General features: G+C 32.9%; 13 protein-coding genes and 4 pseudogenes across 15 annotated transcripts; 12 read left to right on the plus strand and 5 right to left on the minus strand.

Moving 5' to 3' along the window:
* Positions 1 to 3,756: 3,756 nt before the first annotated feature.
* Positions 3,757 to 4,985, plus strand: LOC100777739 (zinc finger protein ZAT5). The gene has a single exon (XM_041014133.1). It carries the CDS (start codon positions 4,073 to 4,075, stop codon positions 4,931 to 4,933), a length of 861 nt encoding a protein of 286 aa, XP_040870067.1. The 5' UTR covers positions 3,757 to 4,072; the 3' UTR covers positions 4,934 to 4,985.
* A 3,758-nt stretch (positions 4,986 to 8,743) lies between these two features.
* Positions 8,744 to 12,609, minus strand: LOC100799887 (putative ras-related protein RABC2a). The gene is made up of 6 exons (NM_001367942.1): positions 11,944 to 12,609; positions 11,403 to 11,471; positions 11,157 to 11,222; positions 10,432 to 10,553; positions 9,518 to 9,646; positions 8,744 to 9,100 (listed from the first exon to the last, which is right to left on the minus strand). Exons 1-6 carry the CDS (start codon positions 12,080 to 12,082, stop codon positions 8,990 to 8,992), a joined length of 636 nt encoding a protein of 211 aa, NP_001354871.1. The 5' UTR covers positions 12,083 to 12,609; the 3' UTR covers positions 8,744 to 8,989.
* Positions 12,610 to 18,132: 5,523 nt separating this feature from the next.
* LOC100800418 (phosphatidylinositol 4-phosphate 5-kinase 9) lies at positions 18,133 to 26,272 on the minus strand. Of its 3 annotated transcripts, none has more exons than XM_006576977.4 (10): positions 25,952 to 26,272; positions 25,201 to 25,235; positions 23,814 to 25,093; positions 22,751 to 22,918; positions 22,244 to 22,409; positions 21,611 to 21,721; positions 21,192 to 21,379; positions 20,593 to 20,750; positions 20,320 to 20,482; positions 18,133 to 18,626 (listed from the first exon to the last, which is right to left on the minus strand). In XM_006576977.4, exons 3-10 carry the CDS (start codon positions 25,031 to 25,033, stop codon positions 18,344 to 18,346), a joined length of 2,457 nt encoding a protein of 818 aa, XP_006577040.1. In that variant the 5' UTR covers positions 25,034 to 25,093; positions 25,201 to 25,235; positions 25,952 to 26,272; the 3' UTR covers positions 18,133 to 18,343. The 3 variants fall into 3 exon arrangements, with proteins under 3 accessions (XP_006577040.1, XP_014629372.1, XP_040870068.1); XM_014773886.3 differs by lacking the exon at positions 25,952 to 26,272 and adding an exon at positions 25,701 to 25,830; XM_041014134.1 differs by lacking the exons at positions 25,201 to 25,235; positions 25,952 to 26,272 and having other exon boundaries at positions 23,814 to 25,098.
* An 8,913-nt stretch (positions 26,273 to 35,185) lies between these two features.
* On the plus strand, positions 35,186 to 44,019 carry LOC100800955 (WD repeat-containing protein 3). Its single transcript, XM_003521372.5, has 12 exons — positions 35,186 to 35,486; positions 35,576 to 35,791; positions 36,352 to 37,479; positions 38,181 to 38,303; positions 39,380 to 39,561; positions 39,672 to 39,903; positions 40,043 to 40,252; positions 40,834 to 40,959; positions 42,244 to 42,312; positions 42,737 to 42,859; positions 43,338 to 43,388; positions 43,468 to 44,019. The coding sequence occupies exons 1-12, from the start codon at positions 35,253 to 35,255 to the stop codon at positions 43,603 to 43,605; spliced, it is 2,832 nt and encodes a 943-aa protein (XP_003521420.1). The 5' UTR covers positions 35,186 to 35,252; the 3' UTR covers positions 43,606 to 44,019.
* Positions 44,020 to 44,605: 586 nt separating this feature from the next.
* On the minus strand, positions 44,606 to 45,941 carry LOC100778276 (expansin-A9-like; annotated as a pseudogene).
* Positions 45,942 to 49,893: 3,952 nt separating this feature from the next.
* LOC100801494 (uncharacterized) lies at positions 49,894 to 57,139 on the plus strand. Its single transcript, XM_003521373.5, has 9 exons — positions 49,894 to 50,390; positions 51,374 to 51,599; positions 51,707 to 51,854; positions 53,381 to 53,460; positions 53,552 to 53,594; positions 54,078 to 54,134; positions 54,282 to 54,369; positions 56,609 to 56,703; positions 56,787 to 57,139. The coding sequence occupies exons 1-9, from the start codon at positions 50,237 to 50,239 to the stop codon at positions 56,880 to 56,882; spliced, it is 987 nt and encodes a 328-aa protein (XP_003521421.1). The 5' UTR covers positions 49,894 to 50,236; the 3' UTR covers positions 56,883 to 57,139.
* A 2,543-nt stretch (positions 57,140 to 59,682) lies between these two features.
* Positions 59,683 to 60,187, plus strand: LOC106798336 (protein SHOOT GRAVITROPISM 6). Its single transcript, XM_014774309.2, has 2 exons — positions 59,683 to 59,812; positions 59,895 to 60,187. The coding sequence occupies exons 1-2, from the start codon at positions 59,696 to 59,698 to the stop codon at positions 60,015 to 60,017; spliced, it is 240 nt and encodes a 79-aa protein (XP_014629795.1). The 5' UTR covers positions 59,683 to 59,695; the 3' UTR covers positions 60,018 to 60,187.
* Positions 60,188 to 65,283: 5,096 nt separating this feature from the next.
* On the plus strand, positions 65,284 to 66,975 carry LOC100778817 (UDP-glycosyltransferase 73C6). Its single transcript, XM_003520618.5, has one exon. The coding sequence runs from the start codon at positions 65,416 to 65,418 to the stop codon at positions 66,943 to 66,945; it is 1,530 nt and encodes a 509-aa protein (XP_003520666.1). The 5' UTR covers positions 65,284 to 65,415; the 3' UTR covers positions 66,946 to 66,975.
* A 3,288-nt stretch (positions 66,976 to 70,263) lies between these two features.
* Positions 70,264 to 72,159, plus strand: LOC100802029 (UDP-glycosyltransferase 73C1). Its single transcript, XM_003521374.5, has one exon. It carries the CDS (start codon positions 70,444 to 70,446, stop codon positions 71,923 to 71,925), a length of 1,482 nt encoding a protein of 493 aa, XP_003521422.1. The 5' UTR covers positions 70,264 to 70,443; the 3' UTR covers positions 71,926 to 72,159.
* On the plus strand, positions 72,126 to 75,455 carry LOC100779343 (anthocyanidin 3-O-glucosyltransferase 4-like; annotated as a pseudogene).
* Positions 75,456 to 77,673: 2,218 nt separating this feature from the next.
* LOC100780411 (UDP-glycosyltransferase 73C5) lies at positions 77,674 to 79,388 on the plus strand. The gene has a single exon (XM_003520621.5). The coding sequence runs from the start codon at positions 77,819 to 77,821 to the stop codon at positions 79,283 to 79,285; it is 1,467 nt and encodes a 488-aa protein (XP_003520669.1). The 5' UTR covers positions 77,674 to 77,818; the 3' UTR covers positions 79,286 to 79,388.
* An 860-nt stretch (positions 79,389 to 80,248) lies between these two features.
* On the plus strand, positions 80,249 to 83,066 carry LOC100780950 (UDP-glycosyltransferase 73C6-like; annotated as a pseudogene).
* A 2,428-nt stretch (positions 83,067 to 85,494) lies between these two features.
* LOC100781486 (UDP-glycosyltransferase 73C6) lies at positions 85,495 to 87,187 on the plus strand. Its single transcript, XM_003520623.5, has one exon. The coding sequence runs from the start codon at positions 85,532 to 85,534 to the stop codon at positions 86,996 to 86,998; it is 1,467 nt and encodes a 488-aa protein (XP_003520671.1). The 5' UTR covers positions 85,495 to 85,531; the 3' UTR covers positions 86,999 to 87,187.
* Positions 87,188 to 91,087: 3,900 nt separating this feature from the next.
* On the plus strand, positions 91,088 to 92,969 carry LOC100782035 (UDP-glycosyltransferase 73C1). Its single transcript, XM_026127898.2, has one exon. The coding sequence runs from the start codon at positions 91,327 to 91,329 to the stop codon at positions 92,794 to 92,796; it is 1,470 nt and encodes a 489-aa protein (XP_025983683.1). The 5' UTR covers positions 91,088 to 91,326; the 3' UTR covers positions 92,797 to 92,969.
* Positions 92,970 to 99,647: 6,678 nt separating this feature from the next.
* On the plus strand, positions 99,648 to 101,467 carry LOC112997714 (UDP-glycosyltransferase 73C6). The gene has a single exon (XM_026127899.2). The coding sequence runs from the start codon at positions 99,775 to 99,777 to the stop codon at positions 101,236 to 101,238; it is 1,464 nt and encodes a 487-aa protein (XP_025983684.1). The 5' UTR covers positions 99,648 to 99,774; the 3' UTR covers positions 101,239 to 101,467.
* Positions 101,468 to 102,429: 962 nt separating this feature from the next.
* Positions 102,430 to 106,133, minus strand: LOC106798266 (UDP-glycosyltransferase 73C1-like; annotated as a pseudogene).
* A 13,334-nt stretch (positions 106,134 to 119,467) lies between these two features.
* LOC100782572 (probable 2-oxoglutarate-dependent dioxygenase SLC1) lies at positions 119,468 to 122,585 on the minus strand. The gene is made up of 5 exons (XM_006577650.4): positions 122,526 to 122,585; positions 121,964 to 122,265; positions 121,524 to 121,771; positions 120,446 to 120,767; positions 119,468 to 119,998 (listed from the first exon to the last, which is right to left on the minus strand). The coding sequence occupies exons 2-5, from the start codon at positions 122,240 to 122,242 to the stop codon at positions 119,747 to 119,749; spliced, it is 1,101 nt and encodes a 366-aa protein (XP_006577713.4). The 5' UTR covers positions 122,243 to 122,265; positions 122,526 to 122,585; the 3' UTR covers positions 119,468 to 119,746.
* Between the last annotated feature and the right edge of the window lie 21,594 nt (positions 122,586 to 144,179).

A 144,179-nucleotide genomic window follows, 5' to 3' on the forward strand; every position in this document is an offset into this window, starting at 1 on the left:
ATATAATAATGCATATACATATACGTTCAACCCTCCTAGAAATGATTAAATCTGGATAGTCTAATACCATCAGGTGTCGATGATCTCTTGATCGATCAATATACATAACTAATTTTTATTAACCTTTTCTCTTAAATTTTAAAAAAATAAAATTGACTATATGTTACGATGTCCTCCCAAAGAACACAATTTTTTCTAGCAAACTTTTGACTGTAATTTTCAATGGGTATGCAATGTGTTTATAGCGTGTTTGACACAAACTATTAGTGGGTGGGTTTGAGAAAGAATGAGATCTATTGTATATTACACGTTGTTCTGGTGGTCGACCGGCAACACAGAGTCGCTTTGTCTTTTAATCTGTCTAAGCAAGTAAGCAACATATTGATGATAAGTATATTATATATTTTCTAAGAAACGAGAAGGTGGAGAATAGTGCGGCTACATATAGGTATTCTTCTTGATTGTTTAAAAGTTTAGATCCACAAGAGTTTTATTAAGATTAAAGATTAATATATATGCACGTACTGATGATGAGGAAGATGCTTTGCTTTGAGTCACTGTCAGTACTAGCAACACAAACCTAAACTTGATGCTGAATTGCTGGCCAAGACCCTTTACGTGCCTCTCTCAAACTCAAAGCCCCTTTCATTAGAATTCCTTACGCTAAGAATCTTATCTATAATAATCCTTATATAGTCTATACCTTACACCACGGAACCTCTACACCACCGCCGCAGCAACCTCCATCTGTAGTACTCCTTATTCTTTACTTTTCTTCATTCATTCGATCTTCTGGAATAGAAATGGAATGATGTTAATTACTTACTTACTTTTCCATGCATATTACAAAAAAAATAATAGAAATATCATGACTCCACATTAACTGTTAGGCATTCATCAGTTTGTTTGTTTTTGTAGTTATAAATTATATCTAACGAAAAATTAATTATTAGTATAAATTGATTTTTTTTACTTCATTACATTATTTTATTTTGACTGATAATATTCATAACAGTTAAATATAAACTGTTTTTTGATAATGAAAATATCCTTAAAAATAATTATTTAGCATTTTTTCATGCTTAATTGTTAAGAATTAATTTTTTTTCTATTAATGGCTTGCAAATGTGAAAAAAAAGATTAAAAGCCTAAAAGATGAAGAAAATAGCAAAAAGTTGAAAAAAGACCCAGTCCAAGAAGTGCAGGGGCGCTCAACGCAAAAGCAAGCATTGACGTTAAGCGAGGAAGAGGTACGCTAAGCACGAATACAGGCACCCGCGCTGCGAGTACGCATGGTCAAGTCCACTCCAGCAACTGTAAAAAAAGAGTTAAGCCGAGGAGAAAAGATACATCGAGTCTCAAAGCACTCTCTAATACACACCTAAAGTCTGAGAACTCTCCCTTAGGGGATTCTTTCTCCCATCATTTTTTGTTCCCTTTTTTTCATTCCTTCTCTTCCATGAGTTTTTAAACCCCTTTTCAAGTGTAAGACTCTTTAGGGCTATGAGAAGCTAAACCCTTAGTTAGGATCTGACAGGCCTAAAAAGCCAAAAGATGTATTGTATACTTCATATTTATCAATACAAACAAATGTTTTCTTTCCTATTATCTTTTCTTACTTTTAATTTTATGCATCATTCATCATTGCATCATCTTTAGGGGTTAGGTGTTCGATAAAGGATAATCATTAATAGAAATACAAAGAAGGTTTTGCATGTATCAGTTTTAGGAATTAATCGCTAGACAGAGAATAATTTCTAATAAAACTAAAGGGAAGACTATCTTAATAAAATCATTGCTAGACATAGAGTGATTGCATTATGCTCATACATTAAAGAAAACATTTAGAATTAGAACTTAATGCATTTTATCTATTGAATCTTTGCAAAGACATTTGGAAGATAAATAGGTAAGATAGACTTGTTTGTCATCGTGTGAGACATCAGGGACAAATATTCTAATAGATGTGGGTAGGAAAAATTCACCTAATTAATAGAGAAAAATCCAAAATAATACATCTTAGACAAATAAGACATACTAGGTCCTAACATTCTCATCTCATTGAATTTCCTACTATTTTTTATTTATTTTCTATAATATATATTATTTAGTCAGTGTTCTTTTAACTCATCTTTAATTATCTCATCTTATCTGTTTTATCTTATAAATTAGAAATTATCCAACGCAACTACAAAATAAAGTTTATGTAGAAATCAACACTCGGACTTCTAAGTCTCTTCTGAGTCTTTACTACTTACGCATTTGATACATTTGTCTAACGGTTAACAAATATATTATTTAATATATATATATATATATATATATATATATATAAGTAAATGTTATCATAAAATATTACTCCATAATCCGTATAGTGTTGTTAATTAGTGCATGCCCATATATCCTATATACATTTGTTTTTTATCAGTAAGAAGAGATAATAACAATATAAGCCTTTTTGGCACCAGGAAAAGCAAAAAAGAAAAAGAAAAAAGAAAAAAGAGGAGATAACAAGAGAAAACCCAAAGGCAAGAAAGGTTACAAACGTTAGAGAAATATTGATCCTAATGCTTATGCTTTTATATACATGTTCACTTAGAGAAATACATCTTTCAAAGTACGTTCTGTTCAACGAGAACTAGGATATTGTTGCATTTAGTCAAAGATACAACTATCCATCTTGACTATCTTACCATCTGACTGTCTAACCCTATGGCTTTTGTAATTCCGCTCCCTATTTAACTAAAGAGCATGTTAATTAACAACACATTTTTTAAATATATTTTTATTATCAACTAAAATTTATTACAAATTATAAGATTTCAAGTAAAGATTTACTACACACAATGCACTAGACCCCCTTAATACATCGCGTGAATGTATATAAGATAGCAAATTTTGAGCAACAATGTTGCTAATATATCTTGTTATTAAATAAAATAATTATTAATGTTTCACAATTAATTTCTTGTTACTATTTATAATAGGTGTGGTTTTTATAAAAAATTCTTTGTAAATATTTTTTAATGATGCAAATAAAGACATACATAATATTGTTATGATTTCTTTATGCTTGATTGAAAACTTATATTTATGTATGTTAACTTTAAGATATATCAATAAAATTAACATAAAAAGTAAAAAAATAATAATAATTATGAACATTTAGTTCTGTAGTTTTTGAAAGAAAATAAAAACTCATCTGATAAAAAACATTTTATAATATGAAATTAACTTCAATTTATGCTACTACGCACACGTAAGCTTATTAATTTATATACCAATGCTATTTGGATCATGTTTATGGCCGTCGTCTTGATTATATTATAGACTTGTCCGGTGAGGCCACTGAGTTGTGATTAATAATTTGTAATAAGAAATGGTTGGGTCAACAGCACATGAATTCCCTCATTATTTGGCAAGTATACGTAGTTTAGTAGCATTCCATAAATAATCAATCATGTAATAGCATGGCAGACATTAATTGCTCGAATGATAAATTAATGGAAGATAATCTCGTATATCACAACTCGAAATTAATTGAGGATTGTGTTCTACCCATAAAAATAATCCTAAACTTGGAAGTGATTGATTGTTACTTGTTAGGTAAAATGAGGTTAGAATTAGTTAAATTAAGCCGTAGTGCTTGAAGTAAAGGAAGCTAAAAATTAAGAGCAAACATATATAAACACAATCTAATTAAGAAGGAAAAACTAATAGAAGGAGAGAGATGAAAGTTTGGAAATATTGTGTGGTTCCAGGCTTGCAAACCAATCCTCCAGAAAGGAATCGTTGCGAAAAAGTAATGGGTTTGCTTCAAAGCCAACCGAATCTCACTCGTTTCCTCGCCTCCTCATGCTTAACATTGCATCTTTCTCTCTCCCTCTCCCTCTCCCTCTCTCTCTCTCTCTCTCTCTCTTCACTTCACACCTATAATATAAGACTTCCAAGTTTGGAAACGCAACTCTGGCAAACCCAAAACACGTTACTAGCTATTAGAGGTACCCTTTATTAATATTAACTCCCACTCTCTTCATTGCTTCTATCATTCTCTCTCTGTCAATTCCTCACCATGCAAAAGCAAGAGGAATTGAATGCCGAGTGCAAGGATCACATGCTAATCATCAAGGGCAAGCGCACGAAGCGACAAAGGCTTCCATCTCCACTTAGGTTAACCATGTCAACAACATGTTCCAGTTTAGGAGGAAGAAGCAGCACCGAAAATTCCCTAGGATTTGATCTACCAACAACCTCAAATGAATCAAGGAACGAAGAGGAAGACATGGCAAATTGTTTGATTCTCTTAGCTCAAGGTGATCGCAACAATAGTACCCCAAAACCCTCACACAACAACAAGGGGGGGTTATACCTTTATGAGTGCAAGACTTGTAACCGATGCTTCCCTTCATTTCAAGCCCTTGGTGGCCACAGAGCCAGCCACAAGAAATATTATTCCAAGGCAAGTGCAGAAGAAAAGCAAGGAGTTCTTGCAACTTTTGTGAATGAAGTGGATAATAATAATAATCATAATCATGATAATTATTATTGTGACACCACAAGCACCACCCTCACCTTACAATTATCAACGGCTTTGTATAATAATAATAATAGCAGCAGCAACACTAGGATGAGTACTATTAATGCTAAGTGTAAAGTTCATGAGTGTTCCATATGTGGGGCAGAATTTTCATCTGGGCAAGCCTTGGGGGGACACATGAGAAGGCATAGAAATTTTGGGAGTGCACCTACGTGTGGGGCAATTAATGCAAATAGAGAATCCAAGAAACACAACAAAGATGTTTTGAACTTGGACTTGAATCTTCCGGCACCTGAGGATGATCATCACAGAGAATCCAAGTTGTTTCCTTTTCAGGCCAAAGAAAAAGTTATTGTCTTCTCAGCAACTTCTTCTTTGGTGGATTGCCATTACTAAAGTTGAAGTTTGTCCTTTCTCTATAAATTAGCCTCACCGAGAACTTCTCATTCATCTGTTTTTAGTATTGACCTTCTTTATTGTTTTTAGCCTTGTATGTACACAATTGTTGATTCTTTCCATTCATATTATGGTACACAATTCATCAATTCAAATTGATTCAATTAGTGGGGATGTAAATATGTGATTCACACTTTTATTCATTTCTTTTATTATAATCATTCTAGTTTTTGGTGTTTAATGTTCCTTGGTCCTTTATTTAAGTCGATCACACACACCACCGTCATGCTGTCAAGCATGTGAGAAAATTGAGAGAGAGAGGGAAAATATCAAAGCAAAAGAGAATAAAGTGCAGGTATATATGAATGTGGTAGAAAGATAAGTTCCATCAAACTGATCAACGGAAAGCGAAAAAACCCGATGGCAAGCAAAGCCACTGCCTAACTGATAGAACTTGTGTCATCAACTACGTGTAGTAATTAGCTGTTTCAGTACTCAAAACTTGCCTTACTCTGCAGTTTATCGTTCTAGCGCGAGACCAGCCATCCAAATCCACTACTTACTGCTAGTATTTACATTAGCATCTTCCTAACTAATATTCTTATGTTATCATGATAGCACATTTAAAAATCATAGGATAACGCATTTTTACTAATTCCTATAAAAGTCTTTTTCTCTTTATTTTCTTAACTAGTATCTTAATGGACCTAGTTAATTAGCATGTCGTTACTTTAGCTAAATTACTAAATTAAATAAATGTGACTCTTTACTTTGTGTTGTTACTTGTTTCTCTACAATTAATGCTTCAGTTAAGTGTATATTTTTTTTATTCTTGATTTTGAAATTTAAAATGATTTATATTTAAGTATTTTTATTTTAAACATAAGTTAGTAATAGTAAAAATCTGTATAATTTTTTATATCTGACACAGGTTACAAAGTTATTTCAATTCAAAATCCACTTTAGATGTAAAATCAATTTTTTTAAGTGAAACAAAACATATAAAATTTTACTTATAATTAGGTTAATTAGATGCATTTTAAGAGTGATAACTTTTAGATATCTCCTTTTTTACTGTAAAATAAAAGATATCTCTTTTTTTTAAAAAAATATCCCACAAATATTTCTTATTTCTTTCTTCTTATCCCATTATATTATGTAATATATATATATATATATATATATATATATATATATATATATATATATATATATATATATATATATATATATTCTTTATCACTAAGTATTGAGTAGTATTTGGGGTGTCTAAAAATCATTTTTTATGTTTTAATGTGATTTTTGAATTAAAACATGCACTGAATTTGGGACATCCACACAGCACCTTCTCCAGCGTGAAGTCTCACTCCACGTTTATACATCTGCATTTTGCCCCAAAATTAGTCGCACTCCCCTGTTCTTCAGCGTCGTCAACTGTGGTAAAATTTGTTTGAAAACTAATTGACAACGTTTTCTTTCTGAACTTGATTTGTGACTAATTGCTATTACACAATTGTTTTTAGTTATTATGTTGTGAATGAACAAATAGGTTTCATTCATCAATATCATTGATTCACTTAAGTTGGATAATTTTGTGTTTAGGTGGTTGGTGGATTTGCTAGCATTTCTATTTAACTGCAAATTTGTTTGCAAGGGAAGTAACTAGACCCTTGGCATTTTTTGTATTGGTTAGGTGAGATGAGAATGCACGAATACCAGCTTTTATATTTTTGAAACGTGTGGAGATGGAACATCACAAACATTGCTACTTAAAGTTACACGTTAGCTTGTAGTGAAGCCATTTCTTTGTGAGAAAGTAGAAACTAAAAATGCGAGGTTTTAAATAGTTTTAAATTTTAACATGGCTATTTTTTTAAAAATGCGAGGCGTTTCCTTGTTGGAGAATGAATTGACAACACCAAAATATAGTTGTTGCTTGTTGGACAAAAAATGTCAACACAAAATTCTTTGGGTATACCAAATAGCCCCATGAAAATATGCATTCACAAGCTGATGCACATGACTTGAATTTCGATCATAGTTGTCAACCATATAAAGATATGTATATCTGTATACTGCAGAACCCGTGGTAGCATCGCCTTCGACGGAGCATGTGAGATAATTCCATATATTATGTATTTTTTTTGCTAATATTTTATAGGAGATTTAAGCCATTTATTGCAAATTTGGACTTAGATTGATCATCAAAAAAATTATGTGCGTCAAAGTAGAAGAAACCATCTAGTTTACTTTTCCAAAATTTAGCTAGTTAGAATTCAACTTTTATCTCTCTTTTTTCTTAGGTTTCTATGTTGGGTAATAAAAAATGGAAAGAGAGCAAGGGTAAAATAACCAAGAAAAGAAACCAAAATGCAGTGTTTCAAAATGTTTTACGGATTGCTCGATTCATAATACTAATAGATTTGTATGTATTATGAATTGCTTAATCTATACCTAAATGGAGGTGATGTGGCGCAATGCAGGTTTGGTGCAGTGTGGAGGTTCATGGGTCATAATAATGCACATGGTGGTGGTGGGTGATTGAGCGGCGGCGCAATGGTGGGTTTGGTGTGCAGTGGAGGGGGTGTTGGGTGGTTGCCCTGGTAGTGTTTGAGTGTGGTGATGGTGTTGGGTGCAATGGTCATGGGAGATTGATTTGGGGAAGAGGTGGATAGGTTTTCTTAGTAGAGGGAGGGTAGGAAGGGAATATTAGGAATTTGGGGAGTGCATCAAGCAAAAATTGGGGTGCATTAGGTAATTGCCTATATGAAGTTTGAACTTGGCACTATGCACCTCTTCTGGATATTGCTTTTTCTGCACTGATTGAAACTTTTCTGAATAGCGTGGCAAAACAAATTTAAAGGTGGAACAGATCTTTTCTTTCCCAAGGTACATAAAGCACAGATTTTCCAGTGTGATCCAAAATCAGAGGTACATTTTTTACTTACTGCATTTTCTTATACAAGTACTTGATTGATTTTCTATACTACTTTTGACTTTTTAATTTATTATGTAGTCTCAAACCATCAAGATCAGTAAACCTCAACCAACCAGAGGCTCACTACCTCAACAGCATCCACCCTGAAACAAGCATGCTGCAGCTTATGAATCTGGCAGTTACTGAAGATTCAGCACGAGTTCCAGACATTATGGTGTTGTATACAGTTTGCAAATGCAAACTATAAATTTTCTATTGAGGAAGAAAATCATAAGGATCTAAAGAAAATGATGTAGCTGGACATATGTTTAGGAAAAAAAATTATTAGAGCTTCATTTTGACTAGTCAGACTACTTATGGGCATGTGAGATACTTTGCTGGCAACATTAGATTGAGCTGTGAGATGCTTCTAGCATAATCTCACTTATGCGGATGTATTAAAATTTTCAGGTACAATAAAATATTTCAAAGAAAGGTAGAAGTTGAGACACCGACACGATTGTTTGCAAGGAATTTGACAGCCACACTTGTAATTATACAACAAAAAGTTGCGTACAAATTTGTAATAATATTTGCACAACATATTCTCAAACATGTACTGATAACAACGCAGACTATATTATTGCATTCTTTGACAAAGCCATCTGTATAGTTTGTATAAGTTTGTGAGTACCAAGTCTGTGCTGGTCATGTCCTACATTGCAATGCCAATCTCCAAAAGCTGGTTATGTTATGTAGAGCTTCAAATAGTACTTTGTAGTGAAACAAAATTCTAGCTTATTTTACTTTCATTTTTCCTTTCAACGGGGTTAACAAAATTGTCGGATTAGTTGGGTGTAGTGTGAGCAATAGAAAATTGCATGAAACTGCAGTTGTAGTATCAGGATTGACTTGTGACTTGGGAGCAACACATAAATGATATAGTCATTCGTAGGCAAACAAATTTACACAAGCTAATAGACGCCATTGTTGCCAATTTCCCCATTCCGGTAATACAAGTAATTACGCAATCAAAAGACAGTGGCAGAAGAAACTAAGGAAGAAGCTTACATATACAAGACTTGTCAAAGATTGCTAGTTAAGAAGACTCAATGTCCACACCACGATGTTGTATCATTTTAAGAGCAACAACCACCATTTTGGGATGCTTGGGATTCTTGTTTTGGTTTTAAAACACTCCTTTTAACTGCTGTTGATCCTTCTTCCAAAAGACTAGGAGCTTCCATTATCTACGAAATGGTGCCATATTTGTCATGATAGGAAAAACAAAACACAGCAAACAATTCACTCATTCAAAATATTATCTCTGTCTTATATTTTCCAGGTAATAATTATTTCCTATAATCAATAATGAAACTTTTTTTAGAATAACCAGATAACATACTCATTCTTCACTATTATGTCTATTCTTACTGATAACTAAAGCAAATATTAGGTAGGAACTTCTGCATCAAAATCTGTTAATGTAAGCCCAAGAATTACTAGCTAAAACACCCACACTTCACACAAATTTTTCATTTGAAATATTATATTTTTGAAGCAAATGATTAGGCTTGGGTTAATTCATGACCCTACTGTCAGTTAATTGGAAAATTGACTTATGTACAAGACATAACAGCACTGAAGCAAACTTCTAAAAACTGTACCTTTAGAGCAAGTTCCTCAAAGCACTGCTCCACATTTTCCCTTGTTTTAGCACTACATTCAAGAAGCAAACACCCCAATTCTTTAGCAAGTGCTAAACCCTCTTCTCTGCTCACAGCCCTTTCAGTATCCTAGAAACAGAGATAAACCATTAAGAAATTAATGAACTGAATAAATTATGAGGACAGTGCTGCCTGTCAAGTGAAAATCTCATGTGGGAGGATTCATTCCTAGGAATCCTAGAAAGTTGGGGGTCTATATTTTTTTTTTATTTTGATAAATTTAAGCATCTTATAATCTTAATAACCTATGCTATATGCATTGGGAAATGACACAATGCAACACAATGTCAATGTCATATTTCACATATCTCCACAAGGTTCTTCATCAGTTTCAGAATGTACATTAAATTGTTAATTTGCTGGCTTAATTAGGTTTCCCTGACAATACGGAAGGTTCCAGATGACAGTGCCGCATAAAGTGCATGCATGTAATAATCCAGATATTCATAATTCACTGAATTGACATTGAGTTAAAAAACAAATGCTAGTATGCTACATGAGTATGCAGTGAAAGTGTTAGGGTGCTATTTTGCACTAAACTGGCTGATAATGCAAGGATCCAATTTTCTGATGAACCTCATCAGATAGACGACTACAGTGGCAGAATAGTATGGAGCTTTGGTATGAGCATCATATGCATATCCGTGGGTATCAACCATAAGCTAGACAATGTCTTAATTTGCTTCAGATGGAAAGACAAAACTTGAATTTTGCTTCATTGTCTTAATGCATATAAGAATCATAAGATTAGAGTCACTATTTTCAACAATTTTAATGAGGAACATTTCATGAAAATTACAAATTCATCGCCTTTGGTCATATATTCAGGCCCAATACTGGAGCATAAAACTTACTCTATCAACTTTATTTCCAACTAGTATCTTCACACAATCCTGATTAGTTGAGTAGAGTTCCACTTCCTTAGACCACACTTCTGATAAGTTTGTAAAGGTTTCTCTCCTTGTGACATCATAAACTAGAAGTGAAGAAAATGAAGCACTCTATAAGTAGAAATCATTAAAATTTAAAATATGTTAACTAGCAATAATTAAAATACACGCTTTAACCAAGTTAGCTATATTACAAAATTATGCTTTCAGAAGGCCCCACCTTAAGCCCCAAGAAAATAAGTTTACGAAATTCTTCACACCATAAAAGGGACATGAAAGACAATGGCAAGAACTGTGTTACTACCAAAAAGATAAAGCAACAGGGGATGTCCTTGAGAAAGGCCTTGTTTCCCTAGTTGCTAATGTAAAACCTATCTAATAATTGATAAAAATTGCAGAATTTATTTTACTACAAATATTTAACCTAAAACATCAAAGGCATACCTTGAAAACCAAGGTTCGTAATAAATGTTATAATTCCTTGCAATTGCTTAATTTTAATCCAGCTTTATCAGGCATCACACTTGAATAACAAATATGAAGAGCATCGATGGGAGTATAATGTTAAAACAGAGTTCAAAACTAGTTGCAAACACAAATTTCTCCCTAAAGAAATTCTAGAGAAAGTTTCTGTTGTGGATGAATCAAATAATCCTACATTCTTGTGTACACAAATAAAGTCAGCATACCGAGAATGATTCCTTGTGCTTTTCTATAGTAGGAACTGTTTAGAGTCCTGAACCTTTCCTGCCCAGCTGCAATAGATGTAATGTTATTTTAAGTCAATATACCACTTGAATTGGTCATTTTGGTAAATGAATAACCAAAACACTATCAGAGATATTTCATTCTATCTGTTTGAATCACATGCTGCAGGGATTGAACAAAAGGTCTAATTTCAAGAACTGAAAGCAAAAGATTTGACTCTATATTACCAGTATCCCAAATCGTCAATTTCAATCTCTTGCCACCTACTGTGAGAGTTTTGATCTTAAAATCAACACCTACATAACATAGAAAAACCATTAGATCATATCAAAACTAAAGTCGGCCAATACATGAAGAACATAAATTGAATTGCTAGTTAATTCCAGTGGCATAAAAGAACCATAACAATAGACCAGTTAAATCCTACACAAGTACAAGGCAGAGTCAATGAACGAAGACCAAGAGATTCAATCATGAAAGCAAAGTAAAACATAGAAGAACTTGGATGAACCTGAAATGCAAAGCAACTTTTAAACTAAAAATCATTTGAAAAATCACAAATTTAACACTCAAAACTTCATCAGTGTCACTTTAAACAATAGATCGACAAGCTTGAGAAAGAGACACCTTTTGGTTGCAAACAATGTATAAGAAACAAGTGTGACACCTAAATTCCAAGCATGCAAAGGTTCAACATAGAAATAACAAAACTAAGATAAATAAATAAAGGGGGGGAAGAGTTGAATTTAATGAATGGATTACAATTACCAATGGTGGGGGAAAGATCTTCAACAGAACTTGAAATAAAGCTGACAAGTAGGCTACTTTTTCCCACCCCGGAATCTCCAATCAACAAGATCTTGAAAGAGAGATCATAGCCACTGCTCTGACCTGAGGATGAACTCATTCTCTCTTCCTCTGATGAATGTCTTAGGTGTGTGTGTCAAAAAGTACAGTGAAAGAAACGTATGCAAGGGTGAGAGAGAGAAAGAGGCTTATGGGGTTGGGCTAGGGAAGGCTAAGCTGTAAGGAAGTGCAATGGGGCAAGCCCTTTCATTTATTTGGGGTGAGAGTATAAAGACAGAGAGAGAGAGAGAAGATAAAAGAAAGGAAAATGGCCACCCTTTGGCTGAGTTCAGGCACAATCACTTGTCCAAAGCTCACACCCCACACACACCAACAACTTATTTATTCTTTTCTTTTTTTCTGTTTTCTGATACGTATAACATGTTGAGTTCCCAAGTTCATGCGAGAGGGTCTTGTCCCATGTCCCAACTTCATGCCCCACGTGCAAGGTACTCGCAAAGCATGCTGCTATGCTATCTGCTATTCAAGCACTTCTTCCACCGAGTTTCGATTTAACCTTCAAACTAGCTTGCTGCTTTTTCTCTTGCCTTTTCCTTACACTCCCATCTTAAGAATCACTGAATCACATGTATTGGAGGAAAGTTTTGTTTGAGAGATTATAATGGCTGATTATTTCTTTTCAAATATTTAACGTTATTATATACTCAAAAAAGATATTATTGGAACACAATATTTATCATGAAGAATCTGATTTATAAAATCTTTCGTCTTATTTTTTTTCATTCATAAGTCTTAAATTAAAATCTTGTTCAATGAAATCAAATTCAATTTCATTTAAATTATTGACTTGTTAATTAAAACTATCAATTAAGATAAAATAACTATATATATTAAGGCGATAAAAATTCAACTCGTCCCACTAATTTAATTTGGTTCTAAAGTTGGTTTGGATGGATACAAATTTTGAAATTAGACTTTATATATTTTTTTCTTTGTTATGTGTCTCGAATACTAGTATTTATTTTATTTTCACTTTTTATTTTTCTTTAATTTATAAAAAACTTTTATAATCTTGTTGTATAAAATAAATATCTCTTAAAATAAAGGATGTGATAACTGCCAACTATTTATAACTAATTACTACTAGTTGTTTATCTTCAAACACCATAATTGATTATTGTCTATTGATGCCTTTCATTCTCGTACTGTCTCCCCTCCCTGAAAATTCAAGTTTTTTACTGTAAAACTTGTACATAAATTTATACACTATATTAATTGATGCCTTAATCTTTCGTAATCTGGTTGTATACTTTTCTACGCATTCCACAATCTACCATTATCATGCTTCTTTCTCTTTTTAATATGGGCGTGCTCGTCCCATCTGTCAAATCTGCAAATCTAGATATTTTATAATTTAGGATTCATATATACTTATCTAGGTGTAATAGTATGTGTTTTTGCACCAACTAATAAATTGTTTTTTGTAATGTGATTTTGGAATTCGTACAACGAAAATTAAACGTGAACACAAGCATGTTATAACATGTGGCTAGTAGGCAACAATGATAATTCATTGTGATATTTTAATTTATTTATTTTTGTGACCATCCTGGCGTAACCAAAACTAAAAAAAAAAATCAAATTAAGTAGGGGTTAATGAATTCAATTAATTTAAAAACATAGTCGGATACCAAATTTAGAAAATTTGCATCTGATCCAATCCGACTATACTTAATATAAAAATCTTACCAAAATAAATACTAAATATAATTTTCTAATTTTTAGTTTTTTTATTTATTCTTTTTTATATAAAACTCCTAAGATAAAATATCTATGTTCTTTTATTCTTTATATGTATTAGTTTTTTGTTTTACTTTTAAATTTTAATTTGATGATCCACCCAATTCAAATCGATCACAATCAAATTGAGTTGAAACTTGAGTTAACACTTAATTACAAATTGCTTAGAAAAAAAACACTTAATTACAAATTGAATATATTCAACCTGACCTTTCTTTTTATTCAGAGTTCAAAGTTCCCTTAAACTTAACCTCTCTAAGAGTAATTTTGAGGGGATCAAAAAAATTCTAGACAACTTTCATGTGAGAAGAGATAAAAAAAAAAAAAAAAAATCTTCAACTTTCTTTAACAATGATACTTCAACTTGGTCTTCTTTGCTTCCTAAATCTTTTCAATTCTCGAATTTCAACTCATCTAAGCATTAAGCTAAAAAAAAAAAAATACCATGGTTGAAATTTTTTTAATGATACACAACAGTTTTATGAGTAGGAAGGTGGTAATTTCCACCAGAAAAATTTAATGCATATTCACATTCAACCACCACGGTTTTCCCTAAGCAATTAAAGAATTTGAAATCATTTTTTGGATTTTTATTTGGTTCAAAAAAGGTAAAGTCATTAAATGATAATGAATGAAAAATATTTTGTTAATTGTCACTTTACCCTCTTCTTATGTTGATTTATTGGATGTTGATTTAGATCATCTTTTCTCTAAATTGAAAGAGTTGCAAATGACTTTGTCCACTGAATTGATGTCAATCATCTAATTTCTTGAGTTTGTCCGAGCTATAGATTGTTCTTACATAATGTACTTGCGGTAGATCAGCTTAAGTTTTTTATAATTAAAATAATAATAAAAAAAAAAACACTCAAGGTCATAAATGCCACAACAATATTTGGTTTTGAAATTTTGTCTAGAGGGGGGGGGGGGGGGGGATTTTTTATTTTGTAAATGACAGACAACAATTCTATGGTATAGTTTGTATACTTAATTATTGATATGTTATAATTAATGATTTTGTATTTTGAAATACTTCAAGAAATTTCCTTTTATGATAATTTGTATTTTTTTTAATGATAGACAGCAATTTTATGAGTAAGGAAATATTTTTTATGTAATAAAATGTACCGGTTTTATGAAATTATGTGCGTTATTTTTTTAAGAAATATATACTTATATTTTAAAATTATTTTACAAACATGCATTAAACTCAATTTTAAAATACTTATACATATTACATAAAAAACTTTATATATTGCTTCACTTTAAACCCATAAAATGTTAGGACCTACACTACATATGAACCATGTTCATTTCTAATAACATGTTTTTGAAAAGGGATTTTCGATAACATGTTAATTATCATATTTTAAGGCTGGCCTAATTCAATATTATTATTTTGATCACCACATATTGATGTGAAGTAGTTATTAATTTAGTTAATAATTAATCTTCATTTAAAAATCTGATTAATCATCTTTAATAATATTTTTTATTAAAGTTTTTTCATCTACAAAATTTAAATATTTAAATATGAAATCTCACTCAAAAACATCAAGTCAAGATGTACTAAAACTAACAACTTATTGGTGATCTAATTAATTCAGTGTTCCAATAAGATAAAAATGGGAAAACAAAACGAAATCAACACGGAATGCAAGAATGACATACATATTATCACGAAGTTTAGGCAGTGATCAATTGAGATGGGATATTGGTTTCTTCACACAGTAAATGGAAACAACTATGGATATGGGTCTTCAGGTGTGCATTTTGTATGCCCCAGGTGCTGAACCTAAGAGGGATCACCCCCCCGCGTGAAAGAAACTCCATCGGACCCAACCCCATGATGGCCAAGACATGAGGTGGAGTTTCGCTGTCACCAATACGAATGACCCATGTTATGTCAAGACGAAACTTCCATTGTTGACATTGGGTAAGAGGTCTTTTCCCCTCATTCATTGCATATTTTAAACCAAAAATGTTTCCTTTGGAGAACACTTTCTATCCTCATTAGAGTACTGTGTTTAGATGGATAAGTATTTATTGAGTTAGATATTATTTTTGGATTTGTTCTCTGGAAGGATTGAAAAAAGACTGATCAGTTTCTCCTTTTAAGAATATTATATGGATTTTCTTTTAAAAAATATAAAATAAAATCAAAGATTATAAATGTGACTTTACTGCCATAAAGTTACCCTTCAGTTTTTTTTTATTCCTAGAAAAAATATAGGATCATTAAACCATATTAAAATAGGCACACCTTTTATGCAACTGATGGTGATTAATTACCCAGTAAAGAGTATTAAAAAATAGTCGTATAAACCTAATAAACTTAAATAGTTTCGCAAAAAAAAAATCTTAAATTGAATGAATTAGGTCAATTATATCTTTGATGATGATAGATTATTTGTGAACAATAAAAATGATAATGATAGATCATAGTAACTGATCGTTGATTAACTAATGATTATTTATTACTCCCTCCGTTTCAAAATATATGTCCATTTTTGAGAAATTGCGGTAACCAAGGACAGGCTAATTTGACACAAAAGTTCCTATTTTACTCTTGTCCTTTATTTTCTCCATTTTATATTTATTTATCCCACCTCATAATTACTCCCAATACCAAAATTAATTAAAGTTAATCAAATTACAATACCAATACATACTGGCAATACCAATACTACTAAATGGCATTATTTTTGCTTCGGTATTGAAAAGCTCAATTGGCATAGTTCGGTTATCAAAGTTTTTTAAAACTCAATTGAAAAAACTTCCCTCCATTATTAATTATACTCTAATCTTAAAATGTTTACCACCAAAGTTTAATTATTGTGGACAAAAAACTAGAATCCAATTAATTAGTAGGCAAGGGCAAAATAGTCAAAATGTATCCTTAAACTATCAAATGGACATGTATTTTGAAACAAAAAATTTCTCCAAAATGGACATGTATTTTGAAACGGAGGGAGTAATTAATAACATGACTTGCTTCTAAATATATGTAAACATTTTTTCGTAGGCATCATCACTCTTAACTGGAATTTCCATGATTCATATCTATTTATTTTAGTTTTTAAGAAAAGACGTTAATTATGGAAGCTCGTAATGATAGTCGATTATATTGGTTGCTACACCTAGAAAACACTCTTGGCATGGCAAATGACCACGCCTACTTAAAAATTTCTATTAATCATTTATTAAGTGATGCCCCATGTTTTGATGACCATGTTATTTTGAATTTTTGATGATGTATAGCTGTATGTGTTGCCAAATATTGCTACGCATTTATTCTGCCCAACCTCCTTCCTATCTAGTAGTCTCTGCATGGAAATGAGATTATTTTCATTACAGATTGATCAAAATGAACATCAGAACATGAAATCATGTGGTTTTTATCTTCGATGCCTGGCCAAAGATCCTTATTTCATGCGCAATCATCTTGGCAGCTATGAATGCAAGCTTAATTAGCCTCACTTTAAACAATTATAAGGCCAATTATTTTGCCCCCACCCTACACTAATTAGGCCAAGAGAGCATCGCTATACGCCAGCCCAAAGACACTCCTGCCATTTGGTTTTACTTTTTTTAATTTTTTTTATCGATATGAATAAAAAAAAATTATAACAATTAATGCACGTTCAACCAGTTAGACGTACTCCTTTAATAAAGTTATATGTTTAATCTTATTGTAATATATAAATTACAATTAATCCATATTAGAATATATCTGAAACAACAATATCTTAATTCTTATGTTATTATCCAGTCTCACGTTAATAAAATTTATTAAATGTTCTATGAAAGAAAATCAAAATTACATAATTACCATACCTCAAACATCCAATATTTGTAATCCAAATTTGAGTGACAAAAATCACATAATTGTGATACTTGGAAAAAGTAGAATTAAACCTTTTATTTATTTAAATATTTAAATAATAAGAAAGCTTAATCGAAGGATATTTATAAGAGAAGTGCTAATACTACACTCTTTATAAAAAAATTTTCATTTTTTATGCTTTAACCAGTATCCACTAGGAGTGATTGTTATAATTTTCTTTTATTTTATTTACATAGAAGTTATATGAGTGAGAGAATTTTGATATATGAAAAATCTTGATTGTATTATAATTTATAATATCTTTTTTTTTTCTTGTAAAAAAATTCAAATCATAGACATCTACAAAATAATGACATTCTTAATATAGACTATGGAGTATATTTTAGAAAAATTATTTGAGTTATCTTCTTTAAAGTGAACAAATATATAAAATTAAGATTATATATGCACCGTTGTTTTAAAAATTGGTTAAGATTATTAAAAACTTTAACTTAAGTCAATAATAAATATAACACTTTTTTTTTATTATATATTTACTCACTTTACATGAGATAAATCTATTTACCTCATTATTCACTTGATTCCTATTACCACCATCAACAAGGTGCCCACGTGGCCACCTACTATAAAAATTCTGGAGCAAGCATGAAAAGTGCAATATTCACACTTTCTAAATAAACTTACTGGTTAAATATAACCCCAAAATTATCTTGATTAACCTGTCGTTGCATTTGGTGGAAACACCTTCTGAATAAATTCCAGGAAGCGATGCGAATAGAACGTAGGGTCCACAGCTGAGATAGACAATGAATCAAACTGAAGAGATTTATAAGCATGTTCAATCCTCTTAGTCATGTTGTAGTCCTGCAATATGTCAATGATACCAAGGTACAGCACCACATCGTACACTTCATGAAACATTTGCTTTTCTTGTTTTTGTTTTCCTGAAATCTGTTCTGCCCTTGATGGCATGTTCACACCAAGCTGTATTTGGAGTCTGCTCAACAAATTGGAAAGAAAAAAATATACATATTAGTCTGCAATATTGTGGCAATAATTAATACATATGGTGTACAGGAACAATTTTAATCATTATGGTCTTCATATGAATAGCTCCAATATATCATGTAGCAATAATCTGGTAGTCTCTGCATAATAGCAATAACACATTACACACGTAACCATCTGAAGGAAATGAATAGCCAATTTATGATCTCACTTTCAGACACAATTAAATTTCGATGATTAATAATGAAATTTAAACTTTGAAGTCAACGCATAATTAATACTATTTTTCTTATCTTTTTCTTGTGTTTCTTTTCTACAGATTTTCAGAAGCCTAAGGCTAAGACAACAGCAAGAATGAATTCAAGGCATCGTCCATTACATGCTTGTGGAGTCTCCATCTTAGCAACTGTTGACTTTGCCATAGGAAAAACACAACATATCAATGGACCAATAGGTTCAACACTGAGAAGGGTCGCAAAATTAGCCAAATTTGCCACCCCTTTTATCTACGCCATGCAAATCCAATGGCTAACATTTCTCTCCTTTATCGATGATGCCATTCTAGCAATTGAAAAAATTACCGAGAAATTGTTTCCCCCTTCAGCCCGCGTGTTCGACAAAGTTGATGAAATTGTGCTAATGATAGTGTTCCTCCCAGAAAAATTTGATGGTGCGCTGAACAAGTTTTCTACAATAATCCACCGAGTGCCATTCTTAGATCGGGCACCGACCCTTGTGATCACAAGTTTGAACAGTTTGGTTTCCATGCTGAACTATTGGGGACATGAAAATTCAAGAGTAAACGAGAAAACAATAGGTGTTGATAGGAGTTGCAATATGGATTCCTCGGATGATATTAACCATGCGAGTTTGGAAAACTTTCCTCCGATGATATCAGAATGTGAACATAAAGCGGTTCATGACATTTCATTGTCGAGTCGTGTGAAAGGGTCATACAAAGAAGCACTGGAGAGGGGGAAAGAAGAGACCCCAAATGAGATAATGGAGAAAGAGTGTGAGATTGAGAAGAAGATTGTTGAAAATTGAGATTTTTCCAGGCTGTTACAATAAAATATTTTATCGTCTTTGTAGTTTTTCTCATTGCTTATAAAGTTGGTTAAAAATGTTGCTTATATTCAGAAAAAGCTAGCTGAAATTGTAGGCTAATGCTTTCTTTTTAACTTAGTCATTTGTGCTTTTTACTTTGCTCAATGAGGGGTTTTCATAGCCTGTGTATTTATATTTGCTGGTTTCTAATTTACAACCTTTTATTTTTCTGCATTTAGGCTGTTCAGTGCGATGCATAGCCTGTTTTTATAGCTTAGTCTGTGAGTTTTTTTTCTGTTCAGTCTTATACGATCTTCTAACAAAGATGGACGGAGGTGGTTGTGAGTGTGAAGGAAGAAAGAAGAATGATGGAAATAATGATGAGAGTGATGATGCTATTATGAAATGTAAAGTTGGAGGGAGCGAAAGTGTAAAGGATGCTCTTCTGAAATGTGTTAATTATGCGTAGACTTCAAAGTTTAAAGTATTCATAGACTTAAAATTTAATTTTTATTTCCCACGGATATCTTCTTTGGGAGACACTTTTGTTCAAGGCATGGGCAAGTACTAGATGTTTACAGCTATTTAACCTGAAGATTAAACAAACCGAGCCAAAAACATCAAGAAAACCATACCTTGCTGTACCAGGTAGAAGTAGATCCACCTCCTCATCACCAGCAGATGAAGCTCGCAACCGGCTACCCCTCATGTGTGAGCCAACAACAACACTGTCATCATCTCCTCCTCGAGGAACTAGAACAAGGCCTTGCGGATAGAATACTTCATCCTCTAGAGGATCTATCAAATCGTCATTAGCATAGCAAAGTTTTTAAATGGATCAGTTCATGATTATAAGTTGTACTTGAAAAAGCAATAATATAAGTCAATAAAGGAGACAAAAGATTCACCTTCCTCTGCAAGCATTGCTAATCCATCCACACTTCTACTTTGGTTGTATGAAACGTGAGAACGTAGATGCTGGGGAGCTCTATAGTGAACACCTAGAAGAAGGCTGTAATCCATAATGTGCTGTGCTTCCAAAAATTTGCTGTCTATTTCAATCTGCCTGCATATTTTTGGAGCTGTCTATTCAGTTTTTGCAGTTCATTAGAAAAATATGGCTTATATTTTATCAGGCTGCAAGCTTGAGATGTATCATGCCAATTAACACTAATATTCATAAGCATGCAGAAATATACGCATCATAAAATTTTGGAGCAAATTAGCTCATAAAAAAAATCCGCATCAAAACAGCCATTAGGATTCACTACTTTTAATAACAGCATATTTTGTTGGGGGTGGGGCATTATTATCTCTAGACAAATATTTGCTTATTCATATAATAGTACAGTGTCAAAATATGATCCAAGGATTTTGCTGCATACTTCAGAAACCAGGAATATCTTATCTTCCTTTTCTTTATATTTACCTTATAATAAATTTTCTTCTTTTACCATATCTAAGAAATCCAAATGCAAAAGAAGATTTATTTGTAATTGCCACTTACTTTAGTAAAGACTCTCGCCAAGATGGTTCCAGGTAGAAGCTGTAGTTCAGATCCAAATCTTTGAGCGTAGTACTCTCATCAATTTCTATCTTGTCTGATGATCTTCCAAGGGAAGAACCTTTTAAATCAAACCTCCGATGGATCCTTAAGTCTGTGCAGAACATATTTCCCATTACAACAAAGCGAAACTGCAAGACAGAAAATCATATTCAAGTATTAGCCTCCTATTTGAGGAAATGTACATGAAATTGAAGATGCAAGTTATGATAGGCTCAAATATTTGATCATTTGATGCCGTATATGATAATTTTCATACTTGATGTTTCATATTGCAAGTATTAAGAAGTGTGTCATGACATCCTTATTGATACAGAAAACGACTCGGGCTCTGAAAAATGCTGAGGCAATATGCACATTACCTTTTGACCACTTGAAGGTTTAATCCTGTGCAGACCAAAAAATTTTGTGATAAGTGTATTTTCATATGACTTCACATGATGATGATAGTCTGGAAGCATTCTTAGAAGGACCTGCATGTCAAATTTTGGACAAGGGAATTAGTATTTTATACTGAAAAGCAAGTAGAAAATAGCAGGTAAATACTAAGATATCATTACTAAACATTTAAAAGTTGCTTCAGCTAGTATTAGCTGATGCCTAATAGCTTAGTTTCCTTCAGTAAGTATTAGTTAAAAGCTTCTTCTTTACGAGTTGCCTCTGAAAAATCTAGCATTGTTCTACAACTACAACAAAAGCTCTATTGCAAAATCTGAACTCTGCCACAGAATTATTTCGGACTACTTGTTTCTCTGGAAACCTTTAAACCAAGAGAACTTAATTAAAATTGAACATTCACTCTTTATTTCTGTGAATTCCATCCTGAATTTCTACAAATAAATTGTTAGCTTCAATTTACTACACTGTATGTACACAATAGAGACCATTCAGAATATAAGAGAGATCGACATGAAACATTTGCAAATGTTATTAAAATACTAAATGCAACCTTTGATCTTCTATTGGTCCTAACTGAAACATTTATTTGAAAGTACCTTGACTTCAGATCTTCGCAGTGTCTTGATCATGAAACGATCATCCTGAGACAGGAAGAAGACACTACCACTTTTCCCCGGAGAAGATAGTTCCCTCAGAGTATCGTTTCCACAAATGGACATCATGTAATCGGCAGCATCAATCTTGAACAGCTCTCTCAAATTTCTGCAACAGGTCTCTAGAAGGTTATATCTAACAAACTTATGAAAAGTGAAAGGAAGAAAGAGAAGAGAAAGATGAGCTGTAACAGTTGTCTATAAGAACAGGTATCTTCCAAAAGAAGCAATTCTGTTCAAGTTAGAATTTAGAAACATCCAAAATATGATGGAGCTAACAAGGCTAGCTCTCCCAGCAAGGTTTTTTTTTTTCCATGCCCAAATTCCCAAAACTTGAATTCAAAATCTCGCTTAAAGAGAGATTTACATGCACACTTTAGTCAGTACAAGAATGATACAAGGGCCACATGAAAGAAAGAAATAATCCAAAAATGAGCGTTTACTACTAACCTAAACACCATGGGACAATAATCTTTCCATTTAAAATCATCTGATTGATGAGTAGGTGTTAATTGAGAACCTTCTTTAGGAAAATCCATCCAAAAGCTTGCTTTGGGACCAAAATCTGATGCTCTAACTCCTCGAGTCGGTATAGGTGTTATCTTGCCCACAGTATACCTAACCAAATAGAAGAACATTTACATTATCAAGGAAATCCATGCAAAAGCAACCATATTGAAGAATGATAGGACACTCCTGTGAATAGCACGATAGTTATGGATGCATTTAGCAACTAAAGGGCAGTTATGTGTTTAGTAATCCTGCTACAATTATGTGTGTCTCTTATGTATATGGCATGTGAGTTCCTGCATTTTGGGTGTAGATTGGTTTTTGAGTTGGATTGAGGGAGGAAGACTCTCTGTAAGGGCTTAGGCAAATTTATTGTGTATCAAAAGAGGTTACTCTCTGACAAACTTTGTCCAGTGTTTTTCTTTTGCTGTTTGGTATCTGTTGTAACTTTTTTTTTCTGGTTTAATCCAGAAAATATAAAAATAAAACTACTTAGTTTGTGTGTAGTTCTCTTGAGTCTAACAAAGAACGTTTGCATTATTAAGAAAATCCATGCAAAGAAAATCAAGATACTCTTGGATAGAATTTTAACTTCAATTTAGGTGGATTTTGTGCCTTCAATTCATAGTTTTTAGCCTCATGACCCCTCCCAAGTCTCAAAATTGGATTAAGAAAACAAGACAAGCTATCTAAATTCAACTGTAAAAGTTGATCAACACAACAAAAAACATTTGTCAAGTTTATTAGAGCACCCCAGTTTCTATTGAAATGATTAACGAATAGAACCATCAACCGTACATATATCCTAATTGTGGTTTTATGACATACTAGTAGTTATTACCTTCCAACATGGATTCATCTTGAAATGTTAGCATATACCATGTGCAATAGAATAAATATAGAAGCATGTAGATACTTGCAGAGAAAAATCATGCAGCATTGTAACAAATTATAACAAGTAAAGCGGCTTGAGTGTGCTACAAATCAAAATAGTGCCATTTACCTTATTCCAAGCTGCAAACTGAGCATCAGATCATAACTCCTGTGACCTTTAATGATTGCCTCACCAGGTCTTTTAATCTCTTTGACAAGCTTTTTTTGAAGTCGCCGTGCCCTTCTAGACATTGATGAAAACATATTATTTAACACAACCTCACTTATTAACACACCTTGCATGTACTCTCGTTCCAAAATTGGGATCATTGCATCAACTTCTCCATCTCTACTTTCTGGTACAGATTCTGCAAATCTTAATGCTGAATCATATCCAATCACCTTCTCAATAGACACCTCAAGACTCCAACGCCTTTCGAGAGAGACATTTCTTCTATTAGACTCTTCCAGATTTAACAGGTTTCCTTTTGCAAACTTATCAGATGAAACATGACTTGACATATGGTTCTCTGGTACCTTGACATCTCTCACCTGTTTCTGTTTTCTCAAATCTGGCAGCAACCCTCTTTTTCTCAAGGCACTGAGGTAAATTTCTTGCACCCAAGGAAGACGGCTACCTCTCGGGTAAAAGGTTCCTTTGCCATCTTTTAGACCAAATGTCCAAGTCCCAACATAGCATCCTCCATCACTCCAAGTATAAACTCCAAACCCATGCATCATGCCATTTAACCAGTTTCCTTCGTATGAGTCCCCATTTATCCAAGTAAGAGTTCCTTTTCCTGACATTATCCCACCTTTCATATTCCCTACATACACATTTCCATTGGTCCAGGTATACTTGCCAGGCCCCTCTTGTGTTCCTTGCATCCAAGACCCTTCAAAGGTATCTCCATTAGGATAAACTTGAAACCCCAAACCATGTTTAAGATTCAACCTCCATCTACCTTTATATTTCAATTTATCAGAACGAATGTATGTGCCCGTACCATGGATATATCCACCAGAGAAATCACCTTCATACACTGCTCCTGAAGGCCATCTTAGTTTTCCATAACCATTTCTCATCCCTCTCCTCCATTCACCCTCGTATACGCAACCATCACACCACACGTACGTTCCATGGCCTTCAGAAACATTGCCATAAAGGGATCCAGAATATGACTCCCCATTAAAAAGTAAGAGTTGTCCAACACTAAAGCCGTCAATTTCACCATTTGTCAATATTGACAGATGGTCTAATTCAGGAATCGCATCAACAGATTTTGTTCTCTCTGCACAAGAAAGTGCTCCTCCATTTGAATAATCAGCTATGGTCACGGGGCCAGACATGCATAATTACCAGATGGAAAATTTCCTTGTAGAATATTAAGCACCCCAATTTTTCAACAGCTACAAGACAAGAAATATGTTATTACTTAACCTGGAATATATAATATACTCAGCGTGTGGATCAACAACTGACGTAAATTTGTTTCAGCTTAACAGTATGATCTTACCTGACACCAGAAAAATTGGCTTTCATAGAAGATACCTGTCTCAAACAAAAGAAAAAATACATGTTATATCCTAGCTATTATAGAGGAAGGAGAAGAAACAAAGATCCTTGAGAATTCAAGAATCAATATCATATTCGAGTATGTATATCAAGAAAAAAAATTGTAATTCTAAACCGCAGGGTGACTAAACACACTATGTTCTTCATTGACTTTTGCAGACCACAAATTACGAAAAAAGAAGCATGGCAGACCACAACGTACGATCATAGTATTAAAATGGAGAACAGAAAGCAATTAAACAATAGTATCAAAATTTTATAAAAGGATAAAGATTAAAAGAAAAAAGTAACAATATTTTTCCTCATTATGAGAGCATTTATCTAAGAAAGTAAATGAAGCAAAATAGTATACAAGGCAGAGTAGGTGTTTGGGAATGTTAAAGAACAATAGAAGACTAATAATAATAAAAACTAAAGCAAATGAAGCTCCCTAGTCCATACATCATTACATGGCTAAAGAATACTTGGAACTCTAGTTTTTAGATATATATATATATATATATACACACACACGCTTATAAGGATAGGTTCCGTAGCTTTGAATTCAGAAGGAACAACTTAATATCATAAACACGCAAATGACAGAAGAGATTGGAAGGTGAAGATAACAAAGATTATGAGATACGACATTAATGAATATGACGTTGACATCCATTAACTAACAATAGAAAGGAAGCATGAGAGGAGTTTACCAGAGAATTATAAGCAATGATGGAACAGTGTAGTTGCCGGAGAATGGAGGAGGAGATGAACTCTGTTCATATGGAAGATTATTTCAAAAAAGGTTATAGGCTAATTGCAAATGTACCATAGAACTTGCCTATATAAAAATATATCATATATGTGAGCTTGTATTTGGCATTCATAGTTGTTTAAAAATTTCTTAGGGTGAGACATGGGGTTTACTCTAGTTTAGTAGGTCAAAAATTAATTTCATTTGTAAGTTTAAGAAAATTTTACGACAGATTATTTTTGTAAAATATAATATTTTTTCACGTGTGAAAAGTAATATAGTATTACAACACACTGAGCCTTACATTTATAGTTCTTCTAAAATTTTTAAAATTGAATGAGTTCATTTTTTTAAAATACATTATTTAATTACAATTTGAACCATGAGCATGAGTTAGGTCAATCGATCCAAAAAAAATGATAGGTTAGCTAACTTACAAGAGCTATTTTTTTTAAATAATAGCAAAGCAGCATATTAACGATAGAAAAGTAAAAACAAAATATATCTATTTATTATTTGGTATGATTGTCAGTATTAGGTGTAACAAGTGGTCAGGAAACTACTTAGTATTGATTAGTCATATAAATAATCTAAAATATAAATGGGAATTAGAGTACCGAATGATTTATTAGGTTATTCATTCAATACGATAAGGTTGAGAAATTAATTGCCCAGATACTAGAGAAATTATCTCTGAACAACATTTTTATACAATAAAGAGACATAGAGCACAGAAAAAAAAAGGTAAGGTAAGAAATGAGATAATTAATATGATGGAGAGAAATAAAGAGAAATATTAACATTGTAGAAAATGTTGTATAAATAGTATAACTCATTTTATTATTTTATTTGCATAATTTTATAATAATTTGTTGGGATTTTGTATCTTTTATTTAATTATATTATTATGCCATTTAAAAAATTTAATATAATAACAATTATAATGAGATATTATGATTTAATAATATAAAAATTATCGTAAATACAAAGTCATTAGCAAATTTGTAATATATAGTAAAAACACAAACTAAAAAAACCTCATAAGTGATAAACACATGGCTATTGAGAAGACAAGATTATCATTGACAAAAAAAAACGGAGAAAACAATATTATCCCCTTTGAGGGGTTGAATCAGACTTGGTAAATGCTATAAAATTAGAAAGGATAACTCTTATGCAATATTGTTGAAAGTACCATGTCAAAATTTTAAAAACATATACAACACATGATACCATATATACCATATATATATATATATATATATATATATATATATATATATATTATAATGTGCACGCGTATTATTCGATAAACCTAAATAAATTATGTATATTCAGAATATATTACTTTGAAAGTACTATAAATATTTCTTTTCAAAATGCGGATATTAAACAGTCACTTGAAGTGGCCTTTGAGAACGCTTTCGAGAAAAATAACAGATAATTTTTAAAATTTGTTAAAGAAAGGTAATTATTTAGTGTTTGATTTTTATAAACACTCAACGTAAAAAATAAAATTATGTTGTCAATCAATATAAAATTTTATGATAAGAAAATCAACAAAAAAATTATCGTTAGTATAACCTAAAATAATTAATATATAAAACAACAAAATTATTACACACGATGCGACAGTTTACGATTAAAAAATAGTATAAAAAATTTATATTACGAGTACGTACATTATTTATTCATTAGTTTTATTAAGAATATTCATTAATTATAAATACAACTTAACCTAAATGCATTTATTTTTCAAGTGTAATAACTAAAATAAAAATCCATACAAAACAAATAAAAAATTCCAAACAGGCATGCGAGCTAATACAGCGGAGCGTCCTGATTAAATCTTATTCATGGCCTACATTGTCCGTAATTTCAAAGACGGTTGGTGAATTGGTGTCCCTGTTACCTAACCAAATCTTGTTCATGGCCTACGTTGTCCATAATATTTTTAATTTTTTTAGTCTCTAGTTAGTGTGAATAATTACGGGTTAAAGAATTAATAATAAATTTTTTATTAAAAATTACTTTAGATATCATATTATCAATTTTGAATCATTATAATATTAATGTGAAATATTTATCAATTTTATTTTTATTAAAATACTGTTTAATTAAAAGGTAAATGGAGTGGAAGAAAATAAAGGGAGGAGTTTTTTTAAAAAAAAACTTTTCTTCTAGGAGGGGATGAGGTTGAGAGGAAATGAAGGCGGACTAAAATCATTCCTCTACCTTTTACTCCCCTCAAATATTGGAGGGGAAAAAATGAAAGTTAAAACATTTTAAAGTGTATGATTAAGATAATCCTATTTTATGTTTTAAAATCCAAAACTATAAATAAGAGTATACAAAAAAATAAATTTTTAATTTTCTTTTCTCCCCTTATAAATCAAACAAAAAATAGTTATATCTATTCTCTATTTTTCTCCTTTCTTCCTCTTCACCAAATAAGATATCTAATCAAAATTTGTCAGTTTTCTTTTCTTTCTCTTCTCTCTCCTCCCTTAAACTCTCTCCCTCTTTTTTATCCTTTCTTTTGAATCAAATAGTTAATAATAATAATTTTTAAAAAAAATATGATTGATCATTTTTAATAAAATCTTTTTTAATTTATTTTTTATTCATAAAATTTAAATTTAAAATTTTATTCAAAAAAATTGAGTTTGATTTTACTCAAACTAATGACATGTTCATTTAGTAATTGTTAGTCTAATTAATTTTTTATCAAATATTTTTTGCCATATAAACCCAAATTTAAATTCAATGATTTTACACAAATCAATCTTCTATAAAATTGTATAAAAATCTTAATAAAAGATCATTGATAATGAGAAACAATAAATCAACTTACAAAATTAAAGTAAATCTAATAGTGTATAAATATGTAAATTAATATATTTTTATTTATCATGATATTCGATGAAATATTTACCACCTTGCTAATAACTAATCTCAAATTCGTTATATTGATTAAAGAATTTGAATTTAATTTACCAGGACCAATAACATGTTGGCAGTAAATTAATGCATATGATATTATAGAAGTTTAGTTTTGTTTAATTTACCTTAATTTAAATCAAGATACACCGGTGAATTTTTACATTAACAAATAAACGAAATTATTAATTCAATTGATTTTATTTTCTTTTATTTTTTTATTCAAATTGATTTAATTCGGTTGCAATGACTCTTGACCGATTGCAGTTGTTTTTTTTTGTTGCAGAAAATTCTGTACGGTCTTTTACACAATTTACATGATAAAAAAAAGCATTTATTAATTTTTCCTCATGTTTTTTGGATTTCCATTTTTAGTTTCTTGTAACCTTTTTACTGGTCTTATCCCCTAAAAAAATTCCTTTCCATTTTTGGTGCCTATAATCTTTTCTGTTTTATTTTTTAGTCTCTAAAAAATTCTACATCAGCGACCAAAAATATACTTTTTTTGAAAGACTATAAACCGGAAAAAAAATGAGAGACTAAAAAGAAAAATTCACAAAAAATGAGGGAAAAAATATAATAAACCCTAAAAAAAAAAATACTCTGCTTATTTGTACGATGAAAACTAAACGGGCAAAGCTTAGCTGTCCATTATTTTTCATTTTTTTCTCCTATTCTTTCCTTTTCATTGTGTCTTTTGTGTGCTCTTACGTTGCTATTATACTAGGTTATCTTTTTTCGGTCGCTATTACTTTAGACAAACTTATTGAAATGATCAGCGAAAATGAAATTAGATGAGCATGAAGATAATGTATTTTGGTAATAACGTGCATTCTGAGTTCCAAGTGCTTTCAGGGAGGCTGTTACATTTAATTTTTTAAGTATTCTTTATTGAAATTTGATAATAAGATAAAGTCAATGAAAATAAAAATCTCGGATATTTGAGAATGTTATAATTAAATAGGATAAAAATAGTTAAAATTTACATATATTTAAGTCATAAAACTTTTTTCTTTGGTTGTTGCTTATAATTGAGTAATATAATTATATAATCTTTGATTGAAAAATATAACTATTAAGATCATGGCAAAATACATCATAAATAAATTGTAAATTTTTTATTTTTTTAATTTATTAAAGTCTTAATTATCATTACTTTTATTTTTCTATCTATTGTTTAAGGTTATAATATAAAGTTTAATTGAGGAACAAAATGTTTTTATTTATATTAAAAATAATTGTAATAATGAGCGTCTCATTAACCCACCAAATAAAAAAAATATAAATCAAGCATAATATAATATCACAAAGAAGATTATCTTATTAAATTGTCAATGCAAATGTTTTCTTGAAACAACTCAAATAAACATTACAAAAATATAATTTAACGCAATAAAATAACAAAACTATAATAATTTTTCAAAAAAAATTGATCCTAAGTTAGAGTCTCTCATAGATCATGGATGTACTCTAACTCACATGATTATAGATTAATTTCTCTTAGTGATATATAATTATCATGGGTTAAAAGAAATTTTACTCACGATAAAAATCAAATATAAAATCTTTTGTTAAATAGATCATTTTTATAAATATGAATATAACTAAATTTTATAGGAAAATCTTTTATCTTATAATAATTCATAATATTATGCTTAACAAAACAATATCTATTTATCTATTATATCTAAGAAAAACAACATCTATCCAGATAATTCTTCAAAATACCTAATAGAAAAATGTCTAACTCAACAAGTTAATAATCCAGTTTGTTATTGACTTGTTGAATTAATGGATTTTGTATATAATTAAAGGATTGAAACGTATAATTCAGTGTAATTTGTTGTTTTTTATAATAAAAAGTTAATTGAAAATTTTAAATTTGAAATCTCTTCTTTCTCTTTTTACCACTAATGTTATATTTTTCAATGTAATCCATGTTTAATGGTTAGATTTGATCCCATTTTGATAAGTGTTTGTTGGAGTGCCAAAAACTATTACCAGTATTATGAAAGGCCACACATCTATCAAATCAATTTATTCATGTTAATAAATATTAAAAAAACTACTAGAATTTATTTAATAATGCTAAAAGAGAATTAATTATTCTATTTTGATAAAAGAAAAATGGCTAACAATTTGCCTCCTAAAGTTTGCGTAGGGGTATGAAATTTACAGTAAAAAACTAAGGCAAAGCTGAACTCGCATTCATTTTGGGCTGAATAAGACATATGGAAGTGGCCAATTTAAGCTTTGCTAGTGACTCTTAAATTCACATATTAATGTTGGGGCTTATTATGGCCACATAACTTTATGATAGCTCAGCCCCACTTTTATCATCTCATGATTACGAATTATTACATCACACCCAAAATGTCGGTAATTATTATTCTTCAATTCTCTTGCAGTTATCTACTATGTTTTTTCTTGGCACGACTATCCCTTAATTTCTTAAATAAGATATTAATCTTATTTGTAATATTGTAATTGTCGCTCACTCTGAGGATTTTTTCAAATAACAAACATTAAATACAAGATTTCCTGTTAAATAAATCGTCATTACAATATTTAAGCGCGGTGTGTTTAGCCACTATCCCAATTAGTTAGATTAATTTCTTTCCACGTTTGGTTGATTAATTTGTTATAACGTTTGTTCCGGTTGGATAATTACGTGGATTTTTTAATTTCTATGGCGGCAACCGACTGGCCATCCACACCCTCCTTTCCTCCATTTAGTAATTTTGATTGTTTGAGCAAGTTGATTACTTAACTCTTTATTTGGTTTTCATGTTATAATAAAGTCTGAAAAAACAATAGAAGCCACTTCTCTTGGTCTCAATTTTATTTTATATTGTTTATATGAGTTTTTATTTATTTTTGGGTCCTTTGCAATAGCAATGCTGACGTACCATTTCTAGGGTCCAGCCCACGTTTGACGTCGCAACATGAATTTGTATTGTGTTGGATGGCTGCTCTGAGACCTATACGATCTATTATGTATTGGTGGATTTCTTATCAAATCTCAACCACATAATTAGTCAAAAGCACGCATGGAAGGAAATTAAATAATGCAGAAAACGTTAAAGAATATATAATTATGCATATGTGTATTGCGCTTACATTTTAGAAAATTGTCTCTATCAAAATGAATAAGTATTTCATTTATTTATCGACTAATGTAAAATAAATCTATGCTAGTATATAATTTTATTAGATCTACACGTTTTATTAGATAATTAAATTCTTTAACTGCTCTCAAAAGTTCAAACTATTTATTGTCTTTTAAACTACACTAACTACTTTCCTTTACTTTCATTTCCTTTTTCGTAATCATATTATTGATTGATATTTATTGAAATATTTAATTAATCATTTTTAGTGAAATTCTTTTTCCAATCATGTTTTTTTTTCCCATAAAACTTGAACCTGGGTCTTACTAAAAAAAATCGAATTCAACATCACTTAAAATAACAATATTGGTATATTCTCATTTTCCAACTTAACCTTTATCCTCTCTTTCCTTTTTTTTTATTTTAATAAAATGTGGAAAGACACATGGTGTCTCTCTTTTCCCTGATCTTTTATAATGGAAAAACAAAATGAATGAAAAACTATATTTTTTTCTTTTTTTATAAGGGAATTAGAGAAAAGTAATTTTGAAAATTAAAATAAGTAGATTTGAAACAGGTAAAAACACTACAAAACACGATAAGAAAATTTTGAATGTGAATCTCGACATCTCGCTATAAAAAAAATGCTACCTAGCTTGTTAATATTACATGTAATACAATATTAAATCATACATGTATTAAAATATTAACTATTATTTTCTTATAAATATTACGAGTCTATACTAATGAAATAGAAGGTCCTTTTATCAAATAATTTTGTTAATATAAAAATTGATATATTATCATTATATCAAACATTAGTAATACATTATATATAGGGTAGAATCACTATATGTATACTAATAGTTTCATTTTCCTATTACTATTTGTAGTTACAAACCTTGTTAGTGGTGTTATGTGCATTTTTCCATGTTAATGATTATATCCACTAGATCTTGTCAAGTTAGTATATTGTGTTGACTTATGGGATGTGGATCATGTGATCGAGTAGTGGCCCCTTAAGATAGTGTAATTTGTGGGTTGTTTGAAGAGTGGAGGTAATTTTCCAAATAAATGTCTTGCTACAATTAGAAGTTGAGGGCAACTTTTAGGGTGGGGATTGAAACAAATCTCTCCTCCTGGGAAATAAATATGATTCATAGGATATATGCTTTTTTGAGATGTGTATGAGATTACCGTAGGCATACATATACTAAAACAAATTTAAAAAAATACACTAATCTAAAATATTATTAGAATATCATTTTCGTCTTCTCCATTGTTCTGCTGTCGTCATCAACACTATTCATGGTCAGGTGCGATATATGTTCACGACACACAACAAGTCATATTTTTAGGTGAAGTTCTTCCTCTTCGTCCCAACACTGCTTCATTTGACTCCATATTGCTTTTAATGATGGATCAAGAACCCTTTTGGGCAAGGACTTGACCAAAAGACACCTATTGAGTTTTAACTCCATACAATTGATTCCCCATATCGTTTTAACCTCTATGGTATATCGAATACATCACCATCGACTCCATCAGAACATCTCAGATTTTAACCCACATTGTTAAAATGGAGTCCACAACAAGGCTTTTCCTCTTCACAACAACTCTCTTGTTATTACCATGCACCCCCCACACGTCCTTTGTGATGTCGTGTTCTCCTTGCGACAATAAGTGATTATGAACTTGAAAAAGGAGTTTGGATTCAAAAGCTTTTTAGGTGTTTTTTCCCTAAGCACAACATCAACATGAACTTGAATGGACTTTGGCTTTCAAGCTTAGGATGAAAAAAGGAATGATTATCAACTTGAAGGGGTTGTTGTGCTCCAACTCGAGACACTCATTGTTAAATGTAGGAAGAGAGGATTTTTTTTATTTCAATTTTTTTATAATCTTCATGGTGTATGCATGTCTACTATAAATCATTCACATCTCCAAAAAAACCTATATCATGTTGACTTGATTTGTTTATCATGGTGGGGGATTTGTTTGAGTTCCCCACCCTAAAAGCTGTCAGAAGTTGAAACAATGTTCCAGTAATTTTTTAGACAAAAGGTCTTGAAAGTTGCAACTATTATTAAGATATATTACTCTCTAGAGTTTACTCAATATATGCCCTTCTAGTTGTGTTAGTTTAAAAATCAAACTTATAAGTTATGCATCATTGGTTTGCTTTTATTTATTTTTTTGGATTGTGGTCTCTTAAAGGATTAGTATCTAGTGAATCCTCATCTATCAATATTGTTGATATCTTTTTTTGGTGAATAAAAAATTATATTGTTGATATTGAGGACAATACTTTGATTATTTAAGATTGTATTTCATTATGGATGTGTTTTCTTCAAATTGATCTCATCCTTATAGTCCCAACATGTAACTTATATTTTAACCCCTTCAATTGATTCCACATTTATAAAGAACATTTTTTTTGGAGAAATTGATAAGAGCATAAACACTTAAAATAAATACTGGATTAAAATGTACGGTTATCCTAAAATATAAATAATTTGAATGAAAAAACAATTGATTTTGATGTTGAGTACTTAACCTTAGTGTTAAAATGAATAAAAAAAAGACAAAGAAGGAAGAGACCAGTAATGAGACAAGACCAAATTCTAAGTTATGTTTGATGACATCTCATGATCAAGTACATGTTTTTAACCTAAAATCTATTATGAAATTAATTTAAGTATACATTTTAATTACGTCTAACAATTCAAAATAAAACAAATACTAGAAAAATTATCATTATATCATTTTTTAAGTTGCCAACATTGTTTAAATTTCATATTATGTATTCAAACATGTCGGGTATATGTTTATGTGGGTTTGTTGTATCTATTTATAACTATTAATATTAAAAATTATTTCATTTGGTATTCATATTTTATTGGATAATTTTATTTTTCTTAAATTTTAATTTTTTCTTCTAACCTAAATTAACTTTTCAGTACTTATATATTATTAAATTTTTTTATTAACTGTATTTAACTTTTATATATGTTATTATTTAAAAAATTTAGATCCCCTAGTATTTAAAATAAAAAACTTTGTAACTCAACTGCAAGTTTGGGCTAAACAAAGGCCCAATTTTTGGCAGGCTCAACGATAAAACAAAAGAAAAGAAGGAAAGAGTCCTCACTCATATCATAAACCCTGCCCCTTAAACCTCTCGACTCTGATAGAGTCACTACAGCAACCATGGTGAAGGCCTACCTTCGATACGAGCCGGCGGCGTCGTTTGGAGTGATAGCGTCGGTGGTTTCCAACATAACATACGACAGCTCTGGCAAGCACCTCCTCTCTCCGGCACTCGAGAAGGTCGGCGTCTGGCACGTGCGCCAGGGCCTCTGCACCAAAACCCTAACTCCTTCCTCTTCGTCGCGCGGTCCTTCTCTCGCCGTCAATTCCATCGCCTCCTCCCCTTCCTCCCTGGTAATTATCGCTGTAGTCACCGTCGAATCTCGATTGTGTAAACGTGAATTCGCGGTTTCCTTAAACGGTTTCTTATGATTGCGTTGCAGATTGCTAGTGGTTACGGTGATGGTAGCATAAGGATTTGGGACTCTGATAAAGGAACGTGTGAGACTACGTTGAATGGACACAAGGGAGCTGTCACTGCTCTTCGTTACAACAAGACTGGCTCCTTGCTCGCCTCTGGTAGCAAGGATAATGATGTTATTTTGTGGGATGTGGTTGGCGAGACTGGACTCTTTCGCCTTCGCGGTCACCGCGATCAGGTTCGTTTGAATTTGAACTCAAGTTGTTAGTGCTATATTTAATTAATGTGGTTTCGTTCTATGGTAGGTGTATTTTATTTTTATCTTTGGGTTAGGTCATGTTTGGCCAAACTTCTTAATAAGCACTTGTAGGAGAATAAAATAAAAAGCAAAAGTAGTCAAACTTCTTTCATAAGTTAAAATGAGCTTATGCACCTCAGCTTTTAGAGAAGTCTGATGAAAGAGTTTATATGCTTATATAGAAGTTGGAGTGAATAAGTTGATTTTAACTTATGAGAGAAGTTTAATTTATTTACCTTCTTATTTTTTAATCCTTTGGATACTTACCGAGAAGTTTTTCTGAACAAGGCCTTGAAAGAGTTGTATAGTGTTTGGATAAGTGATACTGGAAGGATTTGTGATAATATATCATCTTGTTCATTTCATTCTAAAAGTTCTTAAATTAGAGAATAGTAACATTTACCTGAAATGAGAGTTACTTTTCATTTCCCTCCAAAACCCTCTGTCTCAAACATAGGTTGAGAGTTTTTTAATATGTATTTCTCATTCATTTGTGGCAGGTAACTGACGTTGTTTTCCTGAGTTCTGGGAAAAAGCTTGTTAGTTCCTCCAAAGACAAGTTCTTGAGAGTGTGGGATATTGATACCCAGCATTGTATGCAAATTGTTGGTGGCCATCATAGTGAAATATGGTCCCTAGATGTTGATCTGGATGAAAGATATCTGGTCACTGGTTCTGCGGATAATGAACTTCGTTTTTATTCAATCAAGCATGAGTCTGCGGATGGGGAGTCTGTAAATGGCGGTGAAGAATCTTCCATTCAAAATAAATGGGAAGTGTTGAGGCATTTTGGTGAAATTCAGCGGCAAAGTAAGGATAGAGTTGCGACGGTGCAGTTCAACAAGTCAGGAAGTCTGCTAGCTTGCCAAGTTGCTGGAAAAACGGTAGAAATATACCGTATATTGGATGATGCTGAAGCAAAGCGCAAAGCAAAACGAAGGGTTCACCGTAAGAAAGAGAAGAAACATAGTAAAGAGGCTTTGGAGGGAATAGAAAATGTAGACGGGAATAATGAGAACAAAGGAAATGATTCTTCTGTCACTCACGGGCCCATTGAAACAAGTAACCCCACAGTTACTGTGCCTGATGTTTTTAAGCTGTTGCATACTATCAGAGCTAGCAAAAAGATATGCTCCATTTCTTTCTGTCCAATCACTCCGAAGAATTCACTGGGTAGTTTAGCATTGTCCCTCAACAATAATCTACTTGAGTTTTACTCCATTGAACAAGGGGAAACCAAAAAAACACTTGCTATTGATCTTCAAGGGCACCGTTCTGATGTAAGAAGTGTCACACTTAGTTCAGACAACACTTTTCTGATGTCAACAAGTCACAATGCTGTAAAGATTTGGAACCCAAGTACTGGCTCTTGCCTAAGGACCATTGATTCTGGGTATGGACTATGCAGTTTAATTCTTCCCACCAACAAGTATGGACTTGTTGGAACTAAAGATGGAACCATAGAAATTATTGACATTGGAAGTGGAACTTGTGTTGAAGTAATGGAAGCTCATGGTGGTTCTGTTCGCTCAATTGCTGCCCTACCGCATAAAAATGGTTTTGTCACAGGAAGTGCAGATCATGATGTGAAATTTTGGGAGTACCAAATTAAGCAAAAACCCGGTCAAGTGTGTCCTTCATATCATTTACTTTTTTTTAATAGAAAATTGTTTTTTTTTAGAAAATGCTCAAATTTAACATTTTGTTTTGTTTTACTCTGCACATAAAACATAGGTAAGAATCTAGAAGTCATTATGTTAATATGCAATATTTCATTGAGAAACTTATCTGTATTAGTCTTTCTGTTTTATATTTAATTCATAGAATCAATTTATAAACATTAAACACATAACTGTTTGCATTTACATATTATAGGTAGAAGCTACTGAATACTAATAACAATGGAGATGAACGCATTAGATCACTGCAAATATTAATAAATTTAAACTAATAATATTCTATCTCTCTGCTCTCATACTAAATTTATCACTAAATTAGCTTGAACTAACATTATAAAAATTAATAGAGAAATTAATCAAAATTTCTCTCTTATCTTTCTTTGTAGATGCACTTAACCTACTTCCTCTCTAATAAATTTCTTTTTTGGATCCTACATGAGAAAGGTGACAACATTTTTTTTAATGTTTATACTGGTTTTTCCATTTCTTTTTTCCTTAGATTTATGTGCATGTACTCCCCTGCTCTCTTTTGCTATCTCTTCTTCGTTATTTATATGTCCTCTAATTAGTTTCAATTTAATGCTTGTGAAATCATCTCAGAGAAATGATTATATCAATATCTTATTTAGTAATTATTTGTTCTGTTACAGGCTGCTAAGCAACTCATTGTGTCAAATGTCAGTACCATGAAAATGAATGATGATGCTCTTGTTGTCGCAATTAGCCCTGATGCTAAATATATTGCTGTTGCTCTCTTGGATAGTACTGTGAAGGTTAGTAATCTTGTCTCTTCGAGTTCATAATCTTTGGTTTCCAAAAACAGAAACTAAGTTGTAAGTTTCACTTTGCTTTTGCCATTTTCATTTCACCTGTGCACCTCAAAAATGCATATTCACAGAGCATATATTCTTTACCATGTCTTGGTAATCTGGGAACTTTAGCATTATTTCTGTATGAGCACAAACATCTGGAGACTGGGAACACACACATATATGCATTACACAGAGAGAGACTCAGCATGAAATAGGAGTAACATATAAAGATCTAAATTGATAATCATACCTACATTCTTGCATATTGACTTTTTTCCTCACAAAAGAATACTAAGAGACATTAATTTACTAGATATAATGAGACACATTATTTTCAATATTTTATTTTATGCTTAAATATGTTTTTAGCCCCTGTAAAATTAGCGAATTTTGATTTTAGTCCTCATAATTTTTTTCTTTAATTTTCTTTTCTCAAAAAGTTGAAATTTTGTTTTTGGTCCTTACTATTTTGCGACACTCATTTATTGAATATGTGTCTAGCGGATGGTCAAGTGAGCATCCTAGGTAACATTAGTGTCTATGGTACAATGTCAACATGTGATATCTAAAAAATTTCTATATCTCTAAAATAAATGCTATTTATCTACCTTAAAATAGACTTGAGGGACCAAAAATAGTGATTTCAGATTTTTGGGTGATTAAACCCAAAGAAAAATATTTTACAAGGACCAAAACCAAAATTTGCTCATTTAATCGGGACTAAAAACAATAATTTTAAATTTTTGAGGGATAAAAAACAGAGAATTTATTTTACAAGGACCAAAATCAAACAAGTTCCTTTTATAGGGACTAAAAACATATTTAAGACTTTATTTTATATTCTAAGCTGACTTTTCTGAAAATTTGAAAAATATTATTTTGCTAATAATATTAGCCTGTGTACACCCACATGGAGGTGTCAGTTCAAGTATTTGAGTTGACAATTTTGTGCTATGAGCTTCTGGTTGTTCATTTATGCATTAGCCCTATTTTACTATTTCAAGTATTTTTTAATTATAATTTTTTTCATTTTTCAGGTTCACTTTGCAGACACATTCAAATTCTTCCTTTCATTATATGGCCACAAGCTGCCTGTTCTGTGTATGGATATCTCCTCAGATGGAGATTTAATTGTAACTGGCTCTGCAGATAAAAATATAAAAATCTGGGGTTTGGACTTTGGTGACTGTCATAAATCCATCTTCGCGCATGCTGACAGGTGCTACATAATCTGTTTCTCATGATAGTTGTTTTTTCTTTATTTCTTTTCTTCATTGGGGAGCATGGATTGATCTGTATTTGAAATATCTAATGCGATTTATGTGGCAGTGTTATGGCAGTGCAATTTGTTCCCAAGACACATTATGTGTTCAGTGTTGGAAAAGATCGCCTAGTAAAATATTGGGATGCAGATAAATTTGAGCTGCTGTTGACTCTCGAAGGACATCATGCTGATATTTGGTGTCTTGCAGTCAGTAATCGTGGTGATTTTATCGTCACTGGATCTCATGATCGTTCTATTCGCCGCTGGGATCGCACTGAAGAGCAGTTCTTCATTGAGGTATACACAACTTGTATGAGATTGGCTACACTTAATGCAGGACAAAGTCTAATTACAAATTTATAACATTAGTACTTTTCATAGGGTGTTTTTCTTCCTGGATTAAATTTTGGAATGAGATAGACCATTTCATTTGCAGGAAGAAAAGGAGAAAAGGTTGGAGGAAATGTTTGAGGCTGATATTGACAATGCATTTGAAAACAAATATGCATTGAAGGAAGAAATACCAGAGGAGGGAGCTGTGGCTTTAGCTGGGAAACAAACCCAGGAAACCCTTTCTGCAACTGACTTAATTATTGAGAGACTAGACATTGCAGAAGCTGAAGAAAAGTGTATTGCAGAACATCAGGTTTACAATGTTTTCCCTCTTAGATGACTACTGTCATCTGGACTGATGTTTCATCTCAAAAGTGAATCTGGAAAACATGCTTGCATAGTTATATGGTACCGTTGCATAAACACATTTATAAACAAGTATGCTAGCCTGTGGTTGAAGTTTAATAACTTGACCACCAGAAGCAGTTCCAGAATAGAATGCACCCACTTTCATCCATAAACCGCAAGCAAATTGTTCCATTAAGCAATATGAATCTATCAACTTTTACCAAGTTATTTGTGTTAATCCCTATCAAGTACTCTTATTCAGACAAAAATCTCCTCTCTTGATTTCCACTAGTAATTATCAAATTTTATGTACAAGTTAACAACTTTAGCCTTGGAAATATGCATACCATAACTCCAGTAAAGCCTTATCTCACTAGGTAGGGTCAGTTACATGCATCACATTACACTCTTGGTTCTATTAAAACAAATTTCAATAAATCCAATTCATCTTGAGTGTGACAGGTAACAGAAAGTGCTAAGGAATTTGTCTTGTATCTTTTATTTAATAACACATAATGTTGTTGTTGCAAATTATTTTGCATTCAGGAGAAAAATAGCAGAAATGTTGCTGTTTTCCAAGCAAATCCGCTTATGAATGGGCTTTCACCTTCTGACTATGTTCTAAGTGCATTTTCAGATGTTCACTCCAATGATTTGGAGCAAACATTATTGGTATGTCTGGGACTTGTATTTTTATTCCATGTTGTTCTCATGCATAAATATAAGGCACTTCAGACTACTATCTTTGGGAACAGTTCATTTTTCATTGTTATTAAGTTAATCTCATTTCTAAATCATTGCTCTGAATGAGCAATATCCTAATGAGTAGGTCGGACTTCTTGATCCAGTAGTAGTTAATTTAGTTTTTCATGTCTCATTTATCATCTCTGTTAGTTCTTCTTAGTTCCTTTTACCTTTAAATGCATCCATTTATGAATAAAGTTAATTAAAATTTGACCTTTTCTATGGTAGTTTGACTTGATTACATTTTCTCATCAACTCTATTTGGTTTAATGTATTTTTTCCTGGAGCATAATAATATTTCTGCATCTCATATCCGGCTTATAAGCATGTATAGGGTCAAACAAGTGGCTCAAGGGCCCGTTTTGATAAAATAAACAGCATAATTAAAGATTTATTGAATAAGTACATATTATGGAAGCTCTTGTGTACTTGTTTTTATAATTGTTGAGGAAATAAGGTTAAACTGTTTTCATATAAGATATAAGCTATTTTCATAAGCTATCCAAAAGTGCTTACTGAAATAAGTTGTCATAATATAAGTTCAAATAAGCTCTTTCAAACAAATACCAAATATATTTTCTGTTCATCTAATCAAAATTATATTAACTGTATGATTAAACTTGTGAGCTGTGACTAGTTAATAAGTTGTACATTTCAGTTCATGTCTTAGGGTAGCTTGCATGAAGTTATAGGTTCAAACCTCAAAGCCACCATTATAACAAAACAAAGTTCATGGGTTCTTTATTTTTTAAGAAAATAAATTAAATTGATATAAATTTATAAGTGATAAAAAATCTATGGTAGTTCTTTTAGTTTAATGTTTTTACCATTTTTTGTGAAAGTTGAAGTGTTGAACTCTAAAACAGTATAACTTTGATTACAAAACTCACTGTGATTAAAAGTTAGAACTTCTATTACAATAATATTTGTTTATATAATATATTGTTTAATGGATATAATTTGTTAAACAATTATATGGTTTACAGAAGAGCATCAGTGCATCCGGTGTTAGTGGAATGGCCATAGGTGTATGTAGTTTGTCTTTCTTTTTATACTCTGACCCAAAATGTAAAATCCAAGAATATAAAGAAAGATTATCTATACTTGACTTTTTTCATGTAGAAGTGGCTCAAGTACAACCACCAGAAAATGGTAGCTATACTTTTTTAAATTGTAAGCATTATGTCTAATTTGTACCATTCCTTTATGCAGGCTTTACCATTTTCAGATGCTTTGAAGCTTCTGTCGTACTTGAAAGACTGGACTTCATACTCTGATAAGGTTACTCTGTCTGCCTTGTGAAATTTCGTTGTTCTTTAAAATATTGTTGTGTGTATATCTCCTTTTCTTTTCTTTTGTTGCTTGGTCTGCAAAAATCTTATGCTCATTCTCTTTGTAATCCTTTCCTTCTAATAAAAAGTTCTTTCAAAAACAAAAAGTATGCACATATTTTCTCATGTACTGAAGTAAGTTGTATTTGTCAATCTCTAGTAGACTCCGTTTCCTTATTATCACCCCTTTATCCCACGTGTATTTATATGCCCCTCATATCGTAATTTCTAAGTAGGATATATTTATGACTTATCAGACATAATAATGATGATGATGATTAACTTATCACTTATCAGCAAAAGATGTATAGAAATTTACTTAAAGCAGATTTTCCCGCAAAATATGAGTATTTATGTTTTCCTTATAATTGCAGGTTGAGCTTGTTTGCAGAATAGGCACGCTGCTGTTGCAGACACATTACAACCAGCTTCTTGCCACGCCAGCTGCCCGACCTATCTTGACAGTTTTCAGTGACATTTTTTATGAAAGGGTCAAGGTAAATATGCTACGGGTTTTTATGTTTTTCTATAAATTGAAGCTTTGTCATGTTTGGTACATCAAAACTTTGCTGTCAGAAAGCAGGTTTTAGTCTTAAAATAGGTTTTTAATACAATTATCCTAAAATCCCTGGTGTCTTGTATTAATTAATAAATTATTTAGGTGTAACATGTCCGTGAGTGTGGGATGTTTTGTGGAGAAATTTATGATACTTTTGTATGTTTCTTTGGTTGTTGCTTTGTTATCAATTTGAACTAATAGATTGCTGGATAATTTTTAAATTTAATTTATCATGTCACTACTATTCAGCTTTTAATTTAGTGCTAGAGAATATTTTCTTCCAATTAGGTAATTCATCCTACTCAAAGGATTTCTATTTTAAAATTAAATATTTCTGTTATTCCATTATTTTCAGTATAAATAACTGATGAACTTGACTGTATCATTGACAATTTGGTGTCTGAACCTTGTGCCAGGGATGGAAAGACATCTTTGGTTTTAACCTTGCCGCCATGGATCATATTCAGGTTTGTATCGAAGTTTCTGCAGAACTGTCACTAACCACTCATAGACACAGGCTGATTCAATTTTGAAATGATCTTTCAGCAAATGATGGCTTCAAGATCAGATGCTCTTTTTCATGATGCAAGATCAAAACTGCTAGAGATACGTGCTCGGCAATCCAAACGCTTAGAAGAAAGGTCTGATACTGGGGAAGTGAAGCGGAAGAAAAAGAAGACATAAAGTATCGTGTATATTTGGACATGGTTACGCACTTAGATTATGTCAATGACCTGAGTATTTCAACCACGGTGGGAGAAATTTGCGTCGACTGTCGGAAGTGATTGATGAAACACTGCAGATTCAAAGCAAAGTTGTCATAATATCACCTTCAACGAGTAGAGGTTTGGATCACCAGAAAAAGGCTTTATGACCTTGTCAGCGCGATTCCTTTTACCAGATAATTTTGCTGTTTTAATCTGCGGCTTATATCTTTTGATGTCAAGATGATATCATTTGAATTTTGAAGAGCGAGTTTTTCGGTATACGATTACTGATGTGGGTAGATCAGAAAAAGGTCATTACTTTTTTATGTTATAATGTGTAACATTAGAAATTTCACATAAGTTTAATATATTATACAACTTTTTCTCATAATTATTTACCCTGTCGGCGAGTAAAATTTTCCCCATGTAATGTTATTAGTGCATGCTTGTGTTTCAAGTTTCCACAATTTTTCTTCTTTCCTCCCTAGTGAATGAATTTGATAAATAATATATAGCGAGGCTAAAAGGAAGAATATGATTGTAGATAGATGAATGCACTGCCTCACCACCACGCGATGTGTTTTTAAGCATGTAGTATTTTGATAAGTTACATTAAGGAACTTATTGAATAAGTTAAAAGAAATTTATAAGAGTTACAAAGTATTTTCGCAAGTTTAAATAAATTTCTCGCGAATTATTTTAACCGCTAAAGTGAGGAAGAAAAAACCCCTAAAGAGTGAGGAATAAGAGGCCGCCAAAGAGAAGAAAAAGGATAAACTTCAATTTATTTTTTTACATCAATTGTTCTAACTAAATTAAAAAATATTATTCATACATCATACATGTCTAAAAAGATGTAATGTACGAGTAATATTTTTCTTCATTAAAGTTAATTTCGACGTGGCCAAAGAAGCCACGATGCCTAAACCAAGAAGAATATGCACCAAAAGTCGAAGTTGGAGAGAAGCATGCATATTTTATGGGAAGTTTTTGCCTTCAAAGGTTTGACCAAAACTGCCATCACTGGCTTTAACCCTAAACGTCAATGTCTCTCCCACTAACATGGCATTAGTCTCCCATTTCTCACCCCAATTTCGCTTCAAATTTGTCCAATTGAGCAGCTTCTTGTCACCCTTCACCTGCACTTTTGTGATGTCCCCAGCTCCTCCCACATTCCACACTTCTACTAGGTTGAAGTAAGGATTCCCAGTGATTGTGAACCGAATACCTCCTTGCTTCTTGCACGGTACCCTGAATATTTTGAAATGAAAGACGCATATTTTTAATCAATAAATAAGGACACTTCAAAAATACTCATAAAAATTTCGTATTATATGTTAGTTTTGTACTCAATATTATAGTTAAAAAAATGTTTAACATTTTTTAACACTTTTCTTCACACAAGTTCTACTAGTTATAAGAGTTTTTTTTTAAACTAGTGGGATTGACATAAATTTTAAGTAAAAAAAGTGTGTTAGAAAAAAAATATTAAAAAGTATATTGTTAATACGGTTGTACTCTGGATCTAATCTTTTTAAATTTATCATATTCTTTCCTATTTATTACTAGTATGTTGTATTAGGTATAGGTGATTAAAAGCGCTACCTGATCCAATGCAAGTTGTAGGTTATAATGGGTCGGGTCATAAAATTCAAATTTATTTTCGGCCTAAAAAACTGAAACCCAGTCCTGTAAACACTTAATTTTTGTGATTTTTAATGAATTTTTGCGGACTTAAACCACGTTGAATCCTAATTAAGTTAGACTAAAATGTTCAAAAATTTAGTCTCAAATCTTACATTTTATTGGACAAGTTTGGGATCACCTGATCCATCTTGTCACCTTTACCTCTAGTATTAGGGTTTTGTTTATTATTGTTCGGACTTAGTTTCTAGCTATTAATTCCATTCCATTTTACTTGTAGCATGCAAATAAGGTATGCTATGAACATTCACGTATATAATTTCTGTAATTATGTATGTAACCTGCGATATTGGACTGGGACGATGCCAGCCTTATACTGTGCAATTTTGAGATACGCAGGTTTGGCTAAATCAAAGTGCTGGCGTGGAGGGTTGCACCATCCTCCATTGTCACCTAGTTGAGCATAATTGGGGGGGCAAAGGTTGGTTGCCGTGACAAAATAGAGGGTTTCCCTGGCTTACACCACTGAGGAGAGTTTACACATTTGATCTCATAACATGCCCCACATGCCTCACCGTGGTTAAACAAAACTGAGCTCAATGCTGCCATGTCAAGCCCATAACCATCTTTAACAACATCATCATACCCACAAGCTCCTCCTGCATGCATGCAATCAAGTTAATATTCTTCTTCATTAACAAATCAAAATTAAAATGATAGTTAAGGCATTATAATTTCAGATAATATTCATTAAAGGTACATTTTTTTTCTAGTCAAGGGTATTTCTGACCGAGAGCTAGAGAATAATTCCTTGAAATACAAAAATTTATTTAAAAGATTAATCTTTCTCCGGATATGTTTTTCTATATACATGATCAAATCCTTAACTATTTACTAAAACAACATTAAACATATTCTTGTTTTGTTTTAATCAGAACATATATGAAAAAGAATTCAGCATGACAGGATCAACAAATAATTTAATTCAAGAAGTACAAACTAAAGTTTGTTTAGAAGTTTCAAAATCACCCATCCCTGACAAAGATATATAGTTGAATCATAATGGCGTGGCTCCATGACAAAGAAGCACGTATTTCAAAATTTTCCCATTTTAATGGTTTGATTTGAAGGGAGCTTCAAAAAAATCTTGGTCTCTACTACATCTTTCCTCTTATGTGTTAAGCAATGCTCCACGACAAGGGGGAAATTGATGTTGCTGCATTGTTGTATGCCTGTTGCATTGCAACCTACATTAGTCACGCATATATAAATCTGCACTTGCTTCACATCTCAACTTTTATCACCTAAGATGTATAAATCTAATTAATGGCCAGTATCTCTGCTGCAAAGTCAGCAAATCCAAATTAGCTATGAAGTTGCCTCAACATGATAAATGGCCAAACACAATTAAGTGGATAAATTTGCTCAGGCTACTTGAAGGGAATGTGAAGCAACCTTTTGCGTTCTAAACCAACACACGAGATTCTCTCATACTCTCATTCAAGAGCAATGGCTCTTAGTCAAACAACGAAAGAGGCTCCTTTTTTTAATTCTGCATATATGTAATGTAATTTAGAATGGTACTGTCTCTACTCTTTATGAGTTTTTAAAATGGAAACCATGTTCATGATTATACATTTATACCGATATCAATTAATATATGCATCCATGAGTAACTAGGATAAATAGAGCTATATAACTATATAAGCCTATAAAGAACTCAAATACAACGGAAATCTAAAAAAAAAAAGATGAGACTCGATAGTTGTCTCTTCATGCATAGACTTATGTCGTTAATTTAAGTTTATGATTTTTTTCTACACTTATATATTATTCAATTTTCTTATTTTTATCTAATGCAAAATTTCACTTTACACTTATACTTCAACAATAATCAATTGTTCTTGTAACTTGTAAGACAACTAGATAAATGCAAAACCGGTCCTAAGAACACGTGAAGTAAAAAAGAGAATATAATATAATTATCAGAACAATTTAGCCGATAACATTGTATATGTCGGAAAATTAGCCTGAAATATGAAGTTCTTCCTTTTAAATGCTTATCATCAATTCTACTTTATTTTTCCTTAAAAACAACCTTTATTTTCTTTATTTCTTTTTTATTTCTGATTTTTTCTTTTAATTTTCACCTACTTACCCTTTATTTTTTTCTCCCTCTGCCAAACAAAGAGTTACACACTTACACCTCAATGACAATTATCTCTATCCTTTATCTATGACATCAATGTCTAGTGTGTGTAGCTTTGAAATGAGGTTCAAATTTCAACATTTCTCTAATATTTGGCGGGAAATGAGTTTCTATTTTTTACAACTGTTTTATGGAGGTGCAAATGACAACAGCGGGATGGAAACATAGTAAATTACGATGTGTTGGGTTTAGAGGAGAGAAATAAATGAATTTTTTTTGAATTAAAACAAAATAAAAGAGATGTATACAAAATTTCTCTTGTATATTATTTCTTTCCTTCAAAACAAACACATCCATCGTGTTTGGTTTAAGCAACTAGCAGGCATTTGTGAAAAATAATTGCATTCGTAAATCATCTCCAAACACATTATAAATTCAAGTAGAAATGTAGGATAACGGCGTCCCCCAACTCCGTCCTTTCCCGGGTGGCACGTGGGTCACTCCTCTTCCCACTCTTGCCATGGCCGTGGCTACCATATCCTCCGGCCCAGGGATACTCTCCGTTTCTGCTGCCTCCCCAACTCCGCCTGCAACAATGGAAGGACACGGACAGATTCCTGGGCTGGAGATTTGGTCGCCACGACTGGTGGCGGATCCACACCAAATATATGTTAGTGCTAAATTAGCAGCTGCTGTGATTGAAACTTATAGTCCATTTTAATTGTTCTGTTCATAAGCAGATTCATAACATTTTGGTTTCTGCTAATGGAAACTAAGAAAGAATATAGTTTGAATTGGGCTTTTGCTTAAACAAGCCAAATTGCTTTTCCATTTGGGAAATGAATTTTGATTTTAGATTTGTTTAAATCTGTGTTGCCTTTTTGATTTGTTGGGGAATGGCTAAAGAACTAATTCACCTGATTGTTTCCCAAGCAATGAGTCTTATCTGGGATTTAATGTTGGAGCTGGAATGCATGTAAAGTTGCTTCATGATTGGGGACTTTGACCCGTTTGATGAAGTTCTGGATACGATGCTTCATGAGCTTTGCCATAATGTCCATGATGATCATAATGCCAGCTTCTACAAGCTCTGGAATGAACTTAGAAAGGTTTGACTTGTTACTTTGATGCATGTTGTTATAATCTATGCAAAATGATCAGATTTCATGCCTTTTGTAACACTCTTTGCATTAGAGAAATACCTTCGTGATTTTTTAGAGGTTTATTTGTCATATTTCTTTTCTAGAGTATTTTTTTTTCTTTCGAATATTTGTCTGGTTTAGTCCTCAAAATTTTCTGTTTCTTGCTACACAGATATTTTCATCAATTTCATTGCCAGGGTTCCAGGTCTATGTAAGGGTCAGATTGTTATGAATTACGATTTACATATACCATACTGAAATTCACATATTGTCAGTATCTATTGTTTTTTTTTGAGTATTTTTATTAGCCAAGTTCCCAACAAAATAATAAAAGAAAGGAAATGAAATAGAAAGACATAACTTTTTCCAAGTAGTTTATCTCTAACTTCTGGTCATGCTGGAAATTGCTGGTTGCTAACAATACATACATTTACGTACGGAATCCTCTCTATGTAACATTCTCTTTTGAATAGTGAAATTTTCTCAATATTTGGAAATTGAATATGAGAGAGCAACTACATACGATGATGTATCATAATGTTAAATACATATGCAAAATAAATAATTAAGAAATATTGCACACTGTTCAAGTACTGGACATTTCACAATCTATGCTAAAACATTATGAAGTTTATTGATCTGTATGTATCTAAGTGAAAGAATATTTCTGAAAAGTATATGGTTGTATAAGGAAGTTGATAATTCTATATTGCTTGAAATGTATCTGTAAAAAAAATGTCAAGTTATAACATTATACGTATGTATGGTGTTGGGTATTGAATAAATTTCTTATTTACATAGCAAATCATCACCATAGACAAAAAAAAAAACATTTATCTGTAGTGATTGATGAACAAAATTGTGCCTTTCATGATAGCGAAATGTAAATCCAAAGCAGTTCGTAACCTTATTTAATTTATGATTAAACCAATCACTTCAAATTTAGTTTTAAAATATTATTAATCACAAAATTAAAATTATTTTTTATGCAAGGAACCATTTTATTTTTTATAAACAATTAATGTTCACTCTCTAGTCTCTTGCATAGTTGCATTTCAATCATGCACAATTTGTAAAGGCACACCAACATTTTAAAGTTTGTCAACATTATCACTTCTCCACCTTCCATAAACATTCATTAGTTGAGTGAGGATTTAAAATAAATAACTGAGTTAAATATCCTTGATGAAACTTTTACTTTCTAAAACATAAAAGTGAGAAGCAGTTCCATTAAAAAAAAAATGAGAAAGAAGCAAGCCATTATTAGTTGTTAGCAAAATAAATTATTTGTACTAGCACGCTTCCACTTTAATAAATTTTTTATCACGTAAACTATAGATACAAAATTTAAGCATGTAGTATCCATTACTGTTGAAAAGAACAATGTCATGCATTATGGAACATGTTGGGAGCAGTATTTTAGTCGGTAATGGTGGCAACTGTCAAGTGTCAGGTTTAAGTTAAGGGAATTTGTTTTCGTCCTAGAATTCCGATTTATGTTGTTGTTGGGTTGGGAGTTACTAGGATTAAGGAGTGAATAACCAACGACTTGCGGAATAGGTGGCCCCTATCTTAATGTAATGCATCCGTAGTTTCAACGTCGTCAATCCACAATCTTTAGTTGTTGCCAACCTCCTCTAGGGTTCCTCTGTTTCTTAACTTTCTTCACATCAATGGCAAAGAAGAGAACCGCACCTCAGAAGAAGACCCAGATGATGAATCCCATGCCAAAACATTCTCAACAGCCAAGAAGCTCACCTCCTAAACGCCGCACTGATTTCTCTTTCTTCACGCGCTCTCCCTCCTCCTTCTCCAACCCTACTTCTGGTACCTTTTTTTTTGCCTCTTCTAAATTCCTTCTTTCACGTTCAGTTTTAGTCTTTCTTGAATTTGTTCTGGCTATTATATTTAATTGTTCACTTTGTGGGTTTGTTGTTGCCAATTGATTTTGGTGATTGGTTTTTCTTGTGGGGATCTTTTTTTGAATTAATCATCAACTGTTGACTGCAAAGCTAGTGCCATTCGCGCAATTCCCCAATTGAGTTTTCATGTTTTCGTATAGTATGACAAGCAATTCTTAATGAAATCATTAAATTCCTTCTCCTCCTTCCTTGGTCTGGGAGTGTGATTTCTTGTATATGTCACGACTTTGTAGATGATGATGTACTTTTAAAAATTTGGTACGATGGTAGTTTGTTAGCAATGTGGTTGAGCTGTGAAATAACTATGTGCTTTGACGAGTTGCGTGTTCTGACAATGAAATGAAATCATTGTTTTGTTAGAATGCTAAATGGTTTGTGCATACTGAAATTATTTTAACTGTTTGATTTCAATCTTCCAGTTATGCATATTTGTGTTGGAGGATGTTGTTTGCATTGATAAATAATGAACACTTGTTGAATTTAGCTCCTTGGTTTTATCTTTTGTCATTTACAAAGTCCATATCCGAAGTCACATTCATCAACCTTTTAAGGTTGACTGCCTCCATTGAACTAATGTTTCTGATAGGCCTTGTCAAAGTTTTAAAGGAATTAATTTTGTTCGTTATATAATATGACTTTGTTGGAGCTAATTTTATACACTTGGTACTCAAAATCTTTGTTGTTGATGTTGCCAAGCATGGAGGTTTGGCCAGTAGTCTGTTCTCCTTCTTCAAACATCTTAGTATGTGTAACATGTGATTCAAATTGAATTATTCATTCTGTTAGGATTTAAACTCAGTGTCTGTCTTTCTCCTTCATAAGCAAACTTTGATTGAATTTTGTTGAAACAGATGGCTGATCTTTCATCTGACCCATTCTTCCATGCAGGTTCCTCACCAGATTCATCTTCTGGTGAAGTGAGGTTGTCCAATGTTGCTTCAAGCTGTTTGCAGGGGAGGAGAATGGCAATGAAACAATTTTCTGAAGATATGCTGGTTCGATGCAGCTTTTACCAAGAGGGTAGACCGGTATGTTCATCTGAGTCTTTTGATACTCCAGTTGTGGAAGTTGATTCAGCTGTTCAAGATGAAAGTCTCAACCTTGGTGGACATAGGTTTGTTTTGTGCAAGCGTGCTAGTACAAATAAGTGAAGTTTGGAACCTTTCAGCTTTTTTTGTTTTTTAGTAGACTGAAACTTTTAAGTTTCTTATTTCTTTATAGGGATGCTTGCAATGAAAAAATTAATATTTCCAAGATGTCAGAATCTACCCCTCTTGAATCATCTGTCAGTGATAGCAGTTCTCTTGCTGTAACTCCTGGAAGTGTTGTATGGGCGAGGACAGATTCTCAAGTGTGGTGGCCTGCTGAGGTATTTACATATCCTGCAATATTTGTTGTTTTCTGTCCCTATCTATGTACTGGTTCATGAGTCAATATGACATATGATTAGACAAAAAGAATCCATAGTTACAAAGGCCATCCTCTCTTCCAGACGTCCTTGAAGAATCTCTTGATTTTACATGCAGTTCACTTACCACCTAAGTTCTTCAGTGGAAAATACACAGGCTGATCTCGTAACATGTCCTTGTCTTGCAAATTGGAGAATTTGCTTTCAATATTAAAATGAATTTTGATATAATCAATAGAATAAGTTATATATCAGTTTAAGCCTCATGGTCTTTTTCTTTTTCCCTTTTTGATAATTGATGTACAATAATGCAAATATAATTGTTGCTGATATAAATACAGGAGATATCATCTTTATTATCTTAGCTGCAAACCATGGTAAACTTCCCTCTTATATCTCTGTTTACCCATTCTACCATGTTCCTTTCTTTTGCTTTGGAGATTTGTGAGACAATGTTCTCTCATGGAAACTAAGTTAAGATTAATGTTGATAAGTGAACACTTAGGATCGTCTTGAAAACAGGTATAAAAAGGAAGAAATTTGACCCTAACCGCGACCTGTCGGTGGAATCAAAGTTATCGAAAGGAGCGTGATCCTGATCCTGACTGCGACCTGCTGATAAAACCAAGGAAAAGCTCTCACAATAGAGAAAGTCTCAAATTTCATTAATCTTCCAAATTTTTCCAACGAAGTGTTTAAGGAGTCTATTTATACTCATACTAATAACCCTAATTTAGGTCCAAGACCCAATAACTAATCTAATAATTTAAAGACTTTAAAATAACAATAAAAGGTCGTGGCTGCTCATTACAAGTTGGAAGATAGGCCCGACATGCTGTGCTTAATTATTATCTAATTAGCCCAATATTAATAGTCCATCAAAATTGATCAACTCAGTTCATGGATGCTTCTTGTCTTGTAAATTGGGCTTCCCAAAGTGATTCTTCAAGTTGACCTCGATTAGGTGCAACCCTTAATTCACATTGGTCTTTTTTCTCTTGGATTTTTAGAATCAGACCTTGCAAAACTTGCTTTATTCTTTTAGTCTTGGACCTTGTCATAGGACCTCCAATCCGATGTAAATGATCATTAGACAGACTGGTTGCACCTCCATCAAATGTTTTGAATCCATTCTTGTTCATTGGAAAATTTTAATCCTTCAATTATTGAAAATTGAACTTTTTGTGCATATTCATATATCTTATACAATATGCCGCTTGATTTGTCAAAACTTTTCTCATGTTGTTAAACTACATTAAAGATGAGGAAAATCAATTACTTGAATGCTTTTGTTGTTTACATGATTGAAACTATTGGTGCAAATCTGTCATAATTTTGATGTTAGATGTTGAATCCAACCTTCTAAACATACTAGTTAGTAAAATGGGTTAGTTTATGACTTTGGTGTGAAGTTTATTTCTATGTGTCACTATTTTATTTTGAATTTCATAACCCATTTATGTATATTAAGAAAATAAACTTTTCAGATCATGGAAGAAACATCTGTGCTATCCAACCCTGGCAATGATGGACATGTTTTAGTGCAGTTTTATGGAAATCTTCCCAGGTATTGTAGAATATATTTTCCAGATGGAAGTTTCTTGGATTTGCCTGACCTGTCTACTTATTGTACTGAATATTTCTTTGTTCCTTAACAGTGCCTGGATTGATCCAATGACAGATATTTCAACTTTTGAGGATGTGAGTTTAATTAATCCTTTTCATGTAATATTCTTTTGCACATATAAGTTCATGGTATTTAGAACCTTAGAAGTCAAGCCACTATCTTGTATTTACATCTTGATAACATTTAACATCCAAAGCCATGCTAGAAGAGGAGGCAGATAGAATGCCTCATCCTCAACCTCAAAATGAAGAAAGAAAAGGGTGGAGAAATGCTTACTAATTGTACATTTTCTAATATGTTTCCCTGCAGCACGTCTCACAATTTTTGTAGTAAACTATTATATTGTCTCTGCTGTTGTAAATCCTTCTATTCTACATTTTTTTTTAAATTTTATGAATTTTCCTTTTCTTTTCTGTTGAGAGGTGGGTTGTTGAAGAATTAGGATGTTTTTTTACTCATTTCTCTTAAGCAGGACATAAATTTCAACAACTGTGAAGGAGATAGTTCTATTCTATGATTGTTTGCTTAATTACATCTGTGCATGATTTTTATTGCAGTCTTTTGAAGACAGGAGCAACAACCCTTCAGAAGATTTTCAAAAGGCTTTAAAGCAGGTATGTTTAATCTAAAAGAAAACTTTGGTATGCTCCAATAAATTTTACAATTTTCAGCCAAGAGAATCTGTATTATATCTCATTTATTCCTCCTCCCCCTTTCCAGGCAAGCTTTTTTTATTTGTCTTTTTATTTTATTGATACTAGGCCTTACAGAGGAAGGCACAACTTAGTTCTTGCCAAAAGTTGACTCCTGATAGGTCTGCTCACTATGATCTGCAAGAACGTTCATCTGGTACCATCTTTATTTCTACTTTAAATTATGTTGTGTTATGTGTATGGTGAAGTGGGTTGTTACAAAAAGGGTCATGATGGAGGATGACGCAAAATAGAATAATAAAAGGTTTTAAATGGAGTTGACACCTCTGTCATATGATCCTTGTTGTGACAAATGGTTATTTCACAGGAGACTTTGCAGTTTTTCGAAGGCTTATTGGCCATCATCATTCAACTCCATTGGTTGATTTTTGCGTAATAGTTTGAAGATTTAGTTCACAAGTAACTGTCAGCTAGGTTATGAAATGGGCAATATAATTCAATCTCCCCGAAACCTTTGGCTTCCTTTGTTGTGTGAGTTGACTTTTCAAGAATTGCTCAAACTTTGCAAGGATCCACTTCAATTTCCTTTTGGTGGACTACAAACCCCAAAAACTTGCCAAATTCACATCAATAGTGCATTTAGCTAGTTCAGTCTCAATTTAAACTTCGTCAAACGCTTCAACGATTTCTGCATGCGAGTTACATGATCTTCTTCATTTCTTGACTTTGCAATCGTCTAGGTTAGCTTCAATCTCCTTTTGCTTCATATCATGGAACAAGGTCGCTATTTCCTTTTGATATGTTGCGCCAACATTTTTATCCTAAGCGGCATGACCTTCTAGCAAGGTGATGAATGTGTTTTTAACCTTATCATTTGAAGGCAATCCTTGCACAATGGATCCAAGGTCTTCCCTGAAGGCAACTATAAGTTGGTGTGCATTTGGAATGCTACCTCAAAGGTAATAGGGTAAATCTGGATTGATAAACTTATCTTTGAAATCACTTCTCCACGTGACCCATCAAAAGCTCTGACTACCATAGTGCTTGGCTTCATGTCTGATCCATCATATCACAGTTTTGCAAGTGGTGCTTTTGGCATCACTTTCAACAAGGAACTATTGTCAACTTTAACTCTTGCCAAAATATGGTTCATGCATTTCACTGAGACGTGCAGGGCTTTATTATGCCCTGCTTCTTCCCCTAGTATCTCATCATTAGTAAAGGTAGGGTAATTATTGGTAGTGATGTTACCAATGATACCTTCAAATTTTTCCATGGACATGTTATGGATGACGTGGGCCTTAATATCTTCTTGTGCAGTTCTGAATTAATCATCAGTGAAAGTGATATTTTAGCTCAGATTTGGGTTAGTTGGTTGATCATTGTGTACTCACTCTATTTTAGAAGCTTTAGAAACTCAGGTTTTTTTATCAGAAACTGGCCTCTTCTGTTCCTCCTTCCCTTTTACTGTATACATAATAATGAGTTCCTGATTAGTCATTTATTTTCCTCTCTTTGTCCTTCACCCCTTCCTTTGACTATTTGCCTCTTAGCCCGTTAGGATTGTAGATCTGATCACTCCAAGTCACTGCACAATCCAAACGATATTCATAACACCACTCGAGCTTCTAAAATTGATGCCCTTTGACTGGTTCTCGTTAGAATTGTTGACACAAACTTAAGCATAGAAGAAAGACATCAAAATGGCCACAATCATGAAAAAAATGAGCGCCACAAGCTGATAAAGCTTTTACATGATACTAGTGATGTCTGAGTAAATCAAATAATATTTTACAAAGTCTTTAATGGAGTCACCATTGAGAGTCCCAACGGAGGTAGATACTCCACTGAATAAATAGGAAATCTTATTGTTACTTTTATATTTTGCGACGTCCTCCATTGTGGCATGGGTCAAAATAGGAAATCTTATTGAGTCCAATGGCTGCATAAGCACATTTAATAAATAGGAAGAACCAGTTTTATATTAGTGAAATTACTACTATTTTAACTAACAATAACATGCTCCATGTGTTGATTGAATTGTTTAATGCTGTTACACTCAATTTTTGTAAAAGTAGAAATAGTAGACCCAAAAATGTTTCAACTCATTTACAATATGATTAGTCAGTTTTATGTTGCGAATAATTTTAGCAAACAAAGGGTTTTGGGACACTTTAATTCTTATGTGCATTGTTTGTTATCCACACATCATTTCACCTGTCCATGTATGTTTTTATGTGCTTGTCCGCCTCAATTACAAAACTTTGAGACTCTCGCCACTAAAGCAGACACACATAACATACCATATACTGGATACTTCATAGTTCATATGATCTTCTGACCTGACTATTAATGTCCATTTGAAGATTATAACTATCTATTGATTGATAATTTTCTCCTTTTGCCTTCCTAATATGAATTTATGGTTTGAACAGATAAATGCACTTCAACTAGCACAAGCAAAACAATTGATGATGTTCAAGAGAGACGGAGAGGGAAAAGGGAACGTAAACCGAAAGTTCACTTTGATGTAAGTTTCTAATTTAAAGCTCGCGGCATGATCACTATTACAACTTGTTTGTTACAGGCTTAAGCGAATAAATCATCTTTCAGGAGGTAACATATCCAATGAAATCAGAAACAAAGGTTCGTCGGTTGAAGATAATGCGGTACCTCGGCCTTGCACCTCCAGTTGGTTCTCCCTTTTGAGTTTTGACCATGATCACAAGTAATGCATATTTCAAATGTTTGCAGCCTAACAGCTGTAGTTGACCCTCCCTTTTTTAACCATAATAATCATGAAATATGGATATTTTAAAAAAATGCTTCTATTTCTTGCCATTAGCTATGTAAAATTTTCTAGGATTATATAGTCTCATAGTATTACATTACTATCTGTAAAAACCATATAAGAATTTCACGGAATATCAGATTAGTTCTCTAATAAAAGTTCAATTTAGCACATATATAGTTTGGATTTTTTTTATGGTCGTATTTCCACTTTTTCTGTATAACATCCTATAACTTACTTAAATATTGGGTCGTTTGTTCACTTTTTTTGGGGGTCAAATTAAGGCAAAAGAACTAAACAAATTCGGAGTGAGAGCTAAACTTATTGCAGCTGTTCAGTCTTGTTTTATGACCTATCATCAGGCAATATTTGCCAATCCTTAATGATCATATCCAATGTACATTAATTATTGAACCACCAATTCGAAATATATGTCCAAAAACTAAATTCAAAAGGTATTATGGGTTGTAATTGGAATATTCTGATTTGGAAGCATCCGTTTTGAGAGGTTTATCATGGTACCATGCTTGAAATGCAGTTTATATCTTTGATAGAAATTTTGTTGATGATATTAAAAAAGTGAACTTGTCAGGGAAACATTATCTATCGATGATGAAGCCAACGTGATACCCAACCACTTAGATCTGTATTATTGGTGATTCACAGCAGTCAGTGTGGCAAATGATTTGCCTAATATCCAGTCTCATATGTGCGTCTTATTCAATTTGGCAGAAACTTACAATAAAAGTTTCTGATACTAACATGATGAAAAAAAATCAAATGATAATCTGGAAATTGAATCAGCCAAAAGAATGAAATGAATAAGTAAAAGACGAAAGGGAACATGAAATACTGTTTGTGAAGAAAACCGAGACATTCATTCCACACAAGATAAAAGGCCATCACATCACTTTAGACAGAAGAAGCAAATTCAAAATTTCATTATTATACAATGATATGTTAATCACATTATTTAATTATTTTGACATTTTATGTACTGATAAACTTATTGAATAACGTTATTATATAAAAAAAAAAAACTTACTGAATAACGTGATATTAATTATATCATTAGCTAACAATATAATAATTTTTTATTCATCAAAAATAATCTCTACAAGATGTGTTTTCAAATACATTTTGTTTGACTTTTTTGTTTCCTAAGCTATGTGCCTACCTTGTGTTGTGGTCTTACTGTGCCAGTAAAGGATTCCCCAGCAGGAAAAGATAATTTTGAAATCACGAAGAACACTTGTAGAGATAAAATATCACTACTCCCTCTACATGTCCATACATCCTACTCCCTCTGTCAAGTAAGGACGGATGTTTAAGATTTTTTACACAGATTAAAAAATAAGTATTTCAAAATAATTAATATATATTAAGAAATAATTTTACTAAAATATCCATATTTTTTTAATCCCAATAAATATATCATTAATTTTTTTAAGACAACATCATTTATTATAAGATAAAATTGAAATAGATATTTGAATATATTATTAAAAAGTGATAAATAAATTTGAAACTTTTTTCAAAAGTTAAAATTATAGTCATTTTGAGATAAAGGGAGTACAAACATCAGTGTTAATACAAGACAAATTTTTAAGTGTACAAGATGGAGGTGTTCGTGGGATTAGGTGATGTAGTTAATCTATTCGTGATTTATTTAAATTCAATACATTAAATGCTTGGTTAAATTTTAATTAGGTTAAGCAATTACTTTTAATATTTGAAAGTGAAATTTATTATCACTTGAGGTCCTTGAAAGTATTGAAATAATTGTTTGACAAGAAAAGTATTTTAATTTTAAAAAGTTGTTGAAAGGACAATTTGTCTGCCACTTTTTTTCTGCCATATCATTTATTTTAAAATCAAATAAATAGTACTGCATTTGTTTTTATTATTTTAAAATTTTAATTTGCCTATACATTAGAATAGATCAATAATTAATATATTATTAGTTGAATAATATATATATTAATATTTAAATTTTTTACACTATTATATGATTATAAATGCCGTAAGCAAAAAAATATTGATTTTAAGTGGTTTAGAGGGAAAAAGTGTATATTAACTTTTACTTACTTTTTTAATTCACACTATTTTTTCTAGTTTGAGTATTTATGAATGAAAGAAAATATAATTAAGAGATAACACTTTATTAAAAATGATTAGCTAATTTTTTTAGTAAATATTATTTATGATCAAAATTATTATGAATGAAAAAAAGTAATTAAGAATTAACACTTTATTCAATTCAGTCCTGTAACCTAGATAAAAAAACGTGAAAAACTTTTTTTTAGAGTAAAAAAAAAAGTAAAAACCTAAAAACTAGTACATGTAGCTTTTCACCAAACTCAGGAACAAATGTAAATTTCCTGTGAAGCAAGAGTGCAACACAAAATCAAACATGGTATTGGTGAAAGCTTCATCACACTTATAATACAGTAATAAAAAAATTATTAATCTTTACCATAATTATCTTTTTTTTTTACAAATTTACCATAATTCTCTTAGAAAGTACTATATTATAAATAATTTATAATTATTAACACTACAAAGGGGTAGAATGGTAGGGGATAAATTTTTTCATATCTGATAATCATGATTCTCATTCTTAAGAATAAATAAAATTTGTTTGATTAATTATTGAAAATATTTAGATAAATTTTCATTTTTCCTTCTGTTTAAATCTAAGGCCTTGAGAATTTAGTTGTTTGCTTTCTTGATGAGGCAGGCTTTTGACGCACCATGGCCCATAATTCAGGCAAATGCTATATACTTCTGGAGCAGCATGCTCTCTCTATCTGACAATCAGTATATTTTAGCTGTTTATCATTCACAGGTATTTCCAGGATGTGCTCGCAATTTTTGGGTGTTTCAGCTAAAACTGAAGTTTCACCATATTTGTTTGTATCTTCTTTTAGGTCTTTGATATGCTGGTGGGAAAATTGAGTCCATCACCTGATGCTGTCGTTAGAGCAACAAGTTCTGCTGCTCTGGGCTTGTTGCTGAAATCCTCCCATTTATGTCATGTGAAAGTCACCTGATATTGGTAAATCCCGTTGACGTTCGTGTACAGTGTTTGTGTTAGCAATGGCCTCTTCTGTACTTTATCCATTTTTTTTGTTGTAAAGCTTGAAATAGACCATTTTTCTTTGTAATGTACATTTATGTTATGATCGTGTAAATTATTGTATATTAGTTACACTTGAAACTCTACATCACAGAGATTTATGTACATTTCATTATTTGTTTTAATATTTTATATTAAAAATTAATAGATAACCAAGTTATTTTAAATATTTGGTGCTCTTCTGCTTCCCTATCTCTTGCTCTGCTTATATATATATATATATATATATATATATATATATATATATATATATATATATATATATATATATATATATATATATATAAACAACAATATAGTAAACTTCATCAGGATTTATTTGAGCCGCTTGTATGTGAAAATATTTCCAATGTTTTAGGTGTTGTGCTAATTTCTGTAAGAAATTAACGATGTAAGGTGTTCAGAAACAGTCTTTTTGTAATGAATATGACACCCTTGCTTCATTAAATTAGTGTAAAAAAAATGTAGCCGTCTTTTGCAAGGTATCAGGGAGGGAAATTTTATATTCCCATAAAGTTATGAATAATACTGCATAAGTTACTGCTTACTGATAATTGTTATCCATATTTTTGCACTTAAATTATATAATAATTATCTCATTTCTATTATTTAATTTTTTGTTTGATCCAAAAATATAGAAATTTAGGTTTTTTTGATTTTTAGCTTAAAAAAGTTGAAGTTAGGGAATTTTATAATGTTTAGCTTTATTTTGTAGACGTTGGGTAGAACAACAATGGACTGAAATATGTGTGAAGAATTGGAGCAGCCCGTTGTCGGTGTGTGCTTAGCGTGAGAAGCTCAACTTAAAGAAACACGTGTAAAACTGGTGATTTTTCAAATCAGTTGTACTGTGTATGTGTGTTCAATGCATACATGTAAGCTTAACGCAATGTCACTTAAGTCAACTGTATAAGCACAAACACTGTAGCGTTCTTGTCGTGCGGTTAAAAGAGGTCTTGTTCATTGGACAAAGAGAGATATCCTAGGATATTTTTCCTAGAGACAATAGTCACTTTGAAAGCTCTTTTCTTTTCTTATTTTGGGTCTAGTGACTAATTTACTCATTATTATTGGGGGTTTGAATACCAAAAATTTCTGTAATGTAATGTTTTCTATTATTCATTTAATATTATTTTAGTATTATCACTTCCTTTCTATGTTTATTATTTTATTCATGATTTGATCACTCATATATATTTGTGTTGTGTGTTAATAATTGGAAAATATTTTTACACTAAAAATTTAAAAGAACTTTTAAATAATTCATATTTAAGGATAGGATGGTGTTTTTAAATAATCTTGTTTATACATCTTTTATCATTAAAGAAGTTATTTGGTTTAACTTTCCAAAAAATTGAGTGAAATGAGACTTAGATTCTTTCACATGAAAGATTATGACAATAATAAATTAATTGGTGAAGGTAATAATTGAAATAACTTTAAATAATGAAAAAATTTTAACACATAAAAGTAATATATATAAAGGTAATTAATTGGTAAAGGTAATAAATTAATGTTGTTCCAAGTAGGGTAAGGAAAAGACCATCTAACGAGTTGTTTGGTATTGTCGTACATGAATTAGATGGATCATGGAACGAACAGTCACGAAAGGTTGTTCCGAAAAGGACAGCGTCCTAAGAGCAACTTAAACCAATGTTATTAGTCTTCCCACCCCTAACTTTTTCAAAAACCAAAATAAGATGCTTACACTCGTGTCCAGGGAAAGAAAATTCCAAGAATCTAAAGGAATGAATGAGGTATGAAAGTTAATTGATATGAAATGAGATAAAATATTCAAATAAAAGTAGAATATAAAAATATGAGACTTTTACCAATTTTTAAAACTTTCGTCTTAAATGCACTCAAGTATAATCAAACCAAATATTACCTAATATCCATACACGAATTTTGGAGTGATACCTGTTCAAGAAATTTTTGTAATATATATTTTTATTTTCTTATTTACAATATTCAATTTTATAATTTTTATTATATATATTATTTTTAATTCCTTAGTGCACTCGTCAGTATTCTTATCTATAAGCAACAAGAACGTTTTACGTGTTGTAGAAGTCCATATATGAATTTTAAAGAATCAAAAAGTGTTTTTTTATATAAAAAATGTAGCATTTAGTCTTACAAATATTTCAATAATTTTCTAATAAAAAGCTTCCATTTATTGATTTACTATCTAATGCCTTTAAAATACTCATTTGCAAGACTCAATTTTTTAGGCTTGTTTGTTATGAACTCAAATCCAACCAATGTTGGCAGGTTTAAAAGAATGAAACTAAATCAAATCAGAAAAATTGTGAGAAGAACTAAATTTACCAAATAATATTTTTTAGAGAACTCAACAAATCAAACCATGTTGGATTGAATTATTTATATTTAATCTTTGCGAATCCTTTTTTTTTTTTTTAATTTATATGTGATTTCATATTTTAGTTTGCCTTATTCTAATTAAGTTTATTTATATTTAGTTTTTATAGTTTCTAAATTGTTAAAATTAATGGGAATGTAACAATGATGTGACATCATATTAATTTGTACATATTAACAGAAAAATGTATAAAACATTTAAATAATAATGATGAAGATTAAGAAAACAATTAAACCTGTATTTTTTTAATCTGTGTCTTTTGTTAATCAAATAAAAAATATGCTAACGAATATTTTAAAAATTGAGGAAAAAAAGACTATATTCAAAAGTTGAACAATTATGAAATACAACAAACAAAAGTGTTATATAATACATCACATTAATCCACTAGGATCGATATAATGATCAAGGATTGAGGTAGTATACATAAATTATACATTTTAATTTTAGTGCGATTATTATACACTGAAATGGCACACATCACATTCTTTAGCTTGTATATACTTGATGATACTAAAAAAATAGTGAATTTGTAAGATGGAATTTGGGGAATAATTCTTTTAAACGTTTTTCCAATATTTTAATATTCTTAAAATATAATAATTTTGTGGCCAGAAATTCCGTGTATTAATTGAAGTGGTGCAAAAAGCTCAGAACTTGTCACGTATAGTTTGGTTGGGATCTTATTTATTCGGAGAATGTTGTCCCTGTCTTTTTTTTTTTTTTTTTACAAGAGTGGTCCCTGTCTTAAACCTTAATAAATAATAATAATTTTTTATAACGTGTTTAGAAATTAGGTATTTACGTCGTCACTCATGGTGAGATAAACTTAAATTCTTCTGTAACTATTATTTGATTGGAACACAATCCCTTTCATCTAAATTTGTGTGATCACAAATAAAAACAGATATTCTAGAAAAAGTACAATACTCATAATATATTTTTTTCGTTATGACTCCATTACGAGCTGAGGCCCACATAAAAAAGCAACAACTGACAGCACAATTATCTTTTACATTGGTGGGTAAGAGTGTGAATCAAGTGGAGTTATTTTAGGATGTGTACATCTTAATTAAATGTTTTTTAAAATTTTGTATCATATATAATAATTATATCAAAATTACTTTTAGTAAAAGATAATTATGTTCTTAGACCAAAAAGCATAGAACTCTATCTTCACATGGCTTCTCTTTTCCTTTTTGTTTGAGTCTCCGCAGAGAAATCTGTGATAAAAAAAAGCCTGTTACACCATCCACGGGATAGTACTAGTCCCATTCGTGCACCGCAAGCACGTACTACAAATAATCCCACGCTGATTGCGTATGCTCTTACATCATCAGCACCTAACAATAAGTTCCACAGTCCCCAAACAATGCCACACTTTATACTCTTATAAGATGGAACAATCAAGCACACTCCAAAGAGTAACACCAAACCACACATAAAAAAACATAGTGAGATATTACTAGTTTACTACCCATGCAATGTAATTTTGTTTATGTGTGTATGTATTTATATTATACTCCTCAATATATATATATATATATATATATATATATATATATAATTTTTATTTATTATATCATAAATAAATGTAATTATAAATATTAATTGTGCCATTGATATGTTAGTTAATTTTTATATAAATTTTATAATTTAAAAAATGAAATAACGTACGTACAAAAATAAAAAGGGATGAAACATGAAAACATGAATTTCATTTCTATGTAATACATCAGTGGAAAGGGATGAAAAACTCTAAGGATGACTAAATCTAGAATCAAGAAATAATCTCATAGTAACTTTAAAGTTTGAGAGGATATTTAGAAATTTTATTGGAGAGTGAAATGTTCTAATTATATTTTTAACAACAGAGTTAAAAAGGGATATTAAAGACATGTTTTTATTAAAAAAAATAGAATTTATAAAATAAATAATGTAGAAATTAGAAATGAGAAATAATTTTACAACTTTAATTTGTATAATATTTTTTATAACGTGTATGTTTAGCAATGAGAAATTAGAAAAAAGTACATCACATTTTCATTATACTTTTTTTGTCTAGTACAGACCTAAGGTTTTTTTTTCTTTCTATCCCTTTTTTTATGAAAAATATTATAAAAGAAAAGTTATATAAATTAAAGATAGCTAGAGTATTTCATCTTAGGTTTATGGAGGCGAAGAGGCGCCACAGATAACAAGAGGCACTAAGCTAACCACATGCAAGAAGAACTGCCAGTCCAGATTTTCTTGGCACTTCTCTTTCTCTCTTTGCGTCTCGGCAGAGAAATTTGTGATGTAAAAACTTCTTAAGTCGACCACACGATGCTATTGGCATCCCATCAGCACAATCACGTACTTACTCACTTCACTTAATCCAATTCTCATTGCATATGCTCTTACGTCATCATCACAAATATAGGTGTCTAAAAATTAGTTCTATAAAAAATCAAATTAAACTGGTTAAAAATTGTTTAAACCGGTTTAATTTTATATTCAAACAATCAAATTAGTTTAAAAATCCGTTTAAAATCAAATTGATTTTGAATTAAATTAATTTTTAATTAATTTTAAACTGATTATAAGAATCAAATCAATTTTAAATTAGTTTTCGAACTATTTTATTCAAATAAAAAAATATTTAAGTTAAAACCAATTCAATCAACCAATCGATTTTGTGGAAACAATTTGATTAATCGAATTGATTTTATAAAACAATACAATCCTTTTTTCTTGAATTATTTTGAAAAAAAATCGATTCAATTTATATTCGATTACAATCTATTTCAATCAGGACCAGTTTTTTTAGAAACTCCTACTCACAAACTGTGTCACTCTTTATAAAAATAGGAACAGCAATCAAGCACACAATGCAAAGAGCAACAACGTGACTTACTACATCTAATTTCATTTGCCTCTTTTAGTAGCCATGGTTTTCCAAACAAACAATAATCCTCACTTTATCTTGTTTCCCTTAATGGCTCAAGGCCATATCATCCCCATGATGGACATAGCAAGACTATTGGCTCACCGTGGTGTGATTGTTACAATATTCACCACCCCAAAAAATGCATCACGTTTTAATTCTGTTCTTTCTCGTGCTATTTCATCAGGCCTCCAAATCCGCCTAGTACAACTCCACTTTCCATCCAAAGAAGCAGGACTACCTGAAGGGTGCGAGAATTTCGACATGGTAACATCAATCGATATGGTGTACAAAATGTTCAATGTCATCAACATGCTCCATAAGCAAGCAGAGGAGTTTTTTGAAGCACTAACACCCAAACCAAGTTGCATAATCTCTGACTTTTGCATTCCTTGGACTGCTCAAGTAGCTCAAAAGCATTGTATTCCAAGGATTTCGTTCCACGGATTTGCTTGCTTCTGCCTCCATTGCATGCTCATGGTACACACTTCAAATGTTTGTGAAAGTACGGCTTCAGAATCCGAGTACTTCACCATCCCCGGCATACCTGACCAAATTCAAGTTACCAAAGAGCAGATACCTATGATGATCTCAAATTCAGATGAAGAAATGAAGCACTTTAGGGAGCAGATGCGTGATGCTGACATAAAGTCATATGGGGTAATCATAAATACTTTTGAAGAGTTGGAGAAGGCGTATGTGAGGGATTACAAGAAGGTGAGAAATGATAAGGTGTGGTGCATTGGTCCTGTTTCATTATGTAACCAAGATAATTTGGATAAGGTTCAAAGAGGCAACCATGCCTCAATTAATGAGCACCATTGCTTGAAATGGCTAGATTTGCAGCCACCAAAGTCTGCGGTTTATGTTTGTTTTGGAAGCTTGTGCAATTTGATTCCTTCACAACTTGTGGAGCTGGCCTTGGCCTTGGAAGATACTAAGAAACCATTTGTATGGGTCATTAGGGAGGGAAATAAGTTCCAAGAGTTGGAAAAAAAATGGATCAGTGAAGAAGGGTTTGAGGAAAGGACCAAAGGGAGAGGCCTTATAATTCGAGGTTGGGCTCCACAAGTGCTAATATTATCACACCCTTCCATTGGAGGATTCTTAACACACTGTGGTTGGAATTCAACACTTGAAGGGATAAGTGCTGGCGTGCCAATGATTACGTGGCCTCTATTTGCTGATCAATTTTTGAATGAGAAGCTCGTCACTCAAGTGTTGAAGATTGGTGTGAGTGTTGGGATGGAGGTTCCCATGAAGTTTGGAGAGGAAGAGAAGACAGGGGTGTTGGTTAAGAAGGAAGATATTAAGAGGGCAATATGCATTGTGATGGACGATGATGGAGAAGAAAGCAAAGACAGAAGAGAAAGGGCAACCAAACTCAGTGAGATAGCAAAGCGAGCAGTTGAAAAAGAAGGCTCTTCTCATCTTGACATGACTTTGCTTATTCAAGACATCATGCAACAATCAAGTAGCAAGGAGGAAGTAAGGACGAGCCTTAAAGAGTCGCAATTTTCTTGTAACGCTTGATTTTTTCAAGGCTTAAATCTAATTTCAGTCTTTTTTATTTTTTTAAATTCTTAATTTTAGTTCCTCTATTTTAAAATAGACATTTAGTGTCCATATTTTAAAAATCTATAATTTTAGTTTTCTTATTTTAAAATAGAGCCATTTAGTATTTCAGTTTTATAAAATTCACAATTTTAGTTCTTCTATCAAATTCAGAAAGCATTTATTGGTAAAAAATTAATATGATGTGACTTAAATTTAATGGCATGACATGAAATTATTTGTTTGATCTAGGTTATATATAGTCAGTATTAATCTCTTAACCATCACACTTTTGGTATGACAGAATTATCAATATAGCGAATTTTACAAAAATTAGGAACTAAATATTTCTCTTTTAAAATAAGAGGATTGAAATTAGGGATTTTTTTTTATGTATGAAGTATGACAGAATTATGGAATTAGGGATGAAGTATGACATATTTAATCTTTCTCTTTTATGTATGAGATTAGGGTTCTCTTTTAAAAGTATGATAGAATTATTAATATTGCGAAATTATGGATATTAAAAATTAGTAAATTATTTTATTTTTTATGTATGAAGTGTTTGATTTGTTTTAACTATATATTTTTACATGCTCATTTTATTTATGTTATTTTTATACATATTATATACATTTTATTAGGGTGTTAGTAACACATTTTTTAATATTTATCTTAACACAACTTTGTAATTAGTTAAAATTTATTGGAAATTTCAAAATCTTGATAAAGAGACATTAAATATAATGTGAGACCTATGCTTTTTATAATTCTAAAGGAATTTTAATCAATAAGAGAAATAGTGTTCAAAAGAGTGTGTTGTTAGTATTTTTTTTTTTATATATACCAACAAGATTGGATCTAACCGAAGCGTGATGAGTCCTAATTTGAGAATATTTAGTGTTTGATCATACCTCAAATTTGATTGTTTTTGAAGGAGAATACATCTGGACAAAAATACATATTTTTTATGGTTAAAAAGATGAGAAAAAAATAAATTTGAATTTCTTTTTATCGTAAAAAATATAAGTGTGAGGATAACCCAAAAAAATGAGTGGGACATGGAATGATTTCTTTTGTGAATCATAATAATTTTAATTATTTTATTCGAAATATACTTCTTTGCGAAGTGACTTAATTTCGAAATATCCTGGAATGATAACCGAGGACATCTAACGAGAATGGGAAATAAAAGGGAGAAGATGAGGCAGTATATATATATATTCTCAGTTTCATTATATTGTATGTTAGCTGCACAAGCTGTTCCTAATTCTTCATTAAAATGTAGGGTATATTTATCAATGTACTGTTTTTTTTTTAACTAATTATATTCATAATCACAGGCATGAAGCTGTTTTGTAGTGGCATAGTTATTTTTTTAGGGTTTTTAAAATTGTGAGAAAGAATATATATATATATATATATATATATATATATATATATATATAAAATCATCTCTCTCTTACATCGTTTATTTGCAGAGGATTTAATGCAGAATATAGTTGCTATAAAGAGTGTACTAGCTAGATATGCATTGAGATGGTGTCCCAAGCTTAAGATTATTTTTAATATCTTTGTTGCTTAAGGTGTGTTTGTTTCATGGATATTTTTTTTAGTTCCAAGGAATATTTTTTTCTTGAAAATATAACATTAAAATGTTATTCTTAGGTATTATTAAAAATATATTTGGTTAATTATTAAAATTGGTTGAGATTATTTTTTATATTTTAAAGAATGATTAAAACACATGTTTTAGTTGAGTTATTTTTTCCTAGGAATATATATCATAATTACCAAAATATTCTTATTAAAAAAACTCTCAAAATACCCCTTGTTTTCTCCCCATGTGTTGGACGATTACAATAATTGAGAGAGAAGTAAGAATTGTCTATTAAAAAGGAGCATTGAAGAAAAATGTAAAATTATCGTAAAATGTTGAAATAAAATTGATAGTAAGTCAAATTGTGGGAAAGCTAATTCAGCAGAAAAGAAATTTGCAGGATTAAAAAAAAGTTAAGCACAGATCATGAATAATCAATGAGAGAGTAGTAATATATAATGGTTAGTAAGAAAGTATATATCAAATTTTACTCATAAAAAAGTATTCTTGTCTCATGAAAATAATTTTTTCGTCTCCTTTGTCGAAACTAAATATTGATATATATTATATAGAATGTGGGATTATATCTTTTTAAAAATAAAATATACACAAGATAATTTTTTTAAGATCTCATAACAAATGTGAGATAATTTGTTCGATCTTATATTTCTGAGAATAATTAAATAGTCAAACGTGTCCTACGAATAAATTGGTGGGTATACAAGTGCAAGAGAGTATTAGAGAGAGTTATTCATCCAATATCTCTTTTTTTAAAAAAAAAAAATTGAAACTCAATGACCATCCAATATCTCTTTTCTTTTAAAAAAAAAACAAAGCAAAACATGAAGTTATTAATTTTAAAAATTTTCAATAATAAGCTCTTAAATTGTTAAATCCTGAGGTTGTTAACTTTAAGAAACGATACACAATTAATAGTGAATACGTAAGATGGGCAGATTGTTTTGCCTTTAGAAAAAAAAAACATGTCTGGGCAGATACATCGCAAAGAAAGTTGAAATTCCGTTGATTAATAAGGGGGTCACCAAAAACAAACGAAAGGGTGCAAAAGGCTTAAAACTTTCCACGTTCGGGATCTTTGTCGGGAGAATATTATTGTCCTTGCCTTGATTAATCTTAATAAATAATAACGCATATTTTAGGTTAACTTTTTTATTCCCTAAACAAAAGGTTAATTTTTTTTATAGCATTTTTATAATGTGTTTAGCCGCAATCACAAATTGTAGAAAATGTACAGCATTACATTTTGAAAATACTTTTTGCATCTTTTATGTCTCTATTCCATATCTCATTTTTTTTTCTTATCTAACTTCTATATCCTTTTCTTGTTATTATATATAAAAGCTATCATAACAAATTATATAAAAGTAACGTATTCCTATTTTCTTCTTAGTTTTATGGAGGTAAAGACGCCAGAGATACCTAGAAGCTGACCACATAAACCAATTGGTAGAGCACGAATACCTTTTATTTTTGTTTGTCGATCGGAACATATATAGAACTGAACCTTTTATCGTGACTTCTAGCTCTTAACCTTTGTGCTTGCGTCTCAGCAGAGAAATCTGTGATTCAAAAAGCCTCTTACATCGTCCACAAGATTTCCATCCAATCATCCGTGCACTACAAGCACGTGCAGACGTGCTTATTTAAAATAATCCAACTTTTATTGCATACGCTCTTACATCATCAACAACTAAGATGTTCGAGAACCCCATAAACTACGTCACTATTTATTATTATAAAGAGAGACAATCAACCAGATGCAAAGAGCAACCCAAAGCCACTCGAGAAAAGCAGCATAGTGAGATACTACGTATACTACGTAGTACTACACATTTCATTTGCCTCTTGTAGTAGCCATGGTTTTCCAAACAAACATTAATCCTCACTTCGTATTGTTTCCTCTCATGGCTCAAGGCCACATGATCCCCATGATGGACATTGCAAGACTATTGGCACGGCGTGGTGTGATTGTTTCCATATTCACCACCCCAAAAAATGCATCACGATTCAATTCTGTTCTTTCTCGTGATGTTTCATCAGGCCTCCCAATCCGGCTAGTACAACTCCATTTTCCATCCAAAGAAGCAGGACTACCTGAAGGGTGTGAGAATTTGGACATGGTAGCTTCAAACGATTTGTACAAAATATTCCACGCCATCAAGCTGCTCCATAAGCCAGCAGAGGAGTTCTTTGAAGCACTAACACCCAAACCAAGTTGCATAATCTCGGACTTTTGCATTCCTTGGACTGCTCAAGTAGCTGAAAAGCATCATATTCCAAGGATTTCATTCCACGGTTTTTCTTGCTTCTGCCTCCATTGCCTGTACCAGATACACACATCAAAGGTTTGTGAAAGCATCACTTCAGAATCCGAGTACTTCACTATTCCTGGCATACCTGACAAAATTCAAGTTACCAAAGAGCAGCTACCTGCAGGACTCTCTAATGAATTGAAGGACTTTGGAGAGCAGGTGATTGATGCTGACATAAAGTCATATGGGGTAATCATAAATACTTTTGAAGAGTTGGAGAAGGCATATGTGAGGGAATACAAGAAGGTGAGAAACGATAAGGTGTGGTGCATTGGTCCTGTTTCATTATGTAACAAAGATGGCTTGGATAAGGCTCAAAGAGGCAACCGGGCCTCAATTAATGAGCATCATTGCTTGAAGTGGTTAGATTTGCAGCAACCCAAGTCTGTGGTTTATGTTTGTTTTGGAAGCCTGTGCAATTTGATTCCTTCACAACTTGTGGAGCTGGCCTTGGCCATAGAAGATAGTAAAAAACCATTTGTATGGGTCATTAGGGAGGGAAGTAAGTACCAAGAGTTGGAAAAATGGATCAGTGAAGAAGGGTTTGAGGAAAGGACCAAAGGGAGAGGCCTTATAATTCGAGGTTGGGCTCCACAGGTACTAATATTATCGCACCCTGCCATTGGAGGATTCTTAACACATTGTGGTTGGAATTCAACACTTGAAGGGATAAGTGTTGGAGTGCCAATGGTTACCTGGCCTCTATTTGCTGATCAATTTTTAAATGAAAAGCTCGTTACTCAAGTGTTGAAGATTGGTGTGAGTGTTGGGGCAGAAGTTCCAATGAATTGGGGAGAGGAAGAGAAAACTGGTGTGTTGGTGAAGAAGAAGAACATTGAGAGGGCAATATGCATGGTGATGGACAATGATGAAGAAGAAAGCAAAGAGAGAAGAGAAAGGGCAACCAAACTCTGTGAGATGGCAAAGAAAGCGGTTGAAAAAGGGGGGTCTTCCCATCTTGACATGACTTTGCTTATACAAGACATCATGCAACAATCAAGTAGCAAGGAGGATGTAAAGTGTTGACGCCTAAGAGTCGCAATTTATATGTAGCGCTTGATGTTTTTAATGGTTAAATTTTTAAAAGTTTACTAAATTTTTTTCTTCTTCTTATGTAACTATCTTTCCTGGGTAATGTAATGAAAATGGGTACATGTCTTTTTCATGACAAGTATAGTGTATGGAATTTATTTTTTATGCATTTCACAAAACCATGAATGAAATTGATGGCTATATATGGTATTACAGCAAAATATAGAAGTTGTTTTGCTCTCCCATTTTTCTCTCCTCTGTTTGTGGTTTCTATTTTTCACGGTTCTGCTACTATTGTTGTATGTTCTAAACTTCTAATAGTGATGTCTACAGTGGTGTTCTAATAGATTATGTATCTGGAAAAATTGAGAGGAGAGTTAAACTTTGGTGAGAGATCAAATGGCTTTAAGGAGTAACGTTATCATCTTTATTGTTCTTCGAATTTTGAAGAAAAGTATCACATATAGACCGTAAAAAATAAGATCGTTTTTTTAAAGTTTTTTGGCTTATGGTAGTATGTTGATCAAGATAAACAAGTTTCACTATTGAGAGTTAATACTACAATAACTCAAATCAAGCTACATGAAGAGGAGACTATAAAGAAGGATAAATATTTTTTCATTTGTGCATTCAGCTTTGACAGAGGATAAATTTACAAGCATTACTCATATGGAAACAACATATAAGTCATAGTCAATCATTAATGTTACAATTGAACCTTAGTTATTTATTGATCATTAGCTAATGGTTAGTATAACACACCACTCTTTCTAGGTTAATTTTAGTTAATCATCAATGTTATAGTTATATTTTATTAAGCTTTGGTTAATCAATAGTGTTACACTCCTTACTTCTTCATGAATTATCAATGTTACAATTGGACCTAATTAAGCATAGCTCAATCATTAGTGTTTGGAGTAGGTTTCATTATGTCTTGGATATTCATTAATTTTATAATGGGGGACTTATTGAGCTTAATCAAACATCAATATAATACTTCATATTGTATTTATAAAGCTAAATTCTTATTCTTACTTATTATTTCTAATATATTTAAATATTTATTATATTTTCATATTTTAAGTTTATTTTGCACCAAAAAATATTATAATTTTTTTATTATTGAAAATTTTAATTATATAAACTGTGTATTATATTATCAATATTGATATTTTTAATTTTATATTATAGGATAAAATATGATTTTAGCCCTATAAAATATTTATTGAGTCATTATACTTATGTGAATAGTAATTAATGACAAAATATATAGAATTGTAAATAGAAACAACAGACAATAAACATACCGCAATGTTATTGTGAGAATCTCGATATGATACCTTCATATAGCACAGGCACAAGTTTCTTCAAAGCAACAAGTCTTCTACAACAACCAGCGGAAAAACTCTTTGAAGAGTTAACACCACTAGCAAGCTGCATAGTCTCTGAGTGTTTGCCATATGCAACCCAAATCGTAAAAAAAATCAACGTTCTAAGGGTTTCTTTTGTTGGAGTAATTTACTTCTGTCTTTTGTGTATGCATAATATAACCACTCATACTGTTAGGGAGAGCATAACATCTGAGTCAGAGTGCTTTGTTCTGCCTGGTATCCCTGACAAAATTGAGATTACCATAGCACAGGCTGGACAACCCATGAACGAAAGCTGGAAAAGATTAATGAAGAATTTGGGGAAGCTGAAATGTCTAGTAACGGGGTAATCATGAATTGGCCCTGTGTCTCTAATTAACAAGGATCATTTGGATAAGGCTCAAAGAGGTAAGGCCTCAATTGGTGTGTCCCAACACTTAGAATGGCTTGATTGTCAGAAGTCAGGGACTGTAATCTATGCATGTCTTGGAAGCCTTTGCAATTTAACAACACCCTAGTTGATAGAGCTTGGTTTGGCCTTGGAAGCATCGGAAAGACCCTTCATTTGGGTTATTAGGGAAGGAGGTAATTCAGAAGAATTGGATAAACTAGTTAACGAATTGAGAAGTGTTATAATTGTGTGACAAGTAGTAAAGTAATCGGAAATCCGAGTGTTTGTATTTAATTGATGCAAACTTAATTATAAAGCAATGAAAGGAAAATAATAGATAAGAGATAAGATAAATATTTAAAGATAAAAATAAAAGATAAAAAGATAAAATATTTGAATTAAAAGATAATAAAGATAAAAGAAGATAGAAGATAAAGAAAGATAAGATAAGATGAAATTTAAAGTAGAGAAGATAAAATGAAAAAATAACAGAAAATTAAACAACAACTTTAATATTAAGGGACTATTCATAATAAGATAATATTGGGTGTTAGTAGACCAAAACTACTTATGATATCATGTTTTCTAATTTCTTGTTTTCACCCATATCTGCTAAAATATCTTATCTTTAATTTTCCATACGAAAGGTCTAATTTATTTATAACCAACTGCATTAAGACAAGAGATGCACAATTACGTGGACAAAATAAATATATTAAGATAGTCTTTCCCAATTCTTTAGAAAATAACCATTTTTCAATGTACTATTCTCTAAATAAACAATATATGAAAACAAAATAACATTAATTAGATAATAGACAAAAGATTACATCATGGCTATGAAAGACTTTACACTTTAAGGGGTTGATATAGATGAAAGAAAGTGATAGATAACTAATACAAAAAAATGGGTAAATGGTTAAGGAAAGAGGGGTTTTCGCTAAAGGAGAGACTCGGACTTTAGATTTCTGCACTAGTTCTGAGAGTTGATATGTCTTTCCTTTTTAGCTTGACTCTCTTTTTATAGGCGTGGACTTGGGTTTGATGCAAAAAATCTTCCTTATTTATATTTTTAATATTTTTTTGATTTTTTTTATTTTAATTTTTCTTTTTCATATCTATAAATCATAAATAAGAAAATATTAATTTATATTATTTAAGTAAAAACTAAATGCTAAATAAATATTTTTAAAAATATTTTCAATATATTTTTATTATAAAAAATAACTCATATTTAATCGTTATCAAAAGTAACAGAAGTGGATTAAGGAATATGGATTTGAGGAAAGGACCAATGCTAGAAGCCTTCTCATTCGGGGTTGGGCTCCTCATATTAATATTATCTCACCCTGCTATTGGAGGGTTCATAACACAGTGGTTGGAACTCTACCTTAGAAGCAATTTGTGCTGGGGTGCCAATGCTTACAAGGCCACTTTTTGCGGATCAGTTTTTGAATGAAATTCTAGTCGTGCATGTACTAAAAGTTGGAGTGGAAATTCCGCTTACATGGGATAAGAAAGTGGAAATTGGTGTGCAATTGAAGAAGGAAGATGCTGAAAGGGCAATAGTAAAGTTGATGTATGAGACAAGTGAAAGTGAAGAAAGAAGAAAAAGGGTGAAAGAACTTGCTGAGATGGCTAAAAGAGCGGTAGAGAAAGCGGGTTCATCTCATTCTAATATGACCTTGCTTATCGAGGAAATCATGCAAAAAACCAAGAGAGATGTGTGATAATCTCATTTATTGCCAGAAACCAATTTGAAGTAGAAGGCCAAACTTTGTAATTTTTCACTTAATTATTATTATCTATCTTTTAAATGCTGTTCGGTGTCCATGACCTCTTTCAAATTTGCGAATTATCAATCTTTTCTTTTCCCGAGAGCCGAATTATCTCTCTTTGGAATGGTGTACCATGACCTCTTCCAAAATTTATTTATAACTAAACTCAATTATTCAAACTCTGTTTTTTGTTTTTACTGTATGCCCATTCACCAGGCCTGCATCAATATATCTCTTTTGAAAGGATAAAAGGGAGAGTGTGTTCTGTTGTATTCCTTTGTCATTTTGACAGACATACAGGGCTTGTTTGATTTTCTTTTCTTTTTTATTTTAAAAACTGTTTCTTAAAATAATTTTACTTTACTTAAAACATAAATTTATCATGCATAGTTTATTAAATTTTGAAAACAGTTTATAAAATAAGTATTTTAAAAATAAAAATCAAACACACTTTAACTATACAATATTTTTATTATTATTTTAAAGGGGGCGAGTCTAAAACATATAAACCTAAACAAACACATTACCAAGAAATAAAGGGGAAGGTGAGGAAGGAGGAAAAAGGAAAAGAGTGGAAATGAGTTATTTGGTAGGTGAAAATAAAGAGAAATGTTTTTAAAAAAATTATGTAATTGGATCCACCAAAAAAAAATTCACGCTTAACTACGCGGATATGCATAAAATTGTGCCACCCACATGCTGTAATCGATTATGTGTGGGTTTGTTTCGGCGTAAAAAAACACACGTATTTACTTATTTTCACGTTCAACTTGAATAAGGACGCATAAATTACAAAGGAGAGCGTTAGTTTGGATGTGGATCGGTGGATTCGATTGCTTTGACATATATCCAAACACGTTATATGATGATTCCACGTATAATCAATTAACACAATGTCTTTTTTTACGAAAAACGCACCAAAAGCCACCCGATTTTGCTTTAGAATTAATAGGCAGAGAGCGTCTTGTTGTTGTGTATTCCTTTCTTTTACTTTCTTTCTAACACGGAAAATTCTACGGTGAACAAGGAGTTTGAGCAACACCGCTTTCTAACATGGTGATGTCAAAGCTCAACTAACTAATTATTGGACTTTTTATAATTTTATAATTGATTAAATCTTATGCGTTAATAATTTATAATATATTTAACAATCACAATTCATAGTTCACCTGTAAGTGAACCACTTATTGTGTTCTTCACGGTAGAATATTTGCCTTCTTACATTACCAAAATAGTAATAATAAATATTTATTTCTTTTTTAAATAAAACAATATCAAAATTATTTTTTTTTCATTTTTTTTCAACCAAATCATTTCTACTCTTTTTTTTTTTTCACTTCCATTCACTCCCCATTCCTCGCAGTCAAACTGTACAGGTGAGACTTGGGAGACAGAACCATGCATGACATGCATCCTGCAAAATGAAAAAGAAGCGCATGTGACCGTGAAGGGATTTAGAAAATACAGTTCTTTTTTTATATGAATCAAGAAAATTAAACAAATTTAACTACTTAATTAATATAAAATTAGATATTTTTGTTTATATTTGATCGAGTCCAGATAAAATATAACTTTTTTTTTACTGCCCACATAAAGTATACTAATAAACATTGAAGTATTGAATTATTTTATTTTGACTTTTTTTTTATATCGCAATAATATGCTTGTGTAAATAAATATTGAAATCTTGATTAGTATGGTTGTTGGTTGCTTTAAATAATTAAGGCTCCCATGGCCGGCATATATGCCATCGACAAAAGGGACATTTCTAATGACGATACATAAAAATAAAATTAACTTTCCAGCTTCGTGTATTTGTTCCAACAGATGATGCAAAACTAAAAAGACAAAAGACAGGGAAATTTTCAATGCACTGTCTCATAATCCAACGCAAATTGTGTAGCACTTGCATCAACAGTAGAGCGATGTATAAAAATAGAAGTAAAAAAAAAATAGTTATATGAATGCTCTAAAAAGATGTTAGAATTTCTCCACACATTGCGATTAATTAATTTACATGGTCCAATAATTATATATATACCGGGCATTATTCTCACTCTAATTACGACTCTTGCCGGCTTGCGATCGACAAAAAGGATTGGACATTGCGATATATAACAACAAAACTTTCCAACTTCATCTATTTGTTTCAACAGAAGATGCAAAACCAAAAGCGACAAATGGCACCGAAATTTGCAATGCACTTCTCATAATCCAAGGTGCTAACGTAATTGTGTAGTATGCTCTTACATCAGCAATAGAACCATGAATGAGGAATATAAATACTGTAAAAATAAACAAGCTGAAGTCGATTCATTTTGTCATCATATCTTTCCACAACAAGAATAATGGGTGCCCAAGAACAGCAACTCCACTTTGTCTTGTTTCCATTGATGGCACAAGGCCACATGATCCCCATGATGGACATTGCAAAAATATTGGTGCACCGCAATGTTATTGTGACTGTAGTCACAACACCGCATAATGCTGCTCGTTTCACTTCAATCTTTGATCGTTATATTGAATCTGGATTTCAAATCAGATTAGCTCAACTTCAATTCCCATGCAAAGAAGCTGGAGTCCCAGATGGATGCGAGAATCTCGATTCCATACCTTCACTTGGCATGGCCGCGGGTTTCTTCAATGCAACAAACTTTCTACGTGAGCCAGCGGAAAAACTGTTTGAAGAGCTAACACCACCACCAAGCTGCATAATCTCTGATATGTGTTTACCATACACAAACCACATTGCTAAAAAATATAACATTCCCAGGATTTCATTTGTCGGAGTAAGTTGCTTCTATCTCTTTTGCATGTCTAATGTACGCATCCATAATGTTATGGAGGGAATAGCTAATGAATCGGAGCACTTTGTTGTGCCTGGTATTCCTGACAAAATTGAAACAACCATGGCTAAGACAGGACTAGCAATGAATGAAGAAATGCAACAGGTCACTGATGCAGTGTTTGCAGTTGAAATGGAAGCTTATGGGATGATCATGAATTCATTTGAAGAGTTGGAGCCAGCATATGCAGGTGGATACAAGAAGATGAGAAACGATAAAGTGTGGTGTTTGGGACCACTGTCATATAGCAACAAGGATCAATTGGATAAGTCTCAGAGAGGTAAAAAGGCCACAATTGACGAGTACCACCTGAAGAGCTGGCTTGATTGTCAAAAGCCAGGGACTGTAATATATGCATGCTTTGGAAGCATATGCAATTTAACAACACCACAGTTGATAGAGCTTGGTTTAGCCTTGGAAGCATCAGAAAGACCCTTCATTTGGGTTTTCAGGGAAGGAAGTCAGTCCGAAGAATTGGGGAAATGGGTTAGTAAAGATGGATTTGAGGAAAGAACCAGTGGTCGTGGCCTTCTAATTCGGGGTTGGGCTCCTCAGTTACTAATATTATCACACCCTGCTGTTGGAGGGTTCATAACACACTGTGGTTGGAACTCTACCTTAGAAGCAATATGTGCTGGGGTGCCAATGGTTACATGGCCACTATTTGCTGATCAGTTTTTGAATGAAAGTCTAGTTGTGGAAATATTACAAGTTGGAGTGAAGGTTGGGGTGGAGAGTCCTGTGACATGGGGCAAAGAAGAGGAAGTTGGTGTGCAAGTGAAGAAAAAAGATGTTGAGAGGGCGATCACAAAGTTAATGGATGAGACAATCGAACGAGAGGAAAGAAGAAAGAGGATAAGAGATCTTGCTGAGAAGGCTAAAAGAGCCACAGAGAAAGGGGGATCATCTCATTCTAATGTGACCTTGCTTATCCAGGACATCATGCAAAAAATCAAACGAGATGTATGATGATATCAGCTTTCAGTACTAATTTGAAATAAAAGGCCAAACCTTGTAGTTTTTCACTTAATTCTCTAGCTTTTGAATACATGATCATGATCTCTTTTAAATTTATTGCCAGTTTGTGCAAGTCATACAATTTTTTAGGAGATTATTTTGTCTCAGCAGTACTGAATTTGCAGTTCGTGTTTGTATTCACGTTTCATCACCTAAAATCATGTTAAAATGCTGACTAATGAAATTTCAAAAAGATATTCAATTATTCACCCGTTTGATCATATGTTAAGGAATTGATTCCTAATCTAAAATTAATTTTCAATCAATTTCAATGTCATCAGAAGGATGTAATTTGATTAGCCCAGAGGAAATGTCATTTTCAATGTTTTGACTTGGTTTTCCAATGAAGTTGGATCATATACGACAGCTTTTGTTAATGCCAGCTACATGGGCCTGCGACAATATTTTATTTAGGATAAACGGATTGGCTTCTTCTGTTTGTATTCCCCCTGTCAGTTATAATTAGACAGACATATAGAATGAAAATTCATTTGCGCTAAGCAACAAGTAATAAACAAATAAGCGTGGAAACAAGACAGAGAGACAACCAAATTTTTGTATTGGGAGCCCCTTTCTGTGTTGGGGTCCATTTCTACACAATCAGCTAATACAAGTTTTAAAACCTCATTTTATTTTTTTACTTTTCCTCCAATATATTATGCTTGGATCGATTTATCCTTTTGTAGGGAGAAGTCTCGTTGAAAAAAAAGAAAGATGAGTGCAACGCTATCTTAAAAGAAAGTGTATATTATGATTTTGATTTCCAGAAATCAACATTTTGATTTAGCTACTATAAATAAAGGCTGAAATAGTGTATTGTTAGAGTTGGAATTAAAGTGTCTAAATACAAGCTATATAAGTTTTTGAAAAAAATTCTCTCTTAAATACAAAATGGATACATAAAATGCAATCTGCATGCGGCAATCTTTGATGATCAAAACCAATTTGGAGCTGGCATTTGTTTTCGAGATGTTGCAGGAGATTTCATCAAAGCAAAAACAGCTTTCTCTCATGGTATTCCAACTCCGGCAGAGGCAGAAAGCTGGGCTCTTCTCCAAGCTATCCAATGGGCAGCACATCTTGGTTATGAAAGGGTAGTTTTTGAGAGCGATTGTAAACTGGTTGTTGACTATGTCACTCATGACACCAATGGTATATGAGTACATCTAACTTGCATGTTCTTATAGCAAAATGTAGAGCAAGCCTTTTATGAATTCCAAAGTTTAGGACGAGTTTTTATTAGAGGACAAGTTTTATTACAGCATCTCTAATGAGTGTACTTACATTAGTTACTTAACTTTAAGTAAGGTTGCTTAAATTTTTTTCTCACTAGAATATATGAGGTGAAGTTACTAATATATGTATTGTTGTTTAACAATATTATACTATAAATAACATATTTTTAAGTATTGTAAGATCTCATTTAGCCTATAAAATATTGAGATGTGGACCTATAATTACTTGGTACTGGTTGGTACAAATATTATTAGCATAGCATTATTCTCAATCTAATTACAACTCTCGTGGGCGGCTTGTGATCAACAAAGGACATGCTGATACATACAAATAAAAACTTTCCAACTTGAGGTATTTGCTCCGATGGAAGATTCAAACCAAACAGACAAAAGGCGAGGAAAATTTCAATACACCGTCTCATAATCCAACGTAATTGTGTAGAGCTTACATCACCAATACAGCCACCTATATAAATACCCTAAAAATAAACAAGTTGAAGTATATCCATTGTACCATATCAATTCCCATGTGAAGAAGCTGGAGTACCAGATGGATGCGAGAATCTCGACATGATACCTTCACTTGGCACCGCCGCTAGTTTCTTTAGAGCAGCAAACCCTCTACAACAACCAGTGGAAAACCTCTTGGAAGAGTTAACACCACCACCAAGCTGCATTATCTCTGATATGGGTTTACCGTATACAAGCTACATTACTAAAAACTATAATATTCCCAGGATTTCATTTGTTGGAGTAAGTTGCTTCTATCTCTTTTGCATGTCTAACACACGCATTCATAATGTTATGGAGGGCATAACTAATGAATCGGAGAACTTTGTTGCGCCTGGTATACCTGACGAAATTGAAACGACCATAGCTAAGACGGGAATAACAATTTATGAAGGCATGAAGCAGGTTAGTCATGCAATGTTTGAAGCTGAAAAGGAAGCTTATGGGATGATCATGAATTCTTTTGAAGAGTTGGAGCCAGCATATGCAGGGGGATACAAGAAGATGAGAAACAATAAAGTGTGGTGTTTCGGACCTCTATCATTTACTAACAAGGATCATTTGGATAAGGCTGAAAGAGGTAAAAGGGCTTCAATTGACTTGTTCCACCTCAAGTGTTGGATTGATTGTCAAAAGCCAGGGACTATAATATATGCATGCCTTGGAAGCATATGTAATTTAACACAAGAACAGTTGATAGAACTTGGTTTAGCCTTGGAAGCATAAAAAAAAAACCCTTCATTTGGGTTATCAGGGAAGAAAATCAGTTAGAAGCCCTGGAGAAATGGGTTAAGCAAGCCGGATTTGAGGAAAGAATGAATGCTCGCGGCCTTCTAATTCGAGGTTGGGCTCCACAGTTACTAATTAGCACACCCTGCTATTGGAGGGTTCATAACTGACCCTGGTGGGTGTTGGTAAATATTTGTGTTTTAATTTAAAATTTATAAATATATATTAATTTTATTTTATAAAATAAAATATTTCTTTTAGATTTTTTTAAAATTTTCTTTTAACGAGTCAACTAGTTTGTTATGTTTGTTGTGACGATGGTAAATTGATTTTTCAACCGTCATAATTCCAACGATTATATTTTGTTTGTTGCTTAAGATGACATGTGCCTATATATTCTCTTTCCTCCTTTCTAAAAAGAGATGACAGAAATCTGGTTTCTTTCTCCCAAAAATTTGTCTCTTTCTTTTCTTATAAAAAACTTATTTTTGTGAGAGTAAGAGCATTGATGTTTAGAAGGTTCGGGAATCATTTCGCTGCACACGATTGGAACCAACGAGTTGTCGTATATTGGGAGAGGAGCGTAATCAAATTTTCCTAACAGTGCAATGGGGCGTTTTCTCTTTAAGGATAACGTTACGCGCTTCAACCGAAGCTATTTAATTCTTACCCCTAATTTATTTTTTTCTTGTGCTCATTCTAGGTTATAATACATTATTCATGTGCTGTCAATTAAATTTATTTTATTACTGTTATTTTGATATTTAATTTAAGACAGTGCATCTTCTTCGTATTTATTTTCTTTCATTTTATTTTATTTTCTAACAGTTGGAACTCCACCTGAGGCAATATGTGCTGGGGTGCCAATGGTTACATGGCCACTATTTGGTGATCAGTTTTTGGATGAAAGCCTAGTTGTTGAAATATTGAAAGTTGGAGTGAAGGTTGGGGTTGAGAGTCCTGTCAAATGGGGCGAAGAAGAGGAAATTGGTGTGCAAGTGAAGAAAAAAGATATTGAAATGGCAATAGAAAGTTTAATGGATGAAACAAGTGAAAGTGAAGAAAAAAGAAAAAGGGTGAGAGAGGTTGCTGAGATGGCTAAAAGAGCGGTAGATAAAGGGGGTTCATCTCATTCTAATGTAACCTTGCTTATCGAGGATATCATGGGAAAAATCAATTTCTGTATTGGAACCCCTTTCTGCGTTGGGGTCCATTTCTACACTATCAGCAAATACAAGTTTCGTTTCAACTTCCAATAACGGATATCTGCATTGATATTTGCTCCTGTCTTTCTTCAATTCGGTATCTATCTATGCTTTGTTTTCTTTTCTGTTAGGCTAAGACGTATCTGAGTTTTGCTCCAGAGTCGAGAAAGAGTATAAACTATAAGGGTTCGGCCCACCCTTTATGAATGAGTTTATTTAAACTTATTTTTTTTTAAAAAAAATCATTTATTTTAATAAAATGAATAATTTTTTTTTAGTGTGTTTGTATGAATTATTTTTGTATTAAAAAAAATATTTTCTACTTATTTTGAGAAGCAAATCATATTTGTTTATTAAAATAAATTATTGACTTGGTTTTTTTTATATTTTCCAATATTGCATTCCACTTGTAGGTTTCTAAGTATTTTATGCTTCTGAACATTTCATTTTATTGCATGGTGATGATAATAATAATATTTTTTTTTACTTTTTAAAATAAATTACCCCTTCTTAGATCCATATGGTCCTAGCTTAGGCATAATAAGCCTTAGTCCCATATGCATGAGGCTAACTTGCACTTGGTCTCTAGTCATACCTCATCTATTTTGTGTCGCTTGCAAGAGCCGAGCTTAAACAACCTATGCAAAGTGTTATTACTAATGGTTCTGTTATTACAAACCGAAATCAGCATCACTGTGAGTTGCTGTGAAGCCCGGATACATGAAAAAAGGAAAAGTATAGGTGTCACACTTGTAAAAGTATCGGTGTCGCACTTGTATTTGACACCGATACTCCACGGATATGGCCACATACGTATCCTAGGAGTATCCAATTTTTTTTTTTTAAATACAAGATACGGCTTAGATACGACTTTCTAAGGTTAGACACGGCTTCAATACGACTCGGATACGGCTACAACATATAACCCCTTTTTTTTATGATTTTTTAAACGCAGAAGCTTTATTATTTCACAAAACTCACTTGCTTCTCTTCTTCTCTAGGCTTATGAAGCTCAAACCCATTTTCTTTTTTTCTCCACACTACTTGGCAAAACACTATACCAAGTTGAAAGCGTTATAACATAATCAAACCCATTTTCTTTTTTTCTCCACACTACTTGGCAAAACACTATACCAAGTTGAAAGCGTTATAACATAATAAAACTTACCTCTTCACCAATCACAACTCAACTCCTTCTGTAACAGCAATTATTTTCTCTTTGTGGTAATTTTGATAGGTGCGTTGGTGAGGAAGGAACTGTTCTGTTCTGTTCGAGTATTGCTCCCAAAGGACCTGTTGTGCTAATCCACTCGTGCTAATCCACTCTCACAGGTTTTAGATTTAGAAATTATTACGCTTGATTTATTTTACAGGTGGATTCTTTCGGATTATATTTTGACTCGATTTAATCTAGTTTAAAATTTAATATATACTTTGACTTAATTAATGTTTTATATAACATCTTATTATATCTATATTTATATTATTTATGTTGAAATATATATTATAAAAGTTATTTTCTTTTAATAAAAAGTTAAAAACTGATTTTCCTAACAAATGCAAGGATGAATGATATTTGTAACAACCTATTTCATGTTAAAAAATGTTAATGGGGTTTTAGGAGTTTTGTAACTAACTACTAGATGATTGACGAAGTCTCCTCTCACTTTACAAAAATTGAGCTTATATTCTAAAAAAAATAAATCAGTAAAGCATATATATAATTGGATTAATTTCCCTTAAAATTTGATAAGGTACCTTGCCACTTAACGATCAAAGATATTTCTGTAAATTTGGAAAAAAAGCTCACGAGGTATTAATGGAAGAACAGAGATAATAATAGAACAGAGGTAATAATGGAAGCTCAAATTATATATAACTTTTTATATATTTTATTAACATATTCAAGACGTATGATATCTTTAATTTTAAAATTTTATCGTATCTCTATATATGTGTTGTATCGTATCTCATATCTCTATATCTATATTGTATCGTATCTCGTATCTCGTATCTAGGCTTCATAGGTGAGTTGTGAATGACATTGTCTATTGCAGTATTGCAACTTTGTTCCATTTGGAGGTTGTGTTTGGAAAAAAGCCTATATATTTTTTAAAAAAAGTAAAATTTTCTCCAATTACCTCATATGCTAGTTAGCACTAATAGGAAGAAAAAGACAGAAAAGAGGGTAAGCATTATGCATTGGACGGAGTTATTCTGACTCTAATTAGTAATTACAACTCTTTTTGGCCGGCTTGTGATCGACAAAGGGACATGAAGATACATAAAAATCGAAACTTTCCAACTCCGTGCATTTGTTCCAGCAGAAGATGCTAAACCAAACAGACAAAAACCGGCAAGGAAATTTTCAATGCACTGTCTCATAATCCAACGTAATTTTGTAGGCACTTACATGGAGTTACCTCAGCAATAGAGCATGTATGATGTGTATAAATACCGTACTAATAAACAAGTTGCAGTAAATTCATTCCATTGTACAATATCATTCCACAACAAGAATGGGTCCCCAAGAACAACAACTCCACTTTGTCTTGTTTCCATTGATGGCTCAAGGCCACATGATCCCCATGATGGACATTGCAAAAATATTGGTGCACCGCAATGTTATTGTGACAGTAGTCACAACACCACATAATGCAGCTCGTTTCACTTCAATCTTTGATCGTTATATTGAATCTGGGTTCCAAATCAGATTAGCTCAACTTCAGTTCCCATGCAAAGAAGCTGGAGTACCAGATGGATGCGAGAATCTCGATACCATACCTTCACTTGGCATGGCTGCGGGTTTCTTCAATGCAACAAACTTTCTACGTGAGCCAGCAGAAAAACTACTTGAAGAGTTAACACCACCACCTAGCTGCATAATCTCTGATATGTGTTTACCATATACAAAACACATTGCTAGAAAATTTAATATTCCCAGGATTTCATTTGTCGGAGTAAGTTGTTTCTATCTCTTTTGCATGTCTAATGTACGCATCCATAATGTTATCGAGAGCATAACTGCTGAATCGGAGTGCTTTGTTGTGCCTGGTATCCCTGACAAAATTGAAATGAACGTAGCTAAGACAGGAATGACAATTAATGAAGGCATGAAAGAGTTTACTAATACAATGTTTGAAGCTGAAACAGAAGCTTATGGGATGATCATGAATTCTTTTGAAGAGTTGGAGCCAGCATATGCAGGGGGATACAAGAAGATGAGAAACAATAAAGTGTGGTGTTTCGGACCTCTATCATTTACTAACAAGGATCACTTGGATAAGGCTCAAAGAGGTAAAAAGGCTTCAATTGACGATGGCCACCTGAAGAGCTGGCTTGATTGTCAAAAGCCAGGGAGTGTAATATATGCATGCTTTGGAAGCATATGCAATTTAACACCTTCACAGTTGATAGAACTTGGTTTAGCCTTGGAAGCATCAGAAAGACCCTTCATTTGGGTTTTCAGGGAAGGAAGTCAGTCAGAAGCATTGGAGAAATGGGTTAAACAAAACGGATTTGAGGAAAGAATCAGTGATCGTGGCCTTCTAATTCGGGGTTGGGCTCCTCAGTTACTAATAATATCGCACCCTGCTATTGGAGGGTTCATAACACACTGTGGTTGGAACTCTACCTTAGAGACAATATGTGCTGGGGTGCCAATGGTTACATGGCCACTATTTGGTGATCAGTTTATGAATGAAAGTCTAGTTGTAGAAATATTAAAAGTTGGAGTGAAGGTTGGGGTGGAGAGACCTATTACATGGGGCAAAGAAGAGGAAATTGGTGTGCAAGTGAAGAAAAAAGATATTGAAAGGGCAATAGAAAGTTTAATGGGTGAGACAAGTGAAAGTGAAGAAAGAAGAAAAAGGATAAGAGAGCTTGCAGAGAAGGCTAAAAGAGCTGTAGAGGAAGGGGGATCTTCTCATTCTAATGTGACCTTGCTTATCGAGGATGTCATGCAAAAAGTCAAGAGAGATGTGTGATAGTCTCATTTATCATAAACCAATTTGAAAAGGCCACACTTTGTAGTTTATCACTTAATTATCCATCTTTTGAATGGTGTACAATGACATCTTTCAAATTGATTCATAAGGTGTGCAAGTGAATACAACTTTTATATGCAACTGTTTCGTTTCAACAGTACTAAATATGTAACCCATTACTCTCTAGAAGTCTAGCTTTTAGTATTCCCGCATATTGATTGAATTTCTTGTAAAACTCAATTTCAAAGGCAGAATATTACTTGATTAGCTGAGGGGAAATGTCATTTTCATTTTATGCTATCAACGAAAGGTATATTGGTTTGGACAGTCAAAGTTTTGGCTTGATTTTTCTATGAAGCTGGATCATATACGAGCACTTCTTGTTAATATATGCCAGCTAGATGACCAGCCATAAATTTTTAAAAAGGATAAACCGATTGGTATGTCCTGTTTGTATTCCCCTGTCAATTATAATTAGACTAACATTATATAGTATGCAACTAATAATAAACAAATAAGTGCAGTAACAAAAGAGAGAAAACCAATTTCTGTATTGGAATCCATCTCTACACCATCAGCTAGTATTACATGTTTTGTTTCAATAATAGATACCCGCACTGTTATTTTCTCCTGTCCTTCAATCCCTTGTCTTTCTATGCTTTGCTTTTCTTTTTTGTTTGGCTGAGACCCTGTCTTAGTTTTACTCGAGAATAAATATAAGGGTGTGTTTGGTAGAAAGGAAAAAAATAATATTGAAAAAATATTTTATATTTTTAAAAAAATTTATATCTTTTACATTTTATTTTAATTCATCAATTTTTTCTATTTTCATCATCTTTATTTTTATCCTTTAAACTAATCACATCTTAAATATTTTAATCACTAAGGTCATGTTTGATAAGTTACTCAAACACTTATTAGAGAAGAAAAAATGATAAGAAATTTATTTCATAATGTTAAAATTAACTTTTGCGTAAATTAAAGTTTACTTTTTGTAAAAGTTACATGATTTTAACTTTTTGAGGAAAACTGATTTTAATATATAAGTTAATTTTAACTTATAAAAAAAAGTTTATTTCTTTTATTCTTTCACTATGAGTTTTTATACAGAAATTTTTTTAAACTGGACATAACTTATTCTATAGTGATATGAAGCTATCAAGGTCCAATAAATTCAAAGATCTTTTGCAATAAACAGAAGACCCATCAACAAGAGCAAGCACTAAGAAACAATTTTTAAAGCTTAGTCATTTAGTTGCAAGAGGGCGAGCCCTGGTGCAGCGGTAAAGTTGTGCTTTGGTGACTTGTTGGTCATGGGTTCGAATCCGGAAACAGCCTCTTTGCATATGCAAGGGTAAATGCAAACCCAATTTAATAAAAGATAAGATACTTAAAGGTAAAATTAGAAGATAAAAGAAAAGATAAAAGATTGAAAGATCAAAATAGAAGATAAAAATTCATTCCTTACCCCTAATTAGGCTTTACCCTCTCCCGAGTGGCCTAAAGACTAACAGAAAACAAAGTCTGAGATGCAGAATAAGCAAGAAAGAAAAGCAGATAAAAGATACTGGAAGAAAAACCCTCTAAAAGATAACCTGATAATTTCCTCCTTTTAGTGTTCTCTTAAGCGTTACCCTCTCCCGAGTGGCCTAACCCTTAAAACAGATTCAAGTATTCATTCCTTACCCCTTATTAGGCTTTACCCTCTCCCGAGTGGACTAAACCCTAACAGAAAGCAAGTTCAGAGATACAGGATGTAAAAAGAAAGAACGGTAAATAAATAAAGAACCTGGAGAGAATTCCTCCTTTTATTGATAACTCTTGAAATGCTCCATACATCATTGGCTTTTTAGGCCTGCCAGGCCCTAGCTAGGGGGATTAGCCACTCATGGTCATGAGGGCTTTACAATGAGAGGAGGGGGTGAAAGAAAGGGAGTAAATGAAACCCCTAGGAGAGGGAGGTTCTGTGGTCGTGTGTTCTGTCCCTTGGACTGACTCTCTATTTATAACTGTTGAAGTGGGCTTTGGGCCTTCGTAGGCGCGCTTAGCGCGACACCCCGCGCTTAGCGCGTGTACTTCCTGGCCCGCTTAGCTCGTGACGCGCGCATATTGGGTTGGGCCTTCTTCAAATTTTCTTCTTTTCTTCAATTTTTCTGCCCTTTTTGCTTGTTACACCTCCAATTTTTATATCTACACCCAAAAATTCAATTTAATTAATTTTCTAACTTTTACTCACAAATAACTGCTAAATAATTAATTTCTGGCCGATATTTGACTAATTTTCTACTATCAAAATACAATTATTTAGCAGTTATCAATTTTCTTTCCAAAAAAACACCTCTAAATGCCTCAATTTCGTGTTCAAAGATTAAACACCCATTTTTTTTTCAAAATTTCTGCAAATTTTTTTTTTGACACAAAGTGTGAAAGACACAAGAACAAGAACACAAATAACAGAACACAAGACGCAAACAAGAACGAAACAAGATGTAAACAAAAACACAAATAACAGAACAAGGACAAAACACGAACCTAGACAAATTACAAAGAAAAAAATAATAGGATAGGATAGAACCTGTATCAAGAGCCGAAGCTCTGATACCAAATGATGTGAACCTTACGGGGCGGATCGTTTGATACAGGCTACGGAGGTTAGATGACGCCACTTCCAGTGAAGGAAGATAAGTCAGGGTAGACGCCACTTCCAGTGAAGGAAGATAAGTCCGGGTAGACGCCACTTCCGGTGAAGGAAGATAAGTCCGGGTAGACGCCACTTCCAGTGAAGGAAGATAAGTCAGGGTAGACGCCACAAGGATTACCATAAGTGATTCTTATCTTTAAGGAACAAGTTAGTTTTAATATTCTGTTTTACTAATATCTTGTTATCTAATTAGTTTATCTTTTGCTATTTATTATAAGGAACAAGTTAGTTTTAATATTCTGTTTTACTAATATCTTGTTATCTAATTAGTTTATCTTTTGCTATTTATTGTATCGCTGTTGAGAACAATTTGAATTAGAATAGAATAATTCTATTTCCTCCGCATACGCATTGTCTATCTTCTCTCCTCTGTTTTTTATAATTTCCTCCACAAAACCAACAGTACCCCCCTTTCTGTGTTAATCCCATTTACCCAATATAATCACCTGTTAGTTACATGGTGCTTTAAGAGAATTTTTATGATAAAAATACTCTTGTCTTCTTCTCACCATCAATTTAAATCATATATTTCAGGGGGTTTTCATGTCTTTGTTGGTTTTTATTTGATTTTTGTTGACCAAATCGATTTCTTCATACCCTTGTTTGATTTCTTCATGTCTTCGTGAGTTATTAATCGTGGTTCGTGAGTTTCTTTTGTATTTGTACTGAAGGTTTCCCAATTCGATATAAATCACAATTTATCTCACAATTAGGTGCATTTTTTTCCTTTCTATATCTATTTGATGCGTTTTCTAGGTTAAAGGTTTACAATGTGGGTTTGTTGGGTGCTGTTTTGTGATGTTGGGTGGTGTTATTGTTGCTCATTGTTTTCCAAATTTAGAATGCTATATCATTATATTTTTGTTTTAAAGTTTTTGTTTGTTGATCGTAGGATATTTGACAAAATGTCTCATCCAAGGGATGCTTCTCCTAACAATGATAGTGGGGACCTGGTATTTGTGAAAGGTAATTTCAACCTTTTACAACTATACTAACAACGTTAATTAACGGATTCTATCAAGGATACAAAAGAAATGCATTTTAAAAAAAAAGATACACGTGGAATATATTCAATCTTGAGGGGTCTAAATCAAACTATATCACCTTTTTGACATTTTTTATTTATCAGGGTATGTTTTTTAATGCTATTAGGACAAAAAGCATTTTTACTGTAGTGTTTCCTCGTTGCTTTTGCAAATGGCAACTATATAGTGTTTTGTCTGCTGCTATTGAAGAACAGAAACATGAGTTGACCTTAGCAAACTTGGACAATAAACACGAACATAATCCAAAGTTGTTTATGTAAGCGCTTACGTGATCAATAGAGACCTAAAGATGTGTGAAAAATGAAAATCAATCACTTAGCACCAAGCACTTGGATGAGTTGGCGTGGGATTGTTCCAAACTAGGAGTTTTGAGTTTGAGTCTTGAATGTATAATTGTATTAAATATTTGGAGGAAGAGCTTTACCGTCTTTAATAATTTTATCCAACTCGAACAAAATTTTCACCTACAAGATACTTGTGGATAGACAAAATAAAAATGAAAATCACTTACAAATAAACAAGTTGAGGTGAATTAACTCACCCTACATACCATTCTACCATATCCTCCCACCCACACACGAATGGCTTCCCAAGAACCTCAGCTTCACTTCGTCCTGTTTCCATTCATGGCACAAGGCCACATGATTCCTATGATGGACATTGCAAAAGTATTGGTGCAACACAACGTTATTGTGACAGTAGTCACCACACCACATAACGCAGCTCGTTTTGCATCAACGACTGATCGCTGTATTGAAGCGGGGTTTCAGATTAGAGTAGCTCAACTTCAGTTTCCAAGTAAAGAGTCTGGATTACCAGAAGAGTGTGAGAATCTTGATATGCTACCTTCACTTGGAATGGGGTTCAGTTTCTTCTGTGCAGCAAACATTTCATGGCAACCAGTGGAAAAACTATTTGAAGAGTTAACACCAGCACCAAGTTGCATAATCTCTGACATGGGTTTGCCTTATACAGTCCACATCGCTAGAAAATTCAACATTCCTAGGATTTGTTTTGCCACTGTAAGTTGCTTCTTTCTCCTATGTTTGCACAATTTACAAACCTATAATATGATGGAGAACAAAGCTACTGAACCGGAGTGTTTTGTTTTGCCTGGTCTCCCTGACAAAATTGAAATAACAAAAGGCCATACAGAACACTTAACGGATGAAAGATGGAAACAGTTTGTTGATGAATATACTGCAGCTAGCACTGCTACTTATGGTATAATTGTGAATTCTTTTGAAGAATTGGAGCCAGCATATGCAAGGGATTACAAGAAGATCAATAAAGATAAAGTATGGTGTATTGGACCACTATCACTTAGTAACAAGGATCAAGTGGACAAGGCTGAAAGAGGTAACAAGGCCTCAATTGACGAGTGTCACCTAAAGCGTTGGCTTGATTGTCAGCAACCAGGGACAGTAATCTACGCATGCCTTGGAAGCCTATGCAATTTAACACCACCACAATTGATAGAGCTTGGTTTAGCCCTGGAAGCATCAAAAAGACCCTTCATTTGGGTTATCAGGAGAGGAAGTATGTCAGAAGCAATGGAAAAGTGGATTAAGGAAGAGGGATTTGAGGAAAGGACCAATGCTCGAAGCCTTCTAATTCGGGGTTGGGCTCCTCAATTGCTAATATTATCGCACCCTGCTATTGGAGGGTTCATAACACATTGTGGTTGGAACTCTACCTTGGAAGCAATATGTGCTGGGGTGCCAATGGTTACATGGCCACTATTTGGGGATCAATTTTTTAATGAAATTTTGGTTGTGCAGATATTGAAAGTTGGAGTGAAGGTTGGTGCTGAGAGTACTATCAAATGGGGCAAGGAAGAGGAAATTGGTGTGCAAGTGAAGAAGGAAGATATTGAAAGAGCAATAGAAAGTTTAATGGATGAGACTAACGAAAGTGAAGAAAGAAGAAAAAGAATAAAAGAGCTTGCAGAGGTGGCTAAAAGAGCTATAGAGAAAGGGGGATCCTCTCATTCTGATGTGACCTTGCTTATCCAGGATATCAAGCAAACGATCAAGAGAGATGTGAGATAATCTCATTTGTCATAAACTAATTTGAAGTAAAAGGCCACAGATTGTAGTTTATTCACTTTATTATCTATCTTTTGAATGGTGTACCATAAACTCTTCAAATTTATTAATAAGTTGTGCTAATTTTTGTTGGCAGATATTTTGTTTTAGCAGTACTGAATATGTAATTTACCATTGCTTTCTAACTTTTAGTATTCCCGCAAATTGATTAAATTTCTTGTAAAATAGAATGTCAACAGCAGGATGTAATTTGATTAGACGGTCAAAGTTTTGACTTGTTTTTCCTATGAAGTTAGATCATGCACGAAAACTAACGAATCAGATATCTTGTTTGTTTGTATTTCCCTGTCAGTTATAATTAGACAAACATTTTGAAGGTGCATTATTAATCAGACTTATTAGTTGTTTACGAGTGTCCAGTAGGTAGCAACCACAAGGGTTCATTGTCCTTGTACAGACATAATAAAAATGTGCAGAAATTAAAGTAGCACAGGGACCATTTTGTTTATGTGAATAGAAGGTGCAAGCTCATAGTTACAAATGGATAAGGAGAAACATAATTTTATTGAATAAAAATCATTTTAAGAAGTTCAAATCTTATACATATAGTTGCAAGTAAATCTCCAACTAGTTATATATACATAATACTTCTCAAATTGCGGGAAAACTTGCTCAACTTCTTCCACTTGACATCCCCATATTTGTTCTCTTTTTATTTTTCACATATATATACCAGCGCTTAAGACACATGACTCGTGAGTGTGATGGTAAATTGCTATGATTTGTAGATAGTGACACTAGCAAGGTTCACCACTTTTGGCATCCCTGTGTCTATACACACGACACACCAGGTGCAAGCCCCATGCATAAAACATGCATTACTCAGGTGAATTCTGCAATCATAAAAAATACTATAAGCAAACGTTGAAAAGTGGTGATTTAAATTAGTAACTTTGAATTCTCCTTAATTTGTACTAGGAAATACGTAACAACAAGAGATCATCTTTGGCGAGTTAATAAAAACACATTTTCAAAATAATTTTTGTTTATAACTAGTAAAAATTATCAATCAATAAAGTTAATAATCCTAACTCCACTGGTTACTTTTTTAATCAAGAAGCATGTTAATATGTCTCCTGCTTAATGTTGATATCCCAACTCTACTTAATGTTAATATGTCTCCATGGTTTTTGGAGGCAATATGTCTCCATGTTAACAGACGAGATTTAGATCCTCTGCAGACTGCAGTTATTTTAATTTAGAAATTATGGGTTTTCTTTAACCCCATCACAGACTAATCCGAATCAAATAAAGTATAAGAAACGTGACTAGAATCAGACCCTATAATTACACATGACTCCACAAAATGTGGTACTGGAATGCCTTGTGTCAAATTTTATTTGGACTGAATATTATTTTTAAATTAAAAACTTAATTGTTATACTTTAATTAAATTGTTTATAATGTCTCTGTTTCCATTTAATTTAATTTAATTTTAGTTTTTAGTTTAATTTTTACTTAATACATATTTATTTGTACACTTTTTTTTATGTTCTGCATTATTTTCAACTTGGCAAATGGTTTGAAAACAATTCGATCCATGCGATTCTGTATATAGAAAAAAAAATGTCAATAAAGACAACCTTGCAAAGTTACACTAAAGAAAGTTAAGTTAAACTTGGGTGGAAGAGGAACAACACTCTAAACTAGCAGTACTCCTATCAAAAGCAAGGCATACTGCTATTTTATCATTGTCGAAAAATTTATAGACTGATCAAGAGATTCATACATCGTTTCTATTTGTTTATGATTAGAACAGAATCTGTCTGAAAAAGTTTTGAATCCAATGCCAATAGAATTACCATCTTCTTATTCCAGATGCACCAGATTCTATAAATAAAAATGTATAAATATAATCCAGACAGAGATTCTGATTATAAACATGTTCCTCGAGAGACAATATTTCTGTGGGTTTATATTATACATATTTCTATGTCTCTATAGCTATATTGATTCTTCATAACTTTTTAAAGGCTCGGAAACTTCATCAATTAATACATATTAATGGGATACATATTGGATACGAGAACATAATTAATTTATTTTTTCAATTAGGAACTAACCCCACAATTTCTTGAATAAATAATTTGCAATTTGAAGCTGATGATCCACCGTCTTTAACTGCCTTATGAGCCATTTCTTTTATCTCTCGAGCTCTGTTCCCCATCCCTACCTTCTCCATAGCTGGTCAATAGCCTTTATCACATAGATATAGTAAATCAGTTCCGCCTCCTAACAAAAACTCCACGTGTCATACTTGCTGTATTTACACTTTTTTCTTCTTCTTTTGTTTGCATTTTAAAAAAGCAAAATTATAAATTTCATCCTCGTCTTAAATTTATGATTTTGGTGTTCTTATAATTTATGAATTTAGTTTTTCAATTTTCTGCAATCACTTTATTTTAGCTCTTAATTTCAAAATTAGACATTAATTATTATTTGTAATCATTTATATATATTACATATTTATTGAATATTAATTTCATACACTTAATTAATGTTAATTTTTAATAAAATCATAACATATGACGATTAATATCCAATAAAAATATAACACATGATAATGAAAATAAATAATTAACAATCACAATTAATTTCAAAATTGGGAATTGAAACAAGAGCATGACAAGAAACAAGAAAACTAAATCCGTAAAAAAATTCAGAATTGAGACAAATAAAAAATCAAATTTATAATTTTACTTTTTAAAATATTTGATTCTGTTTTGCTTTTCTTTTGCCGTACAGATTACGAGCCTCTGGTCTAGTTATCAGTATAAACCAATAGGTAATTAATACGAATATATATATTGAACATATATTAAATAGTATAGTACATATTTCTTAAAAAAATACTGTACAATTTTTGTTTAACGCTTTTACTCTAGATTTTTATTGAGTAACGGTAAGGGAGTTAATTGTTCCCTCTGTCACATAATAATTGTGTTTTAAAAAATAATTATTATTTTAATTTTTAATATATTATGATAATATTTTTTTATCTTTTATAATATTAATAATATGAGCAATAAAAATTAAAAATAAATTAATGATGATAAGATTAATTTTATAAAATTATTTTTTATTTATTTATTAGGTTTGATAGATTTTGCGAAATAAACTAGAATCACAATGATAATAGTACAACAATATTTAACTTCCTTCGTTATTATTAATATTTTTTGTTTTGTTTTAAAGGCTATTTTTTCTTCTCAATTCCTTCATTACTTTGTCACTTCCTCTTTCTCATTTATGATTGATATTTAAGACTTTTCATCAAATATTTTTTAAAATAGATATGATATCAATTCAAATAACACGTTGAAATCAAAATAAGTGAAAGCATAATCAAATCGACCTAAAACAGTTTTAGTAATATAAAAAATTTATATAAGATCTACTTCAAAAGATTAATTTATGTTAATGTTTTTTTAGACAAAATTGTATTTTTGGTCTCCTTTATCTTTAGTTTTGAATTTGGTCCTTTAGTAATTTAATTCATAAATTTGGTCTCCATATTTTGTAAAATTGTACAATGTTAGTCCCTCAAACAACACAATATTATACTTTGACACATTAACCAAGTAATGTTGAAGGTCACGTGTGATGTTCTTATCGATCAATGAAAACAACAATTTATTTCATATTTTATGGAATTGACATCCAATCAGAACATGAAAATAACAGTCATCATCCCATAAGAACTTAACACGTGTCAGTCAACATTACTTACCGTTAACATCTTGGCCTGCGGACCAACATTATAACCAAATTTGTGAATTAAATTAGTGGAGGATCAATCCAAAACTGAAAATAATCTGGAAGACCAAATTTATAATTTTACTTTTTTTTTATCATTCATCAATCATAAAATATTTTCAACATAATTTATAAAAATAATTTATAAAATAATTATTACAATCTATAGATATATCTAAAAGAATAGTCCATTAAAATTATATTTGTGCCTCTTTAGTTGACTTACACGTATCATTTTTTTGATTTTATGATCTTTTCAGGTAGAGGAGCTGTCAAAACAACCAACCGATACATTACCAAAAAGGTGACAGCAAAATCAATGACGAAAAAGGAGGCTGAGACAGAGCATCAATTGCTGTTCTAACTTTTTCAATTTTTCTTCTTTTAAATTAATCCTCACTTTACATTCTCATGCAATTTAAATTAATTATTACAGTCAATTTTACTTTTTTTATATAGCTAAATTGTTTGTACAAAAGTACATAAAAAAAAAACCAGATATTTATGTTGTTTAGTCTGGGAAAAAATGATTTTTTAAAATGAGTAATTTACTGAAGATTATTTATGTTGTGTAGTCAGGAAAAAATGATTTTTTTAAAATGAGTAATTCATTGAATAATTAATGGATTTTAAATATTTTTTATATCATCGTTTAATCAAAAGTTAAGAAAATTTATTAATTATTAAAAATAGATGCTAAAAATAATTTCTGATTAATTTTTTTTTTTGCTAAAATAAATATGATATCAATTCAAACAGCACATTGAAATCAAAATAAGTGGAACCATAATTATATCGAGATAAAACAGTTTTTAGTAATATAAGAAATTTATATGAAATTTAATTTAAAAGATTTATTTTGATTAAATTTTTTTTTATCATTGATCAATGATAAAAAAATTTCAACTTGTAAAATAATTAAAATAATTATTACAATTTAATCTATAAAGTATCTATAAAAGAGAGTACAGCATATATAAATATATAAAAAAGTATATAAATATTTAAAAGAATAGGCAAGCAAAATAATTAATTTACAAGAATATATAAATATATAAAAGTTAATTTAAATTTTTTATAATTTAATCTATATAATATAATGATTTAGGTAAAATTAACAAAGTTTACAACTCATTGTCATTCATTTTTCAATAAATAAATGGTTGGTCTAATTATATGTCTCCAGTTATTTTATATTATTAATGCGTGGCTTAAATAAAATAAAAATCTGAATTTTAAAAACTAAAAAGAGGATGAAAAGAGCATGAAACATACATTGACCTATGAGTGTTATTTGAAGGAGAATATAAATGGAGATGTCCATTTTTTTAATTAATGTAGAAAGATCCAACTAATGTCCTTCACCGGAAAGTATTTTCAAAAAAATAAAAAATGATTTTTATATTTTTTCTTAAAATTTTTTATACTTTTATTCATATTTTGCTTTTTAATTTAAGTATAATTTCAGGAAAAAAAAAAAAAAAAAGCGGAGCGAAGCTGTGCACTGATTACTGACCAGTATCCTAACTAAAAACTCCACGTGTCATACTTGCTGCATTTACACTCTCTTTTCTTCTTCTTTTGTTTGCATTTTAAAATATTGATTCTGTTTTGCTTTTCTTTTGCCGTACAGATACGGGCCTCTGATTTATCAGTATAAACCAATAGGTAATTAATACGAATATATATATATATATATATATATATATATATATATATATATATATATATATATATATATGTATATTAAATAGTATAGTACATATTTCTTTAAAAAAAAATACTGTACAATTCTTGTTTAACGCTTTTACTCTAGATTTTTATTGAGTAACGGTAAGCCAGTTAATTGTTCCTCTGTCACATAATAATTGTGTTTAAAAAGAAAAAAATTATATAAAAATAATTATTATTTTAGTTTTAATATATTATGATTATATTTTTTATTTATATCTTTTACAATATTAATGATATGGACAATAAAAATAAATTAATAATAATAAGATTCATTTTATAAAATTATTATTAGTTCTGCGAAATAGACTAGGATAACAATAATAATAGTATAAAAATATTTAACTTTCTTCATTATTATTAATATTTTTTCTGGTTTTTGAAAGGTTATTTTATCTTCTGAATTCCATCATTACTTTATCACTTCCTCTCTCTCAATTTATTTTGATTTTAAAAAAATATAGAGAGGCACTTGTCGAGTATCAATAAAGATTATATATATATATATATATATATATATATATATATATATATTGATTAAAATAATTTATTTTCTTAATTTCTTCATCAATTTTAAAATTATCGTCTCTTTCGATTATCTCTATTTAATATAATAAAACATTGGTTTTTAATAACGAAAATCTTCATTATTTTCTTTAACTTATGTTCATTTATAAATTTTATTTGAATTTAAAACTATTCACGCAATGCGTGAAAAAAAGTTACCAGTATATATATTTATAAGTTTCTGAAAAAAAATTTAATATTTTTTTTCTCCAAAATACTCTTATTTAATATTTATTACTAATGATGTTAGTATCCAATATCAAAGTATTAAATAAGGATATTTTAATTTAAGTATAAAAATTTTTAGTTTTATTAAATATTTCTTAATTCTAATGTAATAACTTTAAACATAAAAAATATAATAAAAAAATAAAATCTACCATTAAATTTTTACATTGGCAAAGAAACTAATTTTTTTTAATCATGTTCAAACCAAAGGAACCTTCGATTTTGGCGGAAAGCCACACAATCCTAATTTACATAGAGTAATGATATAAAAATATTTGTTTATTTTAAACACTTCACTAATAATTTTTATTTTATTTTATCTCTTCATATTACATAACAAAACTTTATTATACTTATATTTTTTTTCTAATTATTATCTCTTATCTCTTATGGATAAGTCAAGGACTTTTCATCAAACATTTTTCATCCACATAATATTAATTGGTAGATTTTGAAGACGTGTTGACTTACAATACTTAAAGTCTTCCACTAATAACAAACCATGCCGGCTTGACTCATAACTTTGCATAGGTAGGCGCTTACATCACAGAAATACTTTATCAAAATGATAGCATTTTAATAAACAAGAGCATTTGAGAATTGAAAATAGTGTCTGTTATTCGACCAATCTAAATCCAAATGGCATCCCAAGAACCTCAGCTTCACTTTGTTCTGTTTCCTCTCATGTCCCCAGGCCACTTGCTCCCCATGACAGACCTTGCAACAATATTAGCACAGCATAACATCATTGTTACCGTAGTCACAACCCCACATAACGCTTCTCGTTTATCAGAAACCTTTAGTCGTGCTTCAGACTCAGGGCTTAACCTCAGATTAGTTCAACTCCAATTTCCATCCCAAGATGCTGGATTTCCAGAAGGGTGTGAGAATTTTGACATGCTTCCTTCAATGGGTATGGGTTTGAATTTCTTCCTTGCTGCAAACAACTTTCTACATGAACCAGCAGAGAAAGTGTTTGAAGAGTTAACACCAAAACCAAACTGCATAATCTCTGATGTGGGTTTGGCATACACAGCCCACATCGCCACCAAATTCAACATCCCCAGAATTTCTTTCTACGGAGTTAGCTGCTTCTGTCTCTCGTGGCAGCAAAAGTTGGTCACTTCTAATCTTCTCGAGAGCATAGAAACAGATTCAGAGTACTTTCTGATACCTGACATCCCTGACAAAATTGAGATCACCAAAGAACAGACGTCAAGACCAATGCATGAAAACTGGAGCGAGTTTGTCGACAAAATGGCGGCGGCGGAAGCGGTTACTTATGGCGTGGTCGTGAATTCTTTTGAGGAGTTGGAGCCAGCATATGCAGGGGATTTCAAGAAGATCAGAAACGATAAAGTGTGGTGTGTTGGCCCTGTTTCACTCAGAAACAGGAATCAATTGGACAAGGCTCAGAGAGGGAACAAGGCCTCAAGTGATGCGCACAGTTGCATGAAGTGGCTTGATTTACAAAAGCCAAATTCAGTAGTTTACGTGTGCCTTGGAAGTATATGCAATTTAATTCCGTTGCAGTTGATAGAGCTTGGTTTGGCCTTAGAAGCATCTGAAAAACCATTCATTTGGGTTATCAGGGAGAGAAATCAAACAGAAGAGTTGAACAAGTGGATTAACGAATCAGGGTTTGAAGAGAGGACAAAGGGAGTGGGTCTTTTGATTCGGGGTTGGGCTCCTCAGGTACTAATACTATCACACCCTGCAATTGGAGGGTTCTTAACACACTGTGGTTGGAACTCTACCATCGAAGCAATATGTGCTGGAATGCCAATGCTTACGTGGCCGTTGTTTGGGGATCAATTCTTCAATGAGAAGTTCATTGTGCAGGTACTAAGAATTGGAGTGAGAGTTGGGGTGGAAACTCCTGTGAACTGGGGCAATGAAGAGAAAAGTGGGGTCTTGGTGAAGAAAGAACATGTTTTGAAGGCTATACAAGTCTTAATGGATGAGGGAAATGAAAGGGAAGAGAGAAGAAAAAGGGCTAGAGAGCTTGCGGAGATGGCTAAGAAAGCTGTAGAAGGAGGATCTTCTCACTTCAACGTAACCCAGCTAATACAAGATATCATGCAACAGTCCAACAAAGACTAGTACTAACGATCATCTTCGGTTATCAAAGGCATATTAATATATATACACTATTTCAGAAGAAGTTCCTAATTAGCTTGCAGAGGGTTGTAACATATACTGTGTGGCAAGCCTGTGAAGGCTCGAGGAAGAAGAGTATCCTGTGTAAACTCGAGTGATTACTGTAATAAATTAATCCTACTGGAAACAAAGAATGGATATAATCATATAGACTAAGGATTTGAGGGTGAAATATACCTTGAGCTAATTGAAGTTTTAATTTTATATGTTTGATATCAAGTTTAAGCAAGGCCACCTTGAAGGACTAGGGAGGCAAGAAACAAATTTAATATTTTCTGTGTTAGATGTGGCATCTGAATCAGCAATTGGTTGTTGCTAAAATGGTGTTGCTTCTTGTGAAATATACATATCCTCTATCATGGGAGAATGATCAACAATTGATACTGGTGGAGCATGGTATATGACTTTCCTATGCTAATGCTCAAAAGAATCAACATATATTGGCTCAAGTTGAACTAATACTCCTACAACCATATGAGCATCTGATCTAGCATCTTGTTCATTATCCAAAGAAGCTTCAACCGCTACCACTTCCTTGTTTTGAGTTGATACGTCTTCATCTTCTATGATTTTAAAATCTCAGTTTCCCAGAGCGTGTGGATAAACTTTTATTTAGAAGTAGTATTAAGAGTAGGGATTGCATGACTACCTTGTCTGTTAGTTAACATTAGATCTTCCCTTTGTGCTTATAATATTAAAATGTATTTTATATTACATCGAGTAATATTTAGCAACGCATTACCCAAATAATGAGACTGATATTTATTTAAAGTTTTTCTTTAACCAATGCTTTATATAATTTTGTCCCTTTATCCAATATCATAAATTTGATCACAACACATAAGACATGTCTTCGAATAGAGTTCAGTTATTTGTTTCTAAACACTTGGGCGAATATGATGAGAACAAATATGATGAAAATTTTATATCGTAATGCATTTTCCACTCTCATTCTATCAAAAGGAGGCTTTAGAGAATATCACTAATGTTAGTTGATTCATTAAATGTGTTATAAGTGGACATCATCAGCAAAAATATAGGGCAAGAATCCTTTGGCACGCTCACACACAAATCAAGATAACAAAAGATACCAATATATATCTTACTGATTTGCTAATAAGCAAATAAGGAACTTTTCATGAAATAAGATATATAAAATATATGTTTTTGATAACTGAAGATAATCCTTAGTCTTTGTTTTTTTTTACTGTTGCATGATATCCTGGATTAGCTGGGTCACATTGAAGTGAGAAGATCCTCCTTCTACAGCTTTCTTAGCCATCTCCGCAAGCTCTGTAACCCTTTTTCTCCTCTCTTCCCTTTCATTTCCCTCATCCATTAACTTCTCTATAGCCCTCACAACATCTTCCTTCTTCACCAAGACCCCAGTTTTCTCTTCATCGCCCCAGAGTACCTGGCTTTCCACCCCAATTCTTAGTATCTGCACAACAAAACTCTCATTCAAGAACTGCTCCCCAAACAACGGCCACGTAAGCGGATATTGCTTCTAAGGTTGAGTTCCAACCGCAGTGTGTTAAGAACCCTCCAATTGCAGGGTGTGATAGTATCAGTACCTGAGGAGCCCAACCCCGAATCAAAAGACCCACTCCTTTGATCCTTTCCTCAAATCCATATTCCTTAATCCACTTCAATCCTTCCCTCTTGGACTGGTGTCTTGCCTATTACTTGTTAATTAATACTTGGCTGAAAGAAATTCAGGGTTTTGTGTTGCAAAACCAAACAATAACAGTGTACATTAAGCTTGTATATTTCTTGCGAATAACAATAATGGAAGCTACGAATTCAATCCTTCAGAACTTTTAGCCTTCAGTTGGGTTAAAATAAATTAAGAGCATAAATAGTTTTAGCAGATATATTTTTTAGTATATCAAGAGTACTGCAGTGAGCTATGCCAAAGTGACATTTTAGGACATATGTTGGCATCATGAATATATTCGTATGCTATCAATCTCATGAAACGAATCACACACGGCATATGTGATTATTCAAAATTCTCGCAGAAAGGAAAACGACGTATGTTCAAACACCTACATAAAAGAAAAAATTAGAGAAAATGAGAAATACCCCATGAAACCCTTAATTAAAAAAGAAAAGAAGAAAGTTTTGTATATCTTTTCCTCCTAAGTTTTTTTTTTTTTTTTGCAAGGCAAACTGACAGTCCTTTTTTTCGTCGGCTATATACTCATTTTTTTTTTAACAGGACCAAACAAGAGAACCTTATTCTCTTATCAGTTTCTTTCTCTCCTCTTTTACCAATATCAAACACTGTTAACTGTTAAGCTGCGTAAACAATATTTTTTTTAACTTATGAACGAATACTAAAATTACTTTTTAAGTTTTTAAAATCTTTTAGAAAAAATCCATACATATATTATCCAGTATATTAATCAATTTAAATGTATAGTCATCGATATTGTAATGCATTAAAAATTGTAAAGCAAAGCCTACATACGCAGTCAACGAACTAATATCCGGAAAAAGATATTTTATTTTTCAAAGCACTTGTCCGAGATCAAGAACTTCTGAACTTGTATATTAAACCAAAATCAAAATAGAACACCTGAAATTATGAATGTGTTGGATAAATGATTTCAATCATAATTGAATTAAGTTTTAAAATTGTTCGACTAACAAATTTTAAACTCCTTTTTAAATGATATATGATAGGCTCAGAATTGAAGCAGTACTTAAATTAAAAATCAATTATTTTTAAACGTGAAAGATAAAATCAATTGCAATAAATAAATGAGATAAAGGAAGAGAGAATTACAAACTTAATTTATACATTACATTTGTAAATTCTTTACAACTTTTGAACAAAGCTTTAGATTCATCACCCTAGTGTTTAAAACCCTTACAAGTTAAGAGACGAACAGTCTCTTAATTACAATTGAGTTTTTGAAATGTACAGAAAAATTTCTCTCTTTAAAGTAGATAATACAAATTAAAGGTCCTAAAAGAATTCTTAATAGATTTAAGAATGTTTGACCAATTTGTTTTGAAAGAATTTTTACAATTAAGTTCTTTAAGGATATTCTTTATATCTTCGAATTAAAAGACATACATATATATAAACCTTTTTGTGGCTGTTCAAAAATAATTTGAAAAGATGTTTTTTTGAGATTCTTTCACTAGTAATGAATTACTTTCCTGCTAATCGATTACTGAAAACTTTGTAATTAATTACACACTTCATTAGTTAATGATTGAAAATTCATTTTTTCCAGTCATGATGCTGATATGAAAAAACAGAATCGTAAGTCACCCTGCGTCCATGGCATAGACTGGCACGAGCACAATATTCCCCATCTCTAATCACACCTCGTAATCCCGAAGCCTATAATAATGACAATAAACACACAACATATCAAACTATCAAATCTAAACAATGTGGGCAAACAAAATACTAAAGCAACCTTTTTCAAACAGAGCACCGAGCACCATCTAGAACGATAATTATGAAATAATTTCACAGGTCCGAATTCTTAGATGCTCAAAGAGCTAGATATAATAATACTAATAGCCGTGTCCCACTTTGAAAAGGTTATTGAATCTTAACGCTTCTCCTAAGTTCTAATGGTTCAATTAATTAACTAACTATTCACTCAATAAGTCCCAAATTACTTCTTTTTAAATAAATAAGACGTGATACAAACTTTTTTGGTTGTGGAGAATATCCCGACTCTGTCAGACCTAGAATCAGTCACTAATGACTGGAGGTATGAAAATCCATTTATAGAGCTGATTTTTTAAAATAAATTTTCTTTGGTATACAGAAATTTGACTTAAGGTGGTGTGATTCAATTGGTCCAATAATGTGTGTGAATTGTTGTAAAGTTTCTGATTGCTTCTGATATTTGACATTCATGCTACACACTATGTTAGTGACGTGGCACAATTTGTCTACTACTAAGTAAAAAATAAGTTTACCTTCAATTTAAAATACATTCTAATATTTCCCACTAAAATTGATAACTAACATACAGTCTTACTATGAAAAAAAAAGCAACTTCTAATATTTATTTTTTCCAGAATGTAATCTTCTTCCATCACGCAGAGCATATGAAAACGAATGAACCTTCTTAATGTGATAGCAACAACAGCCCAGATAACACCAGGCCGACAGGAACACACAAGAAACCAACATACCTGCACGATTACATTTGATTGCACCCTTTTGGAGAGACCCTTATCGACTAACATTATCCATTTTGTTACTAGCCATTATACTAGTTGTTATTCTGTTATTCCTTTCTGTTATCGCTGTCATCGCTGTCCCATTTCTGTTATGGCCTTAAGGGTCAGATCATCGGCGTATATCACTATAAATACATCATTTCAATGAAATAAAAAAAAGAATTAAGAAGGTAATCATTAATGTAGTTTAGCATAGCTAGCTTTGTCTTCTATTCGCAACAATTTGGTCTGACTTGTCGTCCTGCCTCCCACGACTGCCTCTACTTGCCGGAACCCCTACCCACTCACTATAGCCACCAGACCACCCTAGACTGTCTTGAAGAGGCTGTATACCACCTCACCCCGACCCTATCCACCATGACCACCCAAACTTTGGAGATGACCACCAAGACTCTAGAGATGACCATCAAACTTGACGTCATCCTTGACTGGCTATCCGCTCTCACACCCAGTCCCTTTCATCCCAACTCATTCCCAACAGACACACCACCACCAATGGAGACATTAACAATAGAGCCACAGAATACAGAAATTGACCTCCTGAGTCTTCGCTCCGCTTTCATCACCACCGTGGACACCAAGAAGCGCATCAACCTCAGCCCCGCAATGCAGTTACGCATGCTTGAGCATGCCGACTCCATCTCCCTCCATTGCCGACAACCCTGTCTCTCCTCTCTTAATCTCTCTCCCTCTCGCTCCTGTGACGGCCAGAGGAACATTCGCAGTCACGATCTCTCACTCGGTCCCTGTCGGGCTCCTTCTTGTATCTACCGATCTCACTGTGGATCACGTCGTCGACCCTCAACCTCTTGCTCTGTCCATCATCGGCAATGATGTCCGCCGCCACACACGCCACCACATCCACCACCACCACCACCGAAGCCACCGCCTCCACCACAACCATGGCTGGCACAGGCTGAACTTCGTCCACACAAATGTTACGGCCGTCAACATTGAAGCCAAATCATTTTAACAAAAGGGTAGCCACTTGGGGTAGAAGACTGTAGATTCCGAATGCAATAGCCTTCATCAACTAGACCCAAAGAGGCCCACAAACAAAGCAAGTTTACTCACGTACCTTTTTTTTTTTTTCTATATCCATCCCTGTTCAGCTTGTTTATATTGTCCAACCTTGAGGACAAAGTTGGTTTTCCAACGGTGGATATTGATAGCAACAACAGCCCATATAACACCAGGCTCACACGAACACACAAGAAACCAACATACTTGCAAGGATTACATTTGATTGCACCCTTTTGGAGAGACCCTTGCCGACAAACATTATCCATTCTGTTACTAGCCATTATACTAGCTGTTATTCCTTTCTGTTATGGCCTTAAGTGCCAGATCATTAGTGTATATCACTATAAATACACCATTTCAATGAAATAAAAAAAAAAAAGAATTATGAAGGTAACCATTAGTGTAGTTTGGCATAGCTAGCTTTGTCCTCTGTTCTGTTCGTAACATAATGCCACCCATGTAAACCACCGAGACGCCATCAAGAAAACCTGTATCCAAAAGCTCCTTAGCAGTCATAGGCTTCCTGTTGATCACAATCTTCTTCGACATCTTCAACTCCATCTTGTTCCTCGGAGCTCCCAATGCAGCACCGTTGATTCCACTTTCGCCATTCTCAACTACCTGCTCCGACTCACTCACCACCGTCTGATCACAACACTCAACCTTCGCTTTCAACTCCGATTGCCGGCACCGCTTGCGCGTCCTCGCAACCACCTCTGTGGACTCATTCTTCAGCTTCTCACACTCTCCGTTCTCCGTTTAAACTTCAACCTTCGCGTCCTCCTTCAATTCCGCGCGTTCTGAAAAACCGTTGCACGAATCGAGTAACCTCTTGGCGCAAGTGTAAACAATGTAAACATCACCACCGAAACTTTCCGAGGCTGATCCGTCGAAATGGTCGCGGATTCCGGTTCCGGCTTCATGGCGGCATCCATGGACGGCTAAATCTGCGAGAAATCGAAATGAACCCTAAGCGACGGAGACGAGAATTGAATTGAGGAAATGATCATAATTGAGCATGAGAATCAGCGTAGGGGTTTTGCTTTTGATTGGATTGCAAGAAAAAGGGAGCAAGAAAGGAGAAAAGGTTCCACTGGTTTCACTCACTCTCACTCAGTGACGCACACAAACAGAGAAGGAGAATGAGACAGATAACGTCGTAAAAGATGAGGTTTTAAGGAGGGGGAGAATGGCAGACCGTAAATAAAATTCATCAAATTAAAACGAAGTCTTCAATTGACCGAAATGCCCCCTGTCAGTTCGGAAATCAAATTATAAAATATTTAATTATTTAAAATTATTTTTAAAACTGTAAAAGATAGATTAAAGAGATAAGCAATATTATGTGTGTAAATAAAAATAAAAAGTGAATGGTTTAAGATAGTAAAAAAAAATCTTAGTATGTACCAAACAAAAAAAAAAAAGGTAGTCATAGGTTAAGTTTCAAGTAAAAAGAGGAACGCGCAAAGATTGCTTAAGCATGTCACGAAAAAAGTAAATAAAATGAAACGCCGTTTGATGACCTGATATCACAGTTCCCATAAAAAGGAAGTAACTATGCGTTAGTGGTGGATCCGATATCTTCCCTTTTAAGTCACACAAAAAATGGCTTCAGGTTTACGTATGATTAAACTGTTTTTGTGTTTAACAAATACTAGTAGTATTTTATCGGTTTGGTTTTTTATTTATTTAAAATATTTAATTAGGTTATTCTATTTTTAAATGTCTTTTTATTTTTTAAAATGCTACAATTAGATCATTTTCGTCTAATTGAGATTGACCATTAATTTGTGATTTCTGACGATTTTCATTTTTTTTTTTCTGAGGGAGAGAGGAAACGACAAGTCGTGGCAAGTTCCAACATGCAAATAAAATCTGCAGGTTAATTTTTGAAACTGCTATTTTACCTTATTTCCTGGGAGGTTGCAAAACACGCGTGTTTACCACACTAGATAGCGGAGAGCTGCTTTAACTTGAAAAAAATGTCTTTTACCCATTGCTGCCATTATGTTCAATTCTAGACTAAAATGTAAGAACTAAGAAGCAAAATATCAAGGTCAGAGCCACTTACCCAAGTGAACACAACAACAACATACTGTGACAAGAATTCTCTAAAAACCAACATTTATTGGTTGCCTACTATATATAGTAGGCAGTATCATATCATATATGTTGATAGTGATACACTGATACATATAAAATGCAGTTCTAATTGAAGCACAAAGTACAAGATAACAAAGAGTACAGTATATAGTACATAGTATAGGGATATTATATACTATATTGCCAAAGTTCCTTCGAGAACTTGATTCACACACAAAGTGAAGTGAGTTTGAGGAATTAATTGGAAAATGCCAAAGGATGGAAGTTGCCCTTTTCGAGGGAATTCGCCCTTAAGAAGGACGGTTCGTCATTCCCAGCAATCTTTTAACTTATTACATATTCTTTCTCCACCATGATTGAACCAAAAGGAAACATTGACAAAAACGCACCATCTATGAATCTCCACCACCTCCACTACCACAGAGGGCAGCGAGGGTTATTCGAGAAGGGGGTGCAGTTTGGAGAGGGTTCGAGAATGAATGTTGGGTTGGGAGTTATAGAATGAAAGTGTGAGATGACTTATGTATATAATAGCTAGTCTAGCTAGTGTGAGGGGGTGGCTTTTTGTCTAAGGTAACATAAATAAAACAGAAACATGGCGAAATGGAGATTCTCAATTCAGCATCATCTAAAGCATATGCCTCTGCCACCTCCATTGCTCTCCACATCTGATATACACTTTTCCATAAATCTCACATCATACGTATTTTCTTTTTGGCATTACACGATGGACCGTTTCCAAAATGATTTAGTACATCCTTGGATTAAACTTTGCAAAATTAAGTTTAGGTTAAATTTATGTTTGAAAATTAAATTTATAAAAGCATCTTAAGTCTTACTTCTCATATATACTAAGTTTCCAGACAAAAATATATTCTCAAACATACTTTTAAGAAATAATCAAATATGATGTTAAGCTTATCTTACTCTCAAATGTACTTTTGAAATCCTTCCACCAAAAATCCAAACACACCCTTAGTTGGTACATAGTATCCCCCTATGGCACTATCTCTAAGCTTTCTCCTAACTAGCTACTTAATTGAGCAGTTGAGGTATCGGTTTCTTAATTTTTACCTAAACTACTTGAATATATATATAGTATCCTTTCTACTTGCCCAGTTCATCACTCGAGTTACATTAGTTAATTACCTAATTATAATACCTAATCTACCTTTAGGAAAACACTCATTTATAACAATTATGAGTAGGAAAAACACGGATAGAAAAAATTCAGATAGACATGTGTTTTCTTTCTCATCACATCAACACTGGTCCACGTTTAAGCCAATACAGATATTTATAATTAACTTCTTGGTACTTACATGCAACTCTATTTGCATTATGAATTAGAGAAGGACTTCCACGTATAATGGTATATTGTATGTTAATTATGTTAATTCTCAACTTATTATACTGACTTGAGCGTGGATTCTAAAATTCCTCAGAGCACCATCTCATTAGGAATACCTGATTCACAAAGATTCGTGGATTGTATATTGTGATGTGACTGCAATTGCGTTAGATTAAAGCGTAATATTAATATTACGAGAGAAATGCTTAAAATACAATCAATAACACACTTTCTGTTCTAAATTAAAATTTATTAAAAAATTAATACAATATTATGAGTAAGATTTATTAAATAAAAAAATATGTACACAATTTTTTGTAATTTTAATAAAAATTCAATAAATCGTCTAAAAAAGATTAAAAAAATCAATCAACTGTGAGTATATTTAAATGAATATATGAGAAAAGGTGTGTTGCTGGTTTTCTCATGACAATAAAAGTAACTTAAAATTGTTATTCACAAAGGTTGTTAGAAAGAGAGGGGTCCCTAACTTGCTCTATTTCAGAAGGGATAGCAATAGCACACTTGTCATAACTCATAAGGCCTTTGAAGCAGGGGAACTAGGGATAACAAATTTCATACACTATGATATTTAGTCTGCATCAGAGGTTTCTGTTGTTGTGCTTCAGTATGTGACTAAATAAAGATTGCAGAAAGAAACTTCATTTCTGGGGAGGAATTCAAGCATTTGTGCGCCAAATCCCACCACATTATTTCATTATGTAGCCGAAGTTTGGCTGTGATCTTTGATAAATTACAGACAAATGCACTGATGCAACTGTAATTGGAATAACAAAAACCTAAAAAATTGATGTTGTGGAAGCAATTGCAGTCATGGATCACTTTTTGAAAATAATATTCCTTGCACATTTATTGCTCTATCACTTTCTTACACCATCAATACTGGCAGCAGCTTAATTTGTTAATGACTTCTGAATAATAGTTACTCATCAAACTTAGAATAACATAATGAGCTGAAATTTTCCTTATTGTTGTTTGCTTGACGTATAAGTTTCATTTCTTTCCCTTTATATTTTTCACACTAACAAGGTTTCCTCTGTAGTAGTATTAAAAAATAAAAAGTAAAAGACAAGAACAAAAAGAACAGCACCTAGGAAACTAACTGTTTTCCTGTCTTGCATGTGCATTAGGAGAAGGGATGGGCAAAAGGCATAAAAGGAACAGCCTCGGCCACGCGTCACCGAATATTTTATTGTTAATTTAGGCAGTTATGTACTCCTTTACAAGGAAAAGAAAATATGAACTTTAAAAAGGTTTTAGTTCTATTCAAATGTTAGGTTGTTAGGCTTTCATTTTCTTCCTTTTCCTCTTTTTCCTATATATCTTAATCTTAGTGATTTATATTCTTTAATCTTTATGACAACTGCGGCATCATTCTTAGCTCCCTTTTAGATATACTATATAATCTTCATTTCATTGAGTAATGCATTCCTTGACTAGAGGATTTACTCCTTGAAGAGTATCTTGAGACCAGTTTTAAGTACTTAATTAGGGGGTTAAGAAAGACTCCCCCGTGATTAGCGAAGAAATAAGTGGGTTTACACAAATCAATAGCTGATTCAAAACAAATGAATGAAACGCATAGTGTGCACGTTAAGCCAACCAACTATATATTATGAGAATTTTGAGATTTTTTTTCCTTCTAATTTTCTAAAATAACTTTTGGAAAAGGACAGAACCGTTATATAATGAACAGATTTCACTTAAAGGGCAAAGTAAATAATTTAACTGTGTTAATATAAAAAAAAATCTGTCAAAAGCAAAACTAAGTTGATTGGCACAAGCTACAAATATTAGTGTTGACATGAAGGTGGTCAGGTGGATATGTGTTGATGTGTGATGAGAAAATAAACATCTCCTGATGAGAAAACACTAGTAGAAAGAATGGATATAATATCATTATATTAATATCGATTTTTTAGAAAATCGATATTAACAAAAGCACGGTAGCATATTAGTAAATAACATGAATTTGTTAAAAACTGATGTTAACAACTCATGTTAACATCGGTTTTTTCCAAAAATCGACGTTAACAAACTCATGTTAACATCAATTTTTTTGGAAAATCAATGTTATTTTAGTTAAATTAAATTTGTCTTTTCCTCTTCTCATGCTTATTCTGAACTATCTCTCACTCTCACTCATCTTTGGCACTCTTGTTCTTGCTCCATCCCTCACCTCTTGCGCTATCCTTCTTACTCTCACTCTCACGCAACCTCTGCGGCAGTGCAGCCATATCGTTGTCATTCTCACTATCATCGCATTCTCGCACTCGCGGTTGCGTTCTTCCAATCACTCTCGTGCTATCATTCTCGTTCTCTCACTCACTCACGAAAGTTTAGTCTTCTATAAATGCTTGTTTCTGTGTTTGGTTTTGATGGTGATGGTAAGCGAGAAGCTAGGGCTCGTTCTTGGTTTTGATGGTGATGGTAATGCTTGTTTCTGTGTTTATGTGCATATTGCTTCTTGTTAATGTTTGTATTACTAACATAAAAATGTTTGTTTCTGTGTATGTTACTAAAAATATATGTTATTTTCTGGATATATAAATACTAATATTGGGACTTTGTGCATATTACTAACATGAAAATATTTGTTAATGAAACTTTGTGTTGATGTGAGAATTCTACCACAACCTTAGGCCCCCAAAATAGAAATATCATTGTTGGTTTTCAAAATAGGAATATCTTTCTGTCACAGACTTTGTTTATGCTGGTGTTAGAATTCTTGGTTTTGCATATTTATTGGTATCATGTTGTTATGTCAAATGTATCAAGCATATTATATTAGTTGAATGGAATAAGCTCCTACATAAGCATGGTGCATAGTCAGTTTGTGAATAGATAACTCAATGGATTTAGTTGGTTTGACAAAATCTACTTAATGGCATGTTTATATTGTAAATGGAGTTTAGAAATGATGGATGAAGATCAATAAAACTAGAAGGAAATGGCTAGCACAATGACGAAGATTAACAAAAAAACAGAAAAAATATTCAACATTGTTCATGTTATGGATCAGGTTAAAAAATTCAAGACTATTCTCAAATAAACATGACATGATATTTGCTTATATTACTTTACTTGTTAAATGTAGTTTTATGGTGAAGTCAATAGGTCATTTGTTGTAAGATGGAAGGATGAACTAGATCCTACTTGACATCTGTTACACTTTAGTGGCAACATACACTCTGTTACATATAACCAAGATCTGTTGAGTCCAGTTCTACTAACTAGATGGACAGAACTCACAGAATTCTATGGGCTCACTAGAAATCATTAGATAACCTTGACCCACTTTAGATAGAGTGTTTTCCTCCTCACCATCTTCAAAAGCAACTTTGAACCAAAAGCTTATCCTAAATGACACTCCTTGTACCACCAAGTTTCTAACTCAATCACTTTTAAAGTCCTACTGACTGAGTACAAAGTGACTTACAACAATTTGATGAGTAACTAAGCATTCATTTGTATGTCAAATTTTAAAATCATATACATATCTAATACGAATTTCATGTTAATTTCAAGATGTGTAAAGTACCATGTACTCATTTATAAAAGCTGCAAGAACTTGAAAGATATTATGGAGTGTAGGATAGTTTATAATCATCATAAGAAAACTGCAAAAATTGGAAATGGATAGAGAAATTTTGCATAATCACAGAATTTACTTACTAAGTCTCAGATGTAACTTCTAACATTATTTTATTTTAGCTTTGTTTGTAATTAAAGTACATTACTACTCTAATATTATCAATTTGTAAATTTTTGTTTATAAGTCTTCGTGCTATATTTTGTGAGAAATATTGGAACATGCTAAATACATTTATGGTATATTTTGTTTATAAATGTTTATAACTACTCTTGTTTTATTTTATGTGTTTTTTTACAACTTGAAATGATAAGTTGTGATATAAATTAATTACAGGTTGATAATTAAAAAAACAAATAAAATATTTTTAAAAAACCAGAAAACAAGAAAAATCGATATTGTCAGTAAACAACAACATCAATTTTTGAAAAAGCTGATGTTGTTTTAGCAAAAAACAACATCAGTTGTTAGGAAAATCGATGTTATTGTTTACTGATAACATCAGTTTTTCTGAAAACCGATGTTGGTAAGAAGAAAACATCGGTTTTTAAACAACCAAGGTTAACATTGATATTTTAACGTTGGTAGTTTCAATATCAATTAATAACCGACGCTAAAAGTCCTTAATAATCGATGTAAAAAGTCTATTTTCTAATAGTGAACTAAGATTATAGAAAAGGCTAAAATTATTATTTTCTATTGCACTCCTTTGCATTCTGAAAAGTCCCATTATTGCTTCCTATCATAGCATTATGAAAAGTTTTGTACAAAATGTTTTATAAAACAAGGCATGTGCATGTATCTATATATGTTCATCATAGTTTGTTGGGTGAAAAATTAAAATAGTGGGCCGGGCAATCAGATTATAGTTTTCAAAAGAGTTAGTTAACTCAAATATATATAAGGCCCAAAAAAAATTGTTGTTAAACACAATATACTAATTAATGGACAGTTGATCTCAACAATTAAAATATTTTCTTCCTCTATGTCACTATTCATCAGTGGTCGTTAAACATATATTGATAGGGCAAAAATATATTACCGTTATTTAATTATATAATTTTTTATATGAATTATATGTATTTTTTACTAAATATTTTGAACTTAAATTCAACATCACTAATTAAGTTAAAATAATCACAAATCATTTGATCCACGTATATAAAAATTGTTCTATGGTTGTCATATATCGACCAAACATGTACAGTTTTTATGTAATTATCCTTTTCTTAATTTTATTCTCGTTTTTTCTTCTCTGATCTTTTACTTAGTTTAATCATATGTTGTTGTTTTTCTGAGGGAAAACATATGTTGTTATACGTAATAAGATTGTTCATTTTTCAAATAACTACTTTTTTATAAGTTATGTTATGTTAATTTTCGTTCTTAAAAACTAAAGTTTTTTTTTTATTTTGTTGTTGCTGAAAATCTAGCTAAATGAAGGCTCTTTGCCATCCCTTGCGTGGATATTTGATTTTTTTAAACAGGAGGGACTGATCATGTCATCCATATATCAACCACTATATGAAGTAAACTCCTAAAATATTTTGAGGATGAGATCATGGCACGTCAGAAATGAGTATGATAATGTAGAATGAAAACGTGATATATATAGATTGAGAATATTAAATTAAGTCAACTATGTTAAAGACCTGCATGTGGACATGCTAGCTGGGTCAAGTCAATTAATTTGGCACATATAGATATAGTCCTAACTCCTACCAATCCCATCAAGGTCAAGGTACACGCACAAGGCACAACACAACGCATCTTCGTTACTGCATAGATTTATCAAGATCTGCATGCGGCGGCTTAAAATATCAGTTTGGACTTCTGAAGTTCGGAGTTGGACTTTCAAAACACAACGGTTTTCTTCGTTGCGATACGTTGATTAAACTTGATTATTTAGCAATCTGTACGTCGGCATCGACTTTTGTCTTAATAACTTTTAGCTTTCCCGTCCTTAAATTTATTTATGTTAGATTGAGTCGAAATCCACAAAGTACAATTGCATCATTTGCCTCTAGTTGTTCTTCTTTTACTTTTATCTTTGACAAAGGTTTATAGGATTAGGAGGTAAAATTAATATTAGGAATTTAAGATTGATATTGTCTGATTTTTCTTTTTAATTAAATAACTTTCTCTGTCTGAAATTAATATTACTAAATAATGTGCTTTCTGTATGGGACCCCATAAAAACATTCACTTCTTAAAATGTGCTGATATGTAAGGTACCAAGGGCATACTAAAACTCAAACTATTGCTTGAAATACTACTTATTAAGGTGTCGTTGCAGTAGAGGCAACGGAAATGAATGGAGATATTTGGTGTGGAGCAAATAGAGCTTAAATCCAAGAAGCAATACAATGGGATCATGCATGCCAATATCTGAAGTCATGGCTACACCAGCTAACTAGCTAGTGTGTGCATCTCGATTAGTGGATTTAATTGATTAATTATTCGATTCAAACCTTGGTCATTATCGAAAATAATTTAAAATTTTCTTGTAAGGCAAAACAAATTTCAACACTCACTTCACAGTTCACACCTCCCTTTATATCTTCTCTTCGATCCGTGTTATTATATAACCTCCAAATAGTGTGAACACTCATTTACATCAAACCAAATTGAAGGTGTCATAATAGGGACATTTTTTTTAATAATCAAATTTATTTATTAATATAGTAGTACAAAGGAGGCAGCAACGGTCCAACTGTACAATCTTTTAGACTAAATCAGACTTCACATCTTGACCATATATATGATGATATCTACAGGATTAAAACACAGACGGATCTGAAAATAAAATTTCTGACCCATCCAACCTTTCTGCAAATTAAGACCAAGAATGAATGACTTGTATATTTTCAATAATTGCATAATTTGGCTGAAGTACAAAGCCTTAAATTACACGGAAGAAGGATGGAAGTACAGTACACATCCTAATTAATCCTAACATTATTGAAAAGATTAAGTAAAGTATGAACAATTCCAGCTAGCTAATCATACTAGCTAGTCTACAGCAGGGGTGATATACATATATATATTCCCGCAAGAGGAAAATTGACGTGCTTTCCATCTATATACTTGGAATTAGTAATGAAAAATTGAGCTAATAACTCACTGACGAACATGAATTTCCAGTTAATCAATCATATGGGGATGCTATTACTTTTTTGGTATCAATCTAGAATCCCTGTGACTGATATTGTTATATGAGGACTGAGGCATCTAGCAAAAGAATATTATTTTTAATGTTTTTTGGTTTGCATGCATAATATTCCTCTTCATATAATTTTAAATCTACATTCTTCTTGGTAGAAAAAAAATCTGCATTCTTCTCTATTGAAAATACTTAATTATACGCACGTGAAAATCCCCTGCAACCCAACGGTCGTGAAAGTTTTAATGGGGGACCCATAAAGAAAGCACATTCAGAAGTAATACTTCAGACAGATAGTTATTTATGTAAAAAACAAAATTCAGACAGAGGCACAGAGCTAGACTTTTTTCTTTTCAAGAACTTAAATAAAGAGCGTACAGGAATTAGTCATAATTTATGTAATTTAGACAGACATGAGACATGTAATGTGAAAAATATTTGGTTAACGTCAAAGTGGGGCAATAATAAGTCATCTCTTTTTATGTTGAGCTATACTATGCGTGTATACAAAAAAGATTAAAAAAAATGAGAGATACAAATAATTCGTACATTTAAATGATAGAATTAAAAATATATATAGGTTGTAAACCGTGTGATGATAAGTGAAGTAAAGATTTGACAATTATGTGGAAAAAAATAAACAAATATATATATAAGATATTGTAATGCACAGGCTGCTCTGGTTCAACATGGAAATGTTATTAAAAATTTATGTAATAGTAAATTTTCTTATTTTTAATTATTGGGCTGAAAATTTTAAATATCCTAGTATTAGTCGGTAGAAAATTTCACTTACCATCATATCAATGCGATGGCGTACAAGACACTTCATAGTTCATAATTCTGGCGTGCATGGCATATTGACGTGATGCACAAAGTTTCATATACGTACATTACACGAATACGGACAAATAAAGGGTAGCTGGTAAAGAACTCTTCTCGTTTGAGAAACCGCGAAGAACTTAATTTCTTTTTTTTTTATATAGGCAAAAGAAACTTGTATTATTAAGATAGAAAGATAGTGGCGCCAGAAGTACCCCTGATACAACCAGCCACATAAACCCAGCCTACCAAAAACTACTCGCCGTGAAGAAACCCGTCAAAACCGATCGAGACAAAGACCACCAGCCGAGCATCACCATAATTAATTTTAGAATAAATTACACAAATCTATTTTAAAAAACTGCACATATTTTTTTTTTTTAAAATATACAGAATTTTTTTCTGAAATTTAAGAAAAATACACATATCTTTCCTTCTTTGTTAAAATATATCTATATTTAATGCTATTATTACTGGTATAAAATTAGTTCATATGATTTTTTGTGTTGGATCATTGATGGCTTGAGTTGAGGTAATTTCATTTTTTCTGAAACTTATAATAGTTCATTTGACTTATGGGTTTATTGAAATGAACTTTTATTTAATTTCTAAAATCTATAATTGTTCGTTTGGCTTATGAATTTGTCAAATGAGGTTAGTTCAATGGTTTCATTGCTCGTCATCAGGTTCATTTAACTTGTAGGTTTATTGGTATATATGACAGCTTGATTGAATTTTCTGCAATGTGTTTTTTTTTTTTTATCAAAATTGCCTACTTGAAGGAGAAAGATAAGGATATTCTTAAAAAAAAATACTCATGTAAAATGTTTAGACAACATTTAGAAAAATTTGTGTAGGTTTTAAAATGAAAAAAAAATACATGTGTAATTTTCTTAAACCTAGAAAACCTTAAGGAAGGTTTATGTGGGTTTTAAAATAGAAAGAGAGATATCTGTAATTTATTTAAATTTAAGAAAAAGTTTGTGTAATTTATTCTTTATTTTATTTATTGATCACTTCATCCATATGAGATGAATATGTTTTTTTAGACAAAGATTTCAAATATTTATGATGTTTAAGAATTTTTTTTGTTAAGGATAAGATGGCAAGTTCATAAGGATTTTGAGTAGTAAAAGAAAGGAGGACAACCCATCAAACTTAAAAAATTTGCGAAGATTGATGTATAAAGCAGAATTTTCAATTAATTAGACATCTCAATAAAATGATATATTTGCAAGAGTTATATTTTTGGTGAAATATTTTTATAAGATTGTTTAGAATTTTACTTTTTTTTCTTATCACATTAATATATATATATATATATATATATATATATATATATATATATACACGTGGTCTGATTATAATTTGGAAATTACACCAAGAAAATTGTGGATTAGCGACGGAAATTGTCTCTCGCAAATCCCTCCTTGCTATTTCTTTTAAAGACAGATTAATGAGGGATAAATTTGGCAAATCCAATTCAATAATTGGCGACAGGCTAAATCCCTCGAAAAATTAACAATAACTTTTGTGAGAATTTAGTGAGCGCTCTGAGTTTTGTTGTTCTTCTCTTATTAGCATGGACATTGCGAGGAATGAATTATCTCAAATCCCTCACTAACTAGCAAAGAAATATTACTTCCACACAACATTCGCTAATTAGCGAGAAATTTAAGAGGGAATTTTTCCTTGTTAATCCGCAAATTTATTATAGTTAACATATAAATTTAATTGTATTAACCATTATAATCAGCCAAGAATGTTCAGCTCTAATACTTCTCTTTTTAAAGTTTTCGTAGAATATTACAAAATGTGATACCTACTAATTACTATATTTTATTACTTAATTCTTGAATAATTTAATGAAACAAATAAATACCAGCTTAGAATACCACCATACATTATATATTATTAACACAATTTCCAAAATTTTATTCAATAACTCAGGCGTACGGAGAAGATCAGCGAGAGACTGATCACACTCACACACTACACACATAACAGTAATAGAACAAGACAAAGGAAAGACCGCAAGACTGTAATTCATGAATCATAGACATTCAAAGTTAAACCATGATTGATGTTGCATGTTGTCTCCCTCACTTCAACTAATTATATCCGTAATTCATGTTTCTTTATTTTGGTCTGATATATATCAATTTAATGCAACTTTTCTAGACTCCAGGAAATCCTTTTTTTTAGGCTCTCTGGAGGATACGTACGCAAGAAAGGTCCTAAAATCAGTGTCCATGTAACGCTTGGGATTCGCTTCGTCAACGAGTTTTGGCGACGGTCTCACCGTGCAGTTGAATGGAAGGCTATGCAGCGAAGCCACCGACACCCTACTCTTAGCTTCATTCACCACAACTCTATGCAATACGCTCTTGTATTTTCCATTGCTATATATCTGATCATTCATTCCAACCCATAAAGTAAAATCAGCGCAATACAAACCACAAATATCATATTTTTACTATTTTATTTATGATCTCTCTGCAATTTCTTATGTTTTTTTTTAGCTTAACTTTATTTCCCACTATTTATTTTAACAGCCGCTCTCACCTTTGTCCTATTCAGTTTATAAGATGCAGTACACGCACGCACTCACTGTTAATCACGCAATGCAGTACACACGCAATATTCCCACAAAATCACACCGTAAAAACACAAAATAATAGTACTAATTTATTAACTTTGTATCTTAACAGAGTTAGTGGTTGATCGATCTAATTCTGAAAATATTACTTTTTTGTTATAGTGATTTATATTTGTGTACCCGTCGATCTTACAAAAATTGTGTGTTAGTTAAAACGCATGTAAGTTGTAACTATATTAATAATTAGTTATGGATTACCTCTAAGTGATCACCAACATTGACAACGAAGGCATTGGGAATGGGTTGAACAGTGATCCATTTGTCTTGGTGTTGGATTTGCAAGCCTTCTACCTCGTCTTGTAGGAGAAGAGTGAGGAAGCCATAATCGGAGTGAGGGGGTATCCCAAGTGTAAGGTCTGGTTGAGGGCATGCTGGGTAGAAATTGGCTACCATCATTTGGCTCCCATTTTCAAAGTCTTTCAGAATATTGTCTTCCATGATTCCTAAGCTCTCTAGGATGGCATCCATTACCACCAGGAACAAATGTTTGGTTTCTTCTGCGTAGGTGCCCACCACTTTCCTGGTTTTAAATAAAAATTAAAATTATGTATGTATGAAAGCCAGCACTTGCATGACAGGCTGTAATTAAAATAACAGTATTCTCACAATATATACTTTTTCTCTCTCTATTTCTCTCCAATATTGCATCATTTATTTTATTTTTTACGGTCCAAATTATTATCATTATATAATTAGTGAAAACTGAAAACCAATATTGTTGCTTTTGGACCATATTTTTATAACAAAATTCAGTGATAATTTGATAATTTACAAGATATTAAAAGTAAACAATATTGTTTTTTTTTCCTATTTTGATCAGTTGTTTTAAAAAAGAATTTTTATTTATCTATCATTTAAAAGTTTAAAATAACATTAAATTACAACTTTTTCAATTATGTTCTTAATTATAGATAGTTTTTAAAATTTTAAAATGACATGAATTACAATAACAAAGGAAATGTTAGAGAAATAAATAACAACAAAAATTAATTCAAATTAAAGAGAGATAATTATAAATGGTAAATAACATAACAAAATACGAAAATGATTATTATATTTCTTAATTTGTGTATCATATATCTTAATAATCAACAAATAAAAAGAAAAAATGAACTTTTTTCCTAAACAACATATACAGAAAATGTAGTTGTCCACTCAAGTATTAGAGAGGGGGAGGGGGTTAAATTAATGAAATTACTTAATTAAATATAGTTATGATTCTATCTAATGAATTGAGGTGAGCCTTGCTTGCTTGCAGTAGTACTCCACAACTCACCGAAAGTCCACTGGTGAAGCAGGCCAATGGGGGAGGAAATCTGGTAAGGGATGGCACAGAAGTTTCAAGAAATCCCTCCAACACAACACAGTGTCTTTGGTTTGGCTGAAGCTGGTCCCACATCGAACCGGTGCTCGCATATCAGTTGTCATGTACTTAGCTCTCTCCTCTAAAGGGAGATCGAAGAACCTACCACTCACATCTATCATGCTCCTCACAACATCCTCCAACATGCAATGATTTACCAGCTGCATCAATCCAACACGCAAAAAACTTCAATCACATCACTTTCTAATTCTTCACAGAATGATTAATTTCGATTCCCTCAAAATCTAATTAAGGTTCTTTGAATATATAATATATGTATGTAGCTTCACATTCATGCACGAGGCTCCACTTTGTTTCATATCATATCATGCACCAAACACTTAATTAATTACCTGGAAAAATCCATACTGTTGACAAGCATTGGCTAGGGATTGAAGGACTTGGGGCCTATTTGGACCAAGCAATTCGGCAAAATCAATGATGGGTAACTGAAGATTTTGCTTCACAACATTTGGATCTTCCACACTACTCTTGGTGGGTCTTTCGGAAACAGGAAGTATGTACTTTTTAGGTACTGCATTAAGATGACCTTTCTCACACAACTGCTTCACTCCTTTCTGATATTGACTTTCTGGGATATCATCCTTGCCCTTTTGCTCATTTAGTGCCATTGCAGGAGATATATAAATAGGCTCTGATAAATGTTAAGTATTAGCATGTGAAAGTAAATTATATAAAACATCCATATATATAAATGGAGACAAAAACAAACACTATATACTTAATTTTATGCAATTATATAACCAATTAAGGCTTTTGTTTATATATATATATATATGCATGTAATCTTGTGCCTGTGGGTGTTGGGAGAGATCAAAATATAATGTGATCTTCTCTTTAATTGGAAAAATTAGAAAGATGAGCATAAATTGAGTTGCTAATGCTAACAGCTACCTTGGTTGAGAAATAGGTAGTATATAATGAGGGTTAGAAGGAGAGAAACTGAAAATAAGCATGAATATGAAGTGTTATTGTTATCAAAATTTTGATGTATATATAGTGAAGGGAAGAAGGAAAAGTGGGGCAGGAGCAGCAAGTTTTGAAGAAACCGGTTTGAGAGTTCTGAATTGAACCGGACGACTAATTCCATTCCAAGTTTATTAACAATACCGTTGACAAAAGCTCAGTCAGACCACGGGGGAGGACAGATAATAAGAGCCCATCCATGCAAATTGCTAAAGTGTCTCTTTCTTGGCTTAGCACCTACTACCTCTCTCGATCGGTCTCTCCTTGTGTTTTTATTATTATTAGTTTGATTTTGTTTGTTTTCATTATTATAAAGTGTCAAGAATTTAATTTAAGAAATAGTCATTATAGAAACTCATGTATATAGATATATACTTACTAGTATATATAGCTGACTTTTGGTGTGCATATTATTAATTTGGGTAATAATACCGGTATACCTCTTTTAGCGCATAGGGTAAGTAGAAGAAAGAGATTAGAAAAAAGAAAATAAAAGACATAATAAATTATAGAATGGAAAATAAAAAATGAAATAGAAAAAACAAATAAATGTGCATGGTTATATTTATTCTAATAATATATCACTTCTCTAAATGAAACTAAATTCATATCCTATGAATAAGATTATATGTTCTAAGTATTGAAAATAAAAAAAATAAATTTTACTAATTAAAGTTAATTAATTAATTTTTTTTGGCAAAAATAATTATTAAGAAAGTCAAAAGATACTTATATATCCTTTATCATTGGATCAAACCCAATTAATTAACAACGATTATATCATCTTATCTCACTTGATTTTATTTTAATTTTAGTATTTATATAATTCGACCAGAGAAATTATGTATACTCTAATTGTAATTGGATTAAGTCACCTAACTATACAAGACTCCATTCAATATATTGATATACTTAACTAATTAGGCTCTTAAGTAATCATACCTTATCATATTCTATCAAATCTTAATTAATATAACTTGTCACATCTCATCATAACTTACTTTTGGAAATTAAAGAGATATTTCATGATATCATATTTCTTTAATGTTTTGAGCAAGTTACCACTAACTCTAATCTTATTTGAAAAAGTTCATCCCTAAACAACTTTGTACTGATAACTGACTCAAAATATATTTATTCTATTAAAATATTTTTTGGTGTACTTGTTTTTTTAATGGCAGTCTCTTTTCCCACTTTTTCCATCCGATTTGGCTAAAGTCAGTTAAGTATAGCAGCCTTCATTTCATTATCATGCCTTTTCTCATAATAACTTCGTTTGTTTTTGAATTCAGTCTCGTTCTTCTTCTAGTAATTCATTTTTGATGGCTACGGGCTGTTTACATGCCTGTCTGCTAGCTATAATAAATAATTGAAAATCCAAATCTTTACTCCGTACGGGAATTTACTTTCTACGTCATGTTTAAACCTTTTGTAGCTCAAAATATACACACAATAATACACATGTTTCGCAGCTGAGGCAGCTTTTATTAGCACGCCAGCCAGATATATCTACTCTCGATTATTAATGGGTAAATAGTGTTTTCGGTTTTCCATTCTTAATATCCTTTCTTCATCTGTTTGAACGATGATTTTGATGACTCCGATATCCTTTTCAAGTTATATCTTCTAATTAATAACGATCACAAGCTTCACCTGGTTAATGGTTATTAATTAATTTTACTCATTCTTTTGTCTGCTGAGGGATCTCCATTGTTTTTATTATTTTGTTAAAAGGGTTGCACGTTTTAAATTACAGTAAATTTGGCTAGTGCCTTAATTAGACTGGACTGCTTCGAGAAGCTTTGATAGTTGTTTAGTTCGTTAGTTTCAAAATTTAATCTCCCTGTTCTCAAATACGATTAACCCAATACTACTTAACATATTCTGTTTGGAAGGCACGAAAGTAGAAGAATAGAAAGGGAGAGAAGGAAAACAATCAATTTTATTTACTTTTTTTCATAGTTTAATTTGGTATATCACTTAGAAGAAGAAAAGAGGGAAAAATTGTAATAGGCATTTTTAATCATTTTCAAATTAACACGAAAAACAACTTATATAATTAAAAGACTGAATTTATCTTTATATATTATACTTTTTAATTAGTCATGTTTACATTATTTTACATATATATTTAACTTTTTTTCTTTTATTTTTTTTTTTTGTTTTAAATCACATGTATTCTTCATTGGAAGAGTCAATTTTATTTGGTAGGATAATTATGCACAACAAAATTATTCTTTCAAAGTATTGTACTTAATCATATGTTAGTTGATCTACATGCATGTTTGGTGAGTTTTTCTTTTCTTTCTTATCAAATAGCTTACAAAATCATTTTACTTTTTATCTATGTTTTTCATTTCCCTTCTCTTTCTTACTTTCTTTGTATTTAGAACATAATTTATGGCCTCAAACTAATTTGTATACTAGAGATTAAAAACACAATTTATAAAAAAAGTTATATGTGACTATATCGTTAGATTTATTAATGATGTGACGAGCCATTATCATATAAATTATTATTACATCATCAATTAACACTATTACATGATAGTAAGAATAAAACAACCAAAAAATACAAGAACTAAAAAGATGAAAAATAAGATACTTTATAAAGACCAAATTATTATTTATGCCTAAAAAGTTTTAATAAAACTTGTAACAAATAACTAATAACATTTAAAAATAACAAATTACACTAATACTTTTGGAGCTTTTTTCAAATTACACTAACTCTCTTTATGTTAATTTGAAAATATTATGCTGACACTCATATATTGTTAACTAACACCCCTTTAATGTTTAAAAATATTATACTGGCTCATTCTTATATATTATAATAACAATTTCTACAAGGAAGGTTTTTATAATTATTAAAAAAATAAGAGTGTTTGTGCAATTTCTCAAAATCCCAATAGTGATTAATGTAATTTACTTTTTAAAAAATGTTTACTGACTCATTCGGTAACATTAATTTGGAGAATATTTTTGCTTAAGGCTTGCTCGGTTAAATATTTGAATTTATTGATGCTGATTTTTTAAGTAAATAATATTTAAAAATTAATTTATGTTTTGAAATAATATTTATAAGATTATTTAAAAACTAGTTTTAATAAAACTATAAATCTTATAGTTAGAATTAATTGTACTTATTGAAAAAAATTATAAAGAATCATGTTTATTACTTTGTATAGTGAATTAATTTGAAATTCAAAAAGTTACCCAAACGTTCGTGCTTATTACGGTTCGAACGTGATTTTGAAAGAAAACAAAATAAGCATGCTATTATTAGTTAGTAATATAACTAAACTGGAAGATGAATATTCACAAAGTTATCGTTTGATGATTAATTAGTTGAATATAAAAGTTGTTCTCTTGAAATATATATTATCGCTCACATATGAATGGAAGTAGCACCGCCAAAATGAATTGCAATTCACAAATTGTTTGTTACAAAACACAACCTATTGTTGTTACATTACTCGTCCTCTATTATTTGGAATCTATTTGAAACTACTTATGCTACGTATAAATTGTCTGTCGTCGTGCTTACGGATTTATTCAGCCCTTTGCATTCTATATGTATATATTCTTTTTTTCCTAGTTTTTTCCTTGCAATTATTTTCATTGGAAAACGCTAAATGTACACCCTTAGAATGTGGTGTATGAGTGAAAGAAAGAAAAAGATGAAGAGAGAAAATAAAAGAAGAAAAAGAAACTAATTAATGTAAAAAAAATGATGTAGTGAACTAATAAAGAAATAAATTAAAAAAAAACGGAAGACAAATTACGTACAATAATATCCATTTTTAGTTTTAGTTTTTCTTTTAATACGCATTTCATTCACTTCACTTCTGGCTAGCTAGTCAATCGTGTGTGTGTATATATATATATATATATTATTTTACGGAGTGAATGCCCTTTGTGATCTATCGATCATTTGGAATAAAAAAAGAGACCACTGCTAAAGTTAATTAACCTCTCATCACACTCGGTTAGAGTATGATTGTACAGTAAATTTCTCATTTTTAAATTCGTTTTCCGTTTACAGCAAGGTTAAATTGAATTCAAAAAAACTAATTAATTTATTGCCCTATATCTTATAAAAAAAATAGAACTTATATTTGTCAAAAAAACAAATCTTATATTTTCTAATTAGACTAGGCAAGCACTGACAAAAAAAATTAAATATGTAATTAGTTGGCGAACAAACGTGGATACTCTCATTTTAAAATTATATATAGATTATGATACTATCATGTAGTAATTTAGAAGAGAAATAAATCCATAAATGTACGTTGAGATTTAGTATTTTCAAGTTTCAAAGTTGCGTGCTGTGTATTTGGATGGAAGAAGAATTGACGAGGGGATAATAGACTCATTGTTTGAACAAACTCACTCAAAATAATTCTGAGTTTGAATACTGTGTAATTAAGGAGGAAGGTTCCTAGACATCCCTGAGTTGTTTCGCCGATAATTAATTAATAATCATAATTAATTATTAAAATTTGATAAAAATAGGTTTGAGATGTTAGGATGACATCAAAGACAATTACTTAACACCAAAAGCTGACCATAAAAAAGATCCCTACAATATATTTTAGAACTACCCCTGTGAATATACATTCAACCAACATGTCATATGCCACTGTAGCTAACCCGAGAGTCCACCCTCACTCACCATCACAGTTTTTCAATATAGTTTTACGATTTACAGAAGTTCTTATAAATTAAAACTTATATTGCTATATATTTTTTAAAACTTATCAATAATACCTATTATATGGATCTGGTAAAGAATTTAATTTTTTAATTTTTGGATTCGATCGAAATTTTAGGATGAAAAAAAAAATTACAAAATTTTACACCAATTAATTTACTTGATTCAAATTAATCAGCATCTAAATTAACTTTTAAATATTAACTATTGAGGCTTAAAAAAGAGAAAAGAACAACTTCATAGATATGTCTAAACGCATATATACATGCATGGAAATAAAACTAAAATTAATCAACCTATCAATTCAAAATAGATTAATCAAATTTCTTATATTAAATTGACTTTTTAACATCTGTAGGCTCTAGCCCTGACAAATCTATGTCATGTTTTGGATTACATTTTCGCAAGTTGCATTAAGTTTTGTCCTCATTCATACAAGATTTTACCTTCAATTTTTTTATCAGAAAATAAAAAACAATTCATTTTTATCATTTAGTATATTATTATAAGAATTTTCTAAATTGATCACAGTTATATATCATTAAAATATTTTAACTACTTTCGTACATTATAATATTTTTTGTAAATTTCTATAATGATAAAATTACTCTACATCATTATTACATACTTTCTTAATCTGAATTAAAAAGAAAAACTAGATTTAAAAAACATCCTGTATGCATCAAAACATACATATATCAGTGTATAAATATCAATATTCAATTTTCAGCATCGAATTCTGTCTCATGAAAACATTGCTTAATTTTCTTTTCTATGGGCCAATTAAAGCGCAAAAATCAACCATAATAACTAATTAACTATGCAATGAAGACTATTGAGTACACTCCACGGTGGAGATCTATGTCCTGGTTTGGCATTTCATGATCAGACACCGCCTGCAACTCTGCAAGTGGGCTTTGTCCCATTAAATAATTTTAAGGTATTGCTGAAAATTGAATCACATCATTCCCATACGTACACTATATATTGTGTCACTTGATGAAGTTGTCATGTGTGATCTAAGGGGACGCTAATTATATATATGGTATAGACTCTAGCAGTGAGAGTTGACTAGTTGATACTTGCAATTGAACATTTTCAGCAAAAAGATTTTCGGTTTCTAATGTCTGTCATTAAAATTTTATTGATATAATATGCAATTATATATTATGATAAAATAAACTTACCGAAATATTTTGCATGATCCTTTTTTTTTGTTATATTACAAATCTTTTATTTTTTTCGTTACATTGCATGATTTAATTTAGCTAGAAAAATATTTTTCTAGAGTTTTTTAAGTGTATATTACAATATAAACAGCTGAATATGAAATGCAAATATATATATATATATATATATATATATATATATATATATATATATATATTATCACAAAACTAATTAAATAAATATTTAAGATACACATCATCAAAAGTAAATCATATATTTATGCATGTAAGATAGAGGTACATAAGTACTACTTATAAATATACGGAACACATTGATTTTATGTATATAAGCTATGTAAATTAAGTTAATTAATAATTAATATATAGTATTGTTTTATAAAAAATAATAATACAAACATTTATTTCAAACAATTATTTTCTTATTTAAAGCGACGATGCATCAGTTGTTGATTAATTTAATATACATAACTTACTAACGTCTAGACTATGGCTAGTTTCTCACCTCTCCCGTCCTGAAATTATAATTAATAAAGCTTATTCATGTATTACAGCAGTTGACCTCTAAGTTTTTTGAACTTATACAGTTGTGTTTATATGCGATAAGAGCATTCTCTCATCAGAGTCCTGAGTTATTTAATTCTAAATAAAGTTATTGTTTTTTTTATTAGAGCAGTATTTATATAAATAATTATTTTTTAACAAATTTATATCATAGAATATTTTTTAAACATTATAAAAATTCGTAAAATTAAGTTAATTAGTCATTTCAATAATTTTAGTATTTAAGTGAATTTTATGTAGAATATTTAAATCTATATCAAATTGTAAAATCTCATAAAATCATGATAAATAGCCCATATTTAAACAATTATACATCAATCATCATAGATGATCTAATTAAAGTAATTAACGATAATTAATTGGGTGAGTATGCGCGTCAATCTATATACTAAACACTTAGCACTCAATATATAACTAGTTAGTCAAATAATTAATTTTATCAGTAAGGTTATGTTAAGAATTAATTAGTGTATAATGCAACCTGCAGGTAAAGATTTGAGCTAATTAATTAATTGAAATCCTACGAATGGATCTCTCTATCTATACTAGTAATAAAGTGACATGATATATACTAGTAATAAAGTTTATATAATAGACAGATCACGAGATAGAGACAGAGCTATAAAGCCAAGCTAAGCTAAGCATGTTAATTGTTAAGACTTTGGCAAGTGTACCAAATCGTGACAAGTAGTAAAGCTCGGAAGTCCGAGTATCGTGTCCACAGGGATTTTGTTGCACTTTTCAATACCTCTCAATTTGTAAGTGGGAGTAAAGTAGTAAAGTAGAAATGAAAGTAGGAATAGTAAAGAGTGCTATTACTAAAATAAATGAATGAAAGGGAAAAACAATTGATAGAAATGCCAAGACCAGACAAACCCAATTGGCCTACGATGCATGTAAGTATGATATTCATTATCAATGAAATGGTGTTAGTTCTACCCACATCTGTTGACTACTTGCCCCTGATGCCTCACGTTGACAAGCCTATTTTAACTACCTATCTCCCAAATGCCTTTGTGAAGATTCAATAATTAAAATGCATTAAGATTAAGTTCTAGATGTTGCTTAGATGCATGGGCAGTGAGTTATCATTCTATGCCTAGCAATGCTAACCCAATGATTCTTTTCTTTAAATGTTCTATTAGGTGTTACCCTTTCCCAAGCGATTAACCCCTAAAACCGATGCATGCATTGAATCTTAGATATTATTGAGAATTACCCTCTCCCGAGCGATTAAAACCCAAAAAGAGATCTAAAAATGAATGCAAGAATAAAAGAAAAGAAATAGAACAGAAAAACCTGGAATAAATTCCTTTGCATTGATAACTCTCGAAGCTCATTGTACATCGTTGGCTTTTTAGGCCTGCCAGGCCCTAGCTAGGGGTTTAGCCACTCATGGCCATTGAGGGCTTACAACTGGGGATGAAAGAAAGGCTAGGCTAACAAAACAAAACAAAGAATATAGAGAGGGAAGAAAACTCAGGCTTGAGGTACTGAGAGTGATGCTCTGAGATGGGATGATATTTCCTTGGGACTGCCTCTCTATTTATAGTGGCTGAAGTGGGCTTATGGGCCTTCGTAGTTGCGCTCAGCGCCACACCTCGCGCTTAGCGCGTTCAGATCGCGCGCTGGGCGCGCCATGCACGCTGGGCCGGTGCTTCTGTTGGATCGGGCGCTGGGCGCCTGTGCGTCTGTTGGATCGGGCGCTGGGCGCCTAGCTGGCTTAGCGCGCGTAACGGTTTCCGCCACGCCCAGCGCCTCCAGTTAGTTGCTCGCTTAGCGCCTGATGCGCGCTGAGCGCCCCTATTGGACTGGGCCTGCTTCAGAATTTCTTCTTTTTTTTCTTCCTTTCTATGCCACTTTTGCTAAATGCAACCTTATTTTTCGTATCTGCAGCCAGAAATTCAATTTAAATTAATTTTCTCACTTTTAATTACAAATAACTGCTAAATAATTAATTTTAAGCCAAAATTTGACTATTTAACTCCTATAAATTCACAATTATTTAGCAGTTATCAAAATCCCCCAAATTAAACTTTGCTTGTCCCCAAGCAAACCACAATTAGAAATAATTTTCAAACAAGTTCTGAGTGTTTCAACACTGTCAATGGCCTTAGTTCTTCCTTCTTCCAGTGGTCCTTTCCGCATCTGTCAACATCTCAAAATGAAAGCATAAAACACACAAGTGGTTAGTCAGTCCTTTGGAATCTTGATCAAATCTGGCTTGCCTTACTTTCCTCACAAGGCTGGTGTTTTCCTCTGCTCACAAGTGTATGGTTTAGTGTCTGCAATTTTCTAACAACCTGCAAGTAAGATTCCAAAGTTTTGCATTTCCTCTCAATTTAGTTACTTTTAGTTACCTTCAGGTGGATCACTAAGGACTTTATTGGCTTGTATTGGGGCTTGGCTCAAAAAATCATGGTTTTTCTTGAAGATTGACTGTAGGATTAAGAGAGCAAAAATTTCTAATTCTTCTGATGCCTTCTTCTTAACCTTCTTATTTCCCCGCAACACTTTTCTTTTGACACCTCTCTTGTTTCTGCCCTTTATTTTACTCATGATGATTTTTTTTTTTCGGGCTTCTAGTTTATAAGAGGTGTCTTACTACATGCTGTACCATTGTCTTAGCTACCTATTTTCCAAAATCCCCCAAATTAAGACCTTTATAACCCATTTTTGCTCTCTTATCATCCTAAAGGGTAGGACTTATCATTTTATTGGCTTAAGGGTTAATTCAGAATAATATGATATATAGACTCAATCATGGGTGCAAGGGAAAAATGATGTCGGGTTGGCTTTTTGGCTAAGTAGCTAGATATGACAAACATGGCCTTGATCATTTCCACCTTAAGTAACTATTCTAACAATCCAAGAGTGATGCAAAACCAGGAACTTAAAAACAGGCGTTTTCTCTCACAATTAAGTTCACACTCTCACCGGAATTAAAGCAAGTATACGGCATACCAGTTATGACCTTGTTCCATCAGACTATCCTTCTCACCTTGTGCTATTCATGTTCCACTTCCTGACCTGACTCGTGCTTCCAGAACCAATGTTTCCAAGGACTAGTGGCATCTCAAGTGTTTCAACCTTTCAGAACAAGCTCAAAAATTATGACTGCTCAAGTTATCATGCAATTATTATTCAGAAAACAAATGCTAAATCTCTCATATTATTACTACTACTTCTTTTTAATACCTAAACAGACCATAAGAACAAAACCCAAAACAAAACATAAAAGAGACATCAAAACATAAAAGAGAAAACATCAAGAAAAAATCAACTGCCTCCGCCCAAGTCCGCCCATGGGCCCCAGTCAGCGGTGGCTAAGTCAGCAATGAGGTCCTCATCGACTGCAGGATCCTCAGCGGCTCCAGAAGGCTCTTCCCCCCTGTCAGTGGAGGGCTGGTCTCCTGGCCAGGCGACTCGCTGACGATAAGCCTCTGGAGTGGTGAGCGGGGGGTCCATCTGTAGGTGTAGGGACAGCCTGTGCATATTCTCCATGATGAGCTGCTGTCCAACATGAAGGGATCTCAGCATCTGCCCATGCATGTCCATGGATGCTGAGGTGGAAGCAGGTGGATGTCGCGGTCGCTGGGATGGCTGAGACTGGGACTGGGTAGGAAGAGGGGCCTCGGAAGCTGATGCTGAAGCTCTGGTACGTGTGCGGCGAGGCCCAGGGAAAGTGATCGATGGGTCGGTGGGGTTCCAGCAATTCTTCTTCACATATGCTAGGTTGATCGCAGGGTTGAGTGACTCAAAGATCAGGGTATCAGAAACCACCCACTGAATGTCACACAGCGCTGTAATCAACGCTGGGAACCCGAGCCTCGAGGTGCTGGACTGGGCAATCTGGCTGATCTGCTGTGATATAAAGCTGCCCACATCCATGTCCATGCGGCTCACCAAACCGTAGATCAAGCGGGCCCTGTCAAGATTAACATCATAAGTGTGAGAAGTGGGCGCAAGATCGTAGTAAGAAAGGACACTCCATGTCTGAGCAAGTGTCGTCATGTCCTTCCTCAGGAGCTTCCAGGGGAGACCATCAGCATTAAGGACAAAGCGCCCCCCTGGAGTGCACAGTGTAGCCGCGATGGTGTCAGGATCGGGGTGAGTGCTGAGGTATCTGGTGTATGCTGTATACTCCTCCCCGTCCTCCAAAATAACCGGGGTGTCGAGGAAGTCGTTAATGGTGTCAGCATCAAAACGAACGACCTGTCCTCGCACCCTGCAGAACCTGGGACTGTGGTCCTCTGGATCATAAAGGTTCGAATAGAACTCTTTCACCAGAGCCACGTCAATCCGCTTCTCCGGGAGGTGAGTCAGCACCTGGTCCCATCTGCGCCTCCTGAGTTCCTGGAGGAACTCGTCAAACATCCCTGGTCCCAGTTCAACATTCCTCTCCGGAAGGATGTTCCGGAGCTGAATGTTGTCTTGGTACCTGTGCCAAGCTATCTCAGATGTGAAGCGGGAGGTGTCCCAGTTGGACGCTTCCCCTGGTGTGGGCACGGCACGGCGCTTGCGAGAAGCCATCTGAAAACAACAAAAAACAGCAAAACAACAAAACAGATTGCAATTAGTAAACCAGGGAGTGCAAAAAGTAAAGAAAAAGGGGGTGCAGTTATAAAGAATGGGGGTGCAGAAAGCAAGAAGAAGGGGGGTGAAGTTATAAAGAATGGGGGTGCAGAAAGCAAGCAAAAGGGGGGTGAAGTTAGAAGGAAGGGGGGTGTGAAAAGCAAAGCAGAAGGCTGTTGGACCCCGAGGCCCAGCCCCGCGCTTGGCGCCACCCTGGGCGCTGCTGCTGTCACGCGCTTAGCGCCACAAGAGCGCGCTTAGCGCGTGCTTCCCAATAGATGAGCGCGCTTGGCGCAGAAGAGCCCGCCAAGCGCGTGCTCCGTATCCTCTGCTGTATCAACGGGAGCGCTCAGCGTGTGAGCCATACTTCCATCTCCTGCCTTTGTTTTCTTGCTTAGCTTAGCGCGTTAGTCCCTGTTCAAAACCACACACAAAAAAAATGCAGACGTTCAAGCTTACCTCTGAGTGTACGGAAAAACACTTGCTTAGTCTTCAGAGGATTAAGTAAAGGAGATGAAGAGTAGGAAAGGAAGAAAGGCAGAGGGAAGACGGGAAGAAAAGGAATGCGGGAAAAAAATCCGAATTTAAAAGCAAAGGAGGCAAACGAGGGGTTGGGCAGTTTTCGAAAACTGCCCAGCAATTATGGTGTATGCGCTTAGCGGGAGGTAGCCGCTAAGCGCTCCGCAGGCGCTCTGACCTTTGGCATTCCCTCGTATTTTGAAATTTAAAAACGTACCTGGGCGCTTAGCGCGAGGTCTCGCGCTAAGCTTGGCTCTTCGTGCAGCCCACTTGATTTCTGCTATTGGCACCCCTCCTTTTGCTATCTGTACCTGTTGGGCTTTTTTTTTTTTTTTTTTTTTTTTTGAACAGAAACAAAATACTACATTTTTACACTAAATGTTGGGTTGCCTCCCAACCAGCGCTTAGTTTATTGTCCTTAGCTAGACAGTAGGCTCTCTCAAGGATCATTTAAATAGATAATGGTCGTCAATCGCTCTAATTGTCCTCCGTTATACGGCTTTAAGCGCTGGCCATTGACGATCCATTTCTTCTCGAAGCTCCCTTCTCTAGGGTCCACCAATTCCACTGCTCCATGAGGTCTAACTTCTTTTATGATAAACGGCCCAGACCACTTGGATTTCAGCTTACCTGGAAACAGCCTTAGTCTTGAGTTAAAGAGCAATACCTGCTGTCCTGGCTGGAATTCTCTCCTCTGCAGCTTCTTATCATGATATGCCTTTGTTCTTTCCTTGTAAATTCTGGACGATTCATAGGCATTCAGTCTCATCTCTTCTAACTCCTGAAGCTGTAATTTCCTTTTTTCCCCGCATGCATTATTGTCAAAGTTAAGCAGTCGGAGAGCCCAATATGCTTTGTGCTCCAACTCCACTGGTAAATGACATGACTTCCCATACACTAGCTGGAACGGTGATAAGCCGATGGGGGTCTTGAACGCTGTCCTATAGGCCCAGAGAGTATCATCGAGCTTCAAGGCCCAATCCTTTCTGGATGATGCAACTGTCTTCTCAAGGATTCGCTTGAGCTCCCTGTTAGAGATTTCTGCTTGGCCATTCGTCTGAGGATGATAAGGTGTGGCCACCTTATGTCTGACATTATAGTGCTCCAGGACTTTCTTCAACTGATTGTTGCAGAAATGCGTTCCTCCATCACTGATCAAGGCTCGTGGGACTCCGAAGCGGGAGAAAATGTTCTTCTTTAGAAACTTGATTACAACCCTGGCATCGTCCTTCGGCGTAGCTATAGCCTCCACCCACTTGGAGACATAGTCAACTGCTACCAAGATGTAAATATTCCCGTATGACGAAGGCAGGGGTCCCATGAAGTCTATGCCCCAACAGTCAAATATTTCCACCTCCATGATGTTCTGCAACGGCATCTCATTTCTCCGTGATATCCCCCCTGTTCTCTGGCATCTATCACAACAACGCACAAACTCGTAAGCATCTTTAAAAAGAGAGGGCCAGAAAAAACCTGATTGTAACACTTTTGCTGCTGTTCTGTCCCCGCTATGATGTCCGCCGTATGATGAACTGTGACAGTGCCAAAGAATGCTTCGTGCTTCTTCCTTTGTGACACATCTTCTCAATACATTATCTGCCCCTGCTTTGAACAAGTGGGGGTCATCCCAAACATAGAAGCGTGCGTCGTGTAGGAACTTCTTCCTCTGATTCCAAGTGTATTCCTCTGGAATGACTCCCGTGGCTTTGTAGTTTGCCATGTCTGCAAACCAAGGTCTGGTGGTAACCTGCAAAAGAAACTCATCAGGAAATTCATCTCTTACCTCAGGCTCTTCCTTAGTGACTTCTTCATTCTTTAACCGAGATAAGTGATCGGCTACCACATTCTCGGATCCTCTCTTATCCTTAATGATGATGTGAAATTCCTGCAATAAGAGGACCCATCTAATCAACCTTGGCTTCGAATCGGTCTTGGCGAGCAGGTGCTTGATGGCAGCATGATCTGTGAAAATGGTGACCTTCGATCCTATCAAGTATGATCTGAACTTCTCCAAGGCAAAGACAACAGCTAGCATTTCCTTCTCCGTGGTGGCATAGTTCATCTGTGCTTCATTCAGGACCCTGCTAGCATAATAAATAGCATGAAATACCTTATCGTGTCTCTGTCCAAGGACTGCTCCTATGGCATAATCACTGGCATCGCACATCAGCTCAAAGTCTTTATTCCAGTCAGGTGCAATCATCACAGGTGCAGTAATAAGCTTATCTTTCAGTGTCTGAAATGCTGCTGAACATTCTTCATCAAACTTGAATGCCACATCTTTATTCAGCAGGTTGCTTAGGGGTCTAGCAATCTTTGAAAAATCCTTGATGAATCTCCTGTAGAACCCTGCATGCCCCAAGAAACTTCGGACACCTTTAACATTCAGTGGTGGTGGCAGTTTCTCTATAACCTCTATCTTTGCCCGGTCAACTTCAATCCCTCTAGCTGAGATCTTGTGGCCCAGGACTATGCCTTCTCGGATCATGAAATGACACTTCTCCCAATTCAGGACTAGATTAGTCTCTACGCACCTCTGAAGTACCATCTCTAGGTTCCTCAAGCAACTGTCGAATGAGGATCCGAAAACCGAGAAGTCATCCATGAACACTTCGATGCTTTTCTCCACCATGTCTGAAAAAATGGCCAGCATGCACCTCTGAAATGTGGCTGGTGCATTACATAACCCGAATGGCATCCTTCTGTAAGCAAAGACGCCAAAAGGGCATGTGAAGGCCGTCTTCTCCTGGTCTCTAGGGTCCACCGCAATCTGATTATATCCTGAGTATCCATCCAAGAAACAATAATACGCCTGCCCTGCAAGTCTCTCCAGCATCTGATCCATGAAGGGTAGAGGGAAGTGGTCCTTTCGGGTGGCCTCATTCAGCTTGCGATAGTCGATGCACATTCGCCAGCCCGTGACAGTCCTTGTTGGTATCAGGTCATTCTTCTCATTCCGCACCACTGTCATTCCACCTTTCTTGGGAACCACCTGTACTGGGCTTACCCAAGCACTGTCAGAGATGGGGTATATGAGTCCCGCCTCCAAGAGCTTGAGTACCTCCTTTCTGACCTCTTCCTTCATTGTCGGATTTAGCCTTCTCTGGGGTTGCCGGATTGGCTTGTAATCCTCTTCCATCATTATCCTGTGCATGCAATAAGCAGGGCTGATTCCCTTGAGATCCGATATATGCCATCCAATAGCTTCCCTGTGTCTCTTGAGGATACCCACTAACCTGTTTTCTTCTTCTATTGTGAGTGCATTGCTGATTACGACAGGCTTGTCTTCCTCCAAGAACACATACTTTAGGTGATCTGGCAATATCTTCAACTCTACCTTCTTCTTCTCGGACGGAACTTTCTCTTCTAGCTTCTCAAACTTGGCTTCTCCCTCCGGAATACTGTCTTGTCGATCCAAGTCTTCCAAGCAAGCCTTTAGATCTTCCTCCTCTTCACTGGTCAGACAGTCCAAAGCATTAACCATTACTTTCTCCAGTGAAGACTGTGGTGTCTCGAGAATACTGACATCCTCCTTATCAATCTCTTCTACTCTGAAACACTTCCAACCTTCCTGTGGATACTTCATTGCTTTGAAGAGGTCGAAGGTGATCTTCTGGTTGTCAATACTCAGCTCCAAGTTCCCATTCCCCATATCCACCACACAGTTAGCAGTCAGCATGAATGGTCTGCCTAAAATGAGGGGAATGTCTGCGTCTTCTTCGATATCCATGATCACAAAGTCCACCGGGAAAGTAAAGTGGCGGACCTTGACTAGGACATCTTCTACCACCCCGTAAGGTCGTGTAATCGAACGGTCTGCTAGCTGAAGCGTCATCTTGGTAGGATCGATCTTCAGATTCCCAATTCTTTTGCACATTGACAAGGGCATCAGATTGATGCTTGCTCCTAAGTCAATGAGGGCCTTATTCACCGTCTCCTTCCCTATGGTGCATGGGATGGTAACACTTCCGGGGTCCTTAAACTTCTTGGGTAGTTTCCTCTGTATTATCGCGCTGCAGTTACCTCCTACCACAATGTTCTCATTGTCTATGTACTTCCCCTTCTTGGTGAGGATGTCCTTCATAAATTTGGAGTAGAGGGGCATCTGCTGTAAGGCTTCCCCGAATGGCATAGTGATCTCCAGCCCTTTGAATATTTCCAAGAAACGCTTGAAGTAGCGTTCCTTGTTCTTCTTGGTTGGCACCACAGGATATGGGAGATCTTGTGGTAGGGCTGGTGGTTCTTCTTTCCTGGCTTCCCGTGCTTTCTGGCTCTTTGTCTTAGGTGGTGATGCCACCTTCTCTTCTACTTCTGTCCTGTCCTCCTGTATCTCTGTCTTATCTTCCTCTGTCTGGTCTTCTTCCTCAACCTTACCTTCCTCTTGTGCTTTCCTCTGCCCTCGAGTTAGCACGGCCTTGCATTCTTCCTTAGGATTCTTCTCTGTGTTAGCCCCGAAAGTTCTAGTGGGCCTTTCAGCTTTGTCTTGTGCCAATTGGCCCATTTGAACTTCCAGATTCCGAATGGCAGCATCCGTGCTTTTCTGATGGGACCGTGTCTCCTGGATGAATTGCAGCAAGAGCTCTTCTATGTTGGTGGGCTTGTCTTGCTGATTGGGGCCCTGGCTAGGATGCTGGTATGACGGTTGGTATGGTTGCTGATTTCTCTGCTCCTTATACTGGTTTCCCTGATTCCTCCACCCTGAACCTTGCGTGAAGTTCCTACCCTGATTGAATCCTGGTGGTCCATGATTGAATCCTGCTCCCCCTTGGTGGAATCCAGATGAGTTCCCCTGGTTGTAACCCTGGTATCCGCGATTTGGTACGCCCATATAGTTTACTTCTCGAGAAGTATCCTGTTGGCTTACACACTGTCCAGGCTCATGGGTTCCTCCGCATGTGGGGCATCCTTCTACCTGCAAAACAGAAGAGTGGGAAGAACTTATCGCTTGTAACTGTTGAGGTAGTTTGCTGAGGGTTTCGGTAAGGGCTTCAATCTGCCTCGTCAACAGCTTATTCTGTGCCAATGTCGCGTCTTGCGTGCCAAGTTCCAAAAGGCTTCTTTTTGTAGGCACATAGCTTCGATCACGAAGGATTGCTTGATCACTGGCCGCCATGTTCTCGATGAGCTCCATTGCTTCCTCCGGAGTCTTCAACTTGATTTTTCCCCCTGCGGACGCGTCTAGTAGCTGTTTCGAGTGGGGTCGCAAGCCATCGATGAATATATTTAGTTGTACCGGCTCGCTGTATCCGTGTGTCGGTGTCTTTCGTAACAGCCCGTGAAAACGGTCTAGTGCTTCGCTAAGAGACTCATCCGGAAATTGGTGGAAGGAGGAAATCTCCATTTTCCCTTCGGCGGTCTTCGACTCTGGGAAGTATTTCTTTAAAAACTTTTCTACTACTTCTTCCCAGGTTCTTAAGCTGTTGCCTTTGAAGGAGTGCAACCATCGTTTTGCCTCTCCTGCTAGAGAAAAAGAGAAGAGGTTAAGGCGTACCGCATCTTCTGGAACTCCAGCGATCTTTACAGTGTTGCATATTTCAATATATGAGGCAAGGTGAGCATAAGGATCTTCGCTTGGAAGACCATGGAAGAGATTCCCTTGAATAAGCTGGATAAGGGAATGCGGGTAGGAGATATTTGCGGCTTGCACCTCCGGTCTTGCTATACTTGTGAAGAACTGAGGAGTGGCTGTGTTGGAGAAGTCTTCTAAGGTGACTCTTCGTGCCTGTTCCCCGTCCATTTCAGTGTGATGTGGAGAGAGAGGTGATGTGTGACTGCTTCCTTCGGTGTCCTGTTCCCTTCTTCTTCGTGCAGCGTTGTTACGCCGACAAGTGGCTTCGATTTCCAAGTTGATAGGGACCACCTCTCCAGATGCAGTCCTAAGTCGCATAAAAACAAGAAGGCACTACCCGTGCAATTATAGAGGAAAGAAAGAAAGAATAGAAGTAAAGAGAAAATACTGATAAAGTAAGCCAAGAAAAGAAAAATTAGGCTTACAAACTGATATAGTATTAAGTGCGAAAACAAAATCCCCGGCAACGGCGCCAAAAACTTGTTAAGACTTTGGCAAGTGCACCAAATCGTGACAAGTAGTAAAGCTCGGAAGTCCGAGTATCGTGTCCACAGGGATTTTGTTGCACTTTTCAATACCTCTCAATTTGTAAGTGGGAGTAAAGTAGTAAAGTAGAAATGAAAGTAGGAATAGTAAAGAGTGCTATTACTAAAATAAATGAATGAAAGGGAAAAACAATTGATAGAAATGCCAAGACCAGACAAACCCAATTGGCCTACGATGCATGTAAGTATGATATTCATTATCAATGAAATGGTGTTAGTTCTACCCACATCTGTTGACTACTTGCCCCTGATGCCTCACGTTGACAAGCCTATTTTAACTACCTATCTCCCAAATGCCTTTGTGAAGATTCAATAATTAAAATGCATTAAGATTAAGTTCTAGATGTTGCTTAGATGCATGGGCAGTGAGTTATCATTCTATGCCTAGCAATGCTAACCCAATGATTCTTTTCTTTAAATGTTCTATTAGGTGTTACCCTTTCCCAAGCGATTAACCCCTAAAACCGATGCATGCATTGAATCTTAGATATTATTGAGAATTACCCTCTCCCGAGCGATTAAAACCCAAAAAGAGATCTAAAAATGAATGCAAGAATAAAAGAAAAGAAATAGAACAGAAAAACCTGGAATAAATTCCTTTGCATTGATAACTCTCGAAGCTCATTGTACATCGTTGGCTTTTTAGGCCTGCCAGGCCCTAGCTAGGGGTTTAGCCACTCATGGCCATTGAGGGCTTACAACTGGGGATGAAAGAAAGGCTAGGCTAACAAAACAAAACAAAGAATATAGAGAGGGAAGAAAACTCAGGCTTGAGGTACTGAGAGTGATGCTCTGAGATGGGATGATATTTCCTTGGGACTGCCTCTCTATTTATAGTGGCTGAAGTGGGCTTATGGGCCTTCGTAGTTGCGCTCAGCGCCACACCTCGCGCTTAGCGCGTTCAGATCGCGCGCTGGGCGCGCCATGCACGCTGGGCCGGTGCTTCTGTTGGATCGGGCGCTGGGCGCCTGTGCGTCTGTTGGATCGGGCGCTGGGCGCCTAGCTGGCTTAGCGCGCGTAACGGTTTCCGCCACGCCCAGCGCCTCCAGTTAGTTGCTCGCTTAGCGCCTGATGCGCGCTGAGCGCCCCTATTGGACTGGGCCTGCTTCAGAATTTCTTCTTTTTTTTCTTCCTTTCTATGCCACTTTTGCTAAATGCAACCTTATTTTTCGTATCTGCAGCCAGAAATTCAATTTAAATTAATTTTCTCACTTTTAATTACAAATAACTGCTAAATAATTAATTTTAAGCCAAAATTTGACTATTTAACTCCTATAAATTCACAATTATTTAGCAGTTATCATTAATTAACGGTTTAGGGCAAAAGTATTATTTGCTGCCCCCACCAATAAACGAATGGGGAAAATTTCCAAGTTTTTAGTCTGGTCAAGCTCTTATCATGTTTCCTGCAATGACCTTTTAAAGTGATGGAAAGTGATGATGCTAAGCAAATCAAACATAAAAAGACACGCATTAATTAGAAAAGGTAGTCAATCAAGCAAGGCGTGTTTCCTGCATGAATGACCTTTTAAGACAAGTCTTATCATTTTATAGTGATGTAAAGAAAATTAAACATAAGTTTTGAGAGTTAATAAAGACATTAGAATGGAAGTTAATAAATTGTGATATAAGTTTATTGTATAAATTTTTTTAGCTTAACTTAAATTTACCTTAATTAAATTTTTTATATTTAAAATATTGGTCGTTTTCAGGTTATTATTTAACATTTATTTTTTTTAACCAAGTACTTAAAAAAAATTATTTTATTTTACTATCCGTCGTTAGTTCTCCTTCATTAAATGATGACACGAGAGACAGAATGTCTCGTTATCACATCGTATTACTGATACCTTAACGTCACGTTATTACTTTCTTTCCCTTTTCCAATGAAAACCACCACCATGGTGCCACCACCATGGACCACGCCGCACCACCGTTGCCATCGATCGCCACCACTGTCGTCAACTGTTATCATTGTGTCATCCAATCCCTTCTTTCCCCTATCCAACATAAAACAATCCATCCCATGCCATAAACAGAAAACAACTCAATATGAAGGTTCGACCAAAAACCAACAACAACAACAACAACGCCTTATCCCACTAGGTGGGGTCGGCTACATGGATCAACTTCCGCCATAGTGTTCTATCAAGTACCATACTTCTATCCAAACCATTAATTTCGAGATCCTTTTTGATAACCAAAAACCAAAAAAAAAAAAAAGGAGAGGGAAAGGGAAACATTGATGCCAAATTGAAGATTCCTGTATTGATGTCTTGTTTAGTGCATTCTCTGCAACTCACAAATGGATCTGACATCCTCCTCCAGACACGTGAGTGGTTCCCTCCCTCACACGCCCTCTTCGCCTTTTGCCACACACGTCGCGCTTTCGCCTCCAACAAGCACTCCGCCCTTGACAACGCCTATGCCATGGAATTAATCCATTGGCAATGACCCCCTCGCGGCGTCCAGCGATGTCGAAACATGGCCATCTGCGAAGGTGCATTCCCTTGAACACCAAGCCAACATCGATGCCTTTACCATCGCGACCTTTGAATTGTCATCGGAGAAGTTCGAGGCCTGGGACGAGGTCATCGCCAACCTTGCCCCCACCACGTCTGAGCCTCAGGAGGAGCCATAGCAAAAGCAAGATGAATTTCAGATGAAAAAGGATCCTTTCGTAACGAGTGATGTGTTGTTTTATGTTGGTGAGGTGAGTTGTTTTTTGTTGGTGAGCTAGTCACCTATGCCTACGTGTATAGTGATAAGGTATGATGATGTAGTACTTCGTTTGTCACGTCATCACTTAACAGAATGAGATAAACTATGGATAGTAAAATGAAATAATTTTTTTTTCAGGTACTTGATTGAAGAAAAAAATAAATATTAGATAATAATTTTAAAATAGTTTATATTTCAAATATGAAAAACTTAATTAAGACTTTAAATTTACGGCAAAGAAATTTATATTATCAATTAATTAAAATTACTTTATATTACCAAAAGCTTATCCATCCCCATTTGTCTTACTGATTGAAAAACTTCAAGTTTGTCCTATCTCCTCTATTCATTGGATGGGATTGCCTTACTATTGTATTCGTGAACAACCAACAGTGCTTCATAATATTTTATGTCCTATCACCTCCATGTCGCGGCCAAACGGTCAAATGGGGTCATTTTTATTTATTTATCATATGGAAATATATTTTAAAGTGTAATAAATGTTATGAGTACTAGATCGAAAGTCTCAATATTTGTTATGATTTTTATTTTTTTTAATTAAAATTGTAAAATATTTTATGAGTTTAACTTATTTTTTTATTTAAAATTATAACTTTAAAGTTGTAAGATTTTTTTTTGTTTTGTTTTAAAACTTTAAAGTCCTAAGTTTTATTTTTTTATTTTTTATCACTTTAAAGTTGTGAAGCATAATTTTTTTTACACTTTCCTACATTTCTTAAAAAAAATTGTAAATAAATTTTTAATTTAATTATTTAATAAATGAATGTATTTTTATTTTTTTATTTTTATTTAATTTTTTTTATATATTTTTATATGGTTTTATTTAATATTTTTTTATTTAATATATTTTCTATATTAAATATTTTCTTAATTTTTGGTATATTATTTTATTTAATATATTTTTTATACTTAATATCTTCTATATTTTTTTATATGATTTTATTTAATATTATCTATATTATTTTGTATATTTAAATAAAAAAATATACAAAAAATATTGATAATATTAAATAAAATCTTATCAAAAAAATATAGAAGATATTATATATAGAAAATATATTAAATAAAAAAATATACAAAAATATAAAAAAATATTAAATAAAATTAAAAAAGTAAAAATAAATTCATTTACCAAATAATTAAATTAAAAATTATTTATAATTT

This window comes from Glycine max, chromosome 3 (assembly GCF_000004515.6).
Source record: "Glycine max cultivar Williams 82 chromosome 3, Glycine_max_v4.0, whole genome shotgun sequence".
Classification (NCBI taxonomy): domain Eukaryota; kingdom Viridiplantae; phylum Streptophyta; class Magnoliopsida; order Fabales; family Fabaceae; genus Glycine; species Glycine max.

Bases quoted from the DNA above. Each gene is read 5' to 3' on its own strand.
- LOC100802029 (XM_003521374.5), top strand. From the start codon at position 70,444: ATGGTTTTCCAAACAAACATTAATCCTCACTTCGTATTGTTTCCTCTC.
- LOC100800418 (XM_006576977.4), bottom strand. From the start codon at position 25,033: ATGTCTGGCCCCGTGACCATAGCTGATTATTCAAATGGAGGAGCACTT. The intron at 22,410-22,750 runs GTTAGTAGTAAA...GACCTGTTGCAG, and splicing joins TATTGTCCCATGGTGTTTAG to AAATTTGAGAGAGCTGTTCA. The intron at 21,722-22,243 runs GTACTTTCAAAT...TTTGACATGCAG, and splicing joins TGCGAAGATCTGAAGTCAAG to GTCCTTCTAAGAATGCTTCC.
- LOC100780411 (XM_003520621.5), top strand. From the start codon at position 77,819: ATGGGTGCCCAAGAACAGCAACTCCACTTTGTCTTGTTTCCATTGATG.
- LOC100781486 (XM_003520623.5), top strand. From the start codon at position 85,532: ATGGGTCCCCAAGAACAACAACTCCACTTTGTCTTGTTTCCATTGATG.
- LOC100782035 (XM_026127898.2), top strand. From the start codon at position 91,327: ATGGCTTCCCAAGAACCTCAGCTTCACTTCGTCCTGTTTCCATTCATG.
- LOC100777739 (XM_041014133.1), top strand. From the start codon at position 4,073: ATGCAAAAGCAAGAGGAATTGAATGCCGAGTGCAAGGATCACATGCTA.
- LOC100799887 (NM_001367942.1), bottom strand. From the start codon at position 12,082: ATGAGTTCATCCTCAGGTCAGAGCAGTGGCTATGATCTCTCTTTCAAG. The intron at 11,472-11,943 runs GTAATTGTAATC...TATGTTATGTAG, and splicing joins AGATCTTTCCCCCACCATTG to GTGTTGATTTTAAGATCAAA. The intron at 9,101-9,517 runs GTACAGTTTTTA...ACCATTTCGTAG, and splicing joins TTGAGGAACTTGCTCTAAAG to ATAATGGAAGCTCCTAGTCT.
- LOC100782572 (XM_006577650.4), bottom strand. From the start codon at position 122,242: ATGGCACTAAATGAGCAAAAGGGCAAGGATGATATCCCAGAAAGTCAA. The intron at 121,772-121,963 runs GTAATTAATTAA...GGATTGATGCAG, and splicing joins AACAGTATGGATTTTTCCAG to CTGGTAAATCATTGCATGTT. The intron at 120,768-121,523 runs GTGAGTTGTGGA...ATTTAAAACCAG, and splicing joins GCTTCACCAGTGGACTTTCG to GAAAGTGGTGGGCACCTACG.
- LOC100778817 (XM_003520618.5), top strand. From the start codon at position 65,416: ATGGTTTTCCAAACAAACAATAATCCTCACTTTATCTTGTTTCCCTTA.
- LOC106798336 (XM_014774309.2), top strand. From the start codon at position 59,696: ATGAGGCAGGCTTTTGACGCACCATGGCCCATAATTCAGGCAAATGCT. The intron at 59,813-59,894 runs GTATTTCCAGGA...ATCTTCTTTTAG, and splicing joins TAGCTGTTTATCATTCACAG to GTCTTTGATATGCTGGTGGG.
- LOC112997714 (XM_026127899.2), top strand. From the start codon at position 99,775: ATGGCATCCCAAGAACCTCAGCTTCACTTTGTTCTGTTTCCTCTCATG.
- LOC100801494 (XM_003521373.5), top strand. From the start codon at position 50,237: ATGGCAAAGAAGAGAACCGCACCTCAGAAGAAGACCCAGATGATGAAT. The intron at 53,595-54,077 runs GTGAGTTTAATT...TTTTTATTGCAG, and splicing joins ATATTTCAACTTTTGAGGAT to TCTTTTGAAGACAGGAGCAA. The intron at 54,370-56,608 runs GTACCATCTTTA...TGGTTTGAACAG, and splicing joins TCTGCAAGAACGTTCATCTG to ATAAATGCACTTCAACTAGC.
- LOC100800955 (XM_003521372.5), top strand. From the start codon at position 35,253: ATGGTGAAGGCCTACCTTCGATACGAGCCGGCGGCGTCGTTTGGAGTG. The intron at 37,480-38,180 runs GTGTGTCCTTCA...GTTCTGTTACAG, and splicing joins TTAAGCAAAAACCCGGTCAA to GCTGCTAAGCAACTCATTGT. The intron at 39,904-40,042 runs GTATACACAACT...TTTCATTTGCAG, and splicing joins AAGAGCAGTTCTTCATTGAG to GAAGAAAAGGAGAAAAGGTT.